The sequence below is a fragment of the Hydra viridissima genome, unplaced genomic scaffold (genome assembly GCF_058129835.1).
Source record: "Hydra viridissima isolate aposymbiotic clone 2 unplaced genomic scaffold, HvirCarnegie_v1 scaffold_1, whole genome shotgun sequence".
NCBI lineage: Eukaryota > Metazoa > Cnidaria > Hydrozoa > Anthoathecata > Hydridae > Hydra > Hydra viridissima.
This window is the reverse complement of record NW_028324300.1, coordinates 30,870,086-30,987,489: the sequence shown is the minus strand read 5'-3', so window position 1 is coordinate 30,987,489 and position 117,404 is coordinate 30,870,086. Positions and strand designations below refer to the sequence as shown.

Sequence of the window (117,404 nt, the reverse complement as noted above, 5' to 3'; positions counted from 1 at the left end):
TTGCGCGATCAAAAACAAGACCAAAAAAAAAAAAAATTAATCAGCAAAAAAAATACGAAGGTACCACATAAACCTGCTCTCATCTTTTTTTTTTTTAAAAAAAAAGACTATTTTGCCAAACTCTAAAATCGGTCTCCGTTTGCAGCTATTCTGAATTCTGAGCAGATAAATCTTCACAGACAAATCTTTAAGATCATTTTTTCGTAGAAAAAAAATAATTTTCTGACTCCTTCCTTAATAACGTGTTAAGGTTTCCGTATCCTGAAAGATTAATCATCTTTCAGAATATGGAAACAGAAAAACGAACAAAATTTAAGATCTTATCTAGTTTGTTTCGTAAGGTTATGCTTACAGAGAAAAGATAATTCGCATATATCCAGATAATAAAGACATCAAATATATGTGCAGAAATCTAAATAGCTAGCATAAAAACAGAATAAGTTGATGATTACGAGGATGAGCTATTTTTTGTTTTTTTTTCAAAGTAGCTTTAAGATAACGCCACGTCACCATTGTAACACAATGAACCAGAATCTCCTTTTTCAAAATAATTTTTTGAGCAGCTAATCATTACCATACTTAACAAGTTTACTAATTTATAAGAGAAATCAATATTGTTTCTTTAGAACTATAATCATGGCCCACTTAAATACACGGCCTTCTTTTCTGCTTAAATCGAAAAAAAATAGAAGGCCAGTTTAAAAAACGTATATTCTGTAGGATGGACAAACTTTCTTAACATATTTTAATTATTGCGCTATAAATTTTAAATAAGTATATCCGGCATAGGATAAAAACTTCAGCGTTTTCTATATCTTCACATCAACTAAACCTCATATACTTGATTATAGCTTCTTTTTATAAATAGATAGTAATTATGGTTAATAAATGCTGTGTTGTTGGTTGTACCTCCAATTATCTAGGTGGTGAAGTAGTTCCAGTTTTCAGTTTTCCAAAAGATGATGATTTAAGAAAGTTATGGATTAGATTTGTAAATAGAAATTTCTGGACTGTCACAAAATCATCTGTGATCTGTTTAAAACACTTTGAGAAAAAGTTTGTACATAAAGGAGCATCAGAAAAACGATTTCGTTTGCTGTATAACCTAAAGCCTGTTCCTACAATATACCCTGCTAGCATAGCAACTGCTTCTCTTCCAGTTATATCTGGACCAAGAAAATCACCAGCTAAAAGAATATTTCAAGAAGATGAATATCAGAAATTTTTATTAAAAGATATTATTAAAGATGTTGATTTCCTTTCAGCTGCTGATTCACCAGCAGGATATTTATTTTCAAAATTTGATGATTGTGTTGTGTTCCATAGATTTATTCAAAATGAACTACACATACCTGAAGTTGCTGAGTCTATTCGTATCGACAAAAATTTACATGTCCAACTTTTTTATAAAAATCTTCCAGTTTCCTTACCATCATGGTTCAGAGTAACCCACCAATGTATGTTAAAAAGAAGGAGTATGCTGGAAAAACTCAATTCACATTTTAGTACAGAAAAAGAAAAGTTGTCTTCTATTCTTGAAGAACTCAAAAGTCACCAAATAAAAAAAAAAACAAATTTATTCTTCAAATGTTCTTCAATTTGCATTAATGTTGCGGTACACTTCACTGCAAACTTATCATTTACTGCTGAAGGAATTCCCACTCCCATCTATATCTTTGTTAGGCAAGCTTAAATCAGGTGAAATAGATTCTATGAAAGTTTTGAAGTTGCTACATGAAAATGGGAACTTATTGAAAGATCTTATAATAATTTTTGATGAAATGTATTTGCAACAATGTGCTGAATATTCTGGTGGCAATGTTATTGGGATTAGTGAGGAAAATGAATGTTATAGAAGCATTGTCTCTTTCATGGTAGTTGGTTTGAAAGAAAGTATCTCCTGTATTGTCAAAGCAATTCCAATTGTAAAATTGAACAGTGACTGGTTAAAGTCTGAAATTCTTAACCTGATTCAATTTTTAATAAAAAATAATTTTAATGTTCGAGGTGTTGTTTGTGACAATCACGCTTCAAATGTTTCTTCTTTTATAAAATTACTTGATATGCATGGTGAAAAAAAAGATAGTTTGTTTATTAATGTACTATCACAAAAAGTTTACTTATTCTTTGACACAGTGCATCTGATTAAAAATATTCGAAACAACTTACTTAATAAAAAAAGATTAATTTTTCCAGAATTTAATTTTTCAGCTTTCAAAGATGAAATTCATGTTCAATCAGGAGAAATATCATGGAAAATATTTCATGATTTATTAGAAAAGGACAGTCTGTTGGATGCAAGTTTAAAAAAAGCACCAAATATAAATAACAAAGTTGTCCATCCTGGAAAATGGAAGCAAAATGTCAGTGTTGCCTTAGGTATCTTCCATGAAACTACAGCAGCAGCAATAATTTCATATTTTCCTGACCGTTTAGATATTGCATCATTCTTAACTCTATTCAATAAATGGTGGACAATTACAAATTCAAAAAATCAGTTTTCTAATAATTTTCTTGGTAATGCTGCTATTATAAATGATAAAAAACCTGAGTTTTTTCGAGCTTTTGCTGACTGGTTAAACAAATGGAAAAACACAAAAATTCCAAATTTTGAGAAATATACATTATCTCCCCAAACATCATCAGCACTGCAAAGAACTTTATTATGTCATGCTTCATTAATTGAAGATCTGCTGGAAGATAAGTACAAATTTATATTGACTGCTCGTTTTCAAAGTGATCCCTTAGAAAGAAGATATGGACAATACCGTCAAATGAGCGGTGGCAGATTCCTTGTCAGTTTGAAAGATGTCATTTATAGTGAGAGTATAATCCAAATAAAAAGTTTGATAAAAGAAGGAATTGACATTTTTGAAAATGATATCAATGCTGATAAAGATATAGAACATGTTAGATCCTTAATGGAGCAGATTAAAGAAAGAGATTTTGATTGTGTGACTTTATCGGATGATTCTCGTGAAGTTGCCAGTTATATTGCTGGTTTTATTGCCAAAAAATTGATTAAGAAGTTTGGAGTATGTTGCAAATTGCTTTGTACTCAAAATTGTCAACAGGAGTTAAATGATTATAATTATTTAAATATATTATCCAGAGGTGGGCTAACAACTCCATCAGTACTGCTTTTAGAATATGTCTGTGACAGTTTTGCTATGCTAGATCACATTTTTGATGTTATTTATCAGTCTCAAATGCAACACCGTAAAGCAGCAAAGTTAGTTCTTGGCAGTAGAGAAGGGTATCAACCATTTTTATGTTCAAACCATCAAAGTCATGGAAAAGAAATTATACACACTGTTATTTCAAATATTTATTTTAATAACACCAGAAAGAGAGTCGGGGATTCAATTGTTGCAGATAACATAGTTGCATTTAAAAAAAGACAGAGAGAAAAATGAAAATATTTTGTTTCACTTTTAATCAGTTTGTGTTAGAGTTTTTTATACTTTTGAAGCTTATTTTTGAGAATTTGTATATTTTTATTTCATGCACAGAACTTGACAGTCCCAAAATTTCTATTGCAAAATATAACTCATATCTTTCTCAAATCATTGTAGTTTGGAAAACAAAAAACTGAGACTACTTTACAACAGAAATAATTAGAGGTGCAACCATTATCTTATACTAAAAAGAAGCCACAATTAAGTATTCACAATTAAGTTTATTGAAATTTAGCAGTTAAGATTTAGCTAGCTAACGTAAAATTTTTTATCCTGTGCCAGATATACATACTGAAAATTTATAGCGCGATAATCAAAATTAATTTGAGAAAGTTTGTCCATCCGGCCGAATATACGATTTTTAAACTGGCCTTCTATTTTTTTTCGATTTAAGCAGTAAAGAAGGCCGTGTATTTAAGTAGGCCATGCTATAATTATGGAAGTATGGAGTGGGCGAGGCCTGCATTCCAAGTTACAGTTAACCAAATCGATCAATAAGACTAAAAAATAAGTAGAAAAACTTCGTATTTAATTTTTTGGCAGCGCCATCAATATTTGGTAGATAAAATAATATACGAATAGAATTCAGCAAACTTAGTTCTTAAAATTATTGTGATAACCACGATCCAAGCTAATCATTCATTTAAATCTTAAAGAACATGGAAGAAAAATTAAAATGTTACTATTATATAAGTGCAACCTATTAGGCAAATCTTATGAAATGTTAAAGCAAATTTAATTTTAAAGTACACGAGGAACAAAGTAAAGGATAGCTGTCAAGAAAATTCCATGACAAATTTTAGAAAAAGTTTTTACGCTTTGAATGTTGGAAAAATAAAAAAAAAACAAAAAAATATAAGAAAATATTTTATCAAAATCAAAGTCGCAAATTAAAATTAAAAAAAGTAAACGTTGATAACAAAAATGAGAGAAAATAACTTTAAAGAATCTAAAGAATTATTGAAAAAAAGAAAATATTTTTTCTTTCAATACGAAAAAGATAAACTATTATTTAAACACAATATCATTTTATTCTTCTTCATTTTAAATTTTCACAATTAAGAGTTTTAAATATCTCCGTCATTTTAAGATTTGCACAACTGAGGTTTTTAAATTAGAACCATTAAAAAAAAGTTTGCAGATTTTTACACCGAATAATGTTTATATACATAAAATCGATTGTGACAACAATTATAAAACAGATAAAATATAAAAATAAAATATAATTAAAATTTACATAAAAATCATTTTTAAAATATCTATTAAAAAAAGGAGAAAAACAACCTTATTTACAAATTTTTATCAATAGCCAAAACCAATATAAAAATATTCGAATGTTAGTGAATATATATATATATATATATTTATATATATATACACACACACACGCACACACACACACACATATATATATACATATACACACACACACATATATATATATATATATGTATACATACATACATACATACATACATACATACATACATACATACATACATACATACATACATACATACATACATACATACATACATACATACACACACACCAATTTAAAACTTGTGAATTATAACCCTTTTTTTTTACAACTTGTTAAAATAAATTAAGACTAAAATATGTTGTTTTAATTTGTTTTGTTTTTATTTGCTTTTTTTTTTCAATTAAATCCAAATGAAATATAATTTTAACTGGATAAAAACTTTTCCGATTAGTTACATGTTGTGCACTATTTCTTTATTTTACCCAATATTAATATTTTTAAAGATTAAAACAAATTTTTATAAAGAGACACTCCATTCATAAAGAGTGTGACATCATTCCTTTCATAAAGGGTATGACACTAGTTCTTTCATCAAGAGTATGATATCTTTTAACTTACTGATTTGTTGTAGTCATTGTAATTTTAGCAGGTTCTCGCTTGACATACATAGATTCATCACGAGATATAGGTTGTCCAGATTTGCCAACACAAAGTTTAAACACTCGCATAATTCCTTTCTTTTTGTGAGGTTTTACTAAAGGAGCTCTTGATGTATCTGGAAATTCAACACTCACTTCAGTTCTTGCATTATTTGGTCTTACAACTCCAACATTTTCATACCCTTCTGATCGATTATGACGACCTTCATAGGTGTTTGAATAATAGTTTTTAATAATTGGAGCTGTTGTATTATTAGATACTTGGTCAGAATAGTGTGCACCATGGTCACTTTTTACTGTAAGCTGATTATCCTTTTCAAAATCTGACAAATTTACTTTACGAATCATAGGTGTTACATGAGAAATATTTGTAGAAGATGAAAACTGTTTGTCACCAGAGTTTTCAATATCTATGTCGCTATCATCTGAAGCATTTTGCGTACGAAAGTTGTCTGAAATTACCTTTCTCATAGGTGTACTATGATGAAAAGGTTCAGATAAATCACTCATACTAACTGAAACTTTTGAAAGACTGATAGATAAATTGTGTATTTGTTCTGTTTGATCTCTACATCTCTCTTCAAGTCGTTTTTGCTTAGCTAATAGTTCTTTCTCTCGAGAACGATACTCACGCAATTCTTGACTTTGTTTTTCAGCAACCTGCTGTTGTTTTTCAAGACTACTTAAAAGAGCTGCCAATTGTTGCTCATATTCAGAAACTTTTCCTTCAGCAGACTAAAAAAAGTGTATAATTATTAACTAAAGGTACCAATTTAGACATTTTTAAACACATTTAAATCGTTGTAAATATTAACAGATACTTATAACTTCCTGTTAACACTTAGACTCTGAACACCATTTATACAACCAGTGTTTATTAACTGTATCAACTAGATTCAACAAAATTACTCCCCTTTTAACTTTTAATCAGATGTAATAATATACTTTTAAAAACTCTTATACAAAATAGCCATTTTATTTTTTTCTTATATAACTACTAAAGTTACTTGATTTTTGTAAAGTTATAAATATAAAGTTTTGTAAATATAAATATAATCAATATAATGTCTGTAACATAAAAAGAATGTAAACAAAATTAGTATGAACTCACATCACTATTTTTCTGGATCATGAAGAGTCTTAACTTTAAGTCAAAATTCTCCTTCTTCAAATCAGACAACATCTGTGAAGATAAAAAAAAAAAAAATCACTACCAAGTTTGTTTGATCACTACCTAAGTTTCTTTAAAATGCATGATGGAATAAATGTAAAGAAATTTGTTTATTATCTTGTAACACTTTCATATTTTATATCTATAATTTATAACATTTTATTAATCAATTTCACTAAAAATCAACAAAACATCAAAGCAACTACATTTTGAAACAAAAACATTTTGTAACATTTAAACGAGATTGCATTAGGCTTAATCTCAGTAATCAACTAAAAAATTCAGAAGAATTTCCAAAACTTTCTTAGCATCTAAAACTTTTGCAACTGAAAACCAAATTTTTAACTTCAACTGCCTATCATGAAAATAAAAGAACCATTTTCTAAATTTTGTCTAAAAAAAGTCTAAAATTTAGTAAAACAAATTTCCAAAAAAATATTTAAAGAATTTTGAAAAAAATATTTAATATGGAATAAACTGTTTTAATGAAATATTGAAAAATACATTTTAATTAGCCTAATCAATTTATCTGATGATTCAATTCATTTGATCAATTGATTAAAAAAGAAAACATAAAAAAATATAAATATTTTACATTATTGAAGGTTTGTGAAGATTTTTGAGATGTTTGTGAGGATTTTTAGAACAATATTTTAGTGAGGATTTTTTAATACAAAATCTTGTATTTTGTGTTAATTTTTTATTATTTAAAACAACTTTTTTTGGTGTCAATATTTTATTAAAACTATATTATTTATCTAGAAAGGTTTTAATTTAAAAACTTAGTAAACAACTTTTTGCCGAAAATTTAATTGAAATATTTTTAAAAGAAGAAGTTTAAAGCGCATTTCTAATTATAAAAAAGAAAATTTTTTAAATCAACCAGCATTATTAATTTTAATTTATCTTTATTACTTTCTACCTTTATTACTTTTTATTTTTTATGTTTTCTATTTTTACTGTTTTCTATTTTTATTACTTTCAATTCTAATTACTCATTGCTTTCTATTTTTTAAACATTTTATTTTGCTGTCAAAAATGAATTACAAAATATTACCTTTTTTTGTTAAATTTATTTGGTTTCAAAATTACCTGTTGCCGTTTTCCGACATCAAATGAATCATTTTGAATTTTCTTTTCCATCTTTCAGACAAATTAAAAGATCAAAAATAAAGTTGCAAACTGTAATATTTTTTCCTTTGTTTACTTAATTTATCCATGTGACTACTTAAAAACAAATCTATACAAGAAATATTTTTCTATCAAATGTTTAAAGTTCTTAAAAAAGTTGGTGGTGTTCAATAATCTGAACTTTCAAAACAAAAACAGTCCACAAATAAAAATCCAACACTGAAAACCCATCTTTGTATTTCTTTTATAATTGCAAAGTCTTAGACATCAAAACCAATATGGTTTATAATACTTTGTATGATAAATATCATGTAATAAATATCATAAAAACTTAATTTTTTTTGGATTTAAAACATTAACTTTAAATTTAGCAAGTAAAACTGATTTAAACAGAAAATAATTTCAAAAACTAAAATATGATTTACAAAAATATTTACTTAAAACAACAGTGTCAAAAATATCAAAAACATTATTTTACATAAACCATTTTATATTCTTTACAGATCTGTCTACTTTATGCTTGCGCTGCAGCAAAATGTAATATCTCAATTAAACTAACTAATCAGATTATAACAGATATACAATAAGGAGTATTTTTTATATCCTGTATCATAAATATTCTAGATAAATGAAAGATGGTAGGCTTTAAAGCATTTAGTTAAATGGGTAGAGAACATAGCATGATGTTGCTATAAAGATTTTTAAGATCTTTTTGTGTACCAATTCATATTAAGTGCATTAAAACCAATAGAACCAAATTAATGTTTTCTAAAACAGTTGTTTTTAAAAAATTAGAATACTGATTATTGTAACTCTTAAGAAGGAGATTATACAATTTAATATGTTCCCGTTACATAAATTCCATTCATGACATTTCAATGATAGCGATATATTTATTTTAAAACAATATTCAATGGCAACTAATAAGAGTCAGCAAAAACAATTTACTGGCTGTATTAGTTGTTATCATTGCAATTAATAAGGGTCAGCAACTTATGAAACTTAAAAAATAAACAAAGAAAATTATAAAGGAACTATTTTATAATTCATTTTTATAAAATCAAGAAGAAAGTTTTAATGAATAATTTTAAAATAACAGTGATATTTTAAAAATATCAGACATTCTTTTATTTTATAACTATTAATGAAAAACAATATATGTTATAAATAACAGTAAACTTATCAGGCTAAAATCTACTTTATAATCTTCTGATTTTTTTATTTAGTGCATGTGAACTATAGGTATTCAAACTACACTTATTCAAAATATGGCTAAAATACTGTCATTTGTCTTCAAACAACTTTTTAAATTTTTTTATTTTTTTTTTATTTTAAAGGTAATTTAAAAAAAAAAAAAAAAAGCAAACTTCTGAATTATTTTTTGATCAAGATACTTTTCACTTTCAATTTTTTTATCTGGAGAAAAAAATAAAAATATCTTAAAAATAATAACAAAATTCAGTTTTATCTCTAAAAAATGAAATTATACTGTAAACTATTATTACAAATTATAAAATTAATCAAAAATTAGTGATTCATTTTTTTTGTGAGAGTAATTAAATTAGATATTGGTTGTGATCATAAAAGTCATAAGATTTCAACAAATTGTTTTATTGAAGTTACAAATTTGCTATAAGTTCTTGAAATAACCATTGGAACTTTTAAAGCATTTTTTCTTTTTTCGTTATTAGTATTATGGTCATGTATGTATGTATGTATGTATGTATGTATGTATGTATGTATGTATGTATGTATGTATGTATGTATGTATGTATGTATGTATGTATGTATGTATGTATGTATGTATGTATGTATGTATGTATGTATGTATGTATGTATTTATTTTGGTTTTTATAAACCTGCACAAAAAAAACTAATAAACTATATTTTAAATATTTACTACATAAAAATTTGTAAATATAATATATAAAAGATTACATGCACACACACATACTATATATATATATATATATATATATATATATATACATACATACATACATACATACATACATACATACATACATACATACATACATACATACATACATACATACATACATACATACATACATACATACATATAAATATTCAATAATCAATGTAATATATATCCCATTGCATTAGTTTCTGCTACATAAATTAAACTTAGATCTTGTTTATACCACTAAACTTGTATAAAATGTTTGTGATTTCCAGAATAACTCTATTGCAAAATACAAAGCAAATACTAGCAAAAAGCCTTTTTAATAAATAAATTATAAAAATAAAGAAACATCTGCAGCATGATTTTTAAAGATATTGAAATTAATAAATTTTTTGAATCAAATAAAGCAGGTTTAAGTTTTAATAATCAAAAGCCTTCCCAATTAATACCAAATAAATTTATGATTGCAATTAAAAATATATAAAATTTTAACTATAAACTTATATAACTGTTATTTTAAACTCGTATTCTTTTACTTATAAATTTACATAATAATGTAGCAAAACAAACAAAACCCAAACAAGAAATATTATGTTTTATATCAAATATTCTTATACATTTTTGTTAAATTTTTTTTTTTTTTAAATGAAATTATAAGTAAAAACCTGCTCTTGGTCCTTCATACTCAAAAATTTTTGACCTCCTCCATCTAAAAATTTAATGAATGTTTTATACTTAGATAATATACTGCATAAGCAATTTTATCAGACCTTTTAAAAATATTTTAAGTAAATAAAATCAGATTCATGAGTCTGATGTAGCAATAAAAAAAGTAAGAGTTAAAATGCTGCAGGGTTAATTTTGTGAGTAAGCTTCAGAGACATAAATAAGATGCGAATAAGAAACTTTAACAAAATTTCTTATTGAAAGTATCTATAGTATATATTCAAGAGACATATAGTTTAAAAATAAGATGTATAAATGAAAATTGTGAACAGATTAAATGAATAAAAACCAGTGATTATGGCTATTTATATACGATTAAATAATATCATATTAAATATTTTATACCTAACTGAGTTTGACTTTGATTTTCCTCTGCCTCATCAATATTTAATGTATTATCTCCCATTTGCCTAATATTTCTGTTCTCAAATATTTCAATATTCCTTTCAGATTGGCTTCCTTTGTAAAATAAATTACCACAATGTAATCTTTGCCTGTTGAAAATGATTGAAAAAATTTATGAATTAATAGCTACCCATATAGTTCATTAATACACATTTTTATCATTTATGTATGTAATTCATTATCTAAATAGAAATATTTGTTACGTTCCTGGCTATGTTGAAGGTAAATGCAACAACACTTAAAAAAATTGTTAGGAGTATCTGTAACTATTTATAACATACATATCAATAGGTAACTCATCAAAAGCAATTCGAAAAAGCGAAACAGAGAAAATAACCCTGTTTACTTTGAAATAATCATGATTTCAGTAGCAACAGAAAGCTTTTAGCTAAATGCTAAGGTTAGCTAAATAAAAACTTATTTAAATTAAAACTAAATACTTGAACTCACAAAAGAAATTATATGCAGTGGAACAAAATGCAATAAAAACAATATAATTATAAATGAATCAGGTAAACACAGAAAGCCCTATGTTTGAGAGTTGTAGATTTTTTTAATGTTATGCCTTTTTAAAAAAATATTTTGTAGTCGGAAACGCTGAGGTGTTTAAAAAACTATTATGAGTTACGTACTTCGTTTACTTAAAAACACGTGCTGAAGAAAACAATAGATAAAGAGATTTTTTAAAAATGTTGTTTGCGAAATAAAAGAAACCCCCTTATTCACAAGTGTAAAGTGTTTTCTTACTTATGTATCCTAATTTCTTCCGATCTATCTATTAAGCATATTCTTCCGATCTATCTATTAAGCATAAAATATTTGCAAACGAGTTTGCAAATATTTTTTCATATAAAAAAAAGTTTAAAATGTAATGCTTGTAATTCGAGAAAAATCTCAATTCAAATCTCTAAAAAAACTATTTTAACTGGAAAAAGTGTAAATGACAAATGAACAATTGGGACCCTAATTTTTTAGAACAAACGTGGAAAAATGTGCATTCGTTTAATTCAAGAATTTTTTTTACAAATCTATTTGTTGTTTTCTTTTGCTTTACAGATAGTTTGTTAATACCTGACAAAAAGGTAATCTTTAAAGAGTTCTACAGACAAACTTGTTTTGAAGTATCAGGTCCAGATTCGGGCTCCTTTGTCAGTTGTACAACATCATTTTAAATAGCACTACTAAACTATCTGATTGAGAAATTTAATAACTAGAAATGGAAATTAATGTGGACCCAATAACTCTTCAAAGTGAAAGAATATTAATGTAAAATCAACTTCAATTATCCAGTAGCATATAAAAGTTTTAAAACGATTTTTTTTCCCCTGTTTTACTTTGATGACTTTTTTGAATTTTGTCATTTTGAACTGAAATTTTCACAGAGGTTGGCTTGAACCATTGCTTGTATTTAGCATAAAACTTTGAATTTTTTATTTATTGCAAAAACATATTTACAAAAAATTTTAAAATATCGTTAAATATTTATAGTTTAAGTTTATTATCAACTTGAAAACATATCTTAAAACAGCTTTAAATGTAAATTTTTAAATATTAAAATCCTCAAAAATTAATTTCAACTACGTAATGGGCTTAATACTTGGTATATATATTTTGGGAAATTTTCATCAGAATTCATTTCATTTAGATTTTTTAGCATTAAAGCGACTAAATAAACTGGTATGGCTCATCATTAATTACGAAAGAGCGGCTAATCTACACATATATGTCTTAGTTGGGTCATATCCAACAATAATCCAATTATTAATCATATTCCTAAAAATAAAATTTAATTGGTAGCTTGATTATGGGCATCCTGCATCAGTTGTTGTCGTCAAAATTAAGTACTGGTACTCAGGCGCTGATCTAAGGGGTATTCATTGTGGCAATGGCCACATAATTTAAATTTAACGGCAACCACCTTGTTTTTGGGTTTTTTCGCTTTAGGAATATCCCTAAAAATTTAAATTTATCTGCCGTAATTTACAGATTTTGGCTATAGAGATTCCTGCCATGGCCACAATGGTTCTTATTATACGTTACCGACGTTTTAATTTAATGCTGCAAAAAAACGTTAAAATATCGATTTTTTATCGAAATTTCAAACGTGGAAACAAAATTTGGCCACACAGTTACAAATTCCTGGATCCGCGCCTGCTGGTACTGTCAAAAGTTCGAAGGTTGTTCTATGACAACCTTTTGAGCAGTCAGAGAGTCGCTTGCAGCTTGCAGCTTTCATATGTATGATAACAATCAGCTCAAGTCTGATATGTTATCATACATATGAAAGTCTTCTCTGGAATGCCATCAAAAATGATAACCCCATAATATTGTTTAAATTTTCAAACTTTTATTTTGTTTGTTAAATTCATAATAGTTTTATTTAATTTAAAGAATTAAAGGACAAAAACTGTTTGATTGATATTTTCTGTCTAAAATTCTTATCATCTTTAGACATCACTACCACAATACAAGCAAGCACGTATAATGTGAAAGATGAATTGATTTGACAACCACAATACGTGCAAGAACGTATTAAGGTTGTCAAATCATTTCGTAAAAAAATGGTTACAAAAAAAGTACTAAAAAAATATTTTCAAAAGAACAAGAAAGAGTTTCTTGAGACATTTTATTTTAGATAAAAGATTTATTATAACCTTGTTATGTTTGTTCAGTTTTTACCATCAAAATTTTGAAGAAAGAAAAAAACAAAACAGTAAAAACAGCTTTTGAAGTTTTATTTTGCAATTTTATTTTTAATAAATTCTAAACGTTGTAAAACGTTGACATAAACATTTATATTAATATTTTTATGTAGTTTTTGACTATCTTAATCATCAATCAACCTAAATTTTTTTCGTTTTAAAGCCATCCATAACAAAAAATGTTTTTGGAAATAATCATGAAACCCAACGTCTGTGTTAACTCAACTATTCAGATTTCATATCTGAAGACCAATTTGGGGCATCACTGACCCTTTTATTTAAAAAAGGACTACACATATTTCTGCAAGCTAATATTTTTCAGAGAAGCAGCTACAAATCAACGGGGTTTGCGAATTTCTAGCCTGCAATAGAGGCACACCCATGGCATAGCCAACATAACACTGGTTATGCTTTACAACTACGAAGTACTTAAATATAACAGAACTAGGAGACCTCGTAGGATAGCCTATGTTTATAATTACATGTAAAGCAAGATATTATAGTTCACAAAATCGTTATTTATACATTACCCATATACAAATCTTCAAAATTCAAGTTGCTCTGAACACAGGTTCTTTCTTTGTTGCTGAGCTACAATAAAAGTGTTTGGTTAGAGAAATTCGCTTAAAATCTATATAGAAAAAAAAGTCGCACAGCATTCCAAGTGACCATTTGCTTTTGTAGCTTTTTCCATAACAGAAATATCTTAGTGAAACCTCACACCGTGCTCATCGATCACACTACCCATAATAGCAGAGAAAAAATGTGTGCTTGAAGTTATCGTCATTAAGTAGCTGCCTTGGGTCGAGTCCCACGGAAATTCCCTTTGATTTTTGTCAAACTCAATGCAAGAAATATCTGAATAAGTTTTATGAAGGCAGTACTTTCCCTATCAGCTGCTATCAAACCTATTTTTATTTGTATAAATGGCTATATCGAAAGTATGATTGACAACTACTCTCTCTCTCTCTCTCTCTCTCTCTCTCTCTCTCTCTCTCTATATATATATATATATATATATATATATATATATATATATATATATATATATATATATATATATATATATATATATATATATATATATATATATATATATATATATATATATATGACATTTTAGATTTAACTTTTGAGCTGGATGACGGCGAGCGTACCTTATTCCATCCGATCCAATTATTCTAACTGTTCCGATTTACAGAAACTTTGATTCATTTTTCTAACGAATTTTTCTCAAAGCTTTGCAGTCCACTTTACATGCAGTCCACTTTACACGTCGTCGTTTAGCAAACTCAACATACTTTTTTATTTTCAGCAGAAATCAATGGTTTTTTTCTTGTCTTCTTCTGAACAGCACAATGAAATTTCGTTCGCATCAAAATTGCTTTACTACTTGACAAACTGTAAATTGTGATGCATCAAAGATGCTACTTTCCTATACCACTTTTGTTTGAAGCAGCTCGAATATCACAGCTTGAATAATCAAAATTTTCAAAATAGAAGTTAGCTTTGAAACAAGCGCTTTAATGATTATGAAGCAATTATCAACACCTATATTAGGGTAGAAGAATTGATGTTTTTATCTACCTATAGGGTAGGAATAATTTAGGTTAGGATACATGATATACGCAGAAAGAGAGCGGGAGAGGGGTAAGGATATGTAATAACATATCCTATATCACTTAACAACTACTATCTAAATTTTATATTTACTATGGATATCATAAAGTAGTTAGTTAAAAGCTCAATAATAATAATAAAAAAACGTCTTTAAAAAAGAAAAAATGTGCATTATGTGTATATATAAATATATGTATTGCTTCATTATGAAAAAAAAGAGCAAACATAAAAGTCCTCTTGAATAGGATGTAATACAAACTTTAGGCTAAAATTATTAAGTTCTAGCGTTTGGTTTACTGCGTTTAGTTTACGGCGTTTAGTACAAGGTATATCGCACTTCTCTTAACAAAATGAAATTTTGCATTAAAAAATTCTGATAATAGACTTTAAAAGTTCCGAAAAATAATTCCGCACTTTTAATAATTTACCGGCCAATAAAAAATTTTTAACACTTTTTTTAGCGCTAACATGACTATGATTGTACAATAAAAAAAAAAAAAAAAGTTAATAAAACGGGATAAAAGTTTTAAACTATATTAACCATTGAGTTTTGGTAATCAGAACCTAAAAGTTCATAATATAGAACAAAACTGGACATAATAATAATAATAACAATTTTTTTTTTAGGTTTCAAGAGGAAATCGAATTGTGTGATATGTTTAAAGAATCTTTAAGATTAACAGGAGATTTTATTATCATAAACTAATTGCAGAATATTATTATAAATTAATTACAGATTATTGTGCACCATTCATTTTTTATATACTTTATACTTTTTTTTATCAAAATGGAATCTTTCACTTTTAATAACATCCATTTTGTGCTGCACAAGATTAAGTTTAAGCAGTTAAGTTTTGGTTTTAAGTTATCTCAATTTTCATTGAGATATCTTAAAACCAAAATGATATCTTTAAGGTCACAAACACTCAATAAAGCTAAAACATCCTTTTGTTTACGAAATAGGAGATTTTAGAGATTTTAAGTAAAATTGCTGTTACGAATAAAGTTATTTTATAAAACTCTCGCTTTTAAAACTCAATGACTCTTTTTCCGAATGCCGTATCTTTTGCTTGATTGAATCGAAATAACCACCCATTTGATTCGGTACTATAATATTACAAAAGAAAAGTAACCATTTCATTTCTCAATGTAATGGAGATATCGTTTAAATGATGGGCTAAAAGGCGCACTAAGAGTCACGTGTACTATCTGACGTCAAACTGTTCAGTGCCTGCTGTCTAAATAGAGTTAATGAATGCCAACCCCATTTTTCTTGTTAGCAAACCAAAGCTGTTTTGAAATGTTTACTTAGAATAAAAAAAATAATTATGGTGCGGAAAGTTGTCAAAAAAATGAAAAGTGAAATATTTGCAAAATGAGAATTATCATTGTTATGTGATAAATTTACTTTAAAAAACATTTATAATACGAATTAACGTTAATGGTCTTTGGTTTTTTTAACTTGATCTGCTTAATCAGTTTCGCATTTGGCAGCCAATCCGCGAAAGACATTTTGCAGCCAGTCCACTAAAGACTTATAATAATAGTTTAATTGGTAAATTAAAAAAACTTACCTCATTTCATTTTCTTGAACTGAGTATCTTTCTTGAATTTTTAATTGTTTTCCCATTTATATGTCTAGTAATAACTATTTAAACGCTCTACAATTTTTTAATAAACAAAAAAACAATGCTACAGTAACCTAATTTTCACCAAATTTGCATCTTGTTATATAAGAAGCGACCTTTCGGAAATAGGTAGTTAGAAAAAGAACTCAGCATGTCGTCGTCAATAGTTGCATAATGTTATGATTATTTGAATGTTTGAATAAAAAATAAATCATTTCGAATATCTTAAAAATATGAGTTCAATCATTTGTCTCTTTACGAATTAACTTAGGTTTTTTTTATTCTGTTTTAAAAATTATTATAAACTAGAACTATTCTCTTCTTAAACAAAAAACATCCGTTGTAAGCAACTTCATAATGCGAGCACTGCAAGGTTCTTATTTCTGTTCTATTTTCTCAGGAAAAACTCAATTAAAGTTGTTTAAAGATATTAAATTGAAAATTTAAACAAAGTTATCAGAGGTAATTGTTTGTTCTTAAAATTTGTTGTTGCATATCATATATTGCATATTATGCATTATAGGGTAGATTAGGGTATTATGAGCATCTGGATAATGTGAGCATACGCGAAGTTTTCTATTTTGCATTCAATGAATTTCAAGAATTTGTGTGTTTTTTTAATGATTTTTATATAGTATACTATACTTCTTTATGTATACTTCTTTATGTAACTATAGTTACATAAAGAAGTCAATTTAATTTAAAGCGGTATGCAGGTAATAGCGGGTGTCTTCTAACTAAAACGCAAGTAAATAATTTGATTTATTAAAATTTCCTCGATAAACAAGAAAAAATCTGTATAGTTTAATTTTGATGTTAAAGTTGTTCTTTTTGCATTTTCTTATAAGAAAACTTATTTGCTAAGCCTATGTGGATTTATCAAGTGGGATCTATATAATTTGAACATTTTATGCTCAATCTACTAAATCATACCATTTCTGGGTAAAATGAGCATGCTCACATTATCCTGGCTTTTATCTGGTAAACCATAGCTCGTCGCCTCAAGTCCATTTTTCTAAAATGCGCTGCTAAAAATATCGAAAACACTTTTCAATCACTGATCTCTATAATAACTGGATAGCCCAACTCTGAGCAAAACTTCTAATTTTTTGACGCCAAGATCGCCATATTGGAAAGCCCTAAAAATTTAAATCCCGCAAGCTTTAAGTTCTGTTTTTCGACTAATCACTTTAAATACACAGTATCAGATTTCAGCATTCTTGGGCTTTCCAAGATGGTGGTTTTAACGTCAATTTTGATATTAAAGATGCGCTACCCAGTTTTTATAGAGATCAGTGTTTTCAATTAATCGGTGATACCTATATAAAATCGAAAACACTTCTTTGCTTTAATTAAATGCCAAGAAATAATGAATCGAAATTTCCAAGAGTTAAATGATACTTGGAAAATCTAAAAAAAGCAGTTGATGATATGTTAAAATTTGAAGACTCCACGGGAAGAAACGGCAGGGTCACATTTTGAAAGTTTCGACTTTTTACACTTTCTAGCTTTATTAACCATAATAGCATATTTTGTATTTGAATTCAAATCAAATAAACGATTTGATGCATATTTAAAGTTTTTCTAAATTTTCCTAAAACTTCGAAACTTATAAAGGTTTAAAAGTTTAATAACGATTTATCTCAAAATGAAAAAATGTGACCCTGCCGTTTCTTCCCGTGGAGTCTTCATTCGGAAGAAGTCAAAAGTATGCGGCAAAATTATTTGGAATAGCACGACAGACATTGAGATGTTACCTTGATAAAGTTAAAAATGGGACCAAGAACACTAAATTCTTCTTAAGAATCTGAACTAGTTAGCATTATTATTAAAATGAAAAACAGACTGTTTGGGTTAACAAAGATGGAAATAAGACATCTTGTATATTGTTTCTGTGAGGTAAATTGCATTCCATATAAGTGTAACAAAAAAAGGCGGCGCTAATTTACATCTCTACCCTCTAACCCCCCCCCCCCCCCCCGCTTTTTTTTAATTTATTTTTGATTTAGAGAATTTTATCCTGATTAAGAATCGTATAAAACATAGACCTAAAACCAAAGGAAAGTTCTCTAATTTGATGTTGAAGTGTCAAAAAAATATACCAAAAACGCTAATATTCGCCTTTTTTTTTGAAACACGACTAAGTTAATAATTAATGCCGTAAACATGAAATTATTCATTAAAAAAACTTTATAACCCGGATTTTATTTCGCTACAACATTTTATGGAGAAATTTGTTGTGTATTTTCTTTTTATTTTAGTATGTTTCCCTTGAAAAAACTTCGAATTTCAACAAGTTTTTTTTCTTATTTTCAGATTATACAGATATTTTTAAATATATTAATGATTTTAGATAAATATTACTATATACAAAAATAAAAATCAAACGGGATATTCATCTACAACTTGGTACCAAAAGTGAAAATAAGAATGTTCTTTAAAAGTTGCGCTCACATAAATTCTGACAAAAAATCGGGAATCATTTCTCGATTTGTGGGCCCAAACATAGCTTTAAATTTGGCTTTGCTTATTTGCCACATTGCTTATTTGCCACACTCAAACTTTGCTTATTTGCCACACTCAAACCTTGTTTGTTGTAACATTTGTTGCGAGATCAACAAAATGTAAAGTATGATTTACTGTACCATGTTGAAAACCTTGCGCCGCTAAACCCCGGTATGCTGCCCACATATCGTTCCATATTTCAGTTCAAGGACGAATCCATTGTATAATGATGGGTAGTAAGGTTGCAGCATCGCGGTGCGCTACAGGAATGAGTAACCCTTCTTTAGTCGCTATTTCGTACGCAACAAAAATCCATTGATCTTTTACAATTCTACTTCGATTGTATTTCCTTCTTGAATAAAATGATTCATCTATTTCCACTATTGAACCTGGTCCTCCTAATTGCACACGGTTGTTAAAGAAATAAGTAACGGCAATGTCTCTACAAAATTGATTCCAATCAACAACAGTTTTGTTGCTACCAATTTCCAAATCCTTTTGAATGTCTTCTACTGAAAGGCCACGACTTTTTCCGGCGCTACAAGTCCAAATATAGATAATACCTATTATTTGCCGAAGTTTCAGTTGAGATCTTTCAAAAAAACTCCTAACACGAATACTTATTTTCTTTTTGAATTGTTTTTGCATGGATCTCCAAATCTTTCCATCGACATTATGACTATTTTGTTCGGTGCACTGGATGTTACATCGAGGACAGATCATATTGATAGCAAGTAAACCAAACTCCCTGCACCAACGGATACACTCGTTATTATTGTTTTTAAACCTGCGACCAATTTCCGGTAAATTAAGGCTATCAAACTCATTCGCCATTTTAATTTTAAAACAGAAATACAGAAACATTTCTTATAGAGCAGCGGTTCTCAACCTTTACATTGCCGCTACCCTTTTAATACAACCCCTATGATATAGCGACCCCAACTGTAAAACTATTTACGTTCATAGGCCTAAGTAACTGTAGTTTTGCTATTGTTATAGTTTAAATTATATATCGCAATATAAATTTCCGCATATACAGGAATTATTTTCATAATGAAAAACTGAACATAGCTAAAGTTTTATGTTTAATCACAAAAAAATATGTAATTAAATTTTGTTCAAAATAGAATCTAATTATAATTAAATTACAAGTAAATGAAGTTTATCTTTATGACTTGCATTTATATTTACTTTTCTATATCACGTATTCAGTATATCCATGTTGCATACTTATGTGAAAATTTGAAAAGCATGACGTATTATGGATATCAGTCTCATTTACAATACACTGCAAATGACTACATTCCTAAAATATTCTTGCGACGGTATGTGCACAAAATGTCAATGTCAGTGCGAAGGTTGAGCTTGTTTTTGTTTCTCCAGATCAGAAATTCTTGGGGCAGTCTTTGCAAGAGCACAATGAAGGTCATCTTTTGCAATGATAAAATTTCGTCCGCAAGCATGTGCAAATGTTCTTTCACAGAAATTATCATTGTATTCCGTTTGTCAGGCTCAATGCCATTTTCCTCATAGAAAGAAGATATGGTTGGCAACATGTAAATTTTATTTTCATTCAATTTTGTTTGCCAAAGCTGAAGTTTCATTTGGAAGGATCGAATTTTTTCAGACAAATCAAGGCATGTTGCATTTGGTCCTTGCAGTGATAAATTTAACTCATTCAAGATGTCAACAAGATAGGCTATTTTCTATAATTCACTTTCATCGCTGTAAAGTGCTTCGAAATGCGGTTTTGCTTTCTGATTAAAAAACTGTTCTAATTCATCACGAAGATCAAAAACACGCTTTAGAACTTTTCCTCTCGACAACCATCTCACTTCAGTGTAAAATAGCAGAACATTGTTGGTCGCATCCAACTCATTACAAAGTTTTGAAAATAGTTGACTATTTAAAGCACTCGCTTTTACGAAGTTGACAAAACCAATGGCGCTCTTCATTACTTCTTGTAACTCTTGTGGCAGTGTTTTCGTTGCTTATATTTTTCAATGAATCATGCAGTGAGTTCCAATGACATTTGGTGACTCATTCTGTACCAAACGTTGAAATCCAGACCGACACCCTAGCATACTTGGAGCACCATCTGTGCAGACACCACAAATATCTTCCCAAGAGATATTATAATTTTTCAGAAATGAACTAACTTTTTCAAATTCATCACGGGCAGTAGTAGTAGTTTCAAGAGATTTGCAAAAGAGAAACTCATCTTTAAAATCGCCATCATTTATATACCTCACGTAAACCAGTAATTGGGAACAATTTGCAACGTGTGTGGATTCATCAAGTTGGATGCTATATATTGGAAGTGAAGCAGATTTAATTTCCTGGAATATCTGATCAACAATATCAGCAGACATATCAGCTATTCTCCTGTGAACAGTATCATTAGATAAGGAAATTGCATTCAGTTTAGTGACATATTCGGGTCCAATCATAACTTTAACAATGTCTTTGGCCGCTGGCAACAGCAACTTTTCAGCAATGTTGTGAGGTTTCATAGCTCTGGCGATTCTGAGAGATACTAAATAAGAAGCTTCAAGAGCCAATATGTTTTGTCGTGGCCTACTTAAATACACGGCCTTCTTTCTTGCTTAAATCGAAAAAAAATAGAAGGCCAGTTCACGGCAATCTTCTATTTGACTTATTAAGTAAATTTTTCGAGATCGTGTTTTATCATTCGGTCTTATTTTTATAAGATTTTTCATTCCGTAATTTCAAGGCATTTCATAAACAGGCCGCGACAGCTTATTTTCCGTAAAATTAGCGAAGGCCGACTTTTTTACGGTTAAAATTATTTTTTATCCTTGCTTTTGTAAACAAGCTTCAGAATCAAATAAAGAGCTTTAGAAGGACAAAAAAAAATTTTCATTAAATTTCGGAAGAAAATATTGTGGGAATTTTTTTTACGTTTATAAATAAGTCAATTACAATAAAAATTTAAAGAGTTTAGCTAAAAATGACTAAATCTCATTTTCATAAACTACCGTATATACTCGCGTATAAGTCGAGAAATTTTGGACGAAATATTTACTCTAAAACAGCAATTCGACTTATATGCGGGTCAAAAAAAAAACAAATTTATTCCTGAAATTTTTTTCGTATTTCTTAATAATATTGATTAAAAAATGTTTCATTTAATATTGATTTTGCATTGATTTTGGAACGACTTATACGCGAGTATATGCGGTATATGTTTATTTTAGATAAACACTTGTGATACAAATAATAATTTTTTTGATAAAAACAAACAAATATGTTAACTTTATTTTATTAAAATTATTTTGACTTTTTTAATTCAAAGTATTTTATTTTGAAGTTGAAAGTTTTGCTTGTTTTATTAAACATTCCTTCCCAAAATCTTCAGAGTGTTTTTTACAATAATTGTTTTAAAAAATGTTTGCCAAAATGCAGCAAACTTTTTTAACACTCTGAACAAGCAATTGAACTTTACTATTGCAGTTAATAAAAATGTCAACAAACTTTATTCACAAGTGTCACTTCAAATATAAAAAAACAATAAATAACAATGTAGACTAAATTGTCAGAAGGTTCTCTTAGTCTTCCCCTGTTTGAAGAACTAATCAAAGTTCCATATTTTTGAAACAAATCAAAGGTGTCTGTTTCTTCTAAAATTGAATGTAATTCTGGAAGTTTGTAAGCAATAAAACCTGCAATATATAGAAGCCCTTGTTTGCATTCATTTGGCAACTGAACCTCACAATTTTCACATATTGACATATCAAACTCCACATCAAGTTCACAGTTATCACAGTGGTGGTGAGCAGGAGGAAATATTGTAAAATCTGCTTGCTCATCTAGCAACTCTCCAGTTTTGTCGGTTCTAAATTTTTGAATAACATTTTGCACAGTTATCAGATGTACCACCTGACTCTTGCTGATATTTCCTAAACTGTTTTTCTAGTGCATCTGATTGCATATGTCCTAGCAATACATAAGATACACAGCAATTCAAAAAATACTTGGCACAGCTTGCTAATCTTTTAGAAGTTTTTTGCAATAAGAAATATAGTTCTCTAAGAAATCTATTTGCCATTGACTGAAGTAATAGTCTTTCTTTGAATATCATTTAATCTAATATCTAGACCTTTATTGTTGACAATAAGCCATCACTTGACAACTGTTTCAATAAAAAGTGCAGTATCTTTAGTTTCAGGAATTTTTACGCATAATGCTGCAACTGTTTCATCACAAAAAACTTTAAGAACTGATCCAAAATTTTGTCATTTAATTGGTTTTGGTGACTAAAATAATTTGCTCGCTTAGAATCTGTTTCATTATTAATAGCATAACTGACAGCATTCTCCAGTTGAGAATAGTATTTAATAATTCCTTTGTTTAAAAAAGAAAATAAATATCTCCAAAATCTTCTAAAGTTATATATATTGAAAACTTATACTGGTCCACCATGTCCATATGATATTAATGATATATTTTTTTCTTTTTCAACAAAATAAAATTTTTCTTCACAGTTATTTATCATTGATTTCAAATTTTTTACAATTAAATTAAATTGAATAGCATCCATTTTTTTGAAGTTTTCGAACTCATCAGGTAAACTATTCTTTCATAGCACATTGACCCAGTGACATCTCATTTTCTAGACACTGTTGGAATACAAGACACTCATGTAGGGGTAATTCCACATCAAATCACCCAGTCCATTGAACCATGTGTCTTCCTTTTGTGTTATATTTTGACACATTATTCCTTATTATAAAAAAATATTACATGCAAAATTTCAGCTAAAAATGTTGAGCGGTTGACAAGATACTGCAATTTTAATATTGACCTGGTTTTCCAAAATGACCCGGTTTTCATAACATTCTGAAAAAACATTTTTCTTAAAAAAATAAGAAATAAAAATGGCAAAAATATGAAAATAAACATATATATTGTTTTTTTGATGCTGAATTCAATAAAAGTACTTAAAATGCTCAAATATAAAAGGAACATGCTTAAAAGTTAATAAAACAACTAGTTTCTATAAACCAACTTTGGGGCCCAATATCTCAAAACACCCCTGTCAAATTTTTTTTTTTTTTGCTATTAATATTTTCAACTGCTTATAATCTTACTAGGCACAAAAAATCTAACTGGAAAAACAACTGAAACTCGGCTATGATCCAAACGATGTAAATAATATTAATAGGCAGGTCCTGGGGACTAAAAGAATGATGAATTAACAAGACAATTGGAAAATTCAAAGTTTAGTGAAGTTTAGAAGAATTAAGGATTAGCTAGCCAACGTAAAATTTTTATCCTGTGATAGATATACTTACTTAAAATCATATAGCGCGATAACTAAAATTAATTTGAGAGAGTTTGTCCATTCGGCCAAATATACGATTTTTAAACCATGGCGATCTCACTGTGAGCCATAAAGACCGCCAGGTTCAACTTCTCCCCACCTCTAATTTTATTTTTTAAAAAAGTAAATGCAGTTTTTGTAAGTCTTTTTCAAGTACAGAACAAATCTAAAGTCGATCAGAAGAGTTAGTATTTTAAGTTTTAAAAATTAGAAAAACCAAAAAATTAAGCTTCAAAAATAATCCAATCCGCCACTTTGGCTTCTTTTTCTTTAATAGTTTTGAAATGATTTAAGTAAAAAACATCATACGGTAAAAATGGCTGATTTAAAACAGTCTGTTTGTGCAGTTTGTTTGGAAAAAAAAGGTAAATATTCAAAATCTTTAGTATAAGTACGACCATCTGTAGCAAGTAAAATCAAGGAGTATATTTGGCCTGAGTACAATGCAGAGTTTAATGTCTGCCCGGATGTAATTTGTTCAAGTTGTAGAAGAAACATCTTTTTGCTGGAAAAGGGAAAAAGCACTTATCTTTCAAACTGGATAAGTAAAGTTTCTCAAGTATATGATTTAAAACTTATTTAAGTTAAATGATAAATACATATAAAGATATAGATTTTTTATAAAGTACCATCTTTGAATTAGGTTGACCGACCAAGAATTAGACGTAGTACTGAGCTTAGTGATATTGTACAATCATCTCATATTAATACAAAAGATGTTGAATCTCTGAAAAAAAATATGTGCAGCTGCTGCTTTACTCTCCTTGCAAGAGGTTAAAGAATAAATAATAAGTTACTTGATAAGTAAATTAAAAGTTATCAAATAATCATTTATAAACTTCAATAAAAAAACCTTTAGGTGTATATTAATTTAAGAGTAAATTTTATTCTTCAGGATGTCATAACAACTGTTGTTCTAGTCAGGCTGTTTTGAATTTGATTAATTTGTCAGAAACTCTTGATCCCACATCATGTGAGCAAGTTGCTTCAGGCATAATAAAAAACAAGATGGAACGAGAAGGCATTGAGAGAGGCCAGTCCTTTAAAATATCTACAGGTGTGTAAGTTTTTATTTTCATTTTTAAATAATTAAAAACAGTTTATATGTTCAGATAAAACTTAAATGCACATATAGAACACTCAGTAGAGGCTTTTAACTAAGCAATTGTATAGATTGCTAATAACTTTTTCAAAATGTTTGTATTGTAAATTTAAAGTAGGGGTAGGTTAAAGATACATATAATTAATTATACTTTATTTTTAAGGTGGAAATCCGTTAACTTTAACTGTTGGAACTAAAGACAATAAATCTTCTAGAAAGTTTTTTAATCAGATATCATTTCAAGCAGTGATGGAATTAACTTCTGTACTGGAATTGACAAAAAATAAAACAAAAAAACTGATATCAAGTCTCCGTAAGAATCTGGGATCATCTACTGTTGTGGAGAATAATGTAATTAGTATGATGACATCATTACAAGAAGAAATTGAATCTAAGTATAATATAGAACAAGATAACTTTATTTGGAATGATGAAATTGTAACAAGACATGTAGTATTTATCCATGACACTTCTGAATTTATTCTTAGTATTTTAATGGAAAGAGGATTGGATCCTCTCTCCAGTATGGTACGTATATCAATTGATGGAGGTCAAGGATTTCTTAAAGTAATTGTAAATGTCTTTGATAAAACCAATAAAAATGAGATTTACATTGACAGTGGAGTTAAAAGGTGTTTTATTCTTGCTATTGTTGAAGATGTTTGTGAAGACAATGGAAATTTGCAGAAAATCTTGAGTAGATTAAATCTGGATGATGTTACATATCACCTTGCATTTGACTTAAAATGTGCTAACAGCATCTTTGGTTTGTCTTCTCATTCAGGTAAATATGCCTGCTTGTGGTGTGAAGGCGAATGTTCCCTAGAAAGTGGTACTCCGAGAACATTAGGTTCTTTTGATCATTGGTACAACTTATTTGTTGAAAATGGGGCAAAGCGCTTAGAGATGAAAGATTTTAAAAATGTTATTAGTCCTCGACTCGTTTATTTAGATAAAAATGCTGAAGATGAAATTAATCACTTAGTCCCTCCACCAGAGTTACATCTTCTTATAGGGATCGTGACATTACTTGGTAGACTACTTTTAGATCATTGGCCTCTTTTTAAAAACTGGCTAAAAGAACATTATATCTTACTTCGAGGTTATCATGGGATAGGCTTTGATGGGAACAATTCCAATAAACTTCTGGAAAAGGTAGATATTTTAGAGAGAGATGTGTTAGCATCTCAAACTAATTTATTGCCTATAGTTCATTGCCTCAGAAAGTTTGCAAAGGTTAAAGAGTGCACCTTTGGATACGATAGGCAGCAATGCTTCTTCAGTTATTGAAGAGTTCAAAGTATCATTTTGTGACCTACAGCAGTATGCAAAGATACATTTAAATACAGAACTGAAGGTTACCTGGAAAGTCCATATAGTTGTTTGTCATATTCTCCCATTTGTGAAGTTTAATTGTTGTTCTCTGGGATCATATGCTGAACAGACTGGAGAAGCTGTTCATAGTGCCTTCAAACCAAGTTGGTCTCAATACAAGCGAAGGATCGAACATAAAGATTATGCTGAACGATTGAAATCTGCTACTGCCACTTTTTGTTTAGATAAGATGTAAATATTGTAATATAAAAGTAGTTGTGTTATTTTTGTTGCATTTATTGTATTTTTTCTTTTAATTATTGCTATAATGGTGCAAAAGGAGTTTAAATCGCTTCAATTTAAGATTAGTAAGAAAAAGTAAGGATTGTTTTAAGGAGGATAATGAAATATTAATCAAAAAAAAAATTTTTTTTTTGAAAGGAGGTAATATCATCATAAAGGGGGTAACTTTATCACTTGAAGGGGGGTAAATAGGGTAAAAAAGTAAGTTTTTATGTGACTTCCGATCGACTTTAGATTTGTCCAATACAAAAAAATATAATATCTAACCAGTACTTATCCTAATATGAAAAAAAGTTAGAGGTGGGGAAAAGTTGAACCTGGCGGTCTTTATGGCTCACAGTGATCTTTCGTATATAGATTTTCCTAACATCCGTGGATCTGGAAATTACCAAATAGTGAAACAACTCCATGTAACCTATTTAAAATGTTATATACAAGGCGAATTCACCTTACTTTGTAAACATAAACTTGTGCGTTATACAGTCAAAACGTTGTGCTTTTGTTTTCAAAAAAAAAATGTTTTTTTGATAAAGTCATGCAAATAAAATGCACTTTTAAGATTACCGACGTTCGGGGGCAGATAATCGACGTTCGGGGTGCATTTAAAAATACACACTAAGGAACAAAGAAATTTTAATTTTTTTTTGACAATTAGGAAAAATAAGACCTGTTTTATCAAGAAAAGTAAAAAGAGAAAGGTTTGTTATTTTTGTTATGGAGAATTTACTATTTAAAAAATCAGTCTTTTTTTAGAACTTTTAGCCGAATGCGTCGCAAGATTCCAGGTCTACAAAATTATTTAACTTTAAAGAAATAGTTGCGTGTCTGTATTTTGTTTAAATAAAAAACGAAATAATTTCTTTCTGTATTTTGTTTCGTTTTATAAAACTAGGTGTTTTTACTGTTTCTTTCTTTAATATGAAGTGAATTTTTGATATCGCCAGAAAATGATCAGACTCAAATCGTAAACGAAGTTTACAAAAATGAAATTATTTTCTGTAATTTCAAAGTAAGTGAAGATAAAATAAGGTTAAAGTTCTTCGAGCTGTAATAGTATAACTGGAATTAATTAACTAATAGTAATTAATAGTTCTTCTCGTTTAGATGAAAATTCATCATGGGATAGTGAAGTGAATATTGGAGTATCTAGAGTCAGGAAATGGTTAGCCAATATTTGAATGCGTTTTAAAACATGGTGAAGATAAAATTGGTATGTCTTTGTCTGTGAATCCGAGGATCGCGAGTTATGGATTAAAAAATGCAAACTTTGTGTTTACAGATTATAAGCGAATTTGTGCTAGCCTAAAGATGCAGAATTAAATAAAGTCAAAGGTGTTAGTTTTTTTCCAGTGCATGCTCCATCAGTCCTTAAAGGTTGTCACCAGTGCTCAGGTGATTTAAGGCCAGTCCAAACTTTTATGGTAGTTCGTCCTACCTTCTATAACTTCTTTTTTAAAAAAACTGTTTTTGAAAATTTGTTGTCTAAGCTGAATAATACTTAGCAAAAGTTGGGCTAAGTTGAAAAAAATATTATTGACAAAAATATGGTGGATGACGCATATTGTCCTTAAACTTAAAGATGAATGTTTCAAAAAACAAGGGTTTAAATTGTTAAGCACAATTTTTCTTGTTATCTACAAGCTAAAAGACATCGATATTAAATTAGATTGTTTTTTCATACTTTGATTCAGAAGGTAGGGTAGAAAATCCGACATTTAATAATCTCTTTCAACGACGTACAATGAAGTGTCGAGAACTCGGTAATACTTAGCGATTTTGTTTTGAAAGGCTTTTTGATGACCGCATAAACACAATGGTTTCTGTCGGTGGAAGTTATACCTTTGTTACTTTGTTTGTTTAGATATTATCTAGATTATCTAGATATTGTTTAGATATTATATATATATATATATATATATATATATATATATATATATATATATATATATACTTGCTGCCAGTTTCTCTTTTTTCAGAATCGTCAAGAAGTCTTTCTATTTTCTTATTCTTTAAGAACATTGAGCATTGAATAATAAATAATGTGGTTTCTTATAAATCATTATATTATATACTAATTCATAACATGTTATGAACTCATGATATATACTCAAAAAATTAGAAAACTTTCTTGTCGGACTTTTTTAGTTACCGCTTTAATATAAACGTTTAGAAAAATCCCGCGGGATCTGAACGGCACAATTTTACATCACCCTCAGATAAACGAAACAAACCCGAAATTTACGGAGACTGGCCTTAAACTACATGAGCATTGGGTAATTTTTGTTAAAATTGGAATGTGATTGGTTAACTTTAAATATGATAATTACGCGGTGTTTTATCGAAAAACATTTTGTGTCAGGACAAACAGACAAACAGACAAGAAAATAAGTTAAGAAAAGCGTGGTAAAAATAGTAACTACTGTCGTACCTCATACTCGCGAGGTATGAGGTACGACAGTAGTTACTATTTTTACCAGTGCCCACCAAGACGTTGATATATATAGATCGTGAATTTCTAACACTTTTATTGAGATCTCTCTTATAATTCTCCATCCCCTCAAGAACTCTGTCATATTTATATTTTGAATAATCGGGTCTAGATATATTTAGATCTCCTAATTATTTTTTTTCAAGTATGATTGCATTAATTAGGCTCCTCCATGATTATATTATTCAGTATTAGCCTATTCAATCAGTCCCATTAAGTTTGTCGAATAATTATTTTCGACAACTGCCACTGGAAAAAAATTTGTACAACAACATCATGTTTTACATATTAGAATAGAGACAAAAATCCCCATATTTCGATAGTCTTAGGCGACCCCAGGCAAATCGCCATTCGACCCCTGGCAGGGTCGTGACCCACAGGTTGAGAACCACTGTTGTAGAGAGAGTCTTATAATTACGTTTTGTTTTTTGTAAGCATCTGCGTATCGTTATCGAAATATCGAAACTAACCGATATTTTTTACGATAATGGGTTTCGATATGAATTGGTATATCCGATATGTTACGATATGATTCCGATAAAATATCGTTTGGGTTTCGATATGCACGATATCATTATCGCTTTTAGCGATAAATATCGCATAATTTATCGATAAAAATTGTATAACGATATTTTTGAGTTTTGATATGTACGATACGTTCCGATAAAATATCGTTTGGTTTTCAAAACTTTTCAATATTTTACAAAATTTTGTATTAGATATAACTAAATGTAAAGTTGCTTTATATTAGATATTTTACAATATTTTGTATTAGATTTAACTAAATGTTAAGTTAAAATATTTTGCAATATATTTTCTCAATTTATTGATTAAAATATTGATAAAAAATAATAATCGCCTATTTTTTAACGCCGTTTTTTAGATTAAGTTGTTAAAAACGGCTCAGGCAGTTAGGAGAACAATCCAACTGTTTATTTTTTTAAATAAAAACATACCGTGGTGTGACCTAACAAAGTCCTATGCTTTAAGAAAGTCCTATATTAAAAATTGACAAATTTCGTATATATAAAAGAATCATTCGCGGAAAATAATTCTGTTGTTTAAACTAGATATCTAGTTAGATAAAATAACTAAATTTTTTTCTTTAAATGTTTATTTTATGTATACGAAACTTGTCATTTCTTAAATTAGGACTTTCTTAAAGCATAGGACTTTGTTAGGTCACACCAAGGTAAGCGCTCAAAATATTTTTATTTTTTTAAAAAAGAAAAAGTTATTCTTTAAATATTCGTAACAATTGTGGTTTATTCGATTAAAACTCATTATTAAAGTCCACTTTTTTAATAATAAAAAATACTTATGTGATTAAAATATCGTCTAGCTGAAATGTTGCCGCTAATTGTAGCGAATGGAAACTTTCGCTACCGGTTTCGGCCGAAACCGAATTCAAAATTTCTGCTTCGACAACCTTTTACTTATTCTGTTTCGGGCAAAATTACGGTTCAAACTACTACTGTAATGAACCAAAACTTTTTATAGGGAGGTTTTTTCTTTAAGTTTAGAAAACTTTTTTTTATTTAGTGTGGGATCATGATGATTTCCTAATTATATTGATGTTTTAATCGTTTGTGGGTAAATCAATTATCAATTACAAAAATTGAAGTAATTATTAATTGAAATCACGTGACCATTGTTACTATTTTCAAATCAAATCAAGTTACTATTCTCAAATCATTCTTTAAGCGATCATCAAATATTAAAATATTTTCACATGTTCTATTTTTTATCAAATCATGTTACATACTGATCGTTTAAATGCCTTATGTCCCATAAATCATTACAAAAACAAATCTATTTTATTTTTTAAAATATTTATTTATTCAAACAAATTTGAATGATAAAAAAATGTCATAGTTATGGAGTTTTTGAAGAATTTTGTTATTATTATCAATATATATATATATATATATATATATATATATATATATATATATATATATATATATATATATATATATATATATATATATATATATTTGATAATAATAACAAAAATTTTTTAATTTAGGACTTTCTTAAAGCATAGGACTTTGTTAGGTCACACAACGGTATGTTTTTATTTAAAAAAATAAACAGTTGGATTGTTCTATAGAGATATATATAGAGATAAGATGTTCCGTTGCGAAATTTGTTAGAACGTTATGTTAATAATTTTGATAGTTGTTTGTAACAACTATCAAAATTATTAATTCCGTAATCTTGTTGGTTTTTCTGACGTTTTTGAGGGATATTGTCTGGTATAAAAGAAGGACTAAATTTGTAAAGATAGGTTTTTGTTTGAAGAGAATATTGTTGTCATCTCATCGATGTGTTGCGAGAAAACTACAATATCGATCGATAGATAGATGCATTTGAATAATATATAAGTTTTTGTAATGAGTTATGAGACACTGTTAAGTAAAATAGTTATTTCATGTTATTTTGATATTGATTTGGCTTTCATGTTTCAGATTGTTTCGATTTCGGCTTCACTCAAACTACGGTTTCGGTTTTGGTTACGGTTTTAATTACGGTTCTACTGAACCGAAATTAACTAGCTAATTGTAATAAAAACGTTTTTAAAAACTCTCTGGGAAAAAGTTTTTGGGATACTCTTTAAATTACTTAGATGTACATAATTAGGCTCTTAAAATAAATTTTTTTTTTATAAGGAAAGATATTAAAATTTTAGTTTGAATTAGTATTAAATTTGTAATTGAACAACATTTTGAAGAATGCCAAGGTCAAGGAGCGAAATTTGGAATCACTTTGATGAAGAGGTCAGTACTACACCAGATGAAGAGCGACTTGTTACTGCAAAATGCAAGTATTGTTTTGCAATTTGCAAGTTGGCGGACAGGAACACATCTGGCATGAGATCACATTTGACAAGGAAGCATCCTGTTCAGTTTGCAGCCCTGGAGGAAAATCGCCATGTTGCTTTTGATGAGTTAAAACAGGTGCAATAAAGTTTACAAACGTTTTTACTTTTTTAATTTAAATATTAACTTTTATTTTCATATGTGTTAGTTATTATTACTATTACAATACCAAGATTTAACAAGATTTAACGATAAATATCAATAACTTTTGATAAATGCTGATGAATGTTTCAATATTAGGTATTTTAATGGGTTTCATATTAATTTTTAGACCTACAATGAAGACGAGGCTTATGAGCAGGTCCGAGATGATAAGACACCATTAATGTTGGGCAGTAGAGTTAAACGAGGAAGACTTTCCGGACCATCAGCAGAAAAGGTCCAAAATCTAAAGCATTTGTCAAATACAAGCCACAAGACAACGAACAGCTCAGAGGAGACATTGAAATTGTCAAGTTTTTGGCCCGTTTAAATTTGCCATTCTCTTTGGTTGAACATGAAGCTTTTAAAGATTTTGTTCACTACTGCAACCCAAAAATGAATGTGAAGGCTGCAACAACATACTCCCGGTTCAAGTACGAAAAATTTTAATTTTTTTTAAATAAAATTTTATTGTGGGGAGTCAATTCAATGAGAGTTCCAAGAGAACTAAATTTTTTAAAAAGCTACTTTTTTAAGACCAATCCACACCAATTTTTTTTGGGTTATCTTAGTAGGTAACCGTATTGATATGTAACGAGAAATACCAATAATTTTTTATTTTAATTTTAGGTTGCCGTTGTTGTACAAAAATGTGAAAATCTGTGTGGATGACATTCTAAAGGAGGAATTGCCAAAGACCCCTGGATTTGCAATCTCAACTGACCTCTGGCAAAGTAGAAACAATGATGCATACCAAGCCAGTACATTGCACTATGTGAGTGAAGACTTCCGATTAAGGATGTTTGTGATTGGAGTTTCTCCGTTTTCCGGACGACATACAGCTGAAGCCATTGCTCTTCGTCTGGATAAGTATGTTTTAGTGTTTAATTTTTATTAGGTTAAAATTTCTGTAAATTAAGTTAATCGTTTAAATTATTTAGATAAGCAAAATCCGCCATTTAGTTTAAAATTAATGTCACAAATTAATACTTTTATTTATATCTAAAATAACAACAAAAGTATTAGTTTATATTTTAAAACATCAAAAAGCAAACAACTAATTTTACTTTGCTTTTCAGGAATGTCTCAGAGTTGGCCGGAAATAATGGAGTTTCGTGCGTTGTGCAATTTTTTTTTCAAGTGCAATTTTGTAAATGCATCTCTTTTGTGTGCTGATCATCTTTTGAATTTGGCAGTTGAAGCAACTGTCAAAGAAACAAAAGGTTTTGACAGTTTGGATCTTCACGAAGCAATCCAAAGAGCAACTGAATTAAGTTCAAGATGCCACAAGTCATCTTTGTCTGAGCAAAGAATTAAAAAAGAGGTAACTAGTTTAACATCTTTTTTCGCTTTTATAGTAATTTAGTTTATAGTTTAATACAATACAAGCGCAATATAAACTTCTTAGTACACTTTGTGTGACAAAATTTTTCAACTGATAAAATGTTAACATTTAAAAAGTAAAAACATAACATAGTTAATATCAGTTTTTTATTATAGTAAATAGTACTAATCAACTTTTATGTTATGTTTCTTATAATTCTATTTTAATTTTTAGCTAAAGCTGTTGCTTGATGACAGTGATGTTGTTAGCAAGGATAAGTTGAAATTTGTGAAAATCATCACTCCTGTGAAAACACGCTGGAATTCAACTTTTATGATGTTGGAAAGCATTGTAAAAATGCGTCGTATCCTCAGCTCCATTAGAGACATTCCTGGAAAAGATGACACCAAACTAGCTCCAGTCATTCCTTCAGAAGATGAATTCAATCTTTATGACGAAATTTTGCCTATTCTGAGGAGAGTTGCTGAGATTTCAGAATGTTTCTCTGCAGACAAAGAAGTAAGCATTCACCTCGTTATCTCAAACATTTACACACTGAGGCACAAATGCCTGGATTTCATCAAGGCTGGTGCGGCATCACCAACAGCACAAATGTTTCACCAAAAGCTGGTGGAAAACTTGGATGTTCGTTTTCCGGACATTGGTTGTCAAAACCTTTTTTACTCTGTTGCCAACTTGCTTAATCCCTTGTACAAGGGAAGAGCTCTGAAAAAACTGGGTGGATTTGATGAAGCCTATGAGGCACTGATTACTCAATCCAATGCTTATCAAGAATGGATTGCTGCAACAACATTATTTAATGAACGGTTACATGCTGAAATCCAAGGTCATGTTTCGGAAGATGATCCTTTCTATAATGTTGGAATGGAAGAAGCTCCTGCACTTATGACTTCCTATTCTGGTCCGGCTCCACCTCCAAAGTCGGACATTGTCACTGAATGGGAAATATTTCAAAAACTCCCAGGGGTTGTTGGTGTGGACGTGCTGGAATTTTGGAGAGCAAATAAATACAAATTTCCTCTCCTTGCTCAAGCTGCTAAAAATTGGCTATGTGTACCTGCTTCCTCAGCATCTTCAGAAAGAGCTTTTAGTGCCGGTGGTGGAATTGTTTCTTATAAAAGAACAAAATTGCAGCCTGAACAAGTTGAAAAATTGTTGTACATTCAGCAAAACTACCCTAAGATCCAGATCAAAATATGGCTTCTAACCAGTCGGGATGAAAAAGAAGAATTGTTTGAAGAGGATTCTACCAATAACTCTCAGAATTCAGCTGCTTCAAGTCAGGGACTTCCTACTTCAACTCTTACATCAGCAGTTGAAATGGATGACTAACTTAAATTGGTTCATTGCCTTAGTGGCGTCATTGGTTTATTTTACTGCTTAAAGTTTATAAAATTTGCCATATAGTGATTTAGTGATTTCAATAAACCTTGACTTTGAGATTAAATTTTAATCTTTTTCTTATATTAAGTCACAGGCACAAACCTTAACGTGTTAAACATGTCACGTCAACAATTTATCAAGTAAAAAATTATTTTTTGTTTTTAGCTGTTTTTTGCTTCAACTTAAGTCTTGAATAAATTAAAAAATCAAAATTACAAATAAAGTTTTGTTTATTTCTTTTTTTTACATTAAATAGTGCACTTGTCAGCAATTTTATGAAAGTATTTAGGTTTTTAAAAAAATTATTTTTTTAGTCGGAAAAAATAATATCGTAATGAATCGATAAGTATCGTTATCGTTTGAGTTACGATATGAGTTACGATATTTAGGTAATTGACCGATAAATATCGTAATGAATCGATAAATATCGAAACTTTATCGTGCAAACTTTTTGGGTACGATATTATCGTAATATAAAAAAACTTACGATACGTACATTCCGATACCTTATCGTATCGTATCGTAATACGATATGTTTCGATACGCAGACCCTTAGTTTTTTGCAAATCTTTTGCATCGGAATTTTCATGAGTATTTTAATTACTTTCAAACTACAGAAACCAGGCGGCGTAATTAAATAGTGAAATTTTAATGTGTTATAAAAAAAGATGGCGAGTATTAGCGTTTTTGGTATATTTTTTTGACACTTCAACATCAAATAAGAGAACTTTCCTTTGGTTTTCAGGTCTGTGTTTTTATACGATTCTTAATCAGGATAAAATTCTCTATCATAATCACAAACAAAAATGGTAATACTGCAGTTAAGCGGCGTAAAATAATTTTTAATTTTCGCTTGATTAAACTCTGCGATGGTGAAAATGAAAAAAATTAATCTGAAAGTGACTTTGCGAAACGAAAAAGAAAACCACATTCGAAATATGAAAAAATTCGAAATGTACAAAAAGAAAAGAAAAGTCTCATACAAAAGATAAGTAAAAGTAATAGTCACTGTTAAATTTATTTTTTTTTTTTCATTTCTATTATATATTATACGTATTATAATTATATATACAAAAATTAATTTTATTAATCAATTCTGTACTGAATAAATCGTTTATATAAAGTAAATAGTTATTCTTAGTTAACATGGTAAATCTTTGTTTAGATGGCTATGCAACGTGTTGGTTATGGGAGACCATGTACTCCAACAACTATTGTTGTTGAAGATGAAATCCTGGCTGAACCACGTGTGTTGCTGGCGTCAAACATTTAAAGAGTTTCCAATATTTTGGGCGTTTCTATCTTGTGTGTCTCGTCAGAATCCTCTGTAGTTGATAAATAAAACGACTATTTTTATAGCCACATGTTTTTAAAAAATATATATTAGCAAGAACAATAATTGTAGTATCCTATATTCTATAATTGTAATAAGAAATTTGTCTGGAACAAACTAAAATTATACAATCATAAAATAAAAAAATTTTAATTACTTAACATAATTAATAATCCAACAAGTAAATGTTAACACTATAAATGATAAAATAACTAAATATCAACAATAAAAACAAAAGTATTAAACAAAAATGTATTTAAAAAATAGCTACCTTGAAATTTATCTACTTTGGTTTTTATAATTATTTTAAGAACTTTCCTCTGCGAGCGAGAGCGCTAAATGCAAAAATAATAAATTATTTTATGCCTCTAAATTGCAGTATTACCCAGGGCTGTGGAGTCGGTAAGCTGCTGTTCCGACTCCGACTCCTTGATTTTATCATGGACCGACTCCGACTCCGACTCCCGACTCCGACTCCTTCATAAGTAACCAATTTGTAACAACAAATAGTTGTTTGTTTTACTACAGTTATTTGTTTGTAACAACAAATAACTGTAGTAAAATGTTAACATTGGCTATTTCATCACTATGATACAAATAATCCAACCACTTAGTGCTTTAAACAATATTTATGAGAAAACAATTTCTGAACAAACAACTTTTCTGAACTCTTGTTATGCAATAAACTCTTATGCAGTCGCTAATAACATTATGAATTTGTCAAAATCATGTTTGAAATATTGTCAGTTGGACAATATTTCAAACATGAAAGAGCTTGTTCTTCTTTAAGTTCATATTCTTTAAGAATCTTTTCTACTAAGACCTGGAGAAATTCGCTGGTGTGATTAGTTTTGGCGTCTTTTACTGCCAATGTCTTGGTAACTGCTTCATTTTTTTCAAAAAAGAATTAAACATTGATTGGAAAATAGCTCACTCTGTTAAGAAACACAAAGCGTCCCTTGAGACATTCATTTAGTTCTTCTCTTTGTTTAACAGCTTCTTCAATCACTAATTTTCTAATACTCTATCTCTCTCCAGAGAAACAAAGTTAATTGAATACTTACAGTCTTTCTGTTTGTGGAGCAACTCTTTGGTGCTTGGTGGTGGCACGCCTAGCTTTCTACTAAGAATATTGTGCACAGTGCCAGACAATTTAAGTCGGGAGTTAGGGGATCATGAAGTTATATAGTTTAAGGGAAGGTAGAGGAGAGCGCAAGGGAGGTGATATATGATTCTAAGTGATAAGCAGCAAAATACCCTATTGCTTATCACTGTTTTAAAGGCCTAAAAAAAACATGTTAAACTCCTTGTCCTCCAGTTGTTGCAAACTACAATTCTCCATTGTGTCTGGATATCCTACAGCTTTCAGACCATCCTGGGACTTGTAGTTTTGTAACATCTATAAAATCCTTATGAAAATTATGAAACTTTGAAAGATTTTTTTTTAAACCGGAGTCGGAGTCGGTACAATTTTTCCGACTCCGACTCCGACTCCGACTCCAGCCAAAATGAGCTCCGACTCCGACTCCGACTCCACGACTCCGACTCCGACTCCACAGCCCTGGTATTACCACAAAAATAGGGGAGGGGGGGGGGGGTAGAGAAGTAAATTAGCGCCAAAAAAGCAATGTGCTGGAAAGGATTGGATATGTTCTTTTTAAAATCTAACTCTAATTTATCTTTGAGAAAACCAGAACCAACTTCCATGGCTTGAGCAGCAGAGTTTAACAAAGGGAAGGCTAATAACGTTTTTGCTGCTTATGAGTCAATACTCTTTAACTAACATGGTGAAATTGCAATCCATAGCATATGTACCTCCCATGATTATTTCTCCACGTGCACGCATGAAAACATCTTTAATGGATCAAGCACCCCAAGGAGCACTTGGTGTTGCAACAAAAAAAGGTTGGATAAATGAAGAACTGTTTGATATCTGGTTTGACCACTTCTTACAAATTACACAACCATTAAAATGCATTACACTAACTTTACTAATATTAGATGTTCATGGCAGCCATGTAAAAGATATAAAACTAATATTAAAAGCATGTACAAATAATGTGATCATATTAAGCCTTCCAAGTCATTGTACACATAAAATGCAGCCTCTAAATATCTTATTTTTTAAATCACTAAAATTGTGATACAATTCAGTTGTATAGACATGGTATTGTCAACACCCTGTTAGACCAGTACCAGAGGCTGAATTTGGAAATCTTTTTAGCACTGCTTATGGCGAGGCTGCTTTAGTGAGTAAAGCTGAAAGTGGATTCCATAAATCAGGAATTCATCCTTTTAATAGTCACATCTTCACAGATGAAGATTATATAGCAGCTGTAGTGACTAATCAAGAACAGAACACTTTTAACAGTGCCTCTATTGTGGAGCACACAATAAGTCAAAACTGAACGTATCTCAACTTGTACTATTGATTTACAGGGAACATCAACAAACTACCAGACCAAAATATTTAGCACATGCCCTATACCAAAAGAATCCAGTATACCAAAGACTAAAACAATTGGGCAGTTGCTTGATGAGTCTGTAACTGTCAACAAAATATTAAGAAAATGAAAAACTGTTCAACATGCTGCTAAAGCTACCAGTTCAACATATAGAGCTTTACTTGAAAATCAATTTAAATGCTGTCTGTAATAATCTGACGAAGAGGAATAAACTAAAAGATGTAATACAAAAAAGCATAGTAAGTTGCTTATAGACTTAAGAAACAAATAAATGTTTACCATTTGAATTTATAGTTTAGTTTCCACTTTAGGTTGTTTCAAATAATGATGATAAAAATGAAACTAATGGTCTGGATCAAACATTTTGCATGATATGTGAAATTTTGTACAAGTCTGAAGTGCTATGGAACCAATGCAGTCATTGTAGGAGTTGGTACTGCAAAACATGTACTGGAAAGCTAAAATTAAAAAGTGTTTTTGTGTGTTGCAGCTGCAAATAAAACGTGACTTTTAGCATTTACATGCTTATAAAGAGACTTATTTTACTAAATGTTATAAAACAATCTTATGTTATTACATTATGTTTATTTTGTGTTATGTTACCAAGCATTGTATGTTACTATGTTTTTATTAACAAAATATTTTGTGACTAAACAAATAATCAGAAATCTTTTTTCGTTGTGGAATTCCTATTTTCACTTAAGGTGCTCGTTATACCCCAATCTACCCTATATTATAGATATTTTATTATAGGAATACGTTTAAAATAAAATTATTTTGAAAAATGATGTGTAAAGAAAATATCAACAACATTTTTTCGGCTTTTGAAAATGAAATTATTAATAAACATATTAACTACAATTGATAATTATACTTTAATTTATAAACAATTTTAGATAACATATCTATGATCTTATTTAAGACTATAAAACAGTTCATCTAAAAGATACGCAGTAGGTTTTAAAAAATTGTACTATTTATGGGTCTACTATGATGGATTTTATCAATCTGCATATTAAGACGAAGATTTAATGGAAGGCAAGATTTTATGAAATGCAAGGTTTTTTCAAGGTAACTTCACCTTCAATCTCCTGCTCAAATAGAAGCTGAAAAATGTATTGCAAACTATTTATCTAGCCAGACCTATCAAGGTCAGTTTAGGATGTGGAACCAAACGTCAATACTTTTAAAAGAGATTAGCCTGCTCGAGAAAAAATTGTGAGCAAGTGGTGAGGGAGATGAATGGAAGTACTAGAAGCTTGCTAAAGAGTTATCTCCTGATTAGAACAATTCTGTTCAACTCTTTTCTTCTACTTCAGATCTTTATTCTATGTTAAATGCATATTCTAGGATATGCATTATAAATCATGTCTAATCTACCTTAAAAAATGCAATCTGCACATACAATGTCAGACATTTTTTAATTATGCATATTATTGCGTACAAAAAGTTTTTGTAGATGGAAATAATTTTTTTTTATGTAGAAACAAAAGGCTTTCTGCCAAATATATCCAACTTTTTGAAGCTGCATCATCTTATCTGTATTTGTTAGAATCCCTTTGGGATTATTCAAAGTACAATTTCGAAAAACAATTTAAAAGATCTCGCGTATATCGCGATCTAATTTTTTGGCTTATACAAGGTCTCGTGTGTGACTAATAAAACAGTATCTGTTATTCACAGTAAAGAACTATAAGGAAATTATGGCTCATTTATTTATTTTAATCTATATTAGGTTATTTAGAATCTGTATCAGGTTATTTAGAATCTATATTAGGTTATTTAGAATCTCTAATTAGATTTGATAAATATGTACATTTAATTTTAAATTTGAATTAAATTTTCTTCAAAATCTTTTTTTTTTGTTTGTTGTAAAGAAAGCCGATTAATTCAGCATGATGCTATGAGTTGCAAAGTTTTTCCAATTATCTACTTTTTCGATTTTTTTTGCAATGAAACCAGTTCATATACATGCTATTCATGGTGTGAGCTTATTAAGTTCGTCGAAACAGTTCTTCGAAATTTCTCAAACGAATAGAAACCATTCAATGGTTTAAAAACTTTTTACAATAAATAAATTTTTAATAAAAACAATTAAAAAAATATTTTTGTCATAAAAACATTCAAAAAAAACTTTCTTTGAAAAAGAACAAACAGTATATGGCTGCAGTTGACATTAAACCAATTTTAGTAAAGAGATGGCTAAAACTATTTATATTTCGAATAATAGTCTTGGGAGCTCATTACATTGCAGTTATGGATGCCTTAACTTCACTGAAGGATTACGCTGTCTTCAAAGAAGGTTCACAAAAGACTTTGAACTCGAACACTACAGCTAATAGTTCTCAGATTGCAGTTACAGAGTCAATACAATCAAAACCATCAATAGGGTATTGCAATCCAACTACATTAAGTGAGAAAGACTTAGATTCAAATATGCTCAATTTCAACATGAGCTTTTTTCTATTGTTGGGGTTTTATGGGATCGCGGTTGTTAACTTCCTGGTTAAAACCGTGGTAAGTTTAAGACTTGCTATATTTTCTATCGATCAAGAGATGGATGCAATTGGGCGACCGCTACCAACGATATGGCATAAAATACAAGACATGACTTTTAATCTAGCTTCTTTCCCGTGTGATATGGGAATAATGTCGTGTATTGTTGGTTTATATGCTGTAAAAAGAGGCAAAAATGGGCTTGGATGTTGGCAATGTTTTAATGACCCGACATGTCTTACAGAAAAAGATTTCGATAAAATTTTATTTATGAGCAGTTTAGCTTTAAACTTAAACTTTATACTGGTTCTTGCAATTGTGTTTTACAAAGGCTTCATCTCTTATTTCCGACAGACTGATCCAGAAAAATGCGATTGTCATTGCGTAGCTCCACGTTGTGTGACTGGTTGCTTTGTTTCGCTTGTTATTACCTGCGTGATAATGATGCCACCGTTTTTAGTAATGGATTTAAAAGTTCTAGGAAATGCAGATTTAAAAGTGTCTGGCTTTACGTCAGGTATGATGCAGAAAATGATGCTTGTCGGAGCAATCATCTGGGGCGTTGCAGCAATCGCAATTTTTGTTGTTGCTCCAATAAAATTGATTTTAATGAGAGATAAAAATCCGAAAAAGAAATGAAAATAAAAACACTATACATATAAAAGTCTGAAATAAATCAATTATAAGCAAATATTCTTGATAAAAGTGCAGCACAGTTTTCAACCAAGTTAAAGTTTATTACGAGTTTGTTGAAGTTTATAACGAACTTGCTGAGCGGTATCCAGTCACATCTTGGTAGTAAATATTTTTTGTTTTGACCAACAATCTGTGAATGAGTGAGGCCGTTCTTGTTCAGCAAACTAAATTTTAAAAATTAATTTCAATTTGCTATATTTTTAACTTAACTGTTTTTCCTACAACCGATAGGAAACATAAACAAATATCTCAGCCAATAGCAAACATGAAGTAGTGCTTACATAAATAAACGGCGGAATGCAAAGTCTCGATTATATTTCTCCAGTCTTTCGATACAAACGAGTAAAAAAGTGAGTTCTTCGAATCAACTTGTGTCAGGTTGTTATTCAAAATTTTTATTATTGCTTCAGATTCTCCAATTGCTTCGCCAACACTGATAACTATCAAATTGATTCCTTCATTCAAAATTTTTCTGATGACAGTTTTTGCAATAGTAACTTCACTGCTCTCCAAACCAGAAGATAGAAGAATGATGGCTTTTTTTCTTTCCACATTTTCGCTAACATTTTTTTCAAAATATTTTCTTCCTTGCTCTAAAGGGAGGCTGATGTTTCTGTTTGTTGTTCGCCTGTAAATCGAAGTTAACATTTTTTTTGTTGATAAAAAACAATATTTTCAGAATAAACACAAAAAACACAAAAAATTAATTCTAAATTAAGATGAAATAAAACTATTAAATTTAAATCTTTGTTTCTTTATAATACTTACCCGTAGATTAATTGAACGCGTTTCTTCATTTTTTCTAAACAAGTTTTGTTTATACACTGATCGAAAGTTTGTATTAAAGATGACATATTCGAATATGCCATTATAGCTACTCGGTTATCGTTTATCTTTAATAAGCGAAAGCAGGAAGATGCTGATACTGCAAGGTTAAAAAGTTTGTTTAAATAAGGTTTTGAATATCGGCTCACGTCGACCAAGAAAATAAAATCTGTTTTGTATGCATCATTAAAATACGCCGATATATCTGCTAAAGAATCGAAATCTAAATACACAACAACAACAACAAAAGCTTCGATAAAAAAGTTCAACATCATAAAATACTTAACAATTGTATGAGTGAGAAAACCGAAAAAAAATCTACAAAAAAAAGTTTACAATTTACAAACCATCTACTAAAAAATTACGAGAACTTCGCACATTATTAATATCCAAAAAAAAAATTCTTAGAGGTAAAAAATTTTTGAGCATATTTTATTTTCATATTTTTATTAACCATGTTAAAAACAAGTAATTTACCTCCACAAATTTCAAGTAAAAAAATTTTAACTAAAAGAAAGATAAAGACTTAAGTTACGTCGTCAACCAGTAGTCAGTCATTTTCTTGAAGGTAAAAAAACTGCTTATTCTACAGAATTAGTTAACATGACATCATACCAATTGGTGGCATTGTGTTTTAAAGTTGCACTGCCGGTCAATAACGTGACCTATGGGAGCTTTAAGAATTAACATGGTTTCTTTGATTGTTCCCCAGAACAATCCTTATAATTCTTATAGTTCCCAATTCTCATAAGAAATAAGGTTTGAACCAAATCAAAGATTTTGTTCAAACGAACGCCTTTCGATAACAAAGTTAAGAAAATCTTTCAAAGAAAATTTATTATAAAAAAATTTATGGAAATTATCCACATCGCGTTACTTGAACGTAAATTTTTCATGCAGAAGAAAAAGGTTAATGTGACCTTAACATAAATTATCGCCAAAAGGAAGCGTTGAGTTTCAAATAACGTTATTGCCCATCGAAATATTTCTATTTAAATTGATGGTCGACGTAAGCATTGCTCTTTTAATTAAATAGTTCGAATTGCGTTTATGACCTGCAGCATTAGACCTGCACCAGTAGAAGAAATATTAGAAAGTTCTTTTCAACGTCTTCGGATTGTTATTTGATTTATTGTTCTGCTGTACGCTTAACCAGACTAAGGTTATGAAAAATTATCATACAGCAAAGTTGTTTAAAAGATATAAGATATAACTGAATATGGTACTACGGTCGAACTTTTGTGGCTGCTTTTAAAATAAACTTTTCGATACCCGTTTCCATATCAAATTTTATTAGTATATAACATGTTACCTAAAAAAATCTGTCTTAGACAATTGTGAACTGGTAACAAGCACGGACTTTTGGTTTTTGCATCAATAACGAAAAATAACAAATAAAGGTAAAGCTGCTTTATGAATCTTCTGAAATATGTAATGTACCTGTAAAGTTATAAAGTTTCATGAGAAAGTTTGCAATAACGATATCACCATTTTTAAACAGATTTGACATAAAAAAGTATTTCCTATTAGATAAATTACTTTTATGTTAAAAATAAATTTTAATTAGCTTCAGAAAATTTGATTTATTGTAAAAGACTGAGGGCCTGTTTATATGGAAAGCGGGCTGGCTCGTTTGCCGAGCCAGCCCGCTTTCCTTTTAAACAGGCCCTGACATTGAAGTTTGTACCGCATTCGTTATTATTCGTTAATGGAAAAATCAAATGTCGATTTTCACTTAGTAAGAAAAACTGAGGGTCTAATAATTTCATGTGATTAACGTTGTGAAACAAAAGATTTGAACTTTTATGTAAAAAGTTGCGGGATGTTAAAAATCAAAAAATAGTTTCGTTATAATAAGGGTTTATTATTGAAAGTTTTATAATCTTTATGGTTGTTGATGATTAAAAGATAATACCTTGGGCATTTGTCTGCGTCACAATAACAACCAATCCACATAGAATTCTAATTAACGTCATTATTTCTTTCTTTGTTAATGATGTAAACTATGCTTAAAAACTAAAAATAACCATAATATAATAAAAAGCAGATGATGTAACAAAGTAGAAACTGTTCAAATTAACAAAAAGGTGAAACTATCAAATTTAGACAAAAGTTATTTTCATTTTTTTTTTTTTTTTTTTTTTTTTTTTACAGATTACATAAAATGAGAAGTAAATTTGCACCAAATTTTTGTTATCGTTAATTTTGAATGCTTTTGAAGGATGGCTTGTTTTTTCCATGTATCAACAACATTAAACAAATCCAACTTTTTTCTATAAATTTTGTAAATATTTTAGCAATAAAATAAATTAGTTTATATAAAAATTAAGTTTAGTTATTGCAATAAATAAAGCAGAATTGTGTTCTTTATAAAAAAAAAAAAAAGTATTAACAACTTCGGTTTACAGGCGAACAACAAACAGAAACATCAGCCTCCCTTTAGAGCAAGGAAGAAAATATTTTAAAAAAAATGTTAGCGAAGATGTGGAAAGAAAAAAAGCCATCATTCTTCTATCTTCTGGTTTGGAGAGCAGTGAAAATACCATTGTAAAAACTGTGATGTGCCACTTGCCACACCACAACACAACGCACCACGACACAACACAGCATAACACAACACAGTATAAATCTTGCCGCAGATTTTGAAATTCATAGCTCTTAAAGATGTTATGTCACCTTCGTGTTAAACAAACATTTTGCTAAAAACGCGTTTAATAAAGAAGATCGAATTTCAACCTTTTTTCCTTTCCATCATTAAGAAAAATGAAGAGTTATCATGACAGTCGTAATTCTTATTAAAGAGGTAAAAAACTACAAAAGCTTTCAAAATTTTTTCCCCTACTTAAAAAGAAAAGGATATCGAGACACATGATGTAGTTGCTCTACTTTTATTTATTAAAGAGAGGAAAACGCTACAAAATTCTTTTTTTATTGTAAATAAATTTTATGTTAATTTGAAATTTTTTGATTTCAAATTATCATTAAAATTATTTACAGTTAATTTGATTTTTTTATAAATATAATTGCATAACTTTAATTGCTATTTCATTTTTTGAAAATGATTTTATTTTTTACCCACATTTACAAAACACTTTCAATATACCCACTGTCACGTGGGTAAACTATTTTATGAATGTTGAAAAAGATTTTTCCTAGAAAACATTTTAAATAATTTTTTTTTTAAATCAAAATGATGTCAGGTAATGTTTTTGATTGAAATTATACACTTTGATATATCTGAGTCGTCGTTTAATTTCATTATTAATTAAGCTCTCCGTTAAAAAAAACTCCACCAAAAATAAATCGGTTTTTCAACTTTTAGTTAAATTTGTTTTATTATTTTTGTCCTGATATTGAAAAAAGTAGAAAAAAAAAAGAAACTTTATTGGAAGTGACTTTTCAACCTTAAGAATACTCAGCAGAATCAATAAAATGCAAATTATAAGAATGAACATTTTTTGTTATCAAAGGTCAGCGTTTTCTTTAACTAACATATATTTGAATTAAAAAAAAAATCTCTAGAACTAGAAAGACAATTTCAGCCTTGAACATCTTGGATCTTCCCGTCGATAGCATTAAGGATCACATAAAAATTCATTGCAGTTTGTTACAATTTATAAGTTCTTGATGTAATTGTTATAAACATTAACAATTAAACACATGCATGCTGTGATACATGATATACACTTGTTTACTGTATGATTCGATCTGAATGCAAATCTCTCACATTGGTGCATCGCATTTTAAGAAAACATCATCAATAAAAGTTCAGCATATGAATGGTTAGCAAGAATCAACAAAGACGAATTTACTAAAAACCCTTGGAAGTGATAGATGGTTATTAACAAATTTATGCAGGACAGACGATTCACTGACGCTACTGTAAATGTTAACAACTGGTCTATCTGAACTAACCTTTTTAAATCTTTGATTAATCTATGTTTTAAAGTTTACAATATAAATGTTCGTGTTAATTTTCATCCTACAAAAACAAATCAATAAACCATACATTTGCAACAAGAAGCCTAGAAAAATCTGTTTAAGCTGTTTAAGAAGTGGAAAAATTCTAGTTTTACACTCCTGTTTTTTTTTTGTTTTTTTTTTATCTGCTAAAATACTTATAACACTCACTGCAAACTCAATTTCGAATTTCTCGTTTCAAAATCTCAATTTCATTATAAGTCACCTCTTTAGATTTCTCATAATGAGAAATCTGAATAGGAAACTTATAACGAAATTTTTTACCGAGTGAATTAGAAAACTCAGAAATTACTGATAGCGGCATTGTTCCAGAATTAAATGATGATTAGCTATTACATAAATTATTTTTTATGCTATTACTTAAAGTTTACTAAAGATTTTTTTCACAGATTCTCTTTCCAACTTTAAAGAAACTTCGGTCCCAAATAATGGAAGAACATCTGAAATAGTTAACTATTCAAGGATTATACTGATTCTTCTAACTCCAATTATTCAATATTTTTTATTGAGCAGTGATTTAAGTAATATAGCTTAATCGATGAAAAATTGTTGAAAGATCAACTAAAAAACGATGAAATATTGATGAAAGATCGATGAAAGATCAATGAAAGATTGATGAAAGATTGATGAAAGATCGATGAAAAATCAAAGAGTACTTAGTAGTAAAAGAGATTGACAATTGTCAGGCTTACGTAAAAAAGCTGTGTTAGCTTAATAGCTTCTCTGTTCTGCTTTTCCAGTAAATATTTGTCAAAACACGTTCTTATTCAAAGGCTTAAAGACTTAAAAAATGTAAATTTAGTCATTGAACTGCATGAAAACATCGAACGAAAAAATCATGGTTCTAACTGAATCAGTTTTTGTTGATTGGGTATAAGCCAAAAAATACAAACTGATTAAAGTCTCATAAAGTTTTGAACAGTACTTTTTAAGTAATAAAATGTAAAAAAAAAAACTAAAAAATCGCCCTGTTAACAAAAATTTAAAAATGAATAAAGTAAACCATTTGAATGAAAATAATTAATCAAGTTTGTAGGGTTCCTAGGGGTTTTTAGTAAATATTTCAAAATATTTCAAAGCAAAAAACAGCAAGCGTAACATAAAAAATAGTTATAATGATAAATAATAATCATCACTCGATTCTGGAACAATGTCAATCGCTTTTTTTTATCAGGACCTTTTGCTCTTCAAGGACTTCCACTTATTACCTTTTTCATTATAAACAGTTTAAAACTTTAATAAACAAAAAAACGATAGTTCATTAGACGAATAAACTACAGAATAAGTGTTACAGACAGGAGCGTTCTAGGAATGTCTCGAGTAAAGGGTTTCCCGCTCCCCCTCCCCCTGAAAAAAAAGCACAGATTCCTTCCTGAACAGGAGGGGATCATCTCTAGGTTCACTTTTTTAGACCTAAGATTATACCAAACTATTACATCTGTTTAAATCTACGTTCATACCACGTAACCTAACAACTAGGTTCATCTAGGATTTCCAGCCGAAACATGACCTTTTAACAAAAACCAAGTATTGACTTATGCCCCTTTAAAAGAGACTATAATAAAATGCTTTACACGATTTTCCTTAAAGTTTTACAAAATTGTAGTTAACACCAAATAGGACACCAATGTGAAGCATTTATAGCTAATCGGGATATTATGGCCCAAATTATTTTAATTACAATAATTATAGTAAATCATCAATGAACAATTACAAAGTTATAGTAAATGATAAATAGATTTGCATTATGGAGCTAGTGATAGCTGTAAATATTTTTAAAAGTATTAGTTTTTTGCGCATAAGTGAACAGAAAGTGAACTTAAATTACTTTCTAAAATTCACTTTCTTGAATGGTGACGTATATCTGACTAGAAGAAAATTAGGATCGAAAACAAAACCAAATTTTCAAAATGAATGGAGCTTATTTAGGTCGAATTTTTACTTAATAAGTTTCATTAAAAGTGTTCGAAAACTTAAAAGGAAAGCAGGTCCAGTAAAGTTTTTTCGAGAACTTTTTATCGAAATTAAAAGTTAGTAAAGTTTACTCATTATTCGTTTCTTTGGATAAATTGAACATGATAATGTAGATGGGGGGGGGGGGGGGGGTTGAGATTCCTTAAACTTACTCTGTTAATCACCCCAAAACCAGAGTTAGAAAATAACAGTCTAGAGAAACGAAGTAAAGGTGACAGATATGCGTAAAAAAAGTTTCAAAATATTTAAGTGTCCACAAGAATTATTATACCGGCCTTTTGTTTTCATTGATCAAAAAATATCATAACCTAAAGGTTTTAAATAAAATGAATGTTTTTTCATTAGATTACAAAGTATGAAAAGGTTTAAGACAAGATCTAAATGTTTTGTTTCAAAACAAACAAACTGGTTGGAATATAAACTGCAACATCAAAGTACCCTTGTCCGTATTGCATGACCTCATCTCCTAACTTCTAAAAAGCTGATCATTATACTTTAGAATCTTAGTGCAGATTGTACAAACAATGGATCGCTAATGGTGCAAAGTTAAAAAAAACAAATAAGTATACAAATGATGTTCTTCCCTCTTTATTAACAGGAGATGGTTTTTCAGGAATCTAGTCATGCCAAATACATGAAGGTACTTAGATATTTGAAATAATAGTCCATAGCTGTTTTAGAACATCATTAAGCTTCACATGTGTAAAAGTTTTAAGTCTCTACGAGTTATAGAAATCTAAGGAGTACCATTCTTTTAAAAATACACATAGCTGAGCAAGAAATTATGGAATTCACCATTCATAAAAAGTGAAATCTTCGGTATTTTGATTAATTTCTTTTAGATTGTTTCAATCTAAGCATTAAAATAAAGAGGGACTTAATGTCTGAAGTTAAAGTTAAATAAAAAAACAGATTGTGAGAAAATTGGTTTTCTGAGTACAATCACCTGATATCCAAGAATTAAAATATATATCAATAAAAAAAATGAGAATTAGAAGAAGGGAACATTTGATAGAAAAGAAAAAAAAAAAATCTTAGATAAAATACAGCATGACGTAGGGAAGAATAAATTTTGAAAGTTAATACATGAGTTTTTGTAAATGCACACAAGAGAGATATTTTTTTCTGAGTTTTCAGGGAATGGATCAGTGAAACGTCAAAATTATGTCATCATAAGCGGAAGCTAGAATATTATTATAATATCAGGTGACTTCTGTTTAATCCAATTTAAATTTTATTTTTAAAGCCCTGTAGTTTTATTTAAAAATTCGTTTGTTTCCAATAAAAGCCGGTGAATGTAATCAATGCAGATATACTAGTTAGTTTACCAATTAAATCTTTCAAGGATACAAAACCAAAAGCACATAGGGGAGGGGGGAGGGGGGACTTTGAAAAAGAAGATAGGGATTTGGATGCAAGCATGAAGAATTTTTCAACTTGTAAAAAATGCTGGAAACTCTACAAGCATGTCATTCATGCAAAAATACCGAATTGTTTATTTTTCACAGATAAAGTAAAGAAGCAATCCTGTTGATTAAGAGTTTATAATTGGAAACAATAAATAGTTCCAAATCGTTTTGTTCCAAATCACTCACCAAAAAACATTCTACGTAAAAAAAAAAAATTGGGTGGTAGAGATATGCTTCATTGAATTTGTAAACGAATCTAAATTTATGTTAATAATTAACTTTGAATTGTTGAGAAAATAGCTAAAAGACTAAAGAAGTGTACACTGAGTAACTAGAGTTTACGTGCCTATGAAGCACTTAAAAACAACGCAAAAGCTTCTGACAAGTTGCGAATGCAAAACCGTTTTTCATGTCTAGATGCATAATTCCTCCTTACATAATTCTCCTCATTTATTTTTTACAGCTTCTGATTTATTTTACATGTTAATGGTTTACAACTAATTACAATTTATAATCTGTTTTTAATTTTTTTAAATTATATAAGTTGTTCATTGTAGTCTCTTTAATATCTTTTTTTTCCAAATTGAAGTTTTGTCTTAAGTTAAAAAAAAAAAAAAGCTAAGTAATCACATTAAATATATAAAAATAGAAACATATTGCAGAACAAGCGAGCTGTGTAACACTTAAATGTCGTTTTCCAATACAGATACTTGTGGTTCCAAAAAGTTGAAGTTGATCTTCGTTTATTTAATGATAACATGCAGTGAGATAAATATTTATTACATTTTAACATTTCGTGTTCACCAAAGTAAAACAGGATGTCAAAAAAACCATCAAAACGTTTATAGAGAGAGAACGAGGGGAATGTTAACAAGTTTCATCATTGGAATTCACAGACGGTGAACTTCATAAATAATTTAAAAAATTTAATATAAAATTCTGTTATAAATTCAAAGCTAATTACAATGTTTTAAAACTCTTAAATAAGCCAACTATTGCAATAAAAAAACACGAGTTTTTTTCCCCCCGTCCAATGACGTTGAGACGTTTTTCTTCTTTGTTTTATACGATTTATAAGCGCAGATGGCAAAAAGGACTGCGCCTATCGTCCCCACCAAAGTGATTGTAATGATCGTTGGAAAACTTAACGAGTTAGAATCTAAAAGATAAAAAGTGGTAAATGATAAAATAATCGCAAACGCTAATGGAATAATTTTATTTATTTATATATTTTTTTGGGGGATGGGGTGGGGAGGGGGGGCTGATGGTAGGGGGAGAGGGTTGTAAATTCATTTTACCTGGGTTGTAAAACGCACTTATTATAAATACCTGTAAATCAAAGTTTAAGGGGAATTTTTAAATTAAAATTCACTTGTTACAAATAAAAGAAAAAGGAATAGAAGAAGAAAAACCTTCAGTTCCTATTCTTGACTCATTGTTTTCTAATGGGGCTCTTTCATAATCTATAGTTAGTTTTTCATTTTCGCCATCTATTTTGTCCTCTAAAGTGCTTGCTGTTGATTTTTGGTAGGATAAGTAGCTTCCTGATATAAACGCGATTTCGCTAATTAGTAGCCACTTGCTTGATTTTGTAAAAATAAGTTTTATAAACTTCGTTTCAACTTCCAAGTTTATAACGATAGCAAAAGAGTCATGTTTTACAATCAAATCGTTACTGGGGGCATACGTTTTACTATGAATATACTTTTTTCCATCATCACTGCATTCGATATCAACTTGCTTAAAAATCTTTATGTCGCTATTTTGATTATTTATATAAACCATGACTTGTTTTATGAACTTATTTTTCTGTAACTCAAATATAACTTGTGGTTTTGGAGAATAATACCCAACCCAGGGCGAACGATTATTTATTATATCGCTATTGCCATAGATATCATCCGTTAGCTTGCCGAGTCCTCCAAACAAGCTGCCATTCTGAGTTATCCCGTCGTAACCGAAATCTGTCAAGTCTATTCCTTCACGTATTCCACCGCTTTGAGACGCATAACTTTTGAGGCCAGCTGAAAAGATTTTTTATTTGAAATTGTAATTATTTAGAATTAAGACGTGCTGTGATAATACTGAGAAACGATTTTGATATATGAAGTCGATAAAGTTAAGTTGTAGTTTACGTCATGTACACGTCACACAAAAATCTAAGAATAAAAACTTATAACTAACGTCATATAAGTAAATATAATAAAAAAGTTAAAAACATACATCCATCATGCATCCAATCACAACCGAATAACTCTAATCTTAAACAGTATAAAGCAAACTCGTCTCCTCGCGGATATATTCGTATTATCCTTGCAATAATCGGCTGCCTAAAATATCTCTTCACAACACTTATCGAGTCCACATTACCGTTAAACATCTAAAAAAGATTTTATTAAGAAAAGAAGTTTAATTAAAAATCTACATTTAGTTTAAATACCGCGAAAGGAAAAAATGTTCCATTTTTATGGCTTCGAAAAAAAATTTGGACAGCGATTGTTTTTCCATTCTTTAAGGTTTTTCGTTCAAATTTTTCTCATGGGTTAAAGACAATTTTTTTACTTAAACCTGCTTCAGAAAAAATTTTATTGGACTATCAATTTGACAGAGAGAAATGTGACGTTTTTACCTCTATTACCTTCATTTATATTCACATCTTTTCTTCAATTAAATGTGTTAAAAATTTGTTAATTATTCACAAAAATAAGTTAAGTAGAAAATCGAGATGTAGATAGCAAACCTTCCAAACTCCGGACTCGTTATATTCTCGGTAATTGGTGCTTCCGTCGTCACGGAGGTACTTGATTTGATATTTCTCAACATATTCCCTCGATTTACTCTTTCCCTGTGTGGCAATCGCATTCAACCTTTTGTTTTTAAGAAGATCTATTTGAATATATTGATCCTTATTAGTTTCAGACTCCTCAGAGCACCAAGCTCCGCTGGATTTGTTATAATTTAGACGGCCTAAATGAGGTGCATAGTGAGTGCTCTTTGAAGTCTCAAAGTATAACCAACTAGACGCTGTAATTTGATGGTCAAGTATAAGACCGTTCTCCATACCCAACTGTTGATCACAATCGGCTAATAAAAAAAAAAACCTACATTAACTCCTGTTGCTTTTGTGTGTGTGTGTGTGTGTGTGTGTGTGTGTGTGTGTGTGTGTGTGTGTGTGTGTGTGTGTGTGTGTTTGTGTATGTGTGAGTGTGTGTGTGTGTGTGTGTGTGTGTGTGTGTGTGTGTGTGTGTGAGTGTGTGTGTTTGTGTGTGTGTGTTAAATAAATTAAATAGTTCAACTAATAAAAGGCGCGGATCTAAGGCAATGTGGCAATGGCCATATAGTTTATTATTAGAAAATGCATCTAATAGAATTTTTGGGATTTAATATGGAAATATTTTAGGGATATACTAAGTTATTGAAAAGAATTTGAAAATATTTTGTAAGACTTGCGTAACAATTTTTCGTCTAACGACTGATTGAAGTTAGTTGGCGATATAGCTTAAATTTAACGGCAGCCACATTAGTTTTGGTTTTTTCGCTTAAAAAATATCCCTAAAAATTTAAATTTGTTTGCCCTTATTTATGGATTTCGGCTATAGAGATTCCTGACATGGCTACGGTTCTTATTATATGTTACCGACGTTTTATTCAATCAACAAATGCCGTAAAAAAATATTAAAATATCGATCTTTTATCGAAATTTGAACCGTGAAAAAAAATTTGGCCACAAAGTTACAAATTCCTAGATCCGCGCCTGAATATATATTCACATTTTTAATAATTTTTTTAAATACTCCTGCTTTTGATTTTCTATCTCTAATTGCTTTTTCGCCAGAGTGGACGGTCATCAATTGTTGTTAGGAGGACGGCAACCTTGGGTGTTATAACGAAAGCTTTATTCAAATTGCACAAAAATGAACTTTTTCAAAAAAAAAAAAAAAAAAAAAAGCAGAGCATGAGAGTAGATCAGAACCTTTAAGTGGAAAGTTTAAAAGTTTAAAACTTAAGCTTGTTAATGAATTTTTTTTAAATCCTGAGGTTAAAAAATAATGTGCTATCTACTTTCGTGTTCGCTACAGGAGAAAATTTGAAAACCAACCATAAACGCTGCCACACGACTGCGTAAAATTACTTTTGTAAATTATTTAAATTGTTGTAAAAACTCAAAGATTATCTTTAACAAAATTAAGTGCTATTTTTATTTTAGTTTCATTTTAATCAGCACCAAAGATGTTAATTCATTAATATCACAAATAAGGCTACCAACGACGGTGAGAAAAATGGCGCACTTTAATCAAAAAAGATTTTGAAAATAAGAATTTCTTTCGCGTTTATCTTCATAATAGTTTTAATGAAAAAAGAGGTGAAAAAAAACCTTTAAAAATGTATGAACTCACGTGTTCAATGATAAGAAAATTTTATATCAAGCGTCGCGTGTTCAGCACTCAGAAGTTCCTTGAAAAAGTCCGAGCAAAATAAAAAATAGTTTTACAGTTTTAACGTTTGACAATTTTAACATATCTTTTTCTGAGTTAAACCATCAGTTAAATATTTTACTGTTAACCTGAAAGCCATTTTTTTTATTAACAGAAACAGAACTTTTTCTTACATTTTATGACATGCATCCAATGACTGAACGCTAGTGCGAACGCAATCTCTCTCATATCTAAAAAAATATAAAAGATTAAGAATGTAAGGAGATATCAAATGAAAAATGTTTATTTGAATCAAGAATATGTTCATCACTGTAACTAAAACGATGAAGATTTTTTTTCTACAAAAAAACGTTAAATCCCAAATTAACGAATAATACGATAATAAAGAGGATAATTTTGGATATTCAGTCATAAAGAAACAGCTTGTTAAGCCTCTCCCCTATAGCGCACTGTCCAATGTAAAGTTGTAGGATTTGTTTTACTGAACTGGCAAAGTTATACTGTTGAACGATCATGAAAAAAAAAACTTAAATAGGGAGATGGAGAAGGGCGCTTCAAACGCTATAGTCAGAATCATACAACAGCTTTCATACAACAGCTTTCATACAACAGCTTTCATACAACAGCTTTTATACTACGGTTTACATCGGTAAGTCAAATTAAGAACAGCAAAAAAAAAAAAAAAAAAATACTTAAACAAAATCATCAAGAAGAAAAATAAATAAAATTTACCTTCGAATGCACCTTCGAACCAAAAACCATTTATTGACTATAATATTTTTTAATCAGAAATTTAAAAAAATTGATCAATTATTTCAAACATTTTAAGCTTGGAACGATTGTTTCTTATGTGAATTTGGAGCCCAGCGCAGCTTGCCATTTGAACAATATTAAAAAGATTTACAATTTTTAAGTAAATAATTTAACTTGTCTGTGCGACTATTTTTTTAAAAGTTAGCTCATGCATGTAAATAAACAAATAAATAAACATCGCTATCACAATACAATTTTAAAAAAAAGCTTCCCCTCCGCCCGATTTAAATTAAGAAAGCTAATTCTATTGGCACAACATGGCCGCACTATCGCTGGTCGGATTAAGTCTACTAAATGTTTGTGTACATTAAAAGTATCCTGTTTAAAGCGGGCTGTTTAAGCTTAACGGGGGGCATTTTGTTGTATTTTTTATAATGTTAAACATTGATTAAAAGATCCGACAACTAAAACTGACCATCACATAGTTTTGAAGGTTTCGGAAAGATGAAAGATATTTTTATTTATTCTCTATGATAGAGGATTTTTCACTTATGATGTAAAATTTACAATTAACAAGCATTTTATCGCTCGAAGTATTCATTATTTTATGCTTTATTTTATTTAAAAACTATTTTTTTAAAATTAAAAAAAAAAAGTTCCCTAAAACTTTGCTTACTAACAACAACAAAAAAAGCCAATCAATTTTTTGTGTGTAACTTTGATAAAAAATAAGATACGAAGATATTGAGTCATACTAATATGGGGTGGGTCCAGCATTCTAAAAGTGTGATGTCCATTTTTTGTTTAATTACTTCCTTCAACAGCTAAGGTAGATGGTGTTGAAAGAGGGAGGAAGGGGAAGGGGGCATCACCAACATAAAAAGAATCAGTGAAAACAGATAAAGTATTTTAATAAAATTAAAAAATTTAACTATTTATTTGTAAATTTTTCATCAATTTTTTTGATATTTTTGGCAATTTACAATTTAGTAAATACCAATGAATATTGGTAAAAAAATTTCATTTTATTGGTTGAATATTTATTGGTATAGTAGTTATCGGTTTTTTTTTTTTTTATTAAAAGGTAAATTTTCCAGCATCAAAACTTTAATCTCTGAATTTTTGGGGTTTTTTAATTTGAGCAACATTTTAGAATTCCTTTAAAATTTAAGATCAAAATCTCAATAAAAAAACGCATCAAACGGGACGACTTTTTGTTTGTAATGCTAAAGTTTCTGTTCTGTTCCAGGAATTTATTTCTTTATAAATACAAATCTAAATAGTAAAAATAAGTTAATTTTTGGAAACCATAAAGATATTTAAATTTGTTTTTTGTCTGATTTATTTTGTGATGATGCACTTTATCTAATGTGAATCCGATTTTAGTTTTCCATTTAAAGTTTGAATTTAATTCATAGAACCCAGCTACAGAAACACTATCTAATGTTTATATTGAGGTGTTTAGTTTAGGTGGTAAGTCCTGTGAAAAAAAAATACAGATTTTTGACCAAAATATAAAAAAAATCTACTAATTTTTTTAATGCAGATTTTTTGCTTCTTTCTACTGATCACTTCATTAGTGTTCATCAATCTGAATTCGTTATAAAGAAAAAGTTTTTTTTTACCTACAAGTAAAATTATTTATCTTTAAAACGCTCTAGCAACAAAAAACTGAGACTTCATTTTACCTAATTATGGAATTAAAATGATAACACTTATAAAGAGACTGGTTCCATATAAATATAGTTAAATTTACATTATTTTTGGTAATACTTTAAAATCACATTTTCTTAACATTGTTGTCACAACAAACTTTTTCTGGTTCAAAAAAAAAACAAAAGTAACTCTTGGCAAAAAGTTTCACGACTCTTGGCAAAAGTTTCACATAACTAAATGATATCATCAATAACAAAATCATATAAGACTTTTTAGATAAGATAAAGAAATTTCATTATCTTATAAATTTATTGTTAATGTGATTAATTAATGTGATTAATTTACTTCTAATATCATTTTTGTATTTTCTAGAAAATACAAAAATGACATTAGAAGTAAATTAATCACATTAACAATCAATTTATTTCTAATGTAATCTTTATATTTTCTAAAATCACAAAATAATGTCTTGGTTTTTCTCAATTTTGAGAAAAAGATTTGATATCTCCAGTTGCATCTTGGTTAATTAAACTTGATATCTCCAGTTTAAAATGATTAATTAAGCAGAAATTTTCAGGATATGTTTGTCATACATATAGAATTAATTGTCATAGGTTTTTTTAGCTGTCTTTTTTCGGAGAGATACAATATGGTTCACACTTGTCCAAAATGGGAAATAATTACTCCGAAGCTTCCCGAAAAAACCCTTTGGAGCGAAGTATCTACATATGTTCCTGATTAGAAAAATGAAAAAAATGAAATCCTTCATGACCGTCCGAGTGAGAAATTTTAGTTTTAAAATGTAAGAAATTGCGACAAAAAATATTTTTTTGCAATCAAAAGAAAACACATTTTTTATTCACTAAACATTGATCTACACTACATAACAGATCCCTGATGCATGGGTAAGTCACTAAAATGTTTAAAAAACTTCAAAATCAAAAGTAAAATGATTGTTTAGCAAGTTTAATTTTGATTTTTTTTAAAATGATTTAACAATTGTCCACTGTAGATTGCTTTTATTCTTTTTATTCTATGAACACATAACAAAGAAATAATGTGAGAAAACAATGTGAGAAAACAATGTACTCTTTAAAAAATTGAGTTGGGGGCAGCTTTAATGTTAGTTAGTCAAGCTTTTTTGAAAAACTAAAACATAAATAAACTGAAACAAAGAGACGATGTTTTCTTGATAACTTTGCATTAAAGACGCTTGCTGTTGAAATCTACTATGCAACTCAGCAACTTTTCTGGATAGTCTGGATGACCCAGAGGCCTTTTGTATCTCTCCCAGTGGGTTCGGAAACTGTGATGAAGGGCTTCTGTTGTCTGTTCGCTGAATGGTCCAAGAGACTTTTTGTGACGATCAATGAAATCCTTGACATGAAAGAAGACAGTGTGGACTTTTGGACTCACACTTACTTTTGGCAAGGAGAGGAAAGCCAGTTGAAATTGGTCAATTTTCTTTGAGTAGTTTGAATCCAGATGATTTCCAAAGCAGGCATTCACAACTGCATCAAACTTTCTCAAAGTGTCGATGAATGGAAAAACATGAAAAGCTGAACAATTCTCTGCTTGTCTTTGAAGAAGGTCAACATTTTTGAGGAGTTTGCGGCATTCATTCCCAGCAAACTGCCCTCCGTGAAAAGGCTGTTCTTTGATATGAAGAGCTTTAGGCCATTCTTCAGCCTCAGGCCAGGAGTCCTTTAGTGCCTTGAACAGATGGTTCACTACACCGAGAAGGAGATGTAGCTCCATTGGTGGTATGATGTCAAGAACAAGTGCATTGTCAGAAAAATCCAAGAGGGGCTCATGCACCACATTCTGAAATTGTTTAGCCTTTTTCATGTCTAAACCAGCTGCTTTAAATGAGGCATAAGATCTTCTGATGGATCCAAAGGTTCGAAAGTTACCATTCTGTGATAATCTATTGTGGTCAATGTCACACCATGTGCAAGGGTGTGAGCTGGCATGTGACTGAAGCCCACACACAAGGTTTGCCACCTTCAGGTCACTTGAAAGAAGAAAGTCAACTCGCTCAGAGAAGATGAGAGATAGTATTGTTCTCAAATTCTCATAGTTTTCTGGTACATCCTCTGCTACAGCAACAAGAAGTTGAGATTTCACACCACTGTCTTTTGCTGCAAAAGATGTAAGTGTCTTCTTGTCTGGTGGAGCTTGAACTTGAGAAATCAATTCATCTTCTTGAATCCCAAGGCTAACCTTGAGGAAACCACCACCACCGTCAATTCCAAGCTTGACTATGTGCTCTTTATACACTTGTCTTTTGAGCAAGACATCATTGAGAAGTTCAGAGAGATTCTTGCAGTGAACCACAATTTGTTTCTTTGTCTGAGACTTTTCATGTGTCACAGTTATGTTTGTGTGAGTGAAATGTTCAGATAGTTGTGTACCTATTTGATGGAATTTTGCCCGGAATTGAGGTTCAACAACTCTGGCTTGTGCAACATGGTTCAATGTTGAGGCCAATTTTTTGACGCTTGCATTAGACAGCCCTGTGTTTGTCTGAATGTTTGCAAGGTCTTGGGCTTTTAGAACTACTTCATCACCAAAGAGTCTTTTTGCGCTTGCTACACCTGTATTAAAAACATTGCTATGAGTAGGAGCAAATTTTTCACATAAACAACCAAGTTTTCTTTATGGAAAGTAAAGTTTAGATTTGAACTGCAAATTTTATTTGTTAAAGGTTTTTTCTTTTGTAAAAGACAAAGACAATGACAAAGTTTTAATTACTATCAGATAAAAGATTTGCAAGTTACTGTTACCTGGAGTAATTGGCAAAGGTCGCCCACCACCACTTTGTGCTATTCTTAGGGTTCCATGAGGAGAAGCCTCTTTAGATGAAATGACTGCTGAAGCAATCTGTTCACTGACTTTGGAATCTTTTGATGCCAACATCTTTATGTTATGCCTGAATGTGAACTGATTGCATTGATGAGGTACTCCTCTTCCAATTAAGGAGAGGCAATCAGAACATCTTCTTTGGTCTTGGGATGGTAAAGGCTGTTGTGGCATTTCAAATGGGTGCTTTTGCAATGCTTTCAGGTGTCCAATTTTGCAAATGATGCAATCACACTGCTGTCTTCTTGTCTCAGGCCTAGGGATGACAGATGAGAAATCAAAAATGGGAGGGACAGAGACATTCTCACCATTTTTCTTTCTCCTCAGAAGCAGTCTGCAAGAATCACACATTCCAAGTGGGACTCGTGTGTTACAAAAGTCAACATCCTGAGAAATCAGACTCTTGACTTGATCTTTAAGAAAACTTGTTAGCTCCCTAGAACATTTTTTCATACAGAGGAGACAAACTGACTTCCGACAGTCTTCATGATTTTTTGCTGAGTTTGGCATTTTTGAGTTGTGCATTCCACGAATGAAAACATGAATATGTCATTAAAATGCCTTTTCCCGAAATTTGGTTCAATATTTTATTAGGGATGTGCCGCTAATACTTAAGAACTGATTTTTTCATCAAATTTTGAAAAAAAAAAATTAAAATTTTTTTTGGCAAAAATCTTATTTTTTAAACTGAAATTTCTCGCTCGGACGGTCATGAAGGATTTCATTTTTTTCATTTTTCTAATCAGGAACATATGTAGATACTCCGCTCCAAAGGGTTTTTTCGGGAAGCTTCGGAGTAGTTATTTCCAATTTTGGACAAGTGTGGGTTTTATGAAGTTATCAGGTTTTTATGAAAAACCTGATAACTAAAAAATATTTTGCGGCCCTTTAGAGCTTAGAAATACATAACAATTCCCAGTCGGCAAACAGCGTTGAAATAACGTTGAATTTACGTTTATGCAACGTTTAGAATGAAAGTTTTTTTCAACGTTGATTTATCAACGTTAAATCAACGTTCGGTTAAAACGTTAAATCAACGTTCAATCGACGCAAAATACGTTATAAGAACGTTGAGTTTACATTGAAACAACGTTTAGAATGACAGTTTTTTTCAACGTTGATTTATCAACGTTAAATCAATTTTCAATAGACTCAATTGTGTCTAATTGGACTATCAATGTATATTAAGCGTATAAAATATACTCTGTCTACAGTTAGACTATTTTTAGTTAAGTTTAGTGTAGTTGCGTCATTGTGTAATTAATTGTGCACAATGAATATGTAGTTCAATGACTATATATGGCTCGTTGTGCATAATTCATTGTATAAGATACAACACTTTCGTTGTGCATAATTCATTGGTAAGTAGATACAACACTTTCTTTTGAAACTCTACAAATTTTATTAGGTTTTACAAAATAATTTTAGTATTTGCATAGAAAGAAATTTTTCAGTTTTTAAAACTTTTAAATCTTATCTGAATTTTATATTTCTACAAAAAAAAATAAATTTAAATAAAAATTTACTTTAAAATATAAAATATCATACTGCCTCTAGACATTGGAAACTTATCAACTTTATCTAATTTCTGTAGTTTATTTCTATTTTTCTTAACTTCATTGTGTGGTAAATTGTTTTTAAGTAATTTCTTTATACAAATTGAACTAAAAACACAAAGATTAAAAAAGCTTTGTCAACACTTTGTATCACTATCAGTTGAATATTACACTTAATATTATAATTGTATCTTTTTTTAAAAATAACACAATGTTATTTTAGATTAAATAAATTTAATGAGACAATAACCTATATCTTGAAAAGAAGAATTGATATCTTCTTGGAAAAACTTTTAGCAAGGTGAGTTTAGGTTCTTTCCATACGCACCAACTTTTGGCTCTAAAATTATTAATTGAAATTAAAATTAAGTTATGCAAACCATTAGAATATATATTTCATAAATACAATGACATGATAACATGTCATTTTATATATAAAATCATATATACAATATATATATGATTTTTAATAAACTTTATATATATATATATATATATATATGTATGTATGTATGTATGTATGTATGTATGTATGTATGTATGTATGTATGTATGTATGTATGTATGTATGTATGTATGTATGTATGTATGTATGTATGTATGTATGTATGTATGTATGTATGTATGTATGTATGTATGTATGTATGTATGTATGTATGTATGTATGTATGTATGTATGTATGTATGTATGTATGTATGTATGTATGTATGTATGTATGTATGTATGTATGTATGTATGTATGTATGTATGTATGTATGTATGTATGTATGTATGTATGTATGTATGTTTGCATGTACACTGTGTGACAAAAGTTATCGTACGCTAAGAAAAAAAAAAAATTTCAATATAGACACAATTTTTCTGCTATATTTAATGAAAATTATTTATAATTTTTTTTTTTAATAGTATTTATTTTGTTAATTTATGAATTTTTTGGAATTTATATTGAAATAACATTAAAATTAGGCTCAAAATTTGAAAAAAGTACATTAAAGATGATGACAAAAGTTATCGTACACTTGGCGTACACTAATATTTATTTAACTCCAAACCGTTATGTCCACCATTTTTCATACATTTTTGAAAATAAAGTAAACTATAAACACTTTAAGATTATTTTCAATTGTTTTAAATGAATTTTTTGGTTAAAAAAAAGTAAAATGAGCTCGAAACGGGTTAAGACCACTGTAGAAATTCGTAAGCTAATAATTAAGCATTGGAATGAAGGAAAATCGTTAATTGTATTGCAAAAATTGTTGATTCTAAAAAAACCCTGAAAGAACCCTGCAGATATTGCATATTCCACTTTGAACTCGTGAGTCAGAAAAGTCAAGTGTGAATAAAAATGATTTCTTGATTTGTTCTATCAAAAAACTTTTCAATTCTCGAGTACATTTGTTCAAACATAGGAAACAAACTGTTTTCCTACAGTCATTATGTTTTTTAACAGAATTTGGCTTTTTTGCTTTGAAGTTAAAAAAAAGTTGTCATGCAGAATTTAACACTTCGTCAGGTTAGAATTATTTTGTTCTATCTCCCATTTAAAACGTTGAAAGAAAGTTTTTGATTTTTTTCTATTAACGTTGAAAGAAAGTTTTTGATTTATTCATTTTCTCCCAACGTTTAAAATTGGACATAGAACAAAATAATTCTAACCTGACGACTTGACAAAAACTGCTTTTTCCTAGAATTACAAAAACTTGTTAAGAATTAAATATTACTCACTAGGGCTTCGTTATAATAACAAAATGTTTTTAATACAATTTCTGACTTATTTTTATGATTTTTATTCCAAGGATACATATTGTACCGTTTTGCAAACTTTTTGGACAATGCCAAAAACTTCAAATTGAATTTTATTTTTCAGACGGTCATAAAAGATTTCAATTTTTGGATTTTTCATATCAGGAAGGTGTGTATATTGTTCCCACCAAAGGGTTTTTCCGGATTAGTTATTTTTCAGAGTAATTATTCTCATTTTTGGACAAGTGTGTCAGAGTACAAATGTGATTCAGAATGTATGGTAAAATTTCATATAAAGTGTCAATGTAAGAGAGATGAAAATATACAGATTTTAGAGCTTCAGTTCATCCACTCTCAAAGGACTAAAATTGATGGTGCAGATAAGAAAGAATGCAAAAAAGTTAAAATAAAACAACCAAAAAAAAGAAACAATGAAAACAAATAAAGAAGAAAAGGTAACTATTTAAGTAGAAAGATTGAACAACTACATCACATACTCAAACATGTATATATGTATATATGTATATATATATATGTATATATATATATATATATATATATGTATATATATATGAAATGTTCAATCAAATAGAACAAATTAATTGCATGCAGAAGAATGAATCCTTATCTCTTTTATTGCCACATATTGTATACACTCCTTATCTCTTTTATTGCCACATAGTTGTATACACTTTAGTTTAAATACAGATTAAAAATACAAACAATTTATTTTATTTTTCAGGATTATGAGTATAGTGAAAATGTTCAAACAAATTGTATAAACAGCTGCTCTTCATCACTTAAAGATGGCAGTGGTCAGAAAACAATCCAAGTTGATAATCAAACTCAATGTAAATCTTCTCTGAATCAAACATGTTCAATTTATAATACTATGAGTATTGAAAATATTGTGCTGGCTAGTATGAGACACCAAACAAGTTTAAGTGAAACAGCTGAAATAGTTACAGCAGCTCTGATAGATTCAAAGATTATAAGCAAGAGTGATTGCTATCTTATTATACATCATAACAAGGTAAAAAGGGCTTAGGAAAAATTGGCAAAAGAATTAGACAATCAGTTTGAGGTAGACCTAGAAAAAAACCCTGTGTCATGTCTTTTTTTTGACGGGAGAGTAGATGCTACAAAAGTGTTTGTAGAGGTAAATAAAAGAAGTTTTCCTAGTCTCATTAAAGAAGAAAATTACTCTGTTGTAAAAGACCCTGGTGGTGACTATCTTTTTCATTTTGTTCCAGATATGACCAATAATAAGAAAAAAGCTGAAGTTATTGCAAATCACATAGTTAACTGGTTAAACAGTAAAAATCAAAATCTCATGGCTATTGGTGGAGATGGCACAAATGTCAATACTAGTTGGGCAGGCGGAGTCATGCAATTGATAGAAAAAAAATTAAATAGAAGATTAGTTTGGATTGTTTGTGATCTACATACTGGTAAATTAGGGTTAAGACATTTAATTGAACATTTAGATGGTCCAATGCTTTCTCATAATAAATGGTCTCGACCACTTGGGAAAATGCTTGACACAGCAACTGAGATTGAAATCAATACCAACTTTGTTAAAATAAATTTAGGTCCTCCTTTGATTCATCTCAGCCAGAAAATTGTTAATGATTTAAGCACTGACCAAAGTTATGCTTATCAAATTTGTCAAGCAATAAAGACTGGAGATCTGCCTATCAAGTTAGCAATGCTGCAAATTGGACCAGTCTGTCACAGTAGATGGCTAACAACAGTACTTCGATTTTGCAGAATTGGGGTGTCTAATCATGGTCTAACTCCCAGTGGGCATCGACGTCATTCTCACGTCGGTTCGATGTTAGTTTTAGGTTAGCGACGTCGCCAACGTAAATTCAACATCGCACCAACGTGAGAATGACGTCGAAAATTAACATTGAGTTGCGATGTTAAATCAACGTCAAAACGACGTAAAACATCGCGATTACATCGCGATGACATCGCGATAACATCGAATATTAACGTCGATCCAACTTTCCATTTCCACCGTTAATGCGATGTCGCACTCGACGTCGCCTAAACGTTAGACCGACATATCCGTGCCCACTGGGCTGGTACAAATCTAGATAATTTAAAAATAATTGTTAATTTTATTGTTAGTGTTTGTATAAGGGAAGTGGGGGCATAACCGCATATGGAGGCATAAACGTTTTTCAACATTTCCCTTTGAAAAATGTTACCTAAGATGGCAAAAAGCATACCATGCGTCGGTAAATCAGTTTCCTTCATTTCGATTATCGATGGCTCCGCGCAAAATCGGACTATTTGCAATCTCCGCGGAAAACAAATTTGGCATATCTGCAATCTCCGCCAAAAACAAAATTGGCATAACTGCAATCTCCGCGTAAAACAAAATTGGACTATCTGCATTTTTGCCAGATACATTTTTGGACTATCTGCGTTTTTCGGGTGCATAAATTTTTGGTGGTGTTTCTTTAAATATTTGAAGTTTTTTATAAAATTCTACAATTTTTTAAATAGCGATTATTTAAACATTTATTAATAGCGACAAAACCTTGATCATAACTTGATTAAGTTTGTGAGTAATCAAGTAGTTTTAGTTAAGATAAATATGTTAAAAATAACTTATGTTATTATTAATAATAATATAGCATATGTAACAAAACATTGTTATGTTACATACTAATTGCTAAATTCATCATACATACTTTGTCAATTTTATTTAGCCTTGTTGTTGTGACTAATAAGTTTAGATCAAATTAAATTCTTGTTATGTTATGTTGCAATGTTGCTAAGTGGTCTCTATACACAAGCTCTGCATATAAATATATACAGGATGTCTGCGAAATCAGGGAAATGCCAGGGAATTCGGATATCTTCAAAAAAATCAGGGGATTATCAGAGAAATTAGGTTAAATTTTAAAAAAATCAGGAAAGATGAGTCTTTATCAAACTTATATAACTTAAATAAGTTGTATATAGTTCACGTAATCTAAAAGTTTATTTGGCAGATAGTTTTATGAACTTCTCTTGATATATTTAATGTGGGTTGTATTATTGTTTATATTTTTGCAGTTGAAGAGCATTTTTCTAAACGAGAAATAGGTAAATATTAGGGAAAAGCTAGGGAAATCCAACTTATAATATTGGCAGACACCCTGTGTATATATATATATATATATATATATATATATATATATATATATATATATATATATATATATATAACTATGTTAGTGTATTCTATAAATAGAGTGCTCAATGGTCTTAAAGAGCAGAGCAGTAATAAATTAGTAAAAACACTTATCTAATTTTTTCTTCCACAACTTGTTTCACCATCAATAAGTAATCAGGAAGGTTAACAAATTAATCATTAGTTAACATGTTATATATTAACCTTATATATTTATAAACTTATCTTTCACCATCACTAGGTTCATCAGACTTCCTGATGAACCTACTGATGGTAAAACAAGCTGTCAAAGAAAAAATTAGATAAGTGTTTTTGCTAATTTATATATATATATATATATATATATATATATATATATATATATACACACATATCACAATAATTTAGTGTATATATAGATATATGTATGTATATATATATACTATACGTGTATATATAAATATATGTATGTATGTATATATATATATATATATATATATATATATATATATATATATATATATATATATATATATATACATATATTTATATATACATATATATATATATATATATATAAATATATATATATATGTATACATATATTTACATATACATGTATATACACACACACACACACACACACACACACACACACACACACACACACACACACACACACACACACACACACACACACACACACATATATATATATATAAATATATATATATATTGTAACCTTGATCGTAACTAACAAAATTATTGTTATTAAGCTATTTTTGTTCATTAAGCAATCAAACTATGTGGAGTTTTCTTTGTTGTCTACTTAAAACCATTCTTTTTTGGAGATGCCACTTAACTGAACACAAACTAGTTAAAAACTCATGCCTGAGTATTAAACATTATGGTTTCCAACTTTTCTTAAACTTGGTTTATCAATAATTAGGATGAAACTCAAACTGAACCTAAGGTTCAGTTGGGTTTGAGCTCTAAACCATTAAACATTGGTTTAATCAGATGTCACCTCAACTGCAGTGATGATCAAACAATTTTGGTCCAATTATATTTGATAATTTTTACATATCCAAGACTTTGGGATGTAATGATATATAAAAAAGGGTTGTAATTTTTTTACTATGATAGTAATAACTGATACAATCAAAAATAGCTGTATTTTTTCTATAAAAGAATAATTACAAAATAACAAAAAACTGCTGTTTTAAATAAACATATCCTTAACTTGCACATTGATCTGAATATCAGGCTTTTATTACTTTTACAGTATATCCAATATAATAAATCATCACATTTGTAATAGACAATATTAATTACTTGAATTTAAATTATAGTCACATTTAGGTAACTTTTAACTTTAGAAATTATAATTTAACATACAAACACAACTTATCTAAAAACATCTACAATTTTGTAGTCCTAACATATTTTAAGATCTAACATATTTTATTTGACGATAGCAATAATACACTTGAATTAATTAATTTTGTAAGCTAAACAAACCAACTTGTTATTTTCACATTTAACCAAAACATGACTGACTGCTTTATGCTATATAGTATACCTATATAATATAGATAACACAGTAACACTACTTTTTTTTTTCTGTTGAAAATAGACAAACTTGAAAAACACCAAACAATGTTTCGAATAAGCCTCGTAAAACTGTAAAACGTTTTCTTAATCCAGCAGCATTTTAATTTCAAATTAAATTTGAATACATAAATTTGGTTTTGCGATCAGCTACACTTTGATCAATTCATGATGTGTATACGCTTACTAAGTTCAGACTTGAGATTAAAGTAGATGCAGACTGTTCTTATTTTAGCTGCTAAAATGATGTTCTAAAAATATTGTAAATTTTTCATTTGCATTAACATATCATATGTCATATAACTATTTAAAATAGTTACTTCTAAACAAAATCAAATGTGGCAAGTGAAACTTTGTGTTAAAACTTAAACAGATTTATATCTCAGGAATAGATGGAAAATAATGTAATTACTGTCTTCTTATTAACAACTTTTATCATCAGATCTGCCATTTGTAGTGAAATCACATTTTGACAAGGCGCATAATTTCATGCAATAAAAACTTTGAACGCCCGGAGAATGCAGATTCAAATATAAAGCTGGCGGAAAATGCAGATAGTCCAATTTTGTTTTACGCGGAGATTGCAGATATGCCAATTTTGTTTTTGGCGGAGATTGCAGATAGTCCGATTTTGCGCGGAGCCATCGTTATGTCAAAAAGAACGCCTGCTGGGTTTCTGGGAAGTTGTACATAATAATGTCTATTTTGATAAAAATATTATATTTACATCATATTTTTCCAGATCTTTTTTTGAGGATTAAGCAATATTTGATTTTAGTGTTAAACATATTTGTTATCAGCATTATTTCATCGAGTAAAAACCGTTTTTGACATCGGCATAACTTAATGAGCAACCTATGAAACTGCATTCTTTCTAAAAACTGTCCTCTGGGGCAGAACCGTATAAACGCACAGGAGGCAAAACAGCGTACTTTTGATATTTGCTATTGTTAGATAATTATGAATGACAATAATCACAATCGTCACACTGGAATGCTTCATGTAAAAATTTAAATAGAATTAGCATTATTTTGAAATGTCGCAAATAAGATTTCGTATTTTTTTATTTAATTTTTATAAATGAGTTTTTGATTAAAATTGAAAGCTAAGAGTATAAATCGATATCTTTTTATATTAAATATAACAAGATAGCGATTTATACTCTTAGCAATATATAATAACACATATTACATTACACAAAATATAATAATCACCAGATATACATAAATATAATATTTATGTACAGTGTCCTCAATAAAAAATGGGACAGCATGATTTTTTTAAAAAAAGCAAAAAAAATTAAATTTTTGTGAAATATTTTTTAACTTTTTTTAAAATATGTCAAATAATTACTTCTATTACACAATATTTTTCATTAAAAACAAAAAAAAGTCAATAAAACAGTTAGACTTATAACAAAACAACGGAATTAGTAAAAATCAACTAAAATAGGAAAATTCAACTTTTTTAAAAAAGAATGGTAAAATTGAGTATGTTTTCTAATTTTTTACATCTATGTTGTTTAACATAGAATGCTTTATGCAATTACATTTTCCCTTGATACAACTAAATAGAAATTAAATCAGTTTTAAGCATAATATTCATTTTTAATACTTGGTTGCATAACCTTTTGCATCAATAACCGCTTGGCATCTATGGGGCATGCTTTCAACTAGTTTTGTTAACAAGCTAACTTCCAGTGAGTTCCAACCTTTTAAAAGTGACAAAAATAATTCATCTTCATTACAAGGTTTTCTGTCTTTTAGTTTAGAATCTAATATAGACCACAGGTTCTCAATTGGATTAAGATCAGGTGATTGTGCCGGCCACTCAAAGGTAGGTATACCAGCCTTTTGTATATATCTTTTATTTTTTTTTGCTGTATGCTTTGGGTCATTGTCTTGCTGAAATATATAGTTTCCATCAGGAAATAGATGTGTTATACTAGGTTTTAATTGGTTAACTAAAATATAATGGTACTTATGTTGATCCATAATTCCTTCAACTCTGTACAAGTTTCCCACACCATGAGCAGCAAATGCACCCCAAACCATGATTTTTTTGTCATGCTTTACTGTGGCACGTGTGCACTCTGGATTATATGGTTCACCTTTTTTTTTCCAAATTCTTCCTCGATTACCATATTGTAGCACAAAAGGTGATTCATCTGTCCATATGACACGTTTCCATTGATCTGAAGTCCAGCTTAAATAATCTCTACACCATTTTAATCTCTTAACACGATTTTTCTCGTTTATAAAAGGCTTTTTTGTTTGCCACCCTGAAGTAAACTCTTCACCTTTCTTTATTCTTGCAACAATTGTATTGTTACATAAGTGTTCAAGGTTTAAATTTTGTTTTATCTGACTCACTGATATCCTACGATTCTTCATCACTTCCCTAACAATCAATAGATCTTCTCTTTCTGTCGTTTATCGCTTTCTTCCTGACCCTGACTTTCTGCTAATTGAATTTTGAGAAATAAATCTGGACACAACTCTTTGAACTGTAGATTTACCACATCCAACTTGTTTGGAAATTTTACGCAAAGGCCAATCTGCATTGTGCATTTGAATTATTCTTCCTTTATCAAAGTCTGAAACGTGTTTTTTCCTAAGTTGGTAAATATGAATTTTAACTGATAAACAAATGATATATTTCCAATTAAATACCAAAATACTATAAGTATGAATATCTTATACCTATTTAGTGATTGAATTTTTGTAATAGTAGAATCAAAAGCATTTAACTTTGCCATTGTTGCCATTTAATTATATTTTCTAATTATATAAAATTGTTAAAAAAATTAATTTAAATAAAATAATATAAACTTTTTTGAGTCAAAATGTCATTTTGAAAAGTTAAAAAGAACTTTACTTTGCAAAAAAACAATATAAAATTACATGTAACACTTTATAATGAGGAAAGCTTTAATCGGAAATATAAAATACAATGTTAAAGATACCCTTTTTTACCTGTTGTCAATTTGAGGGCCCACCTCCTTTTTTTTCAATTTCTTTTCATTTTAAATATTAAAATAGTGTAAATATATTAAGTATCTAACATTGAAAACCAAAAACTTTTAAACATTTAATGGTACAATCAACTTTACTTTATTATAAAAAATGCATACAATTTTTTCATTTATGTTAGATTTCTAACAATTCTGCAGTTTAGTTGAATTACAAAAGTTAAATCAATTATTTTTGTTTTTTTATTAAATAGTATAGTTCATTATTTGTTCTAATTTTATAATTAAGAAAAAAAAATTTAAAATAATTGATACAACAATGATTTTTATGACTTTTAACAAAAAAGTCATGCTGTCCCATTTTTTTTTGAGGACACTGTATATCTGGTGATTATCATATATTGTAGGTATATAATTATGCATTTCCTAATTTGAATATATATATATATATATATATATATATATATATATATATATATATATATATATATATATATATATATATATATATATACTACTGTGATCAAAAAGTAAGGTGAATTTTTTTATAAAATGAAAAATCTTTATTTATTCTTCCAAATCTGTATCGTCCCCCTCAAAATAATCCCCCCCGGCCCCAATGCACTTTTGCCAACGTTTTTTCCAGTCTTCGAACCATGCCGAAAAGTCCTCGGTAGGGATAGCCTTCAATGCGCGTGCCGATTCACGTTGGATCTCTTCAATGGACTCAAAACGATTTCCCCGGAGTGGTCTCTTGAGCTTTGGGAACAGCCAGAAGTCACACGGTGCTAAGTCGGGCGAATACGGTGGTTGTGGAGCAACATGGGTAGAGTTTTTGGCGAAAAACTCACGAAGAACCAGTGCTGTGTGCGAAGGCGCATTATCGTGGTGCAAAATCCAAGAGTTATTGGCCCATAATTCCGGTCTCTTTTTGCGAATAGCTTCACGCAAACGTCGCATAACGCTTAAATAATATTCCTTGTTGACAGTTTGGCCAGTTGGAAGGAATTCGTAGTGCACGACACCACAATAATCAAAGAAAACAGTCAACATGACCTTGATTTTTGAGCGACTTTGGCGTGGTTGCTTCGGTCTCGGCTCGCCTTTTTCACAGTATTCACTCGATTGGTTGGTTGTTTCAGGGTCGTATGCGTAGACCCAAGTCTCATCGCCAATAATAATTTGTTTGTAGACGTCTTGATAGTCAGAAAGCATTGCTTCACACGTTTTAACGCGACGCTCTTTTTCAAAGAAATTGAGAAATTTCGGCATTAAACGTGATTTGAGTCTTCTGAGGCCCAAATGATCCTTCAAAATCGCTTGCACCGACCCAAATGATATTCCAACCATGTCAACTAGGTCTCGAATGGTTAACCGACGATTTGCAAGCACCAATTCTTTGATTTTGTTGATGTGGCGATCATCAAACGAAGTCGATGGTCGTCCGGAGCGTTCCAAGTCATCAACACGTTCTCGGCCTTCTTTGAAGTCTTTGTACCACTTGTAAACATTTTTTTGAGACATAGTCTCTTCACCGAAGGCCTTTTGCAACATTCGATACGTTTCAGTAGCAGAAATATCATTCCGCAAACAAAATTTAATAGCACTTCTTTGCTCAACAAAATTAGACATCGTGAAAATCGCCGAATGCACTTTTGGTACTTCAGAAACAAGCGTAAACAAAAAAAAATAATTATGAGTTTGACATGTAATTTGGCGCAAATATTAATGACATTGATATATATATATATATATATATATATATATATATATATATATATATATATATATATATATATATATATATATATATAGGTTGTGCCTCACTATAGGACTTGTGCCCCTATAGTGAGGCACAACCGCACCCTAATATATATATATGTATATACATATATATATATATATTAGGGTGCGGTTGTGCCTCACTATAGGGGTACAACCGTTTTTTTCACTAAGTCTAATTTTTGTGTTATAACATTTTCAAAAACTGTTTTATTTTTTTCTTAATTGCAGCAATTTAAAGCTTAATGATGTGTTTATCGAAATACACTGTTAAAAAAACGCATGACGTTTTTATTTTCATACTCCATTAATCTAAACGTTACGGGGGCTGTTATGCCCCCACTTCCCCTACGTAACTGGTTTAATATTAAAGTTCATTCAAGTTGGGTTGAGGGACCTAGACATGTCTTGTATCAACTAAAGTTACTTAGAACTCAGAGTAAAAATGTTTTAGATATTGTTATGCCAACAATTAGACGATCAGCGTGGTAAGCACATTCTGAAACGATTTTACAATCCATGCTTTGTAGCAAAAATGCAGAAGAAAGAAAAGAAGCTGTAAACAGAATTCTTAACATACGAAGAATAGGAGATGAGGTAACTCAAGTTGGAGATAGTAGTCTCAGAGTGAGAAGAACACCAGAAATAAATCCTAATGCTAAATAGCTAGCAGACCTTATAACATGGAGTTTGTAAACTATCCTATGGAAGTTCCTCACTGGAATTCTCATCCGCAGTCAGTTGAAAGATGTGTCGAATTGGTAACTGAAGCTGCAAGCTATGTTTACACACATGAGCAAAGAGAATCGTATACGTGCTCAGCTTGTAGGTAGACATTTAATGTTACGAAATAGAAGCAAAAAAGATATGGCAACTCTCGTAAAACTGTAGGGAAGTAGATAAAGACTTTTAAAAAAGTTAAAAAAGCTAAAAACTTCGAGCTTTATTGTTATATATACTTTTTTTTTTACTCTTTTTCTACACCTATGCTTGGTGTACGTCGTACACCATGAGAATTGATAAAAAAAATTATCAGAGCTATTCCATAAACAAATATAAATATAATGACTAACGTCTAAAACGACCAAAAATGTGAAATATTGAAATCAAAATTTAACGAGCTAGCACTTATTGGAATTTAGTTTTTAAAGTTTCCCTGTAGTTAACTAATCGTAAACTTACATTTTTTACTACTCTTTTTTAGTATTTGAAAAAAAAAAAAAAAAAAAAATCGGCACGCCTTATTTCACTAATACAAGTGTAATTAAGTCTGGTACTAAGACATCTCTTACTCTTTGATTTTTCTCGTAGTTCATCAAGTCATTAATTAGAATATGGCATATAATTTGCCTTTATTCAATTAGTTTTTTTTTCTTTCAGTAAGACCATTTAAAAATATAAGTGGTCACCTTGTGCAGTGTAACGTGTACCTATTATTACAAATAAAAAGGCAACCAATGTACGAGAATAAAATCTCTTTCTGTTTTTTAAAAGTGAACAAACGCAAAAAAAATTTTTTTTAATGTGAACAAACATATCACATGGCACTTTTTGGTATTATTTACAATTTTAATGTTAAATAACAATGTTTATGGTCTTTTGACAATAAACTACTTTTGATAATAAACTACTAACATTGTAGGGGAGACTGGTTCTCCTAGGGACGCCATGTACCTAAGGACACTCAAATATTTTGAGAATTTTGTATAAGCATAATATTTTTTGTATGTGGCAACACTCCACCTTTTGAGGTCAGTTGACAGCCGAAGTGTCATCGTGTTGGTGTGAAGCGTTGCAAAGTGGTGATTAAAAATTGATTTTACAACCCTTTTACGTAAGTTTTTTAACATTTTTCTTTTTTAATTTCGCCCTTATAATGTATTTAACAAAATTTTTCTTAGTTTATACAAATACATTATTTTATTTGCTTGAATATTGCATTAATAATATCTCTCAAATCCTGACCTCAAATTTTTAGTCGGCGTTTTTTGTCAATATGGCACTCTGTTGTACCTAGGGACATGTACCTAGGGACATGTCCCTAGGTACAACAGAGTGCGAAACTTCTGTATCATCAGAAATTATTTGTGTTTTTATGTAATAAATAATTCATTTATGAATCGTGGTGTAATAAATAATATAATTGTGACTCGTTGTGCAGTAGTTAATACGAAATAATAGTTGTAATACAATTTATGCCAATAATAATAAATAATTAAAGTTATAGTTATAAGTTATCTTTAGTATTTTTATTTTCATTCTAGATTTTGTTTGTCATGCCACGCAGCAAGAAACAAAAAATCCGGCAAGATCCAGATAAAGAAGTTGTGGAGAAGGCTGTGAAGGAAATAATTGCAAATAAAAATACAGTCAGAGGCGCAGCAAAAAAATATAGAATATCGAGATCGATGCTTTGCCGCCAAGTCAAAAAATTTAAGGAATCTGGACCTGAAAATTACTCGTACGAAACAAATTATGCACATTGGAAAGTTTTTACTCATAGCGAAGAGTGTTTACTGCTTGAGTATGTTCAAAAAGCTTCTCACTTCATTTCGGATTAACAACAAAGAAGCTGAAAGAACTAGCTTTTCAATTTGCCAAAATAAAAAATAAAAAATATCCTGAACAGTGGGGAAAAAATCAAGAAGCGGGCAGTGAATGGCTGCGTACATTCAAAAACAAATTTAAGGAAATTATATCATTAAGGAAACCTGAAGGGACTAGTTTAGGCCGGGCTACTTCATTCAATCGAGAAAATGTGAAGAATTTTTTCAATATATACACCGACATTCTACAACGACACCACTTCGATCCGTCAAGGATTTATAATGTAGATGAGACGGGAGTTTCAACTGTACAGGCTTGTCCAAAAGTATTTGCGAAGAGAGGAGTCAAACAAGTGGGAGCAATGACTTCTGGTGAGCGAGGCATCAATGTAACGATGATTACCGCAGTGAACGCGATAGGAAATTCGATTCCACCTATGTTCATTTTTCCTCGAGTCAAATATATACAAATGACAATGATGAGAGGAGCTCCTCCAGGATCAATTAGGGCAGCAAATCAGGTTGGTCGAACGAAAGGACATTTAGTGAATTTTTGGATCATTTCATAGCGCATGCTCATCCAAGTAAGGATAACCAGGTAGTTTTATTGATGGACAATCACGCGAGTCACATTTCTATTGATGCTATTGGGAAAGCCTAAGAAAATGGCACTCATTTGGTGACATTTCACCCGCATACTACACATAAGATGCAGCCGTTAGATAGAACCGTCTTTAGTCCATTTAAAACACATTACAATAACGCTGTAACCAATTTTATGATATCATCAGAAAACGCAGGAAAGCCTATTACTATTTATCACATTGCAGAACTAGCTGGAATGGCATACACAAAAGCGTTTACACCATCCAATATAATAAATGGTTTCAAAGTTTGTGGCCTCTATCCACTGAATCCCGATATATTTTCGGAAGAAGACTTTTTGCCATCAAGCATGACTGATAGACCACTAACATCAGAAGATAATAACCCACCTACGTCGTCTCAGGGCTCACTTCTTTCAACACCGCTAAAATCTGATTGTACAAATCTGAAATCTGTGACTCCTTTCGATATAATGCCATTACCTAAAGCTGGTCCAAGGACAAACAATAAACCTTCCCGTAAGGGTAAAGCACGTATTGTTACTGACACGCCAGAAAAAAAGGAAATAGAGGAGAGGAAAAGAAAGAAAACAACTTGTAACGATAAATCGAAAAAACAAAAACGGGAAATACCGCCGAAAAATAAAGTTTCTAAAAAATATAAATTGAAAACAAAAAACACATTTCGTTTAGTGGGATCATCTCCATGTTCCTCGAAACAAGTATTTTGTCGTGTTTGTCACAATATAATACAAAATGATGATAAATGGAATAAATGCATAGTCTGCCGAAATGCAGTTTGTGTAAAATGTGCAGAGCCTGGTATTCTGTCATTTGAATTTATTTGTAAAAGATGTTTAAATGCTTATAGCGACAATAGTGCTGCAGATAAAGATTACAACCCAATGAACCAGTCTTGTAATAAAGATTCTTCTTAATTAAAGTATTTTTTATTCTAGAAAAATTGGTATCACTCTTTTTGACCTATAATTATTAACTATTTTATTTTAAACACTGTTGTTTCTTAATTAAAGTATTTTTGTCCTGGATATGTTGATGTTACATTTTTATCTATAAGTTTTAATTATTCAAAATATACTGCTGCTTCTCAATTCAATCATTTTTTGTACTGGAAAAATTGATATCGCTTTTTTTCATCTATTGGTGTTAACTATTCTAAATATGTTTATTTACAATTTAAATATTTGTTTGTTCTAGAAAAATTGATCTCACTATTTTTTTATTTATTAGTTTTAACTATTTTAAATAATATCGTTACATTCCCTACAAATAAATAGTTCTTTTAACGATCTATATCATTGTTTTAGTTTCCTTTCAGGATTTTTTACAGGTTCTTTTGTATTTATAATTATTAGCTCAATAAAAGCCAATCTGAGTATTCGATTACCCAGCGTCCCTAGGTACAACCGCCGTCTCTAGGTACAACCACCTACGTCCCTAGGTACAACCCCATGTTGTACCTAGGGACAAAGTCAGACCTCATTTTGCGGCTAAAAAAAAGTACTAAAAAATGTATTATAAAGCAGAGATTCTCATCAAAAGTGCACAAAGGACCATATTTTCATATACAGTTTTCAAAAGTTCAATTATATTTACCGATCAAGAATTACACTCATTAACCTAAAAACGTCCCTAGGAGAACCAGTCTCCCCTAATTTTAATCCTCTACAGATAATAAATAACCAGTGTCGATGGTACGAAGTTATAATAAATAACCGGTATTGATAATACGAATTTTTATCGTCAACTTTAAAGGAAAGTTTTGTGCTTTTTTCTTGTTTTCCTTCATAAATTTCTTAAGTTACATAAATTTACATAAACTATTGACGCGCGCTGCATGGTGATCCTAATGCAGAGTTTACTATAGATGGATCACAGAATGTGGAAATGTTATACAATTTATAAAAATTTGTGGACCAAAAAAAAAAAAAACAGTTATGCTTTTCTAAGAGTTCATTCATAAATAAAAATATTTACATTTAAAATATATTTTAAAAATTATGACTTCATAAATACCTTCATAAATATTTGAAAATAGTTCATTTTATTTATGCTTTCGTACAATTTACTGTCATTAGGAAGAAAATGAATATATTTCCTCCCTAATTATAAAGAAATAAACATTATATGCACCTAGCACGTAAAGAATAAGCAATTAAAAATAGGTTACAGCTTAAAATATAAATATCTGCCATTTTGAATTTATGAATCAACAAATAAAATTACTATCGAAGTTAAAAATTTGAGTTTAAAGTATGTATTTTATTATAGATACTTCAACTTCTCTTTTTTCCCTATAAATAATAATTCTAAGTAAGAAACCAAGAACATTTAATAAGCTTATACTAAACTCTAGTAATTGGTTTAGTTGGGGATGCAGGTTTTTTACTGACACTTTTACTTAAATTTGATTTTGTAAACTGTCGAATACGCTCACGCGCAATCTCATACTCTTCAAGACGTTGTGTCAAAGAGATCTTTTGATGAATTGCTTGCTTAAGCAACATATTGAGTGTTTGTTTTTCATTCTCAGCTGCTGCAATGCATTTGTCTTTCACTTCTAGTTGCTTCATATATTCCTCACAGCGGGTTGCAAACATACTCCTTAATGAAACGAATGTCATACATTCTGTTTTGAGAGCCTTAATTTGACGCTTTAGCTGATTGGTGACATCAGATTGGATAGCTTTATCACTCTCATAACGACTTTTTAAGTTGGCAAGTGCAACTTCATAGGTGGCTTTATTTGCTTTCAATACAGTGCGCAAAGTGCTTATTTGTTCCCGCTTTGCAACTAATAGTGATTGACATTTTAATATTTGCTCTTTTAAATAACTATTCTCAAGAACTTGATCGCTTACTGATGAATTGATTCCAGAGCTACTTTTTAATAAATGATCACAAGCAATATCCATGGCCCTTACCTGCTGCCTAACCTGAGTCAGCAATTTCACGATTAATGTTGGATCTCCTACTTTAGTGGGTTCATCTTTGATTTCGAAAGTAGAAATATCTCCAGCAGGATTAACCATTTTCAGAATCGAAACCAATTCTTGAAAAATAGCAACTAACTCAGTTTGTGTAGAGTTTAAGCATGTTTGACTTTCACCCGCAATTTCTTTTAAACGTTTCATGTCTTCCTGCATGCTTTTTAATTTAATTTCGGACTCTCGTAACTTTGATTTTGCATCTAGTAAATCATTTGATAAATGTTTACTTTCATCTTTACTGTTCATAACAAGTGTACTTTTTTCATTTTCAACTTCTAACAGAAGTTCTTTTAACTCTTCCAACTGATCTGATAATTGCTTTATTTCCAATTGATAAACAGATTCCCGACTTTGTATCTGTTTCATTGCCTCTTTTAAATCTGATAACTCTTTCAATTGATTATTTATAGCATACTCATCCACTTTTTCACAATTATTTTTCACTTCTATTGAGCTGCTTTTAGTTGTTAGTTGCATTTCTAAATTTTGTTTTTCCTCTTGAGCTTGTCGAAGCTGTTCTTCAAGTTCACGAATTTCACTGAACTGAAGCTCTTTCATTAAATCATCCACAAGATCTATACCAAGTTAGATAAACAAAATGTATTCAAATATGAAATTAGATTGATGATTTAGTTAACATTATTATAAAAAAAACAATTATTCTACTAAATTTAATTGTTTAAAATAATTGCCAATAATATTAAACCATACTTGCAGAGGGAACTGACTGGTGTGTTCTATATTCTTCAGTAATTCTTGCTACAAGAGGATGTTCTTGATTAAATGAAGTCGAAACTTCACCTCTGCCTATTTCCCACATTTTCAAAATAGAATTTTGTTTTAAGTCATGAATTTCTTTCATATGCTGTGCATTTCGTTCACGCTGCTCCCGTACTGTATCCAAAGCTTCATGAAGTTGTTTTTCAAACTGTGCTTTTGCAATTGTGCTCATTTGCAACTGAAGCTGTATGCTGTCAATCTTTAGAAGAAAATAATAATGATTACTACTACTACTACTACTACTACTACTACTACTACTACTACTACTACTACTACTACTACTACTACTACTACTACTACTACTACTACTACTACTACTACTACTACTACTACTACTACTACTACTACTACTACTACTACTACTACTACTACTACTACTACTACTACTACTACTACTACTACTACTACTACTACTACTACTACTACTACTACTACTACTACTACTACTACTACTACTACTACTACTACTACTACTACTACTACTACTACTACTACTACTACTACTACTACTACTACTACTACTACTACTACTACTACTACTACTACTACTACTACTACTACTACTACTACTACTACTACTACTACTACTACTACTACTACTACTACTACTACTACTACTACTACTACTACTACTACTACTACTACTACTACTACTACTACTACTACTACTACTACTACTACTACTACTACTACTACTACTACTACTACTACTACTACTACTACTACTACTACTACTACTACTACTACTACTACTACTACTACTACTACTACTACTTAAACCATGCTCAAATTGTAGTTTAAAAATATCAAAATAACATTTTACAATAATCAAAATTAAGCAGAACTGAAAATACAATAAAAATATGTACTAAGTAGCTTTATTTTACCTCATCAAGCAAACTTTTATTTTCAACTTTTAACCCTTCAAATTCAATTAAAGTTTGCTTTAGTTTTGAAATATTTTTTTGCAGGACAGTATTTTCTTCTTCGAGCATATTGTAATCTTCATTAAACTTAATATCTTTGGCTTTATATTCCTTATTTTCATGAACAAGTTGCTCATTTTTTTCTTTTGCTTTTGCAAATTCGTCAAGAAGTTGGGAGAACTCTTCTTTATGGATTTCTAACTCATGACGATGTGCCCGTTCAGATTTCTTACATTTTTTTAATTCGTATTGTAAATCTGCTACTTTTTTTGCCAATATAGATTCTCTGGTTGAACTCTCCAACAATAAACTTCCTTCACCTTGATCTGTAGCTTTTGTTAGTTTTTCATTTTTTAAGTTGACAAGTTCCAACTGCTATATGAAAAGAAAAACTATATACATGAACATATACTATAACTCCAATTATCACAAAACAAACATATTTAAATTTTAAAATGAGTAAATACACACCCACAATTGATACTTGTAAGCTTAAATAATACAGTATATACCCAATAAAAAAAGTTATACAATATTTCAAAATTGTATACAAATTCTATATAAATCTTAAAGAAAATATTTAAGGCTCTTTTAGGATTTTAACATCTCCTTGGCATAAGTAGTCAAAACAAAAGATTCCTGTATGTATGTATGTATGTATGTATGTATGTATGTATGTATGTATGTATGTATGTATGTATGTATGTATGTATGTATGTATGTATGTATGTATGTATGTATGTATAAGTAGTCAAAACAAAAGATTCCTGTATGTATGTATGTATGTATGTATGTATGTATGTATGTATGTATGTATGTATGTATGTATGTATGTATGTATGTATGTATGTATGTATGTATGTATGTATGTATGTATGTATGTATGTATGTATGTATGCACACTAGGGTGTCCTGTTTTTAAGGTCACATTTTATTTTGACTGCTCATGGCATTTTTCTGCTGCGTATAAGTGAGAAAATGAGATCTGTAAAGTTTTGGAGCTATAACTTTATTTTTGTGACTACACAAGCCACCTTAAGTTTCAAAAATCATGATTTTTGGGTGAAAAAAGCCTATTTTTACAGTGCTTGTGTAGTCACAGTTTGAAAGATACAGGCTAATCTTATGCTGAACCATGTACTATTAACCCTCATTAGTTAGAAAAAAATTGGGAGCAGTTTGAATAAAACTGTTAGTTAGGTTTGAAGTGAGTTCAAAGATACGCAGTTGACACAATTTACACATTTTTGTGCGGTTTGACGTGGTTGACAAAATCAAACAAAATACTGATCATTATGAAATGGGTCTAAATCAATTTCGAACCCATTTCACACCTAATTAGACCAACGAAAATCCTAAATCAGTTTAAAAATCTTAAAGTTATGTATATTTTTTCAAAATATTCATTCCTGAAGTGACAAGATTTGAAACATGTAAAAAAGCCTATAATATTGTGTGTTATATAAATTAGGGAGGGGGAGGGGGTGGGAGAATGCTACAATCTAAATGTGGTGAGCAAATTCTGACCTGGAGGTTTGGGGAGGGAGGGGGTTTTTTGGAACAATTCATTTCCTTGGCAAGGGGTGGGGCTTGGGGGTTAGTTGCAACAGTAATCCTTCAGTTAAGCGGCGTAAAATAAAATTATTATTTTGCTTTTAAAACATTTTAAAAGCAAAATAATAATTTTATTTTACGCCGCTTTACTGAAGGATTACCAAAAGTGCTTCAAAGTAGTGATAGAACATCATTATTGAAACTTCTAGAAACTTTATCTTTTTAAGTGAAAGAACACTTTATAATTCTGTAAATGGTAGGACACTTATAAACTTCTGTCTATTGTAGTTGTTACTTGACTCCAGTGCAGAGTGTAAACTTACTTGAACAGAATGGCATTTGGAGCATTATTATTTTTTAAAGTCTGAAAATCCTAAAATCAAAGATAACATACTGATAACAACTCTGCTGCAGATTCTCTCATGATTTCAAGCTCATTTGTGAGGAAAATTGTCAGTGTTTGGTTAAAAAGGTCACTGCTATTTATGAAAAAGCTGGAATTCCAACATCCAGAGTGGAAAAAGTACATAACAAAATGAGTGAATTGCTAGCCAAGCAAAAAAAATTGATTTCTCTTCAAAAAAGGTAAAACACTAATGAAGTAGAAAAGAGAATAACTTTCAAAGACAATAGTTTGCCTATTCTTTTTGATATTATGCCCAGTGATGCGATACAAATATTAGAGAAAGATAACAAAAGATCTCAGGTAGACAAGGCAGAAGATATTATTTTCATAAATGATCAAAGAAGTTGCAGGAAAATGTACATTGGGAAGAAAGATAAAAGGTACATTTATTCTGCTCAAAGATCTCAACAGGCAAGAGTAAGAATGTTGAGCAGATCATGACCAGAGTTATCAGTCTGAGCTGCAGGTTTCATCTTCAAGAGAAACAGACACCTCTAATTCTACAGACTTGAGTAAAGATGAGATAGATCCATAACCATCTACATCTACTGGCATAGTAGGAGATACTGTCCTTATTTCGAAGTTTAAACCTGTAAGCATCAGAGCTCAATTGGATATTTTAAAGCAGGTGGCTGATATAAGTGGACTTTCCAGTAAAGGTATGTCAAAATGCAATATATACAGAATTGGTAGAAAGGTCATACAGGAAACAGCGGAGGAAGCCAGGGAAGCTTTAAGAGAAAAAGCTGGATTAAACATGATTCTTCATTATGATGGAAAGCTAGTCAAAGAGTATACTGATGGAAAGAAACTCAAAAGAGAGCACTTAGCATTGAGTGTAACTTGTGATGGAGAACATTTTTTGCTTGGAGTACCTCCTGTCACTGATTCTACTGGAGCTTGTCATACTGAGAAGATTATTGAGATTTTAGAAGAAAACTCACTCAAAGAAGACATTAAAGGTCTAGTTTTTGACACCACTGCGCCAAATACAGGTAAAGAAAAAGGAGTAAACTCCAGGTTAAACATCTATCTTGGAAGACCTGTTATGTATCTTGCTTACAGACATCATGTCTATGAGTGTCATATTCAGAATGTTGCAAAGCTCTTCAGGATAACCTCAGGTCCATATAATCAACTCTTCAAGAAACTGTTGAACAAGTTTTCTCTTATTCAGATTGATCAAAATAAACTTTGCAAATTCAAATATGGAGTAAATCAACAACTTGACAATGCTGCTAGAGTATCCCTAGTAATCATCACAAAGTTGTTGGATGAAGACAAAATCCAGAGGTGATTATTGGGAGCCAGCAGAAATTGTTAAATTCTATTTATCCCCAGAGATTGATCAACTGACAATTCGACAACCTGGAGCAATTCATCATGCAAGGTTTATGGCACAGGCTATATATTACATGAAGCTGCAAATTCTGAGCCAAATGATAAATATTGTTTCCACAGCTTCTACAAAAAGAGAAGTTGAGGCCATCTCTGAGTTTGTAGCATTGTATTATGCAAAGTGGTTCTTAACCTTGTCTCAGACTGTAATTTCTCCAAGACATGACATGTAAGCAATCTGGGAGATGAAGTCATACATGAACAGCAGACCTAATGTTGCAGCCAAATGTCTTGATAGCATTGCAAACCATACATGGTATCTTCATCCAACTTTGATCCCATTTAGTTTACTGGATCCTGGAGTGTCAGATGAGAGAAAGACTGAAATTGCTGAAAGAATCCTGATAATAAATGATTTAAAGGAAAAGGATCCTCTGTCATTTATGTATAAGAAAGTTGATGTATCAGGTTTCATTGACAAAGAAGGAGAGAGGCCCAGGTTGTCTGAGTATGTTGATTCAGAATCCATTTTGATATTTAACATCTGGCTACACAAAGTTCAAGGATTTTATCTCCAACATTCCTGTAACTAATAATGCTGCAGAGAGGAATGTTAAGCTTATACAGGACTTTGTTGATGGAAGCCATGATGAAGAGCTGAGGCAAGATCTTCTCCTAGCAGTGGACCAGAAATGAAAGGCTGGAAATGAAAGGCTGGAAGATCTCAAGGGAGTGGTGGAAAAAAAATGTTAATGTTGTAGAATTATTGGTTAAAGTATGTCTAGTATAATATATAAATAAAATTAAACATATAATTAGTACATTTTAACCTATTTAGGATTTTCGTTGGTCTAATTAGGTGTGAAATGGGTTCGAAATTGATTTAGACCCATTTCATAATGATCAGTATTTTGTTTGATTTTGTCAACCACGTCAAACCGCACAAAAATGTGTAAATTGTGTCAACTGCGTATCTTTGAACTCACTTCAAACCTAACTAACAGTTTTATTCAAACTGCTCCCAATTTTTTTCTAACTAATGAGGGTTAATAGTACATGGTTCAGCATAAGATTAGCCTGTATCTTTCAAACTGTGACTACACAAGCGCTGTAAAAATAGGCTTTTTTCACCCAAAAATCATGATTTTTGAAACTTAAGGTGGCTTGTGTAGTCACAAAAATAAAGTTATAGCTCCAAAACTTTACAGATCTCATTTTCTCACTTATACGCAGCAGAAAAATGCTAGGAGCAATCAAAATAAAATGTGACCCTGAAAATGGGACACCCTAATGCACACACACATATACACACACAAATCTTTTGTTTTAACTACTTCTAAACACACACTAACATTCATTTCTACTTCAACAAAACTGAGTATTATGGCAAATTTGAAGCATAGGCATTTGAAAACAGTTCAGACATCAGCTATTTTTGGACATTAAAACAGATGGAATAATGACAAAAGTGTGTTTGGGTATTCTAAAAAATAATGCCATTCCTTCAAGAAGTTGAATAAATGGAGAAAAATTTATTTTCCAAAAAGTTAATGGCCCAAATAATTCCTTAAAATCTTGTTGTTAGGTATGAATAATACTCAATTTAGCTTTTAATCTACCAAATATAGAGATAAAAAGTATTAATGGACTTACCTCTTTAGCTTGATCATATTGAAGTTTAAGCTCATCATATTGGCTTAGTAAAGCCTGTTTTTCTTGAAGAACTGCTAAACCATATTCAGCAGCTTGCACTTTCTCAAGACAAGCTTGTTGCAATTCTAGTGTTAAACGGTTGACTTCAAGCTTTAAGTCCTCAAAAGACGTCATAATATTGATTTAAAAAGTAATTTATATATATGTAATATATATACGTACATGTATATATATAGTGTAATAACTTCTGTTGTTAAAGTGTTTCTTTAGCTAGAGTAGATATTATGAGCTCTTGATGTGCTTTTTTACAAAAGACTTTTAATGCGTTCATCACTAATGCTAATATTCTGTATTTTGACATTTTTCATCAACATTACACCAAATTTAAACTTCAAAAACGAATTGCGAAAAGTGCGATTGAAGTATACAAAATAACTTTGATCATGTTTAAATGAGTTCGATGAGCAAGTTCTTTAAGTTTTGTCGCGCCACCTTAGGATAAACAAAATTTAGAGGATCTTTTAAGAAATTGCCTTCCGTATCTTTTGCACAATTACCTATTATCAATCTACCTATATCATTTCTATAAAAGTACTGTGGACCAGAATATATTACAAGTTTGTAAAAAAAGAAAAGGGCTTTTTTTTTTCTTCAACCTCTAAAAGTTCCGCAACCTCCACCAAATAATCTGTGTAAATAAAAATATATTCGTAAGGTAATAAACTGAGGTATTCATCTAAAAAAAATTACATAGGTAACACACTTGTCCAAAATTGGAAATAACTACTCCGAAGCTTCCCGAAAAAACCCTTTGGAGCGGAGTATCTACATATGTTCCTGATTAGAAAAATGAAAAAAATGAAATCCTTCATGACCGTCCGAGCGAGAAATTTCAGTTTAAAAAATAAGATTTTTGCCAAAAAAAATTTTAATTTTTTTTTTTCAAAATTTGATGAAAAAATCAGTTCTTAAGTATTAGCGGCACATCCCTAATAAAATATTGAACCAAATTTCGGGAAAAGGCATTTTAATGACATATTCATGTTTTCATTCGTGGAATGCACAACTCAAAAATGCCAAACTCAGCAAAAAATCATGAAGACTGTCGGAAGTCAGTTTGTCTCCTCTGTATGAAAAAATGTTCTAGGGAGCTAACAAGTTTTCTTAAAGATCAAGTCAAGAGTCTGATTTCTCAGGATGTTGACTTTTGTGACACACGAGTCCCACTTGGAATGTGTGATTCTTGCAGACTGCTTCTGAGGAGAAAGAAAAATGGTGAGAATGTCTCTGTCCCTCCCATTTTTGATTTCTCATCTGTCATCCCTAGGCCTGAGACAAGAAGACAGCAGTGTGATTGCATCATTTGCAAAATTGGACACCTGAAAGCATTGCAAAAGCACCCATTTGAAATGCCACAACAGCCTTTACCATCCCAAGACCAAAGAAGATGTTCTGATTGCCTCTCCTTAATTGGAAGAGGAGTACCTCATCAATGCAATCAGTTCACATTCAGGCATAACATAAAGATGTTGGCATCAAAAGATTCCAAAGTCAGTGAACAGATTGCTTCAGCAGTCATTTCATCTAAAGAGGCTTCTCCTCATGGAACCCTAAGAATAGCACAAAGTGGTGGTGGGCGACCTTTGCCAATTACTCCAGGTAACAGTAACTTGCAAATCTTTTATCTGATAGTAATTAAAACTTTGTCATTGTCTTTGTCTTTTACAAAAGAAAAAACCTTTAACAAATAAAATTTGCAGTTCAAATCTAAACTTTACTTTCCATAAAGAAAACTTGGTTGTTTATGTGAAAAATTTGCTCCTACTCATAGCAATGTTTTTAATACAGGTGTAGCAAGCGCAAAAAGACTCTTTGGTGATGAAGTAGTTCTAAAAGCCCAAGACCTTGCAAACATTCAGACAAACACAGGGCTGTCTAATGCAAGCGTCAAAAAATTGGCCTCAACATTGAACCATGTTGCACAAGCCAGAGTTGTTGAACCTCAATTCCGGGCAAAATTCCATCAAATAGGTACACAACTATCTGAACATTTCACTCACACAAACATAACTGTGACACATGAAAAGTCTCAGACAAAGAAACAAATTGTGGTTCACTGCAAGAATCTCTCTGAACTTCTCAATGATGTCTTGCTCAAAAGACAAGTGTATAAAGAGCACATAGTCAAGCTTGGAATTGACGGTGTTGGTGGTTTCCTCAAGGTTAGCCTTGGGATTCAAGAAGATGAATTGATTTCTCAAGTTCAAGCTCCACCAGACAAGAAGACACTTACATCTTTTGCAGCAAAAGACAGTGGTGTGAAATCTCAACTTCTTGTTGCTGTAGCAGAGGATGTACCAGAAAACTATGAGAATTTGAGAACAATACTATCTCTCATCTTCTCTGAGCGAGTTGACTTTCTTCTTTCAAGTGACCTGAAGGTGGCAAACCTTGTGTGTGGGCTTCAGTCACATGCCAGCTCACACCCTTGCACATGGTGTGACATTGACCACAATAGATTATCACAGAATGGTAACTTTCGAACCTTTGGATCCATCAGAAGATCTTATGCCTCATTTAAAGCAGCTGGTTTAGACATGAAAAAGGCTAAACAATTTCAGAATGTGGTGCATGAGCCCCTCTTGGATTTTTCTGACAATGCACTTGTTCTTGACATCATACCACCAATGGAGCTACATCTCCTTCTCGGTGTAGTGAACCATCTGTTCAAGGCACTAAAGGACTCCTGGCCTGAGGCTGAAGAATGGCCTAAAGCTCTTCATATCAAAGAACAGCCTTTTCACGGAGGGCAGTTTGCTGGGAATGAATGCCGCAAACTCCTCAAAAATGTTGACCTTCTTCAAAGACAAGCAGAGAATTGTTCAGCTTTTCATGTTTTTCCATTCATCGACACTTTGAGAAAGTTTGATGCAGTTGTGAATGCCTGCTTTGGAAATCATCTGGATTCAAACTACTCAAAGAAAATTGACCAATTTCAACTGGCTTTCCTCTCCTTGCCAAAAGTAAGTGTGAGTCCAAAAGTCCACACTGTCTTCTTTCATGTCAAGGATTTCATTGATCGTCACAAAAAGTCTCTTGGACCATTCAGCGAACAGACAACAGAAGCCCTTCATCACAGTTTCCGAACCCACTGGGAGAGATACAAAAGGCCTCTGGGTCATCCAGACTATCCAGAAAAGTTGCTGAGTTGCATAGTAGATTTCAACAGCAAGCGTCTTTAATGCAAAGTTATCAAGAAAACATCGTCTCTTTGTTTCAGTTTATTTATGTTTTAGTTTTTCAAAAAAGCTTGACTAACTAACATTAAAGCTGCCCCCAACTCAATTTTTTAAAGAGTACATTGTTTTCTCACATTGTTTTCTCACATTATTTCTTTGTTATGTGTTCATAGAATAAAAAGAATAAAAGCAATCTACAGTGGACAATTGTTAAATCATTTTAAAAAAAATCAAAATTAAACTTGCTAAACAATCATTTTACTTTTGATTTTGAAGTTTTTTAAACATTTTAGTGACTTACCCATGCATCAGGGATCTGTTATGTAGTGTAGATCAATGTTTAGTGAATAAAAAATGTGTTTTCTTTTGATTGCAAAAAAATATTTTTTGTCGCAATTTCTTACATTTTAAAACTAAAATTTCTCACTCGGACGGTCATGAAGGATTTCATTTTTTTCATTTTTCTAATCAGGAACATATGTAGATACTTCGCTCCAAAGGGTTTTTTCGGGAAGCTTCGGAGTAATTATTTCCCATTTTGGACAAGTGTGGTAATTGTTTTTAAAGTATGAATGTGTTATTTTTTTAAATATTTTTTTCCGTCAGTAATTCTAACTTTTCTTTCTTCGATAAGTTCGTCTTTTCATCCAAGTAAATAACACTCCCTTCATCAGTTAAACAATCGCGTTTTTTTTAAAGTGTGCATACATTTTTTTTAAAGTGTGCATGTAACACGTCACATGATAATTTAAAAGTTTTGATTTCTGTAGTTTTTCCAAGATTTTTTTTTATAATTATCATTTTATTTTCTTTACTTTTTTAAAACGAAGATGAGTAATTTCAGCGCATTTAAAGTCTTTTGTTACTCTTAGATTATATTTACTTACATAATGTAAACAAATCATTCAAATTGATGTCCGAAGATTTGTTAGTCTCATAAGAGTGCTGTTGTTTTTGTTTTTGTTGTTTCAAATCTTTTGTTACTACTTTTACTATTATGGAATCCACAAGAATGCCAAAATAAAAATTGGCATTTTTTTGCTTTTTGTGTTTTAACAAAACATTGTTATGCATTAACAATGCATAACAAACTTTTGACAACGAAAGTAAACAAAAAAAGTTTTGATTTAAAAATTTTTAAAAAGGAAGCAAAAAAGAAGTGGTCTTTCATCAATCGAAAAGATCACTTTATTTTATCTTTACTCATCTCAAAGATCTCTTAATTTCATTTATATCTAGGGCTACCATAGTCCTGATTTTCATCAGGACTGTCCTGATTTGAAGGGTCTGTCCTGACTGTCCTGATCAGGTGCCAAAATGTCCTGATTTTAAAAAACCATGACAAAAAAGAAAAAAATATCATTTTGACAAAAACTAAAAAATAAAGCAAAGAGAAAAATGTTGACTTGGCAACTCCAACTTCTCCATTCAATTTTTACTATTTTCTTGCAATTTTAGGCAGTGCTGGCAGAAATGGCAGTGGTAGCAGATATGATAAGGCAGTACTTTACTTTTGTTTTTGCTGGTTTGGTACTTTCCACTTTTACGAAGTTTCTACTTCGCGACAGAGGGTTTTTTAGTGTTAAACTTTTACTTTAACTTAAAGTAAAAAAAAATCCCTTATTAAAGTCAAAATGTCGAAAAGAAAGTGCCATTTTAATGAAACTCTGAAGAATGAATTTCCTTTTCTGAAGAAAGTTTATGAAAGTGGTGAAAAAGTTAGATGCGGAGATTGTTTGACTGAATTTTCTGTTGCAAACGGCGGAAGGACAGACATCACCAAGCATTTAACAACGCAGAGACACAAAAATGCTTTGAAAGCATCAGCAAGTTCTGCATCAATAACATCGTTCTTCAAGACTGATAGTTTAAGTGATAAAGATCTAGTTCTGGCAGCAACGGAAGCTACTTTTGCTTTTCACACTGCAATTCATGATTTGAGCTTCAAAACTGCTGATTGCTCTACCAAATTAATTTCAAAACTTTTTGAACCAAAGTTTGGACTTGCAAGAACAAAATGTGAGGCTACTATTCTCAATGTTATTCTACCAATGATTTCTGAAGAAATTAAGGAGGAGTTGAAGAAAGCTACTTTCATCACCATTGCAACTGATACATCTAACCAAAATGAACTGAAACTTTTTCCTGTCCTTGTTAGATATTTTGTGCCTGATCAAGGAGTAAAAGTTAAATTACTGGAATTTCAAAATGTACCTGGTGGAACATCAGAAATTTTGTGCAATGCTCTGCAATCTGCCATCAATAGCCATGATTTATCAAGGAAAGTGATTGGATTCTGTGGTGACAACTGCAACACAAACTTTGGTGGAGTGAAAAGACGAGGACAAAACAATGTTTACAGTCGGTTGAAAAAGTTTCTTGGTCGAGAGATTGTTGGGATTGGCTTTGGAGCTCACATAGTTCACAACTGCATTCAAACAGCTGTCGATGTTTTACCAATTGATGTTGAAGCTCTTGTGGTGAAAATTTACAAATATTTTCACATCTACACTGTCAGAGTTACTCAACTGCAAGAATTCTGCGAGTTTGCTGATGTTACTACAAGAGAGTTTTGCAGCATGGAAGCGCAAGATTCCTTTCTTTACTACCCGCAATTCAGAGAATTTTTGGAAATCTTTGCGGGACTAAAATCTTTCTTCTGTTCACAAGAGCAATCTCCAGTGTTAATTAGTAAGTTCTTTAGCGATGAACGTGGTGAAATGTATCTTTGGTTTGTTCATGGTCAGCTTCAGACATTCAACAAAACAATTCCGAGAATTGAAAAAACAAGAGCAACTGCATGTGATATTGTTAATGAGATAAAAGTATTGCAGAATAATCTGAAGGAGAGATTTGAGAATAAGTTTATTCCACTGGAAGCTAAAAAGATACTTGCAAAACTATTTGAAGACGGAATTATTGACGAAATTGCTGTCAAAAAAGAATTTACTGGTTTTTACGAGAGATCTCTTTCTTATATTGACCTTTGAAAAGATAGCTTTGCTAATGCTGAAAAGTTCATGTGGATTCAAAACAGTGCAATAACATTTCCAGAGTTGGAAGAAGCTGCAGAAAGAATTAACCGAAAAATTGGACGTACAGCAATAAATACTGATGAACTATTTGGTGAAGTTGTTTTGGTCAAGGCATACTTGTCAACTAATTCTGAAACTTGGAAATCTGATGATATGAGTTGTGAAGAAAAATGGGTCCTGATGATGAAACATTTTGGAGAAAAGGGCATTTCAGTAGCAAATTTTTCACTGGTGTTGGAATACATTTTCAGTCTTCCTGGAACTTCAGCTGCTGTGGAAAGGGTGTTTTCAATGATGAACAATATTTGGTCTCCTGAAAGAGGTTCTTTGCTAGTTTCTACTGTGAAAAGTTTGCTTTTTTGTAAGTTAAATATTGATCTCAGTTGCTCACAGTTCTATGAAAAGATAAAAAATGACCAGTTGTTCCTGAAAAAAGTACACTCTAGTGAAAAATATGACTGGTTTAAAAGCAAAGAAAAGAAATAATTCTTTTAGTCATTACGAAAACGTAAAATAAAGCTGGTTTTTAATGTTGTATTTTTTGTCATTTTTCACTTTAAGTGTGACGAGCTTTTGTCCTGATTTAGACTTTCTGCTTATTTATATTTGTCCTGATTTGACAGGTTAAAAAAGACATGATGTCCTGATTTTTCCAAAATTTCATATGGTAGCCCTATTTATATCCATCTTAAAGACGTCTTTATTTTGAAATCAATAAATAATATACAAATACGAAATAACAATCTTGCAGCCTTGTAGCAGTTATCGCTCACTTCTGGAACTAGAGTTTTTTTTTGTAGATTATTATAGATTGATGTTTTTACTTCGGTTATATAGGTGATCTTCTTTTATTATATTGAGATACAGATTAAAACACGTTCAGTTGAATGCTTATTGTAATTTTGATGTATTTACTTTGTATTTTTTTTTATCTTTAACGCTTTTAACAGATTCTGGCGAAAAGATATTCTTTCAGAAACCTTGTTTATATTAGTAAAGTTTTTATGATATTTATTTGTATTACAAAAAAAATTTAGAAACACACACACAGGGAAAAAGGAGAAAATTCAACGAGAAAAATGATTTATTGAAATATAAAAAAAGGAGAAAATTTAACGAAAAAAATGATTTATTGATCACAAAATTTATCACATCAAGTTATAAGTAAAATTTGTCATTAAGGTTGCACAAATTTTAGTTCAATGTCACTTTTCTGGCTTTTCTTGAGGCAAATTTACTAATGACATTATCAAAATCAATGTTGTTTGCCACTTCATTTTCAATTGAAATTATTGCCAAACTAGACAAACGTTATTGGCCCATTTTTGACCTCATATAGTTTTTTATGAGCTTAAGTTTACTGAAATTTCTCTCACACGTAGTAACTGTTACTGGTATGATGAGGAAGATGCGAATAGCAGCTGCCGTGTTGGGATAAGCATCGGTCAAACAATATTTATGAATGAGCTGCAAAATGTCGATCGGGGAAGATTTTTTAAAGTTGTCCAACAACATTGCGGCAGCTTGATATTTAAAGCTTGTCATTTCTGACTCAGAGGATACAGCAGACATAGCCTCAAATCGCCACTCAATTTGTGTAATAATGTTGTCAAACACAAGGTTGCACTGAGATCCGAATTCTGTTTCTGCTTTGAGAAGGTGAGAGTCATCTTCAGCTTTATAAAGTGCCATCCGCTTCACTTTGAGCTTCCTCTTGATTGGAAAGCCACCATCAATTCCGCTCTGGTTAGCATTTTCTGTGGCATCTTTGATAATGTTGTCCACCCCAACATCTCGAAGATTTTGAATGGAAGCCTTCAATCCTTTCATTTTTTTGCAGCAATGTTAATTGAAAAAGTTTTTGACTGAAGCAGTTTGTTTTCTCGGTCAATTAGAGAAAGAATTTGTCTCCAGAAATCCAACAAACACAAAAAACTGAAATCAATTTGAATGAGAAGTTCTTTTGCACTGCTAACCGTGACAGCATTTGTCATAGGATTGTGGATAATGGATTCCGAAACTTGAAGAACGTCTTTGATTTGTCTGTACAATGGTGTGATTGCTTCTTTTTTGGCAGACCATCTTGTGTCACTGTTTCCCTTTAATGAAATGGTCAACGTTTTCATCAGTTTTTCCCATCTTGACGTGGAGCTTGAAAAAAAGCTAAAGATGGCTTGAACCTTTCCAAAAAACGTAATCATGAGTGGGGAAACCTCAGCAGCATGAACAACAACAAGATTTAAAGTGTGAATTGCACATGGAACAAATCTTGCTGACTCATTAAGAAAATGGATGTGAGCTTTGACGCCATTGTATTTTCCAGACATATTGGATCCATTATCATAGCCTTAGCAATCAGAAATGTTTAGACCAGCAATCGGAAATGTTTAGACCATCCTTCTCCAATTTTTCAGTTATCTCTGTTGCAAGACCTTTTTCGGTTTTTTGGTGAGATTCAATAAAGTCCACAAAGCTTTCCTTAATTGTGCAGGTTTCATCACTGATGTGGACATACCTGATGATCTTAGCCATCTGTTCTTTGTGGGAGGCATCTGGAGTGCAGTCAAACAGAACAGAGTAGTATTTAGCTTCTTTGATGTTTGACAAAATTTTGTTCCTGACTTTCTGCCCTAGTAACTCAATCAGCTCATTTTGAATTCGAGGAGTAAAGTAGAATGTTGTGGTTTTTTTTGCTTTAACGGACGCAATGTGTTCAGTCACTAAAGGATAATAATGGTTAATCAACTCAATTAAACTCAGAAAAACGCCACTGTTTTGTTGACCAATGTCTTCTGTTGTTCCCCGAAGGTCAAGATTATTCTTGGCACAGAACAATTGCATCAAAAATCACTTTCAAGATGTCTCTCCACTTTTTCATCTCTCCACTGATAACTCTCTGCAGATCAGAATCCAGGGTCTTTCCTTCCTTAAGTTTTTTTTCGAGAGTTTTCCAATCAGAATAGCATCTTTGGTGTTCATTGCTGTTTTCATGCTCAGGAATTATTGGGTTTAGTTTTTTCCAGTCACAAAACCCTTTGGAAATTTCGGAGAAATTGTTGGTTTTTGTTGTTGAAAATAACAAACAGCAAAAAAAAAATAAAGAATCTTTTTTGTTGCTGTACTGCAGCCAAGTGCGAGCAAACTTTTCACCATTGGGATGAATTTTTTCATACCATTTTGAGCTGAAGTGTCGCATTCTGCTGTCAAAATCACACAGCGTGTTTGGGAAAAACTTTCTTTCTTGTTCTGTCTTGCTCTGCCCCATGCTCAATCAAAAAGCATCTTATTTTGTCCTTTATTTTAGGCCATGTTGCTGGATGTGTTGAAAATTTTCTTCCGAGGCCCTGTGTTGAAAATTTTCTTCCGAGGCCACTGGAATTTCTGAGATTTCTGAATGAAGTTCATCCTCGTCCATTTCAGCTGGGCCTGAAAGCTGGGAATTTCTATCTTCCCTTGTTGGTTCTGAAACAGTTGTGCAAAAATTTTCTTGACTTTAGCTGATGAAAATCTCCTCTTCAATTAATTCCAAAAGATGATCTGAACTTAAGTCAATTATAGGATCTGTTGAATTGTCATTAACTTTAATACAAGTATCCTCCGAAATAATTTGTTTTTCCACTGAGTTTATTATCAACCACTTTTTGAAATTGTTTCGTAGTTTCTTGTCAATTTCTTGGCGCTGTTTTCTTTTCTTCTTAAATTCAGCACCAGATAATTTTTTGGTTCGATTCATGATAAACTCATAATGTTCAAAAGTTATCAAAGGTATGTTAGTGTTAAAGGGCGCTCTTTTGTTCAGTAAATGAGCCTTAGTATTTTAATATAACAAATTGAAAGCTTAATTATAAGCGAAGAATTATGTGGCGAATGCGTTTACTTCGTAGGCGATCTGAATTTTGATTTGCTTGAATACAACAAAAACAAAGACGTCAGAACTTTTTTTGATATTACGTTTTAAAATGGATTTATTCCAACTATAAATAAACCTACTCGAACTACAAAAAAATACTGCTACTTTAATTGATCAATTTATAATTAATAAAAACATAAAAACTAAAACAGGAATAATTATTAAAGACATATCTGATCATTTTCCGGTTTTTATAACAGCACAAAAATCGCTAAATCAACTTCCTAAAAAAGTAAAAACTAAAAAACGAGTAATTAAAGACGCTTCTCTTGCGACTTCTATCAGCCTTTTATCAACAACAAACTGGGAACCTGTTTTGAAAACAAAAAATATTAATGAAGCTTATGATAAATTTTATCATATATTTGAATGTCACTATAATAAAGCATTCCCAATAACAACTAAATTTATTAAAACAAAAACTCAACAAAATCCCTGGATAACACCCGGAATCATAAAATCTTCGAAAAAAAAGCAACGATTGTATGAGAAGTTCATTAAAAAAAAGAACTTTTAAAAATGAAACAAACTATAAAAACTATAATCGTCTTTTTGCGATATTGTAGAGCGCTCAAAAAAGTTTTATTATAGTAGCCAATTACTAAAATACAAAAATAATATACAAAAAACTTGGAACATAATAAAAGATATTGTAGGTAAAAAAGATATGAATATTAGTCGTTTACCAAAAAAACTAATTGTAAATAACCGTGAAATTACTAACAACGCAATAATTGCTAATTCGTTTAACCATGCATTTGTTAGCACAGGTCCATACCTAATATCATACCTAATCTCTAATAATAATACAATGGCTAATAATATGCTAACAGAAACAGAACTGCTTGATGCCGTGTACTTACTTAAACCAAATAAAGGTAATGGAGTTGATGATGTAAGCAGTAATGTAGTAATTAAATCAATGCCTTATTTAAAAATTCCGCTTTTGCATATTTTTACGCTCTCTTTTAACCAAGGAATCTTTCCCGACAAACTTAAAGTTGCGAGGGTATTACCTATACTAAAATCAGGAGATGAGACTAGTGTCTCCAATTACCAAAGCCCCAATAGATCTAGGGGCTTAGTGATAAGACCAATTATGTCTTCTTCTTTCCCCTGCTTTTTGTATTTAATTATGGTTTACGACTTTAATGAATTTATATGGCAGAAAAAAAAATTTTAGTTAATTTTCTTATCAACAGCAGCGACGCCGTGAAAATTTGTTTCATAAACTGATTATTATTTTTTTAATTCATTAAAATTTGCGCCCTCCTAATTTTGGCGCCGGCCCCGCCCTTGGTACGGCCCTGCACACACAAACAAAAGTTTAAATTTGATCATTTTGGGTTTACCTACAATTGATGTGATAAAAATATCTTGAATTTCTAAGAACAATTTAACTAGTAAAAACGTAATAATGCTGAAAAGCTAAGATGCCAACTCTTGTGAACTAAATGGTTCACAAAGTTTACATAAGATGTAAGAAATATGCGGAGAATTATTCAAGTATGTCCATAAGAAAGATTGCTAAAGTATTTTTAGTTGATGAAAAGACCGTGAGAAGGGCTCTAAAGACTCTTAGGAAGGTAAGTATTAGACCATCTAGCTAAGTTTTGACAGAAAAACTGAAAGTTCTTAGATTGTAGCAATCAAAAAAACTGTTTAAAGAACTATGGTCTATCAATGGTCAAAATGTTCTTAGATGAGAGGATATTTATGGTAGATTGTGTCAGCAACATAAGAAATAATTGATTCATTGTTCAGAAAGGTGATTGTGCCCGATTTGTGCACCATTCAAAGCACCCTCAGTTAACAATGATGTTTTTGCTTCAAATAATGAAAAATATCCACCCATCTATATTGATAAGAAAGAAAAAGTGAGTACAGAGGTTTGTATCAGCCTTTTGAAAAAGTGTGTGGCACCATGGTTCAAGAAGACCTTTCCATATGGGAATTATATGTTCCAACAAGATAGAGCATTGAGACATAGAGCTAAAAAGACCTAACAGTTTTTAAAAGACAATATGGCAAAGATTGATCCAAAGATTTTAGACCTTTTTCTATCCCAGATTTGAATTGTGGAGAACAAGACATGCAAAAGGCCCCACTCGAGTCTCAGGCCTCTTAAGTCATCCATTGCGAGAGTTTGAAACACTATGTCAAAGGAAAACTTACTTAGCACTTGTTAGGCTTCCGTCTAGAGTATGTAATTGAAATATATAATCGATTAGATATCAATTTAGATATAAAACGAAGAAATATCAATTGTCTATTGTACTTAAAGTTTCATCCCTTGCGACAATCATCAGCCATGAAATACAAAAAAAAAAAAAATAAAAAACGAAAAATAAAGTAAAATTTTTTTTCATATACATATATATATATATAGAGGCTTATTTGCGCAAAAAAAGTAAATAACACTGCCACAAGTGATAAAGTGTAAAATTGCAAGTGTAAAATTTTAAACTTGTGTAAGATTATTGGTTTAAAGTGGAAAAAAATTGTGCTGTTAAACACAAATAATACAAATCGGTACAACTCTGCATATATATATATATATATACATATATATATATATATATATACATATATATATATATATATATATATATATATATATATATATATATATATATATATATATATATATATATATATATATATATATATATATATATATATAATTGATCTTTCGTAATTGTGGTATTATTTGTCTGGATTAACACTATGCCACAGTCCGCATAAACGTTTACACAGCTCATGTTTACACTTGCATAATTGACCTAATAGTGGTCTGCAATCAAATCTTTCAGTTTTTTCGACATATTGATCAATGAAGCCTGACGTTCTTTTGACTAATTGTAGATTCATTCTTGATGAATTTTCCATATCACTTAAATAAGAGCTTCTTAAACGAGATCCTTTTATCACGGAATTTATAAATATGAGAGTATCTGATCCAGTAGAAGGCCATCCTCGGCAAATTCCGGCCGATAGAAGATTTAAGCAGAGAGTGCTCCACTCATTCTGCTTGGAAGACTTAAGTGGATCGTGCTCCACTCATTCTGCTTGTGTTGCAGGGAGTCGTATCAAAGCACATACCAATGATGAGTCTCTCCGGCTGCCATAAATTTAGGAAAAAAACGACATCAACAGCAGCTAATCCACCTTAAAAAATAACTTTCAATGCCAACTTTTAAGAAAAATTCATTTTACAAAATAAAAACCTTTTAATTTCACTTTTAAAATGTTAAGAAAAAATCAAAAGTCATAAATTAATCTGACGTGTAAAAGTTTAAATAAAAATCATTCGCAATTTCGCTAATCTTGCAGCAAGATATCAATATGATTTTCCATTCCCCAACAATCCCAGCTAGTCTATACAGACGGGTCCCGTACGATATTGAACCGGGGATCTGGTATGGTTATCATCCGGGTTATGGCACCGGGAGTCAGACGGGAACCGTACGGTTTTCCCGGGGGTTAACGCCACATATCGAATGTATTAGAATTTACCTCATGCGTGAAGTTTGAAATTGCCATTTTGTTCTGTGAAAGTTTTTGCGATATTTTGTTAATATTATATTTCTTTTACGCTTTAAAGTTGTTTCTTTTTCAAACAGTGGTATATATTTTTTTGCATATATATTTCAAATATTTCGCTAAAGTTATCCGTTTTTAAATTACGATTGTCGGATAAGAACAATTTTTTTACTGTTTGATTATATTAAAATCTTTTTGAGGATAATTTTTTTACTAACAGTACACACCTGTCCGGAGAGCCCCAAAACATAAAAGTCATGCTCAAAAAATAAAACTAATTGCGTTTGGTAGCCCATATATCGATGTTTCAAAAAATAAAAAAATTGAAATCATCTGCCTACGTCCAAGGAAAAAAAAATGACTTTGAATTTTTTCATGTTATTGGCTCCTTTCCTAAAGGCATAAGGAAGAAAAGATGATACTTATTTATGAATAACTATAAAATTTGATAGATAATCACTAGAAAAAAAAGAAAATTTGATAAAAAATAACCATATAAAATAAACAAAAAGAAACTAGATTGCTTTTATTGCTAATCCATTTTAAATTGCATAACCCTAGGGGTATCTTTACCTGCTAATTCGCTTTCTTTTAAAAGTGAAGTGTTTTAAACGTTTTTTTAAGCCCATATTTTTAGAATAGCTTTGACCACTTTATTGCTTAGTACTTAATGTTACAGTGTTACATATTACATTTAATAGTGAAATAAGGAAGCTGTAAAAACATAAATTTTTTTGTTAGTTGCTGATAATAAAATAAGTGCTTTATCAAATGAAAACACAAAAAAGTACTTTTTGTAATTTTAACTTTGCTTGGACTCTTTCAAAATGCCCAATACAGCCAAATCTCACGAAGAGTGTAGAAAAACAGTGTGTGTTGTATGTATGAAAAAGTGCAATTCACCAATTTCTGGTGTAGCCTTTGAGAGGTTCAAAAACATTTTTTCAGCAGACATTGAATTTTTGGACTCTAGAGTTCCAACTGGAATGTGTGGAACGTGTAGAAATCAACTTAGAAGGGTTGAAAGAGGAGTATCTGTCAAGCTGCCTACTCTTTACAAATTTCAAACTATTAATGTCAAGACTGTGATAAGAGGTTCCAACTGTAACTGCTTGATTTGCCAAATTGGTAAGCTGAAGCTGACTGAAAAACATCCTTTGGATAATTCTACAACTTCAAATCCCACAAATCCCCTGAAAAGATGTTCAGATTGTTTGTCATCACTAGGGAAAGGCTTACCTCATAAATGCAACTCTACTTCTTTGAACTTAAACCTTAGAGAAGTTTCAACAGAAAACAAAAAAGTTTTTGAACAGATAGCCTCTGCAACTATCAAAGGTCAAGAATCATCACCAGGTGGGACAATCAGGCTGTCAGTGACTGAGGTAGTTCGTCCATTACCTGTTACCCTCAGTAACTTAAATTTTTTATCTTTCCTGTTTTTAATGGTCCCATTTTGTCTGTTCTAAGATTACATTTCATAACAAGATTTTTTTAAATTTGTCTTTAGGAACATCATGTTCAAAATCAACAACTGCAGAAAAGTATAAGTTAAGTGCCCAAGACCTGGTGCAAATTCAGCAAGCTACTGGCATGTCTAATATTGGAGTCAAAAAACTTGCAACAACACTAAATTTGGTTTCCAAATCGCCTCTTTTTGAGCCAAACTATCGTGCAAATTTTCATGAAGCAGGGTTGCAACTTGCAAATTTTTTTACAAAAACTACAATTGCATCATCAGGCAAAAAAATTCCACACAAAGAGTACACAGTTGTTCACTGCAAAAATCTCTCTGACTTTCTAGCAGAAATTTTACTTCAAGCAGGTCATCTCATAAAAGTTGGGATTGATGGAGGTCGAGGCTTCCTAAAGCTTACAGTAAGTCTTCAAAGAATGAATGATGAAGATGATTTAAGCAGTCCACCTTCAAAAAAAGTTGTCACCTCTCGAGCTCTAAAATACAGTGGAGTTAAAAAGCAATTTCTAATTGCAGTTGCAGAGGATCTACATGAGAATTACAGCAACATCAAAAACTTTATTGAGCTTGTTCAACCTGAAAATGTAGACTTTGTGGTTTCTTGCGACTTGAAAGTTGCTAACATTTTATGTGGTGTGCAATGTCACTCTAGCTCACATCCATGCCTATACTGTGATAGTGAAGCAAAGAACTTAGCTGAAAAAGGTGCGCTCAGGACGCTGTCTGATCTTCAAAATTGTTACACAGACTTTCTTTCAAAAGGTGGTGACAATAGTAGGGCAAAGTTTTTCAACAATGTTGTCCATAAACCGCTTCTAAAAGCTGATCCAAGCAAATTCATTTTTGAACTAATTCCCCCAATAGAACTTTATCTGCTTATTGGGATAGTAAATCACTTGTTCAAAGCACTAAAAGAAGAATTGCCAGAAGCAGATGAGTGGCCGAAAAGACTCAACATCACAATCCAACCATTTCATGGCGGACAATTTGCTGGCAATGATTGCCAAAAACTCCTGAAAAATATTGAAGTGATAGATCAGCTCTTTGAGAACCTAGATTCATCAGTTTTGGCCATCATTGATGCATTCAAAAAATTTAGTGCTGTTGTTATAGCCTGCTTTGAAAACGTCCTTGACAAGGAATATGAAAAAAAATCAAAGAATTTCGGACATCTTTTTTAAGTCTAGGATTTGTAAGTGTGACCCCAAAAGTGCACATCGTTTTTTTTCACATTGATGATTTTATCAGAATGAAGAAAAAATCCCTTGATCCTTTCAGTGAACAATCTTTAGAAGCTCTTCATCACGATTTTTCTGTTCAGTGGCAAAGATACAAACATTCAAAATTACATCCACAATATGGAAATTTGCTTGAAAGATGTGTGGTTGAATACAATAGCAAGCACATTTAGGTAAAATATATCTGTTGCATCTTTAATGAACATTGAAACCTTGCTACTTTAGAATAAGTGACAAAAAAAATCAACTGAGAAAATACCTATGGATTTATTTAAACTGACTCAAAAATTTATTTATGAGATTAAATCTTTTTAAATATTTATTTGTTTAACCTGTGTGTAATTGAAACTTGTAAAAAAAACCCACTGTAAATAAAACCTATGGTATTTAGAATTTTGAAACAGCCTTTGCCAAAGTTTAATTAAAGTCACTACTTTAATAGTTTTTTTTATTTTGCGACAGTGTTTTAAGTTTAGAAATGATTCAAATTCAAAGAAAAAATGGTAATCAAAGAAATCTTTTCCATTAAAAGAAAGGTCAAAATTACTGACAAGTTCAAATTAACTATGATTTCCTACACATTGACTGATGGCTTAATTTTTTATTTTTAAAGCCTCTATGTATAGACTATACATATCAATAATAGTAATATAAATTTTATTATTTATTTCTTATTTTTGAGTGTGTCTTTTGTGGTTTGAGGCTCTCCGGGCGATAAAGCAAGGAACAAAAAAATCCAAAAAATCAAAGTCATTTTTTTTCCCTTGGACATAGCCAGATGATTTCAATTTTTTTATTTTTTGAAACATGGATGTATGGGCTATCAAACCCAATTGGTTTCATTTTTTGAGCAAGACTTTTATGTTTTGAGGCTCTCAGGGCAGGCGTGAGCAATATAGCTACTGGACTTAACAATAGTAATAATAATAATAATATTAATAATATTAATAATATTATTATTATTATTACTAATATTATTATTATTATTATTATTATTATTATTATTATTATTATTACTATTATTATTATTATTATTATTATTATTATTATTATTATTATTATTATTATTATTATTATTATTATTATTATTATTATTATTATTATTATTATTATTATTATTATTGTTATTGTTATTGTTATTACTATTATTATTATTATTGTTATTAATATTATCATTATTATTATTATTATTATTATTATTATTATTATTATTATTATTATTATTATTATTATTATTATTATTATTATTATCATTATTATTATTATTATCATTATTATTATTATTGTTATTGTTATTACTATTATTATTATTATTATTGTTATTAATATTATCATCATTATTATTATTATTATTATTATTATTATTATTATTATTATTATTATTATTATTATTATTATTACTATTATTATTTTCATTATATCTATAATACCTCGGATAATTGTGGGATCCATGTGGGTTATCCCAGCTGAATACCAACTGGGTTCCATATGGGTTCTGTTTGCTATCCCGGCTGAATACCATCTGGGTCCCGGCTGGGTCCTGTCTGTGTTTTCTGGTGGGAATCCCGGACGGGTCCCGTCTGGATCTTGCGGACAAAAAACCGCGGGATCCGTCTGGGTTACCCGTACGGGCCCCGTCCTGCGACCCGGCCGGGACCTACCCGGGTACCTAATGGGCTGGCTAGCTGGGATGTGTTTAGATTTCTTGTTACGTTTCAAAGAGAAATGGTGGTGAGAAATTATTTCCATCTCAAAATTATCTCCATTTCATAATTACTTTCGTTCACCCTAAACGAAATATTGATTTTTATCGTTAAAAATCAAATAATAATAGTAATAATAATAATAATAATAATAATAATAATAATAATAATAATAATAATAATAATAATAATAATAATAATAATAATAATAATAATAATAATAATAATAATAATAATAATAATAATAATAATAATAATAATAATGATAATAATAATAATAATAATAATAATAATAATAATAATAATAATAATAATAATAATAATAATAATAATAATAATAATATTAATAATAATAATAATAATAACAATAATAATAATAATAATAATAATAATAATAATAATAATAATAATAATAATAATAATAGTAATAATAATAATAATAATAATAATAATAATAATAATAATAATAATAATAATAATAATAATAATAATAATAATAATAATAATAATAATAAAAATAATAATAATAATAAAAATAATGATAGTAATAATAATAATAATAATAATAATAATAATAATAATAATAATAATAATAATAATAATAATAATAATAATAAAAATAATAATAATAATAAAAATAATGATAGTAATAATAATAATAAAAATAATAATGATAATAATAATATCGCTCAAATGATTTTTAAAAGTACTCCATATCTCTTAAATTAGAGCTTCTTAAACGAGGTTCCCGAGACCCCGTTTGAGAAGCCCGGTTCGTAAAAAAAAAAAAGTTAAAAAATTAAAACTTGTGATGTACCGGATAAAAAAATTTGCGAAAATTTTTCAAAATGGCGGCTGTAAAAGGTTTGCTCTAGTTTTGTTTAGTTTTGCGAACGATCTCATCTACATCCATTTATATCTTTGTAATCTTTATAACAAACCTACTTTTAAATAATGGCAAACAAATTCTCCTTAAGTCAAGTAAAGGATTTATGAGAAATTCATGAAAATACGATATTTAAAATCTTTAATGATCGTATACAAAAGTTAGAAAGCGAACTGATTATTATAAAAGATCAATACAAAGAATTAAAACGTGAACTTAATGAGACAAAAAAAAACTATCGAATTTGTTAGTTAACAATACGAAACAATAAAGGAAACGTTAAACAATACTAAAAAAAGTGCACTAAGTCAACTAGATCAAAAACATCTAAACGAAGAAAATGAAGCACTAAAGAATAAAAATGCTGAGTTAGAACACAGAAGTAGAAGAAACAACTTGCGATTTGAAGGTATTGAGGAAACCAAAGGCGAAACATGGGAGAAAAGCGAAGAATTGATTAAGAATCTACTGAAAGAAAAACTGGATATTAAAGAAGGTATGCAAATTGAAAGAGCGCATCGTGCTGGAAGAAAAGAACACAAAGAAGGTAAGCGTAGAAATCGAGCTATTATTGTCAAGTTTCTAAATTTTAAAGATCGTGAAAACCCAGCAAACAAAAAGACGTCTTTTAGTCGTCTTTTCAAGATCGAGGAAGACGTCTTAAAGATGTCTTAAAAAGGTCTACGTTGTCCGTCGAAAAGACGTCTTACTCAAGACTGTTTAAAGACATCTTACTGAAGACAGCTTAAAAACGTCTTGTCTAAGACGGATTAAAGACGCTTTATTCAAGACGGTTTACTGAATATAACCAGCACACAAAAAACGTCTTTTAGTTGTCTTAAAGACGTCTTATAAAGATCAAAAAAGACGTCTTAAAGATGTCTTAAAAAGGTCTACATTGTCCGTCGCAAAGACGTCTTGCTTAAGATTGTTTAAAGGCGTCTCACTTAAGACGGCCTAAAGATTTATTTAATTATGTATTAAGAAAACTGTGTAGTATTAATGGTATATTTAGGTTGCGATTACCTATTGTATTAACAACATTAAAAACACTATTGAGCAAGTTCAAGTTCTTACTTTGTTTTTTGGAAACATTATTAAAGAAGAAAAAGAAAATTATTAAAAAAAAAAAACAACGCAAATAATTTAAAAAGGTACATATAATACAGTTAGTTGGATTGTTACCAAGTATCTTTCTATTTAACAATTTATACAACATATAATAATATATACAATATATAACAATAAAAAAGAATATTTTTTTATTTTGTTTTTTGCCGTGAAGGAGCATTTTTACAATACCGTCCAATTTGCTGTTTAATTTCAGCATTTGAAACCTTTTCAAATCTTCTTTTTATAACTTCTAAAAATCAAATTAATCATGTAGGATATATTTATCAAATATATTGGAAATAAATTTAACTTAACATAGATTTTTAACTAAATTAAAAGTTGAATAATTTAAACCTATTTTGGATTACCTTCTATTAAGTCATACAGTTTAGTTGATAACAAACCAATCTTTCCACCAGAACCTTTTAAGTTGAACTGTGTCAACAGGTTATTTGTAAATAATCTTAAAAACATATCGAATAAATGATAAAATTTATGAAAAATATTAAACAATTTATAATTATTGATTTCCATAATTACTATACATGAAAAATATATTTACCACAAATACGAAAAATGATTCCTATGCAAAATGTAATAAAAAAACCTATTCATGACCAATCTTGTCAGTTGTTTAAAATCTTCTGCACCTAAAAAACTGAGCTGTTTAACCTAAATAAAAGTTTGGCAAAATAATTATAAAAAAATAACTATTTTCACTTTTAATTTATATGGATTATAAAGATTTACATATGGATAAAGATTTACCAAATCAAGTCGAACACAATCATCCTCTAAACTTTTGATAAAATCCTCATACTCTGCAATAGTGTCTAATTTCTTGATTGCAAAATTACTATTGGATTGTTTGTTTATAGCTAAAATAAGCTCCTGGTTTTCAAGAACCTTTGAAACCATCTTGAACATCATGTGTTGGTATTCTAAATTATATGAAGAAAATGAAAAAAGAAATATACAAAATGCAAAACATTTATTAATACATTTTCAAAATTGTTTACAAGTATTATTCTTATACCTAAAAAAAATCCAAATGTGAGAACAAACTCTCCACATTTTACTTACTCCAAATAAAAAAATCAAGTAAATGTTAAAAAGCTTACTTCCAACTTCCATAGGAAACTTATTTTTAAGTAACTTCTCAGATCCAAGCGCTTGAATCATGGTTTTTTCTTGTATGTCTGTTTTCTGAAGCTTTTTGTTTGGTTCTGATGTATGAGGTATAACTAAAGCAAAAAAAAAATTATGTATATAAATAATAAAAAGTTACTTTTTTAATCTGCAACAAATCTTTTTAAAAAATTTTTGGTACTTTGTTATTATTAATACATTTTTTTCTTATTTTAGGCTTTAGCTCCTCGAGACCACAAAAGTTGATAGGTAAGAGGAGGGGGATTATAATATTTTTTAGTTTAGAGTCTATAAAAAAAATTATATATAAAAAAAAATTTGATTGTTCCATTTCAGTTGATTGTGAATGTAAAAATAAGTGAGACAAAGATAAAGTTAACAATAAAAGAATATTCCAACTTTAATGAACAAAAAATATAGTAGAAATATCAAAAATAATACATACATAGTGCACCAGAATATGAAGGTGATTGTTCCTCTGTAGTTGAATGTAGAGGTAAAGAAGTTTCAGCTAAAAATAGGAATTCAGTAATAGTGTAGATTAAAAATATATAAATTCTAATTTTGAAAAAATTGAAAATTAAGAGACAAAATGTACCAGAACACAGATTAGATTGTTTGGAAGTAGATCCAGATGACAAATTAGAGTCAAAAGATCTTTTTAATGGTTTTTTCAACACAGATTTAAAAACTGGCGGAGGCAAAGGAAAGTCAAGTAACTCTAAAACATAATAGTTTTATTTATTTTTCTTTTAGTATTTATACAAACATATTAATTTACAATATAGATTTGACATTAAACAAATAAAAATAAATAATTAACATAAATATAATTAAATGTAATTATACCATTAACATTACTTTTCACTTTAAAGGTATCTTTGGAAACACAAATATCGATTTCATCTTCTTCCTCTGTTGCTGTGGTGTAACAATATTCTTTTAGTTCTTCCATATTATCTAAAAGAATCAAAACTTTTATAAATCCAATATAAAATCAGATATTTTGCCAGCACATACATGGTGGCAAAATATTTGATGTTTATATTGGATTTATAAGAGCTATAATATATATATATATATATATATATATATATATATATATATATATATATATATATATATATATATATATATATATATATATATATATATATATATATTATAGCTCTTATAAAATATTTCATACCACTCTCAAATTTGATTTTAACAAGTTTATATTTGTCCCATGTCTCATCCACATCCAATTCATCTTTAACAGCTGCACCTGCAGGCCAGAATAATATTTTTTTATCAGTATCTATCCACCTTCTAGGAACAACATCTTCTATTTCCTCAAAGTTCTCTATCCAAACAGCTCTTGCCCAAATCATGGTGTAAAACTAAATCATGAAAAAAAAAATAAAAAATTTAAAATATCAACAAAAGTCTTATATTAAGTTGGAATAACAGAAATAAGTAGCAATAACAAAAGACAACTGTCTTTTAATTTAATTTATATATATAATAACATTATTATAAAATTGTTTCATTTCTTTATTATTTAGATTATTTATTAAAACTACCTTTAATAGTTAGTGATGAAGTAAAATATCTTAAATATTTAAAATATTAAACAGATTTATTTAAACTGCCCACACAGTTATTTTAACGCTGTTTTTAATTCCTTTTTTCGTTTTATTTGTCTGTTTTTTCAGACAAATTAGTGCTCTTCCTTGTCATTATCACCATAATTATTAACCTAATGATTTTTTTTGTTCCTTTTCATTCCTTTATAAGTTTTTTAAATTAAAAGACAGTTGTCTTTTGTTATTGCTACTTATTTCTGTTATTCCAACTTATTATTAGGTTTTTGTTGATAATTTAACTTTTTTTTTATATTTATTTTTTTATAGATAATTTCAATTAAAAATTATCTTTTAATACAAAAATATTAACTGTAAAAAACAAATAAAATGGAAAAATAAAGTTAAAAATAAATCATTATATATATATATATATATATATATATATATATATATATATATATATATATATATATATATATATATATATATAACTTTGGATACAAGATGCAAATTAATTAAACATAATAAATATAAAATATTTAATCAAAAGAAATTTGAACTTAAAAACCTTTCAATTAATGTTCTATTTCATGCAATAAAGGAAAGCATGCAAGACCTCCCTTCCAAGGTAGAACAACAACCTTTCGGCAAAGATTTTCCATTTTTAACTCAACAAACTTAACTCCAATTTCATCAATACTTGGTATGAAGAAAATTTGAAAGATTTTAGACTGAATAGGTTGTGTATATAAATCATTTTGTAAATCAAGTCTAAATATTCTACACTTAAAAAATCCAGATGATAATTTCTCATCAACAAAACAAAATTGATTTTCTCCTATGTAAAAACATGAATTATTCAGCTTCACTGAAACTTTAATATAAACCACTCTATGCTCTTATAAACCACTCTATGCTCTTCATAAAATCCTTTAACTTGGCATCGTTCACAGGAGTAATATCCTGTATGACTTTGTATACATTTAAGAAAAGAGCGAGAAGGTGCATCACATATGAATGCTTTAAGTGTAACATCAATTTTTTTATCATTATAGTATAAACCTTCACCACTTAACAATAAAGATTCTTTGAGAAAATCATTAAGAAAACCATCCAAGCAGTCTGGTTTACCATCACCACAGAAAAGTGCAATGATAAAAATATAGTTCTCTATAAGACCAAGTATTGGCCATAATTGAAGATTAGAAGATTTGAAAAGAGGTAGCCCATCAACATTAATAGTAATTGATAACCCAGTACATTGAGAATCATTTTTCAAATTCAAAAAATTATTTATGCCATCAGCAATAGTAAAGTAAGCATAAGTTCCACCACACTTCCTATCTACTGTAACAACTTTAGAGGGTTTTAAAAGCGTTCTTGCATCTTTTGGTAACTCTGAATGACCATGTTTTTTAAGAATACTCAAAAGCTCGTTTAATTGGTTTTGAGAAATTTTGCTTTTCGAAGACCACATTGCTAAATCTTCTGATAATGTTTCTGTTGTCAAAAGTGGTGCTGCATTAAAACATTCAAAATTCTCATAATTACAACTCAAAGACTTATTGTTTTCTTCTTTAAAAACATTATTTAGGGCTTTACAAGGATTTTCAGGCTCAGCCTGAGAAGCATTAAAATCAGGATTCAAATTCGATGTACTATCATTAATATCTTCATCTTCAAATGTCATTATAAAATTCAACATACTTTTATTCAAGCGACGACGCTTCATTCTATTTTCAGTTTCCATAATGATACCTATATAAAACCTTTTTCTAGAATAATGATTTAGAGAATTAATATTGGTCGAGATAAAACTTTTTATGAAAAATTTCACATCTTTAAAAGACACTAAGTTTATTCACGCCGAAAGTCTTTTTAAAGACGTCTTTAAGACGACTAAAAGACGTCTTTTTGTTTGGTAGAATTATTCGAAAAATAAAGACGTCTTTAAGGCGTCTTACGAAGACGAGCGATTTTTCACTACGATACAGTCTTTTAAAAGACGTCTCTAAGGCGTCTTACGAAGACGAGCGATTTTTCACTAAGATACAGTCTTTTAAAAGACGTCTTGAAGACGTCTTACGAAGACGAGCGATTTTTCACTAAGATACAGTCTTTTAAAAGACGTCTTGAAGACGTCTTACGAAGACGCGCAATGTTTCTCGACCATACAGTCTTTTAAAAGACGTCTTAAAGACATCTTGAAGACGTCAATCGAAGACAAGACCATTTAAAGACCTGAATAAGACGGTCTTAAGACGTCTTATGTTTGCCGGGAACATTCTCGAAAAGTACAAGAAAAAGAAGCTGTGGGAGGAAAACTTGTATATAAACGAAGATTTCAGCGAGCGGACAACTAGTATTCGTAAACAACTTTTCCAACAGGTAAAAGATCTACGAGCATCAGGTAAATTCGCTAAAGTTGTGTACAATAAAATAATCACTAAGCCATCTTAAAACAAAGTATATTCACGATTATTTATAACAGAATAAAAAAGTAAATAATAACAAAAATGAATTCGAAAAATAATAATAATTTTGAAAATGTCTTTAAATTTTTTCAAATTAATGATTTTAGATTGGATGAAGAATCCGATCCAGACATAAGTTACTTTAACGAAATTAATATGCCTGAATTTGTATGCTCTTACTTTTAACCAAATGAAGTTAATAACTTTATAGGAGTGGATAATAAAAGTGATTATTTTAATGTCGTTTATGTGAATATTAGAAGTTTAAAAAAGAACTTTGAAAATTTTCTAAATTTAATTTACGAAATCAACGATTGTTTTAACGTTATTTGTCTAACCGAAACTTGGTGTTCTAAATTAGATTTTGAAACAAATTCTGATCTCCTTCTCCCAGGTTTTAAAGAATTTTTTTTAGAACGAAAAAATAATAGGCGCGGAGGAGGAGTACTCTTTTATTTGAAAGAAAATATTTTCTTTAAAGTCAGAAGCAATATGAGTGTTTTTGATACGGATCAAAAGATCTTAACAATTGAACTGATAAACAAAAATTCTAAAAACATTTTAATCAGCTGTTGCTATAAAAAATTTAAACAAATTTTGAAGATTAACAAATTATGATGATGAAAAATTTAAACAAGATTTTCTGTTCTTCCAGCCTCCGACTGGAAAAAATTTTTTGAAATACAATCTAATAGAAAAAGCTAGTCAAGAGAAAAAAAAGTTATATTTTGAAAAAAAAAGGAAAAAAAAGTTATATTTTGGGTGACTTCAACTTAGATTGTTTTGAGTATAGCGAAAACCGAACCATAAAAACATTTTACAACAATTTATTTGAAATGGGTACCATACCAATAATAGATAGACCGACTAGAATTACAAACCATTCCTCGACTTTAATTGATAATATATTAACCACAGACTATTTTAATAAATCTTTAAAAAAAGGAATTATAAAAACTGATGTTTCTGATCATTTTCCCATATTTTTTTCTATTAAATCAGATTATCAAATTTTCAAAGTTCTTTTTTAAACTTCTAATATTCACATAAACGACATTAAAATAATCACTTTTATTATCCACTCCTATAAAGTTATTAACTTCATTTGGTTAAAAAGCGCGGGGAAAATGACGATAAAAAAGCGAATTGTTAACAACTGTAACTTAAAATTATTCAAAGATCAAATTTCAACATCAAGACTGGAATCACATAAACTTTAATGATAACATAAACACGATCTATAACACGTTTTATAAAACTTTCATTAAAATCTATGACGCTAATTTTCCAATATGTGAAATAAATATCAAAGCCAAAGACATTATCTCCTTGGATAACTAAGGGACTAAAAAAGTCTTCGAAACTAAAACAAAAGTTGTATAATAAATATTTAAAAACTAAATCCGAAAAACATAAGCAAAATTACAAAAACTACAAAAACCTGTTTGAAAAACTCCGAAAATATGCACAAAAAAAAAATTATTCTAATTTAATTTCTCAGCACAAACATAACTTAAAACGCATCTGGGAATTAATGAAGGAAAATACAGGAAAACAAAAAGTAAGTTCAACCAATCTTCCACACGCAATTAAAGTTGGAAACAAAATAACTAATGATATTAATGAAATTGCGACTGAATTTAACAAATTTTTTTCCACTGTAGGAGCAAACTTATCAAACAAAATCCCTTTAACAAATTATAAATTAACAGACGAAATTCAAACATCAAACTCCTTACATTTTTCAAACCTAACGCTTGAGGAATTCGATATAGCTTTTAGATCGTTAAAAAGAAATGAATCAGTAGGACCTGACGGTATACATGGAAATATTGTGATAGACTCTTATGACGTCATGAAAGATATTCTTTACAAAATCTTTAAATCATCCATTAAACAAGGTACTTTCCCAGACTCTCTGAAAATAGCAAAAGTAATTCCTATTTTTAAGTCAGGAGACTCGACCGATGTAACAAATTACAGGCCTATTTCTGTTCTTCCAGTTTTTTCAAAAATATTGGAAAGAATAATGTATAACAGAGTGTACACATACCTAATTACCAATAAACTCCTTTATGAAAATCAGTTCGGTTTTAAAAAAAAACAACTAAACCGAACATGCTATTCTTCAATAACACGTTGTATTAACGAATCTTTTAAAAATCAAAAATTTACACTTGGTGTTTTCATTGACTTGTCAAAAGCTTTTGACACGGTCGATCATAATATTTTGCTTAAAAAACTTGAATGTTATGGCATAGTTGGTAAAACTCTAAGTTGGTTCAAAAGTTATCTCTCCAACCGAAAAAATTTGTTTTTAGCAAAGATTCCCAACCTCAAACATTAATGAACATAACATATGGTGTCCCACAAGGATCCATACTTGGACCACTTCTTTTCATTATATATATAAATGATCTTAACAAAGCATCCAATTTGAAAACTATAATTTTTGCAGACGACACAAACTTGTTTCAGTCACATGAAAATATAAACATACTTTTTAATAATATGAACAGAGAACTTAAAAAAATTTCATTTTGGTTCAAAAAAAATAGACTATCTTTAAATATTGAAAAAACAAAATGGATACTTTTCCATCCAAACTTTAAAAAACAAATACTGCCTGTAATTATGCCCGAACTTTTTTTAGATAATGTCATCCTAAAAAGAGAAAAAGTGACAAAATTTTTAGGAGTTCTTATTGAAGAAAATCTGTCTTGGAAATCACACATCAATAATATTTCTAATAAAGTTGCAAAAAACATTGGAATTCTATACAAATCTAGAGGTATTTTAAACAAAAAGCAATTAATACAATTATATTACTCTTTTATTCATTGTCATATCAATTATGCAAATATTATATGGGGAAGTACAGAAACACGCAGCTCGCATAATAAATTTTAAAAATCGTTTTTCGAACTCTGAACCGCTTTTTAAAGAAATGGCCACCTTAAATGTTTATCAACTGAATGTATTTAATGTTTTGTGTTTTATGTACAAATGTAAAGAACTTATATCCCCCGATGTTTTTGTAAACCTTTACAAAATTAAACCACAAAATAAATATAACCTACGTAATAATAGCATTTTAGAAAAACCTTTTTGCAAAAATAAACAAGCTCAATTTTGTATATCTTATCGTGGACCTTTTCTATGGAACAAAATAGTACGGCCTAATTTTGTTTTTTCATCTGAACTGACCTATTCCTTTTTCAAGCAATCTATTAAAAAAATAATTTTTTCAACGAAAAATATTCTTGATTTTTTTTTGATTTTTTTAAAAAAATACTTTCAGTTGCTATATACTACACCTTGATTTGTCATGTTTTTATTTTGAGTTTCACTTCTGAAATATGTAGAGTATTAAATTTATGATATATTTATGATATTAGTGATTATATATTCTCGGTATATATTTATTTTATATAGTATATAGATGTCTTTATTGAAGAAGAAAATAGATTTTTGTTAAGGGCTTCGTGATAAGGTCATTGCGATCTTCTTGAAGTCCTGCCCTTATAATATTATAAATCTTAATGTAAATAATATTATACGGCAAAGAAATATATTAATACTAATACTATCCATGTCATTGTTATTTACCAGATAGTAGTAATGCCAACACTATTTTAACTGCATACCAGCCATTTTTTGAACAAATAGAAAATCTATTTAAGCTTACACGCTATTTAATCATTTTTCTTTCTTGATTTCATGATTATTATTTATTTTTTAACAAAAACTTATTCACTAATTTTTGAGCCATACAAAAAGTTCGGTCAAAAAATTGTTTAAATCTTTCCGTAAAAATTTGTCAAATTTGTTATAGAAGAACGTAACCTGCGTAACTTGGATTTTAAAGTGAATCCCTTTTTAATATGGGGCTCATTTAAAATTTTACCGTTTAGCTACAAAAACAGTTCTAAAAATAATAAACTTTTCAGAAAACATTTTATTTATTACTTTTGAAATTAAGGTTTTGAAATCAAGAATTAAACTTTTACTAAAATAGCATTACACTTAAACTTTGTAGATCCACAGACAGGTGTAACAACAAATCACGTGAAAGCTATGTGGTGTCGAGCAAAAGCAAAATTCAAATCAATGATGGGGCCAACTAATCGCGAAATGGTATCTGATTATTTATCCGAGTTTATGTGGATGCAGAGATTTTCCGAACATCGGTTTTTTCACTTTTGGGATCAAGTTTTAACAGCATATCCTGTTTGATATCCTGTTTGCATCAAACGTAACATACATTATAATTCATGCCTAAGGTTGTGTAAATCAAAAAAAGGCTATTTTCATAGCCACACAAAATTATTAAGAACATTTTTTGCAAAGAACATTAAGAAAGCCCTTTTTCTATTACTCTATGAAAGTTTGTCTTTCCAATTAATTTTTTTCTTTAATAACACAAAAAAAATTAATCGAAAAAATAATCGTAAATTCTGTTATAAAACTAAAATTCATAAGAAGGAATCGCAATTTCGCAAGAGCGACACGTTTTATAATTTTATAACTCGATCGTCTGCCTGATAGCTCTGGAAAGAACTTACGCGTCTATATTAGCCATTCCAGACGATTTTTTTATAATTCAAATAAACATATACAATGATTCTTACGTCGCGAAAATCAAAATAAAAAACGTCATAAAATATGTGAAGGAATATAGATATATATATATACATAATTTCTATATACAAATCCTTAGAATCTATTCTTCAAGAAAACATAAATAAATACTTGTTATAAAAAGAGGAATGACTAAACTTGCAATTTTCACCTGGACACTTTTAAAAAAAACTTTTTTTTTGAAAAAAAATTAACCTTGAAGTTTTGAAACGCTAAGAACTAAAAATTTATGTATAAAAGTTAAAAAGTGTCCACATTCCATTAGATTCCTCATCCCTTTTTTAATATATACGGAAAGTTTTATAAAAATTAGATGTGTTTTGGTACTAAGGAATCCTAACCTCCAAAAGCTTCGTTTTAAAAAAACGTTCCTGCTTCAAGCTTTTTTCTTAAAAGTGGTCTTAAGTTATGGATAAAATTTAATTGAAGCCATATAATCCATAGTACTTTCTATATTTGGCTGGAAAAAGGTTGAGTAACACTAATTGATTCAAAAAACCTCAAGGTGTTTGCTTAAGCATACAAAAAGATATAAGAGAGTAAAGTTCATGAAGATTTCGTGTGTTTTGTCAAATGTCAAATGTTTTTCGTTGCGCCGTGGAATTGCTATCTATATTCAAGGACGTATTAATAGATGGACGTTCAACGCATTATTTTATAAAAAAGATATGCGTGTTACGCTATTGTTTAGATAACTAAAGCGAAACAATAGGTGATAATTGCGAAACCGGGGAGTATTTTTATTTTTTTCGACGTCGGAAAAAGATGGTCTCGACTATCCAATATAAATATTTTTAAAAGTATTTTACTGAGCATCGATACATAAAATGAGTATGACAGAAAACTTTGCTATTAATCAAGATTATTCTTTTTTGCTTGAAAGTATTGATAACCAAATTGAATTAGTTGTGGATGATTAAATTGAGATAGATCTTGAAGAGTTAGCGGAATTGTTATCAGAGGATTTTGAATTGGAGCTCATACCACCAGCAATTCCTACAGAGAAGCTGATTGCAGAAGAAACCAAAATGCTGAAAAAAACAGAAGAACGCTTAATAACTAAATTTACCTGTCTGAAATGTTACAATAAATATCTTAGAGAATCGAATTTTAAAAAGCATGAAAAGAAATGTTACATTGCCACTAAAGGTGTGCTTATATTCACATGTTGTGGAGCTTAACGCCTAAACGGGTGCTGATTTATATTTGCAAATACTCCCAGATTATGAAAATATTGTAATAACTCTTAATTTTTATTTTAGAAATTATTCAAAACTGTAAATTTTGTAATGTATTATTGAACTTCCATATAGAAGAATGCAAGTTGTCTTTATTACATTTTTTACATATACTGGTGTAAGAAAATGTACACAGTTAAAAAATGGCTAGTTA

At 29.9% G+C, this 117,404-nt stretch overlaps 14 protein-coding genes, 1 long non-coding RNA gene and 3 pseudogenes across 33 annotated transcripts; 8 read left to right on the top strand and 10 right to left on the bottom strand.

Annotated features, from left to right (window-relative positions):
* Nucleotides 1–5,216: 5,216 nt before the first annotated feature.
* LOC145192392 (uncharacterized) lies at nucleotides 5,217–16,786 on the bottom strand. Of its 3 annotated transcripts, XM_090094257.1 has the most exons (5): nucleotides 16,638–16,786; nucleotides 10,682–10,830; nucleotides 10,276–10,319; nucleotides 6,493–6,564; nucleotides 5,217–6,116 (listed from the first exon to the last, which is right to left on the bottom strand). In XM_090094257.1, exons 1-5 carry the CDS (start codon nucleotides 16,691–16,693, stop codon nucleotides 5,337–5,339), a joined length of 1,101 nt encoding a protein of 366 aa, XP_089950383.1. In that variant the 5' UTR covers nucleotides 16,694–16,786; the 3' UTR covers nucleotides 5,217–5,336. The 3 variants fall into 3 exon arrangements, with proteins under 3 accessions (XP_089950383.1, XP_089950392.1, XP_089950388.1); XM_090094266.1 differs by lacking the exons at nucleotides 10,276–10,319; nucleotides 10,682–10,830; nucleotides 16,638–16,786 and adding an exon at nucleotides 8,121–8,233; XM_090094262.1 differs by lacking the exons at nucleotides 10,276–10,319; nucleotides 10,682–10,830; nucleotides 16,638–16,786 and adding an exon at nucleotides 7,645–8,024.
* Nucleotides 16,787–19,400: 2,614 nt separating this feature from the next.
* LOC149894488 (uncharacterized) lies at nucleotides 19,401–20,030 on the bottom strand. The gene has a single exon (XM_090078492.1). It carries the CDS (start codon nucleotides 20,028–20,030, stop codon nucleotides 19,401–19,403), a length of 630 nt encoding a protein of 209 aa, XP_089934618.1.
* Nucleotides 20,031–20,494: 464 nt separating this feature from the next.
* Nucleotides 20,495–23,298, bottom strand: LOC149894487 (protein ZBED8L-like; annotated as a pseudogene).
* Nucleotides 23,299–24,845: 1,547 nt separating this feature from the next.
* Nucleotides 24,846–27,251, top strand: LOC149894486 (uncharacterized; annotated as a pseudogene). Its single transcript, XR_016452861.1, has 3 exons — nucleotides 24,846–25,313; nucleotides 25,436–25,597; nucleotides 25,806–27,251. The product of XR_016452861.1 is annotated as an uncharacterized LOC149894486 (transcript).
* Nucleotides 27,252–32,273: 5,022 nt separating this feature from the next.
* On the top strand, nucleotides 32,274–35,721 carry LOC149894485 (uncharacterized). Its single transcript, XM_090076928.1, has 5 exons — nucleotides 32,274–32,707; nucleotides 32,901–33,204; nucleotides 33,401–33,640; nucleotides 33,850–34,094; nucleotides 34,329–35,721. The coding sequence occupies exons 4-5, from the start codon at nucleotides 33,852–33,854 to the stop codon at nucleotides 35,445–35,447; spliced, it is 1,362 nt and encodes a 453-aa protein (XP_089933054.1). The 5' UTR covers nucleotides 32,274–32,707; nucleotides 32,901–33,204; nucleotides 33,401–33,640; nucleotides 33,850–33,851; the 3' UTR covers nucleotides 35,448–35,721.
* Nucleotides 35,722–38,425: 2,704 nt separating this feature from the next.
* Nucleotides 38,426–39,954, top strand: LOC149894484 (uncharacterized). Its single transcript, XM_090077049.1, is given in 2 exon segments — nucleotides 38,426–39,535; nucleotides 39,591–39,954. A coding segment is annotated over 1 exon segment (648 nt). The 5' UTR covers nucleotides 38,426–38,591; the 3' UTR covers nucleotides 39,240–39,535; nucleotides 39,591–39,954.
* A 1,446-nt stretch (nucleotides 39,955–41,400) lies between these two features.
* Nucleotides 41,401–43,232, top strand: LOC149894483 (uncharacterized). The gene has a single exon (XM_090065536.1). The coding sequence runs from the start codon at nucleotides 41,457–41,459 to the stop codon at nucleotides 42,429–42,431; it is 975 nt and encodes a 324-aa protein (XP_089921662.1). The 5' UTR covers nucleotides 41,401–41,456; the 3' UTR covers nucleotides 42,432–43,232.
* LOC145192348 (uncharacterized) lies at nucleotides 42,429–45,601 on the bottom strand. Of its 5 annotated transcripts, none has more exons than XM_090065553.1 (4): nucleotides 45,497–45,601; nucleotides 45,229–45,329; nucleotides 43,257–43,536; nucleotides 42,429–43,116 (listed from the first exon to the last, which is right to left on the bottom strand). In XM_090065553.1, the coding sequence occupies exons 2-4, from the start codon at nucleotides 45,287–45,289 to the stop codon at nucleotides 42,738–42,740; spliced, it is 720 nt and encodes a 239-aa protein (XP_089921679.1). In that variant the 5' UTR covers nucleotides 45,290–45,329; nucleotides 45,497–45,601; the 3' UTR covers nucleotides 42,429–42,737. The 5 variants fall into 5 exon arrangements, with proteins under 5 accessions (XP_089921679.1, XP_089921683.1, XP_089921689.1 ...); XM_090065557.1 differs by lacking the exon at nucleotides 45,497–45,601 and having other exon boundaries at nucleotides 42,429–42,652; nucleotides 42,770–43,116; nucleotides 45,229–45,363; XM_090065563.1 differs by lacking the exon at nucleotides 45,497–45,601 and having other exon boundaries at nucleotides 42,429–42,652; nucleotides 42,770–43,116; nucleotides 43,257–44,937; nucleotides 44,977–45,331.
* A 6,001-nt stretch (nucleotides 45,602–51,602) lies between these two features.
* Nucleotides 51,603–56,209, bottom strand: LOC145192004 (discoidin domain-containing receptor tyrosine kinase B-like). 5 transcript variants are annotated; one of them, XM_090068199.1, is made up of 8 exons: nucleotides 55,846–55,903; nucleotides 55,287–55,343; nucleotides 55,075–55,132; nucleotides 54,448–54,550; nucleotides 53,418–53,761; nucleotides 52,901–53,057; nucleotides 52,090–52,701; nucleotides 51,603–51,836 (listed from the first exon to the last, which is right to left on the bottom strand). In XM_090068199.1, exons 5-8 carry the CDS (start codon nucleotides 53,736–53,738, stop codon nucleotides 51,670–51,672), a joined length of 1,257 nt encoding a protein of 418 aa, XP_089924325.1. In that variant the 5' UTR covers nucleotides 53,739–53,761; nucleotides 54,448–54,550; nucleotides 55,075–55,132; nucleotides 55,287–55,343; nucleotides 55,846–55,903; the 3' UTR covers nucleotides 51,603–51,669. The 5 variants fall into 5 exon arrangements, with proteins under 5 accessions (XP_089924325.1, XP_089924320.1, XP_089924333.1 ...); XM_090068194.1 differs by lacking the exon at nucleotides 55,075–55,132 and having other exon boundaries at nucleotides 55,846–56,082; XM_090068207.1 differs by lacking the exon at nucleotides 55,075–55,132 and having other exon boundaries at nucleotides 54,472–54,550; nucleotides 55,846–55,915.
* A 2,100-nt stretch (nucleotides 56,210–58,309) lies between these two features.
* LOC149894482 (uncharacterized) lies at nucleotides 58,310–60,894 on the bottom strand. Its single transcript, XM_090078470.1, has 2 exons — nucleotides 60,296–60,894; nucleotides 58,310–60,178 (listed from the first exon to the last, which is right to left on the bottom strand). The coding sequence occupies exons 1-2, from the start codon at nucleotides 60,892–60,894 to the stop codon at nucleotides 58,726–58,728; spliced, it is 2,052 nt and encodes a 683-aa protein (XP_089934596.1). The 3' UTR covers nucleotides 58,310–58,725.
* A 1,255-nt stretch (nucleotides 60,895–62,149) lies between these two features.
* LOC149894478 (uncharacterized) lies at nucleotides 62,150–92,793 on the top strand. Of its 2 annotated transcripts, none has more exons than XR_016452847.1 (2): nucleotides 62,150–62,241; nucleotides 72,082–72,177. XR_016452847.1 is itself a non-coding variant. In XM_090088559.1 (2 exons), the coding sequence occupies exon 2, from the start codon at nucleotides 90,910–90,912 to the stop codon at nucleotides 92,263–92,265; it is 1,356 nt and encodes a 451-aa protein (XP_089944685.1). In that variant the 5' UTR covers nucleotides 62,150–62,241; nucleotides 90,734–90,909; the 3' UTR covers nucleotides 92,266–92,793. The 2 variants fall into 2 exon arrangements, 1 of the variants encoding a protein (XP_089944685.1); XM_090088559.1 differs by lacking the exon at nucleotides 72,082–72,177 and adding an exon at nucleotides 90,734–92,793.
* LOC149894481 (uncharacterized) lies at nucleotides 62,616–68,039 on the top strand (annotated as a pseudogene). The gene is made up of 3 exons (XR_016452849.1): nucleotides 62,616–64,139; nucleotides 64,427–66,786; nucleotides 67,648–68,039. The product of XR_016452849.1 is annotated as an uncharacterized LOC149894481 (transcript).
* On the bottom strand, nucleotides 68,012–69,110 carry LOC149894480 (uncharacterized). The gene is made up of 2 exons (XR_016452860.1): nucleotides 68,877–69,110; nucleotides 68,012–68,715 (listed from the first exon to the last, which is right to left on the bottom strand). It is a non-coding gene; the product is annotated as an uncharacterized LOC149894480 (long non-coding RNA).
* Nucleotides 73,378–77,480, top strand: LOC145185959 (uncharacterized). The gene is made up of 2 exons (XM_090088578.1): nucleotides 73,378–75,051; nucleotides 75,482–77,480. Exon 2 carries the CDS (start codon nucleotides 76,473–76,475, stop codon nucleotides 77,304–77,306), a length of 834 nt encoding a protein of 277 aa, XP_089944704.1. The 5' UTR covers nucleotides 73,378–75,051; nucleotides 75,482–76,472; the 3' UTR covers nucleotides 77,307–77,480.
* LOC145192005 (protein bicaudal D homolog 1-like) lies at nucleotides 78,327–86,832 on the bottom strand. Of its 2 annotated transcripts, none has more exons than XM_090099152.1 (4): nucleotides 86,037–86,832; nucleotides 81,047–81,457; nucleotides 80,091–80,358; nucleotides 78,327–79,954 (listed from the first exon to the last, which is right to left on the bottom strand). In XM_090099152.1, exons 1-4 carry the CDS (start codon nucleotides 86,208–86,210, stop codon nucleotides 78,735–78,737), a joined length of 2,073 nt encoding a protein of 690 aa, XP_089955278.1. In that variant the 5' UTR covers nucleotides 86,211–86,832; the 3' UTR covers nucleotides 78,327–78,734. The 2 variants fall into 2 exon arrangements, with proteins under 2 accessions (XP_089955278.1, XP_079925265.2); XM_080069139.2 differs by having other exon boundaries at nucleotides 81,047–81,460; nucleotides 86,037–86,831.
* Nucleotides 87,110–89,694, top strand: LOC149894479 (uncharacterized). Its single transcript, XM_090078459.1, has 2 exons — nucleotides 87,110–87,708; nucleotides 87,826–89,694. The coding sequence occupies exons 1-2, from the start codon at nucleotides 87,110–87,112 to the stop codon at nucleotides 89,276–89,278; spliced, it is 2,052 nt and encodes a 683-aa protein (XP_089934585.1). The 3' UTR covers nucleotides 89,279–89,694.
* Nucleotides 92,794–94,665: 1,872 nt separating the features above from the next.
* Nucleotides 94,666–95,151, bottom strand: LOC149894477 (zinc finger MYM-type protein 1-like). The gene has a single exon (XM_090078449.1). It carries the CDS (start codon nucleotides 95,149–95,151, stop codon nucleotides 94,666–94,668), a length of 486 nt encoding a protein of 161 aa, XP_089934575.1.
* Nucleotides 95,152–106,240: 11,089 nt separating this feature from the next.
* Nucleotides 106,241–110,828, bottom strand: LOC149894476 (uncharacterized). Of its 5 annotated transcripts, none has more exons than XM_090096696.1 (10): nucleotides 109,466–110,828; nucleotides 108,519–108,711; nucleotides 108,191–108,289; nucleotides 107,928–108,050; nucleotides 107,775–107,840; nucleotides 107,302–107,424; nucleotides 106,949–107,121; nucleotides 106,788–106,852; nucleotides 106,549–106,643; nucleotides 106,241–106,430 (listed from the first exon to the last, which is right to left on the bottom strand). In XM_090096696.1, the coding sequence occupies exons 2-10, from the start codon at nucleotides 108,700–108,702 to the stop codon at nucleotides 106,330–106,332; spliced, it is 1,029 nt and encodes a 342-aa protein (XP_089952822.1). In that variant the 5' UTR covers nucleotides 108,703–108,711; nucleotides 109,466–110,828; the 3' UTR covers nucleotides 106,241–106,329. The 5 variants fall into 5 exon arrangements, with proteins under 5 accessions (XP_089952822.1, XP_089952818.1, XP_089952814.1 ...); XM_090096692.1 differs by having other exon boundaries at nucleotides 108,179–108,289; nucleotides 110,605–110,826; XM_090096688.1 differs by having other exon boundaries at nucleotides 108,179–108,289; nucleotides 109,466–110,825.
* Nucleotides 110,829–117,404: the final 6,576 nt, after the last annotated feature.

Bases quoted from the DNA above. Each gene is read 5' to 3' on its own strand.
- LOC145192392 (XM_090094257.1), bottom strand. From the start codon at position 16,693: ATGGGAAAACAATTAAAAATTCAAGAAAGATACTCAGTTCAAGAAAAT. The intron at 10,831-16,637 runs GTAAGTTTTTTT...CATTTTCAACAG, and splicing joins GTTCAAGAAAATGAAATGAG to GCAAAGATTACATTGTGGTA. The intron at 10,320-10,681 runs GTATAAAATATT...TTAAATTTTTAG, and splicing joins TCAAAGTCAAACTCAGTTAG to ATGGAGGAGGTCAAAAATTT.
- LOC149894479 (XM_090078459.1), top strand. From the start codon at position 87,110: ATGCCAAACTCAGCAAAAAATCATGAAGACTGTCGGAAGTCAGTTTGT. The intron at 87,709-87,825 runs GCAAATCTTTTA...CTTTCCATAAAG, and splicing joins ACTCCAGGTAACAGTAACTT to AAAACTTGGTTGTTTATGTG.
- LOC149894483 (XM_090065536.1), top strand. From the start codon at position 41,457: ATGGCTGCAGTTGACATTAAACCAATTTTAGTAAAGAGATGGCTAAAA.
- LOC149894476 (XM_090096692.1), bottom strand. From the start codon at position 108,702: ATGATTTGGGCAAGAGCTGTTTGGATAGAGAACTTTGAGGAAATAGAA. The intron at 108,290-108,518 runs GTATGAAATATT...TGATTCTTTTAG, and splicing joins TAAAATCAAATTTGAGAGTG to ATAATATGGAAGAACTAAAA. The intron at 107,425-107,774 runs GTATGTATTATT...TTTTTGCTTTAG, and splicing joins TTCATATTCTGGTGCACTAT to TTATACCTCATACATCAGAA.
- LOC149894482 (XM_090078470.1), bottom strand. From the start codon at position 60,894: ATGCCAAACTCAGCAAAAAATCATGAAGACTGTCGGAAGTCAGTTTGT. The intron at 60,179-60,295 runs GCAAATCTTTTA...CTTTCCATAAAG, and splicing joins ACTCCAGGTAACAGTAACTT to AAAACTTGGTTGTTTATGTG.
- LOC145192348 (XM_090065553.1), bottom strand. From the start codon at position 45,289: ATGACGTTAATTAGAATTCTATGTGGATTGGTTGTTATTGTGACGCAG. The intron at 43,537-45,228 runs GTATTATCTTTT...TTGTGTATTTAG, and splicing joins GACGCAGACAAATGCCCAAG to ATTTCGATTCTTTAGCAGAT. The intron at 43,117-43,256 runs GTAAGTATTATA...TTCGATTTACAG, and splicing joins CGCGTTCAATTAATCTACGG to GCGAACAACAAACAGAAACA.
- LOC145185959 (XM_090088578.1), top strand. From the start codon at position 76,473: ATGCAGCCGTTAGATAGAACCGTCTTTAGTCCATTTAAAACACATTAC.
- LOC145192004 (XM_090068186.1), bottom strand. From the start codon at position 55,341: ATGAGAGAGATTGCGTTCGCACTAGCGTTCAGTCATTGGATGCATGTC. The intron at 53,762-55,286 runs GTAAGAAAAAGT...TTTTTTTATTAG, and splicing joins TTGGATGCATGTCATAAAAT to CCGATTGTGATCAACAGTTG. The intron at 53,058-53,417 runs GTTTGCTATCTA...AATCTTTTTTAG, and splicing joins ACGAGTCCGGAGTTTGGAAG to ATGTTTAACGGTAATGTGGA.
- LOC149894485 (XM_090076928.1), top strand. From the start codon at position 33,852: ATGTCTCAGAGTTGGCCGGAAATAATGGAGTTTCGTGCGTTGTGCAAT. The intron at 34,095-34,328 runs GTAACTAGTTTA...TTTAATTTTTAG, and splicing joins AGCAAAGAATTAAAAAAGAG to CTAAAGCTGTTGCTTGATGA.
- LOC149894488 (XM_090078492.1), bottom strand. From the start codon at position 20,030: ATGGCGAATGAGTTTGATAGCCTTAATTTACCGGAAATTGGTCGCAGG.
- LOC145192005 (XM_080069139.2), bottom strand. From the start codon at position 86,210: ATGACGTCTTTTGAGGACTTAAAGCTTGAAGTCAACCGTTTAACACTA. The intron at 81,461-86,036 runs GTAAGTCCATTA...CTTTTCATATAG, and splicing joins AATATGATCAAGCTAAAGAG to CAGTTGGAACTTGTCAACTT. The intron at 79,955-80,090 runs GTATGGTTTAAT...AACTTGGTATAG, and splicing joins CCAGTCAGTTCCCTCTGCAA to ATCTTGTGGATGATTTAATG.
- LOC149894477 (XM_090078449.1), bottom strand. From the start codon at position 95,151: ATGCAATTGTTCTGTGCCAAGAATAATCTTGACCTTCGGGGAACAACA.
- LOC149894478 (XM_090088559.1), top strand. From the start codon at position 90,910: ATGTCGAAAAGAAAGTGCCATTTTAATGAAACTCTGAAGAATGAATTT.